Source organism: Acartia tonsa, chromosome 7, assembly GCF_053477335.1.
Source record: "Acartia tonsa isolate MP-2025a chromosome 7, ASM5347733v1, whole genome shotgun sequence".
NCBI classification, from domain to species: Eukaryota; Metazoa; Arthropoda; class Copepoda; order Calanoida; family Acartiidae; genus Acartia; species Acartia tonsa.
Window position 1 is genome coordinate 48,987,849 of NC_137266.1, and position 105,546 is coordinate 49,093,394.

The following is a 105,546-nucleotide window of genomic DNA, read 5'->3' on the forward strand; positions in this document are numbered from 1 at the left end:
ACATACATGGTGTATCATTGTTTTTGAATGCGAAATCTTTGTATTAATTAGGGTCTTTCCGTCCATACGTCAGTAACGGCTAGCTTTTTTCGTTAATGTAGACAATGTATAATTGTCCTATCGATTTCAAACTTTGTATTATGATTCCTATAATAGTTTGGTACGATTTAGATAGCGTAAGAACTCTATAATCGTTACCAGAAATTTCCGTAAGTCTATTTAAAACATGTTGAGTTTTAACCATTTTTAAAAATAATTATGTGATATAATTATCCTAATCATCTGATTTTTGAAATACTGCATTCTTTTACACTACGTACAATTTTATAGGCCAAACATCTCAAGTTGTGAAAATGTAAGTAAGTGCTTTGACAGTATTCTATATTTAAACAGTTTGGCAACAACTTTATTTACATTTGTTTAGACTTATACATTTGTAATCTGCTTTTAATCAACAAGTGTTAAAGTTCGTTTGTCCTACCGTTTCAGAGCTTTGCTTTTTATGGATTTTGTCATGCTTTTTAATATTTAAGATGAGAGTTGTTATATGATTTATTTCTTATGTAATAAAGTAATACTTGCAGCTGGCTAAGATAATAACGATATCTCCATCCACACATTTTAGCCCATTCCCACCCCGTCTATTGGATGAACGAAATGACATATAAATGAAGTCCATGTTAGCAACCTAAATTGACGACAAATTTTCGTATATTCTATATCTATTATTGTATGTGATTTTTGAGTGCAGAAGAACCGTCAAACAGTTGAAAAAAACGAACAGATGTACCCCAGTTATAAAGGAATTTTACTATACTACGAAAAAGCATGACAAAGACATTAAAAACAAATAATCATCACTATAAAATGATGTAAAGATAGTGTGACTAATATGTACACTGTAAAAAATAATATTATTTAACAAAAATTCTGACGCTCTTTTCAGTGCGTATATAAAAATTACGTCAAACAATACAAATAACCGATGATAGGCTGATAAACAGACTAAATTATCAATGGCAGGCCAGTATACATTTTAATTGGCCAATGGTAGGCCAATATGACGTCATTTTTATAGGAACTATAAAAAGCTTTAAAAATTATTTTTGAAGACAGAGAGTCAGAGGACAATGGGCTGTCACCCAAGGTTTTCTTATTTGTTGGCTTAACAACTTTGGGGACATCATTAAGTTTTGTGTTTTAAAGGTTTCATCATTTTAATCTACATAAGTGGTAATTTTGAGTATCATCATTGGGAATGTGTACATCCTGGGATCTATCGGCCGTTGTCTTAACCCTTTAGATCCCTGATATAACACTCATCTAGCTTAATAATGTGACTTTAAAGAACTGTAATAAAATATTCCACAAGAAAAGTACGTTTTTACAGTGTAATATTCTTCTAGAAGTATGAGGTCATGTAGAGAACAACAACGAGTCAACAAAAGGGAATATGAATCTGAATAATAAAGAAATAAAAGTATCCTTATTACTGCTATCTAGACTTTTAAACGGCTTGATAGATCTTTGAGAAGAAGTCCAATATTTTTTGGGGGGGTGGATGAGGGGTACATATCTAAATATAAAAATAGAGGAATGTATTGACATTACTATGCAATTAATTTAATTCTAAATGTCCAAATTTAGTATGAAATATTAAATTAGCTATGCTTCAATCTTTTCACAGGTGTGTAACATCACTGCTGATCAAGAACATTTTTTTGTTTTTTTTCTAATGACCTTATATTCTAGACGAAAAGCTTTCTTGAAATAGAATCAACACGGCGGGTCACATATGTCAGGGATCTAAAGGGATAAGACAATGGCCGATAAATTGATGTACATCCCCAATGATGATTGATAATACACAACATTAGCCCTTTCAGAGATTACAATTAGTTTGAACACTCAACTTAATGAACCAACAAATCAAAATTTAATAAAAGTCCCCTAAGTTGTTAAGCCAACGAATAAGAAAACGCTATTTTAAAACTTTAGGGTCTAGTAATAAACAACCCAATGTCACCTCCCTCCCTGTGCATATATGCTTTGTTGTGGGTTAGGTAATAGACTTTAAAATTTACATAGATGGTTCCAACTTTTGGTATATTTTCAGCCATTTTCCAAAAAAACAACATAGCTACTTTATAATTGTAAATGTGCGTACGTCGTTCTACATTCTGCCAATACATAAGAAAATAAATCTAGAATATACGTGGATATTATGACAGGGAAGAAAAATCGTTCTTTTAAGTTGCTATTTCCCCTGTAATGTATTGGTTAGTTCGTGTATCGAGTAGACTAGGGTAGGGGATGGAGTGGAGGAAGGGGATCGTTATTTTAGCCAGCTGTGAGTATTATTTTATCAGAGTACATGAAAATTTGGTGCATCATCCAAGTAATATTATATCGATTTACACAAGATATTACTTTACATTTTCTAACTAGATTATATGTTATACTAAAAAATCATGTATAGCATCGTATTACAAATAATTTTCTAGGAATTTACTAACAAAACTCTTTTTATGTTATAATTTTTCATTTTAATATCCTCGGAAAGCTGTCTATTGAAAATCTAAGAATGTTTTCAAAGACTATTAATATCTAAACTGCAAAACTTTCAATTTTTCTCCCTATTCATTGCAGTTTTCAACTTAATACAAAATTTGAATGTTTTTTTGAAACAGCAAATTTTTTATGTAGCCATGAGCTCAAAGCCTCAAATCAAAGGATATACAGACCTATCAAGGAGAAACTGATATATCAAAATGCAAAGTAGAACAATGTCTGTCTGTCTGTTGGTATCGAAGGTTCTCGCTAACCACTGAACCGATCGGGTTCTCCTTTACAGGGTAGCTTCTCATAGGTCCCGGAAAGGTTTATAACTATTATCTTATGAGATGGGACACCCTCAACCCCCCCTAAAAATAAAAAATTCCCTCCAAAAAAAACTAAAATTAAAATAGTTGGGTAGACTACCCCCCCCCCCCAAAAAAAATAAAAATATTTTAAATCTAAAATACGAAAAATTAGGTTGATCAAACCTCGTGGTGCAAAGTCCCTAGAGGCTAGGGGCGAATCCGCTAGTATATATAATATAAATCTCTATATATTGTTTTGTAATTTAAGAGCTACAATCTTTCAAAACTTGATTGTCTGCTCTTTGCATGAAATCTGTCGCTTTTGGCTGTTTCTGTCCGTCAATTCTTTTCAGGGCTAAGCAGCCGTTCTTATAATGAACATATCGTCTGCAGCTAAAGATTGTTCACTAAGTGTCGGTTGGCGTGGTTGCAGCTGCGAATTGTTTAATATAAAATTGGCGGCTTGGAAAGTTAAGTAGTAATAGTTTTTTTTAAGTAGTAATAGTTTTCCAAAGCTTAAGGCTATTTTATTTTCACATTTAAGTCTTGGAATGGTTTAAAGCTATTTTACTTGCTACTCTATGTCCCTTTGAATACAAAGTCCCTAGATGCAAGACATAGCCGCTAGTTTGAAAATAAAAAACAAAAAAATATTTATTATGTTTTTTCAAGGCCAATCTAGGGTACCGGGAGTTCTGAAGAAATTCGTAACTGCAAATTTGAAAATAGTAGTCTATAGAATTAATGTGGTATCCGCCTAGGTTAAATGGCAGACACCCGAGTTCAAATGACTACGGCAGTGCGAACAGACGTGGACACATATATTATAGAGAAGCTACGCTTCTCTAGCAATCACTAAGTAACAAACAGAGTCTATTCAGATGTTCCTTTATTCAGGGTCTAAGGTTTACTAAAGTTATATACAACAAACAATAAATACACAGATTGGAATAAGTAATCATAAACAGAATCAATATAAATACATATACAATAATCAGTTTGGGCAATAATGATCCCCCATCCCTGGAAAGGGTGGGGGGAATTAACAATACAGCTTAACCATAATAAGGCTGTCAAAATCTATCATTAATTTTAGGCATAGGGAGGGGGTCGGCTGACCCCTTCCCCAGTACTCGGGGGAGGGCCCTCGGCCCTTCTCCGAACCAAGGTCAGGGTTGCCATAGAACATGGCTCACGGCTGCCGAATACCACAACTCTCCCCTCGGAAGGCTGGCATGGGGCGCAGCTGCTGCGGGACCGGTCAGCAACGGGGCATTCTGGTTGTTGTTGGCAGCGGCTGGGGCACTGGCTACCAGGTTGACCGTCTGGGCGACAGCCTGGCCTCCCGAGGGGCCGCGGGGCTTTCCAGAGTGTGGCCCAGGCCTGCCTGGGCGGTCATTTCCACTATCGGCTGATTGCATGGATACCATCTCCTCGGCTGCTTCCCGGCCAATAGGAATGGCATCCCAGTCCACTGAAAAGTCCCGGGACTTGGCATGGGTGAGCCTGGCTCTGGCCAAGGCCTTGCGATACAAGGTTGGGTGATACAGGAATACTTGTGACATCGCGTTCAGGGGCGGCTCGTACACCTCCTTGTGCGGCTGCCAGGGAGATGATGGTTAAGTCCCCCAGCAGCTTGAGGATCAACTACAGCAGACACAGTATGGCTGCGCCATCTCCCCACTCGTGAAAGCCTGTCTGAATCCAGCCCAGACATCCAGGGTTGCTTCTCCTTCCTCCGCCAGTCGGTCAATATCGTAGGACACGATCCCATGGTCTCCGGTGGCTGAACAGCTGCCTTGCTGGACGCATGAGCCATACGACGGGCCGGTCAGCATGGCGGCCTTATACGCCGGAAACGCTAGTAGCTGCTGCCAGTCGTTCAGCTCGGCCTGCGAATACAATCCTCCCGAGCTGAAGTCATCCAAGGGCTCGGTCAGCAGCTGATTGGGTGTATCCAGCGGGGGCGGCCTCTTCTTAGGTGCAGGAGTTAGCTCTATCCATCCTTCCTCAGCGTGTACAGTTAGGGGGTAGGTGGAGGAGCAGGGAATTTTGGTGGCGTGGCCACTATACACCTTTGTCACGGCATCTACAAATCCTGTGGGCTCCACTGGCACCTTGTCCCAACATTCATTGCTCTCCCTGACCACGTACTTATTACGTTGGCAGGTAAGCTGGAGCAATACATCTCCCCTCAAAACAGAGAACGTGCTCCCCTGGACGCGCACCGGATGGGCCGGGTCTAGCTGCTGGAGCTTCCAGCAATTGGCCGCTACTTCTTCTGCTGCTGCGCTTCTCATTATAATATAATATAATTATAATATACAGAAGGAGTAAAATTCTGTATCTTCATTGGGGATGTACATCAATTTATCCCTTCTTAATTTTCAGGGAAGTTTTGTATTAATCCAGTTTCCACTTCTGAAGGTATTTCATCAAAGGAACCCCCCCCCCCCCTCCTTCAAGGACGTCCAAGGATTCTGTGTTTTTTTATTGGGAAGGAGGAAAAGTACACTTCCCCTTTCCCTTACATTTATTTAATCCATGATTTAATTTTCATGAGGTGTGGTAATTATATCTTTCTCGTATTCATTCGAAACCGATTATTATCCAGTGGATTAGAAACGGTTCTCATTAATAGGGAAAAATTATGTCTTGTATTATATCCAGTTTTCTACGAAAATAAAATGTACAAACATTTAATAATCTTACAATTTTACATTTTATATCCGCAGAACGCTGTTTATAATACGATGCGAGAAATAACTATTCTAAAATTGTTGGGGGGGGTATTGTATAATTAACATTAGTATAAGGGTAGTTTAAGGCTATTGTACTTTAAAGTCTTGTGGTTATTCTATGCAATAAATTTATTATTTTGATTGGAATAAAATAAAATTCTTATCATTATTCCCATAACGAAGACGACATATGAAAATTACAAAATTTTGCGGCATTCCGATGTTTGTGCGCAGTGCGCGAAATTTTTACGTATTTTGTAAACAAACGGGGAAATTATGCTTGACCTTGTGAAAAAAGTGAAAGTTTTGTAAAATTTCTACGAAAAAACTTAAAGTTTTCAAAGTCCTGAATTTATTAAAGTAGAAAATGTTATTTTTAGGAGCAAAGCTTTTATAAATCGAAAAATGTTTGTTTTTAAACGCGCGGTACAAGGAGAATTTTCGGGTGATAAATTTTTTGTAAAGATTCTCTGTACTTCTTGAACTAACTGATTGTCTAATAACATACTGATTAAATATTTAAATAAGTTTATGCTAAATTTGATTATTTTTCAGGTATAAAATGCCATCCATTCGATTAGAGTTTAAGAATGATCAAACGATTGACAGTATCACAAATACAAAGGTATTACTTAATTTTTATTTATAATACACATATTGATATTAACTGAATAGGTCAAAACTATTAAGTATAAGATTTTGTTTCATTTTCATTTACTTTTTTGTATTGCTTATAATATTTTTTACTGTTGGCATATATTAAAAGGTTTCGAATTCGAGGGGGGGATAAAAGTGCCTTTTAAACCATCTCAGGACCTATGTAATTACGTAAAAAGACTTTAAAGTACAGAACTATAAAGGTTCTATTGATTAGCAAGATCTCAGCGTACTGACAAAATAACCTTACTCCTTGCATGATATGAAATTGTATTGTGCTTATTTCTCTTTTTTTTTTGTCATAAGATAATTTTCCATTACATCTCTTTTATTTTTTTTTTTTTAAGGATGAAAATATCCATATACAGCAGCGACAAGTTTCAGGTTAGTTAAATGGATTCATTATCACTTGTATGTTACCAGATTTTCATGTTCTCTAATAAAGTAAAAAAATAAAAAATAACGATGCACGATCCATTTTCTTATTACCACCCTTTCTACCCGATGAATGAACTGACCAATAAATGAGTTCCATGTTAGCAACCTAAATTGACGACAACTTTTCCCTGGTATAATATCCACGTATTTTCTTTATCCATTGTTAGATTTGTTTAGGAGGTCAATTGTATCATCACCTTTTTTTTTAATATACCCGTCCAACTGTTTCTATTACCTATTCAATTAGGTAGGTATATTGATTAAATTATGACTGTTTGTTAATAAATGAAAATTCGAGAACACAAATTGATGAAAAATTATAACAGTTCATAAAAAATGGCGAGTAATGGATAAAAAATATTATCTTTATTTTCTTTATAATAGAAATTACTCGAATGCTACCTACGCATCTATAAATTGTCGAAAAACTTATGTTACTTCATTTAATTTAATGTTAAAACCATCTAGATAAGATATATACCTAGATTGAAGAATATTATAATTTTCTAACATCTTAATTGGAACTGATGATCTATTTATTAGTGAAACAAATTTATTCCATAAATAAAATAAGACAAAAAAAGATAAGTTTTGTTTATATATTTAGAATAATAGTAGGTACCTAGTAAAATTCATTACTTTTATTTTATTAGGAGTTGACTCGCGTAGAAATTCTACCCTACTTGGCATCAGCCAGCTGGAGGGAATCATAGAGGAAGAAAGTGAAGAGGATTTTAGGTAATGGTTTACTCAGTTGTAGATACTTAATTATCCCATTTTCTTAATTAGAAGTACTTCCAGTTGTAATATGAACATACGGACATTCTAATAAGTTTTATAGAGTTGCTGCGTTTTCTAAATCGTATCTTACTGTTATATGAATCAACATACAAAGTTTGAAATGGATATGACAATTCTAACATTAGGTTTTCAATAGTACCTTAATCTCCTACAATACATTGTGCCTTTGTATTAGTGAAGATATTCCCCTTACCGAAGTAGAAAAACAGAGGTGAATTCTTAAAAAAAAACTTTAGCCTTACTAAAATCAGTTTACCATACTATAATTTTAGTGAGGCAAAATTATCCCCTCTAAACTTTTAGTGAGCCTCATTGATTTTAGTAGAACAAACTGATTTTAGTGAGGCAAATTTTTAAAAAAGAATTCACCTTAGGTTTTTTAATAGTACCGTAACCTCCTACTATCTTACTAAAAGTTTATTTCCTAACATCCAATTTTCTTTTCTAGCAAATGTACACAGCTGGCCGATGATAGAGTCAGTTCTGGCAAGGATGTTTTCGGATTTAGAACTCCAAAGAAGTCGGGAACCATGGCTCTTAAGGAATGGATTTAATATACAATTGAAAACAAAATTAAAATCTGTTCATAGCTTACAAGTAAAGTGTATCTAACTATATGCTAATTGAACACGCGGAGAGAGGGGACATTGGGCTGTTTATTACACTAGTTCCCATAGTTTTATATTAACGTTATATTTTTTGTTGGCTAAGGCTTAACAACTTTGGCGACTTCAATAAATTTTGATTAGATGATTCATTCAGTTGAGTGTTTAATCGTTTCAACCACTAATTAAATTCTACAAAAGGGGTTACTTTGTGTAACATCATTGGTGGGGATGTAAAACAATTTATCGGCCATTAACAGCACTGATGTCTCTAAAGTATTACAAAGCTTGAACTAAAATATTATTTTATCCCTATATTAAATAATTTAATTATAGTAATACAATAGAGGAGGAAGGGGTTAACTAACTGTATGTCCTCACCCTGTGCCGACTTTCACTTGGGAAAATAAACCAATAGCGTCGGGAATATTAACACGGCCGAGTTGCTACAAAAGAGCAGAAAACAATTTGCTAGCAGACGAAATGTAACTAACAGGGGTATTCCAGGCAGTTGTTTGGTTATACATTTATTATTAAATCTATGAATGAAGGCCATGGAAGAGATAAGTCGGACACCCAAGACAACACCTACTTCTAAGCGCGGTACAACACCTAGAACACCCAGGTCTGGGAATAAGCACAGCCTTTTGGTTACTCCTAATAAGGTAATGAAAAATCTATGAAATCCAAGAAAATGTGATTCGAGGACAAACGCAGGAGTGACAAACGTCGGAGTGGACAGTGGCAGGAGTGTCTAAAATATTAAGTTAATTAAGTATTTCTAAACTAGTAAGGTTAGGTTAAGATATGAATATACAAATAAGCCCCTCGGAGGGGTTAGGAAAGAATAAAGTGAATCTGTCATGAAATTTACACAATTTTCGACAGAGAGGAAAAGAAAAGAAAAATAATAAATGATTTACTGATTAAAGCTCTAAGAAGCTATGTACTATAAAAAATAACCTATTTGAAAAGAGAAAAAGGGAGCCGAAGGAGTAATGAAATATTTTGCAGCAGGGAAAAAAAAGTAATCTTGTGCACGTGCAGGCAGCAGAATATACTACACCCCTGCTTTTTTATAAAGTTGTTTTTTTCATGTCAGGTTGGAACACCAGGACGGAGAAGTGGTAATAGCACACCAACTAGAGGCATTCTTAAAAGTAAGCAGAATAATTAATATATAAAGTAAAATGTCATAACCCAAATATCTACCTACCTGGATCCAGTATTGAGGATCTTTTTCGTCTGCTAGCAAATTGTTTTCTGCTCTTATGTAGCGATTTGGCTGTGTTGATATTTGCGACGCTATTGGCTGATATTCAAAGATCCAATTAATAAATTTAAAAAATTATATTATTGCCAGGAGTTTTCATAGCCCTAGCCTTCGACACCTCTGGGCTAACAAAACTTATTTCAATCTTATAATTTTTCATTTTATTATCCGCGTAAATTTGTCTATAATACTATTCTAGGCAGCGAGAAGAAGCGGCCTGGCCCAACAACCCCAATGTCCACCAGAAAGAAAGTCAGAAAGACATTGATCCAGATTAATGAAAATATTGAGACCAATTGCTTTTCTGATTCAGGAATGATAAAAGTTTAAATATTTTTCTCGAATTCATTCGAATCCGGTTCTCATCCATACAAAAAAACTATGTTTAGCATCGTATTATATCCAGCCTTCTACGAATATAAATATGTACAGTCATAAGATTAAAACCAGTATTTTTAGCCCGTGCCTTCGGCATCTCGGGGCTAAAAAAAACTGGTTTTAATCTTATAATTGTACATTCTATTTCTGCGAAAAGCTGTTTATAATCAGTTCAGTTCAGTCGCGTCTCTCTTTTGGACTGTGGAGTCCAGAGAATACGGCCACCCTGCTCCTCCATGAATTCCTTTTTGTGGCAAGTGCTTCAGCTTCTCCCCATGTTAATTTCAAATTAAAGAGGTCCTTTTCAGTGCTCCGCCTCCAGGTCATTTTTGGTTGTCCCCGTTTACGTTTACCAGTGGTGGGGTTCCATTTTAAGCACTTTTTTGGAAACCTATTTTGTTCCATTCTGAGCACATGTCCTAGCCATCTTAGTCTTTTAAATTTCACTTCTGCTTCAATACTATTGCACTTGGTCTTAGCATACAGCTCAATGTTTGATATTTTGTTTGGCCAGAATATTTTGCAAATTCTTCTTAGGCAGCTATTGTGAAATGCATTAAGTTGATTTGTTTCAGTTTTCACAGTTCTCCAGCATTCAGCTCCATAAAGAAGAACTGATTTTACATTACTGTTGTAAAGTCTGATTTTTGTTTTCAGAGCAAGTTTCTTTGAATTCCAAACGTTGTGTAGACTGTTGAAAGCAACCCTAGCCTTATCAATCCTGGTTTTAATATCAGCTTTTGAGCCATTTTCACTGCTGATAACACTCCCCAAATAGGTGAATTTGTTGCTTTGTTTCAATTGTTCACCATTTATTGTTATAGTTTGATCAGGGTTTGTAGGTATATTCATAATTTCAGTCTTCTTGACATTAACAAAGAGCCCGACTTGTCCTGCGTATTTGACTAGTCTATCTGTCTTAGCTTGTAGATGTTTAATTGTTTCTGAAATCAGTGCCAGATCATCAGCAAAGTCCAGATCTTCTAGGTGTCCTAGTATGCCCAGCTGGAGACCACGTTTTTTGTCCTCTGTGGTTTTCTTCATCACCCAGTCAATGACCAATATAAATAGAATAGGTGATAAAATGCATCCCTGTCTAACTCCAGTGCTTATTTTAAAGAAATCAGATGTCTTATTGTTTCCAACTGAAACACAGGCTTGGAAGTTGTCATAAAATTTAGTTATCATAATTATCATCTTTTCAGGTATACCATAACTTCTTAGTATTTTCCAGAGTGTTTGTCTGTGTATGGAGTCAAAGGCCTTAGAGAAATCAACAAAATTTACATGGAGTGGCTTGTTAAATTCAACACATTGTTCAATAACTGTCCTAAGGGTGAAAATTTGGTCAACACAGCCTCTTCCAGCACAGAACCCAGCTTGTTCTTCTCTTAGTTTATTGTCAATTTTCTCATCAATTCTGTTTAAAATAACTTTACATAGGACCTTGCTTGGGATAGAAAGCAGCATAATTCCTCTCCAATTATCACAATTGTTCAAATCTCCCTTCTTAGGTAGTTTTATGATTATACCTTTAGACCAGTCAGTTGGTATCTTTTCTTGTCTCCAAATTTTATCAAAGAGATCAGTCAGAGTCCTAGCAGAAAGATCTATGTCTGCCTTAAGCATTTCAGCAGTTATCAAGTCAGGTCCAGGTGCTTTGTCGTTCTTTAGACTATGTATAGCAGCTTTAACTTCTTGAATAGTTGGTGGTCTTGTGTCTATGTCTATTTCATGTCCTGGTTCTGGTTCAGCAGTAATTTCAGGTTCAGGTCTGTTCAACACTTCTTCAAAATGCGATTTCCACCTTTCAGCAACTTCTTTTTCTGTAGTGAGTAATTTACCATCTTTAGCCTTGATAGTTTCACCACTCTTTTTGTTATATTTGCCACTTAATTGCTTGGTTATGTTGTATACTGTTTTCATGTTACCGAAGTCAGCTGCTCTCTGGGCCTTTTCAGCCAGATTGTCAATGTAATCTCTCTTGTCTTTCCTTGTGCGCTTTTTGACTTCTTTGTCTTTAGCAGTATATTCAGCTCTTAAATTGCCCATGTCAGCCAAATGTTGAGCATTATGAATTTTGTTTTTAAGATTCTTTCTCTCTTCTATTTTGTTCCATGTTTCTTCAGAGATCCAGTCCTTTTTCTCTGGTTTCTTGTGTCCTAGGATTTCCTTAGCAGTAGATTGAAAGTTTTCTTTAATTGAAGTCCAAGTGATCTCAGTCTCGTCATTTAGGTCCTCTAAGACTTGAAATCTATTTCTGAGTTTTAAGACAAATTCATTCTTTATCACTGGGTCCTTTAATCTTGAAGAATCATATTGTCTGCCAATCTCACTCTTATTATCATGGCCAGTACGCTTCAGCTTTAATTTAATCTTACTGACAACTAGTTCATGGTCACTGAATATGTCGGCTCCTCTATAGCTCCTACAGTCTTGCATTGATTTGACCCATTTTCTATTGATCATAATATGGTCAATCATGTTTCTTGTTTGTCCATCAGGTGTTGTCCAGGTATATTTGTGAATGTTTTTGTGTTGGAATAATGTACCTCCTACGACCATTTCATTATTTAAACAGAATTCAAGTAAAAGTTCTCCATTTTCATTTCTTGTACCTATGCCAAAGTGTCCCATTGCATTTTCCGCTCCAGTCCTGTCAGTTCCTACTTTAGCATTCATATCTCCAAGAACTAGACACATGTCATGTTTGGGTACTGAGTTTCTGATTGATTGCAGTTGATCATAAAACTCTTGTTTTACTTCTTCACTTTTGTCATTTGTTGGGGCATAGCATTGGATAAGGGTCAACTTGCAGTGCCTTGATTGGAATCTAGCCTTAATTATTCTGTCTGATATAGGTTTCCAGTCTATTAGTGAATTGACATGTCGTTTTTGGATAATTATAGCAACCCCATACATATGTTGACTTTCATGACCAGAATAAAGTATTAGGTGGCCATCTTTGGTTGTGGTTTGTCCTTGTCCTGTCCATCTACATTCTGCAATTCCAAGTATTCCGATATTGTAACTTGTCATTTCTTTAACTACTTGGGCTGTTTTAGTTGACTCATACATTGTTCTAACATTCCAGGTTCCTATCTTACAGCTTTGCTTAGAACTTATTGGTCCTGTCATCAAGTTGATAGCTTCCTTTCGGGTTTCACCATCATCTTTCATATTCTCAGTAAACTGAGCATCAGTTCCAACAGTTCTTGTTTCATGCACACCTCTGGCTGTGTTAAAGCCATAAGTGTTTGAGGTTTTGTGGGTGGTTTCTGTAACTGTGATGATTTTTACAGGTAGGATAGTTAGTCCTACGCAAACCTTTCATATCCCTGGAAGGAAGGGTGACTGGTAAGGGGAGGGACGTCAATATCCCCCAGTACTTCAAGAAGTACCTCCTGCCCTTGCTGTTTATAATACGATGCGAGAAATAACTATTATTTTTTTAAAACAAAGCAGAAGAACAAGTTTTTCGTGATTAAACGTATATACCTCATATCCTTTTTTTTGACTACCTAACATTTGCTCTATAATTCTCTTTGTCCGTTTGCAGGGTTGTATATCAAGCATGGGATCTCTGCTAAAGGGGGACAAAAAAAATAAAAAAAAATATGGGAGACAGAAAAATGTGGGAAAAAAGTTTGAGTAGGTACCTACCCTTTTATTTTTCCATTCCCCCCTCCCCTTCCCCCTCTTTAGCAAGATCTTCTTGGGGGGGAGAAGTAGAAAGATATTTGAGAGAGGGAAAAAATAAATAAAATGAAGAGTACCGAAAACATTTTTCCCCCTCTTTGGGAAAACATGAAATTTTTTTACTGCCGTGGAAAAAAATTAATCTTGTGCAAAATATACACCCCTGATCCATCCATAATTTTTGTGCTGTGCTACTAAAAAAATGGTATCATCCTTATGGTATTACAACTTTACATGTTTGGTTTGCAGAGAATGACTCTGGCTCGGGTTCCGGCTCCTCCGACGAAGAAGAGGAAGAAAATCAGAAACCTATCATAGGCATGGTCACACACACACAGTACTAAATTAGTCCCCAAAGTTTTATTATAATGTTTTCCTATTTATGGCTTAAGAAGTTTGGGACTTTAATTGAATTTTGATTGGTTGGGTTATAAAGTGGAGTGTCCGAAGCTTTTTAACCAAATGTAATCTATTTTAGAGGTAATTTTGTCTATAATCATGTTGGATGTACACCAATTTATCGACTATTATCTTATCCCTAGGTAGGTGCTTTCTTTTGTGTTAAATGCATTTTTGTTACTTATTGTACTCTTTAGAAATACTGCCGTTAAAAATGGGACGGACACACATACAGTTACGTAGTACTTTGTTAATACATGTTGAGACATTGTGACTATTAAAATTGAAATTAGGTCCCCCCTCCACCCCCCGGACACCAGCAAGGCGGGGCAGACCACCTGCAAGGAAATTAATCAATACTTTAATAAAGGATTTATTTTTACCTGGAGCTTATAGTAGATTATCATGTTTTCGAATAAAGTGTACTTTGTAGCTGGATAAAAAAACGATCCCCCCTATCCCCTCCCCCTCTTCTGGATTACCTAATTGACCAATAAATGACGGGAAAGAGCAATCTAAAGTATATCCACGTATATTTTACATCCATTAGGTACCTTAATGTTTGATTTCATGATGATAATTCCTCTATAATACAAAGAACAATATTTGTCTGTAAGGAAGAAGCCTCAGATTTGGCTCTCCTAAACGAAGGATTTAAGCTATTCATTGGGTTTTTATTATCCTTTTCCCATTTTAAAAACAAAATAGTTGGGAAACTGATTAATATCCGCTGGATTAGAACCAGTTCTGAGCCATACAAAAAAATCACATATCGTATTACAGACAATTTTCCACGAATATTAAAATAAAATCATTAGAATAATACCTTCTGCCGCTTAGAGCTAACAAACTGGTTTTAATCTTAGACTTTTTCATTTTGCTTTCCGCGAAAAGCTGTCTATAATACGATGCGATAAAAAAATAATTATTCCCTCTCTTTCTATAATTAAGATTGTATTGATTGATTGTTAGGATGGCAAGAGAGGTAAATACCAACAGTATGGCAGACTCGTATTTTGAAGCTCAACATTCCAGGGTTGTTACCTCTAATAGAACTCTTAGCAGGTAATTTACAATAAGAATTATTCTAATGGGATGTTTTCAGTGAGGGAAAAGACATTGTATTGTAAATTGTACACTGGTAACCAAAATGTTATAACTACGATATCTCAGGGATCTAAAGGGATAAGACAATGGCCGTTCAATTGATACACAAAATAAAATTAACCCTTCTATAGATTGAAAGGGGGATGTGGAAAATAACCATTTGGGCAGGGGGGGGGGGGGTTTACTCGAGAACCCTTAGAGCTAGAGGGAGCTAATTTTGGATATAAGCTTCTATGGGGCCAAAGTTACTTTTAAAATTATCGTCGACCCCCCACCCCCCCCCCAAAATTTTTTTTTATTTTTTTTGGGGGGGCGGGTGGATTATACTATAGGATGTTTCTCATAAACGACTTGAGATAAATGGAGCAAACCTTGGGATACAAGTTTTGTAGGCCTATATTTGATTTTATAATCCACCCCCCCCCCCCCCCAAATTAGGGGTTTGGGGGTGAGTGGGTGGTCAACGATAATTATAAAATCAAATATAGGCCTACAAAACTTGTATCCTAAGGTTTGCTCCATTTATCTCAAGTCGTTTATGAGAAACACCCTATAGTATAATTCACCCGCCCCCCTCCCCCCCCCCCCAAATTAGGGGTTTTGGGGTGGGTGGGTGGTGAACAATAATTCTAATATCAAATATAGGCCTACAAAACTTGTATCCTAAGGTTTGCTCCATTTATCTCAAGTCGTTTATGAGAAACACCCTATAGTATAATTCACCCGCCCCCCCCCCCCCCCAATTAGGGGTTTTGGGGTGGGTGGGTGGTCAACAATAATTCTAAAATCAAATATAGGCCTACAAAACTTGTATCCCAAGGTTTGCTCCATTAACCTCAAGTCGTTTATGAGAAACATCCTATAGTATAATCCACCCGCTCCCCCCAAAAAATAAAAAAAAAATTTTGGGGGGGGTGGGGGGTCGACGATAATTTTAAAAGTAACTTTGGCCCCATAGAAGCTTATATCCAAAATTAGCTCCCTCTAGCTCTAAGGGTTCTCGAGTAAACCACCCCCCCCCCTGCCCAAATGGTTATTTTCCACATCCCCCTTAGTGGTTGAAACGTTTAGACACTCTATAAAATGAACAAACCTATGAAAATTCAATAAAAGTACCCGAGTGTTAAGCCAAAGAATAAGAAAACGTTATTATAAAACTTTTTGGGAACTAGTGTAATAAACAGCCCAATGTGTCAATTTTTTAGCTACCTAGGTATTTATTTATTTGTGTTATTTATAGGCAAAACACACCTCGTTTGAGTGAGGACGAAGTTAACAAGTTGTTGGATAAAACGAAGATGAGATATGACGTGGAGATTAAAGAGCTTCTAGATGACCATAAGGTAAAATTTACATATTTTTTTTTTTTTTGGGGGGGGGGGGGGTTTAACCCCACTCTATTTTTTTCGTTTTGGGAGGGGGTTAAGTTAATCCAATGTTTTTAAACTAAGGGCATAAAATTTAAGTTTTAGTGTTTTTTTTTGTGAAATTCTCATTTGCCTATAGTCGGGACTCCCAGATAAAGTCGAAAATCAAAGGGATACTGGGATCACTGGCCGATAAATTGATGTACATCCCAAACAAATTTACCCTCAGGTATATTAAACTTACGGGTTGAAACGTTTTAACTTAATGAATCAACCAATCAAAATTCACTAATATCCCCAAAGTTATTTAGCCAAGGAATAAGAAAACTTTATTATAAAACTTTGGGGACTAGTGTAACTGATAGCCTAATCTTCTCTCTCTCAGGGCTATATTGTTATTATCAAATTTTGTTTTAATATTTTTTTTTATTTTTCAGACCTCCTTCATACGCTGGATGAGCCTAATTCACCGAGGCTACAGCATTATAACTTTCGGCCTTGGATCTAAGAAATCTTTATTGGAGGAAAATAGCTTTATATTTTGAAAATATAAAAAAACGTCTGTTAAAACCAAACACCAGAAAACTAAGCTCTAGGTATGTAACTACTTATGGGATGGGGACCCTGTGCCGACTTTCAATTGGATCTTGAATATCAGCCAAAAGCGCCAGACGCTACAAAAGAACAGAAAGCAATTTGCTAGCAGACGAAAAAGGTCTCTAGGGCAGTTGTGTGGGTTATACATCTATACTTATACCTTTATTCCTGCACTTAAAATGATATATTGCTATTATGTGAAATGTGAATAGGATTTTAAACAAGAATTTCTGAAGGATTCAGATGTTCTGGTGGTCAATGGATACTTTCCTTCACTTACTATTAGGCATAGTTCACTTTACAAATTTTAGGGATCTAGAGGGATAAGACAATGGCCGATAAATTGATGTACATCCCCAATGATGATACACAAAATAACCCCTTCTGTAAATTATAATTAATGGTTCAAACGTATAGACACTCAATTTAATGCACAAAAATATACAGTATACGTTACGAAAAATGACCGGTTTTTAAAATGGTCTAGCTCCCCCTGTAATGAAGTTGTAAACTTTTTTTTTGTATGTGTGATCTTTATATACATGTATAATGGGGTTTGTTGCGGTAAATTAGATCATAGAACATTTTACGGCATTCAGCAGGCTATTAAAGAAAATATTCAAAATGAAAAAATTCAGACCCTTATGTTTTTTAAGTGAATTTTGGTTTAGCCGAAAAATCATAGATTTTGAGGTCTTGATACATACTTTTTGGGCTCAAATGACTTGTATGAGAGCTAGGAATTCGGGTAAGGTGTCTATGGAAGCAGAATTTTATGCTGATAAAACTCGACACAACCACTATGCTTAATTCAATTTTACTATGTGATTTTTCGGCTTAAGTAAAATTTACTTTAATAAATAAGGGTCTGAATTTTTTCCTTTTGAATTTCTTCTTTTATAGCCTGCTGAATGTCGGAAAATGTTCTTTGATCTAATTTTACCGCAACGAACACCATTATACATGTATATAAAGATCACACATACAAAAAATAGGTTTACAACTTCATTATAGGGAGGGCTAGACCATTTTAAAGACCGGTCATTTTTCGTAACGTATACTGTAAGTTTAATAGTTCCCAATGTTGTTGAGCCAACGAATAAAAAAAAAACGTTAATACAAAACTTTGGGGACTAGTTTAATAAACTGTCCAATGTCCTCTCTTCCTTGAGAAATTTACTTTACTCTTTTAGTTGAAAACTTTCTTCATTCGTTCATAAACTAAGGCCATAATTATGACATAGTGAACTATGAAAATTCTCAGGTCAATATTGGACAGCATAACTGATGATATTTTAGATATTCATACAAGTTACTCCTCAACTCATGAACAAATACAGGTAGATTTTTTTTCTGTTATTTATCTACCTATCTACTTGACATGTAAGTGATTGATTCTATTCTCGACCAACCTCATTTTAATTTTAGTTTCAAAAAGAAAAGAAAATTTTGTAGGGGTTAATTTTTTTTATGGAGGTGATTTCTTTTTGGAGGGGGGTTGTACCCTCCACCAAAATAGTTATAAACAGTATAGGACCTATGAGAAGCTGTATTGTAGTTCTTTGTTCAGTAGTTAGCGAGATCCCTTGGTACATACAGACTGACACAGATCCTGTTACTTTTATAGGTATAAGGATAATTCTATGTTATTTATATTTTAGAGCATTCATGATTCCTTAGAAGAAGATCTGTACCTGATAATTCATAACATTGATGGACCTATGCTCAGGTTTTTATAGAAAAACAGCCATCTCCAATAGTTATTTATCGCATCGTATTGTAGTCAGCTTTCCGCGGGTATTAAAAATAAAAATATAAGATTAAAACCAGTTTTGTTAGCCCCGAGGAGCCGTTGGCCTGAATTAAGAGGACTGGTATTAATTTCATGTTTTTTATTCTAATGTCCATGGAAATTGTCTTTAATACGATGCTATACATCATTTTTCAGTATGGCTCAGAACTGGTTCTAATCCACTTGATATTAATCGGTTTCGAAGTCATACTGGACTAGTAATTACACTACATAAGCATAAGCAATGACTAAGATAAGTTATGATACATTAAAATTAAATGGTATTTTCAATAGTTTGAAAATGTTGTTCATTTTTGTCTTACATTAAAACTCAATCTGAAAAAAAGTACAATTTTGAAATTGTCCATATTTTGTATTTTGCCTGTCTACTCTATATGTGTGTAATGGTGAAAAGTCCTATTAAGGCATAACTTATTATTTTTCAGACCAATTTAATACATCACAATGATTTTTAAAATATTTTGAACCATAATTAAATTGACGTGGCTGTTTTTGTATAAATAAAAAAACTTCAGGAACTCAAAAGCTCAGACATGTATATCTCAATTGGCTAATCATCCCAGGAATAGAATATTATCGCTTAAATTAAAAGTTTATAGATTTTTTGTCGTTTTGGCATATGATTCAAGAATAAGACCTTCAAGATCAAAGTTTCTTAGACTAAAAAAGTTACTTACTAACTATAAAAAAACGTTACAATGCTTATGTTTTGTTTTTAAAAATATTGAAATGTGTTACCTAATAAATCAAAAGAAGATTTATTATTGATTTCAACAAAAGCTTCTTTAAATCTCCTTGTACTTATTCTTACCCATTATTTATTTGTACTTATGGATGACATGTTGTCATCCTTTTTTTACTCTACATCCTTACTTTTCTTAAAAATCGTTATTATTAAATTTGTGAACTGATAAATAAGTGATATTTGATATCTGTAGAGTAAAGCTGTTGTGTTCCATAGACCATATCAATGCCCCGTTGATATGGGACCAGTTCATGTTAGCAAGGTTCAATTTTGTCTGGTTTGACTGTACCACCTTCCTTCCATACAAGGTAAATAGTTTATATTAGCCTGGTTCAATTTTTATGTACCACCTTTCTTCATACAAGGTAAATAGTTTCTATTTGCCTAATTCAATTTTGTCTGGTTTGTCTGTACCACCTTCCTACCATACAAGGTAAATAGTTTATATTAGCCTGGTTCAATCTTGTCTGGTTTGACTTTACCACCTTCCTTCCATACAAGGTAAATAGTTTATATTAGCCTGGTTCAATCTTGTCTGGTTTGACTTTACCACCTTCCTTCCATACAAGGTAAAAAATAGTTTATATTAGCCAGGTTCAATTTTGTCTAGTTTGTCTGTACCACCTTCCTTCCATACAAGGTGGATAATTTATATTTTAGTAAAAGCCACATAAAAAAAGTTGTTAAATAGTAAAAATTCATTGAGAGGTAGGGGCCATTTGGCTGTTTATTAAACTAGTACCCAAAGTCTTATAATGGCGTTTTCTTATTTGTTAGTCTGACAACCTTGGGACTTTAATTGAATATTATTGGTTGGTTCATTTAGTTAAGTTTTCAATCGTTTCACCTACTAAGTGTAAGCTGTAGGAGGGTTAATTTTATGCATCAAAATTTGGGATGTACTTCAATTTATCAGCCATGGTCTTATCCCTTTAGATTCCTAAAAAAATTTACGAATCGTATTTAACACCCATGTACATCTTGAATTCTAGGACAAAAAATACATCATAGCCTAAAACCAATCTATAATATAATCTTTCAGGAGGAGGCTGCAGGTTCGAATGCCATGATGAAGGCCAGTGGAGGCCTCCAGCTTGCCTCTATCCAACATGTACTGGATGCACTTACTCCTGGAGCCAAAAAGATTTTCATCCTGCTTGCAAAGTAAGTTATTAAGAAATAAACTTAGTTTTTAAAAGCAAAAAAAAATGTGAAAATTATTGTTATTTTAGTTCATCAGTTTTATTACGTTGAATAAAATAAATATACCTGAATCAAATAATTTTTAAGCTTAAATGTATCATTAAAAACTTTGCCCTTAAAGATAGAAATGGGAGAAAAGCTACTTTGTTTTCTTTTCATGATCCACAATTTATAGTTAGTAATGCTTAACTTTTAGGATAAAAAATACTGAAATACCTTTCTTTAAACAATCATCCTATTTGTGTAGGTACCAGATAGACCACCAGGAGCCCCACTACCCTGGCATCCCATTCATGGAGCTGTATACCCAGTGCAGAGCTGACTTCTTGGTCACCAGCGACCTGGAGCTCAAAGCCCAGGTAAGGCTGTTCTTTCTCTTAGCAAAGACGAGTTTCAATAGTTTAATGTGTAATAAAGACGATGGGCTGCATTTTTTAATTACATTATCCTGTTCTTGACCAAAGGGTTTTGTATTATTTTGTGGAATAACTTTATTAACTACATGGCATTTGTTTTAAAGTCTTTTACTATAGGAAAAATTTCCCTCTCACTAACATTGATTTTCTAGGCAGTAAAACAATCCAGGGAGGAAGGGACATTAGGCTGTTTATTACACTAGTCCCAAAAGTCCAAAGTTGTGTAATAATGTTGTTTTAGCAACTTTGGAGACTTTTATTGAATTCTGATTGGTTGTTCATTAGTTTAGTATCCAAACATTTAGACCACTAATTGTAATCTACATAAGGGTTTATTTTGTGTATCATTATTGTGGATGTACATCAATCCCTTTAGATCCCTGAAAACTATCGTATATCATAAGCAATTTTTAAAAATGTGACATGAATACAGATCTAAAGAAACTTAATTTCTTGTATTTCAGTTGACTGAATTCCGTGACCACAAGTTGATAACCAGCAAGCGCGGGGGTGACGGGGTCGAGTACCTCATCATTCCTATTGATAAAACCACTCTCTCTGGCTTCTTGGAGTCCTATGAAGGATAAACAAAACGAAAATGTAAACAAAGATCAGCTGATTGTAAAACGTGGTACTAGTACGTGATTGCCGCGTACAATTATTTTATACTCAAAATTCAAATATCAAATATGAAATGAAAACAACCCTGCATTTTTAAATGTTTCTTTACCTAATGTGTTAGCAAATTGTTTTTATTTTGTATTGACAAATAGAAAGCTAATTTCTTAACAAAGAATTTATATACTTAAGGTTGTCCGTTGTTATACAGATCAACTGATATTTTAGCATGTTATAATTTGTACTAAAGCTAGGTACTATGTTTTTATTTTAACTAATAAAGTTGCTCTATAATTGTCTTTGTCAGTCGGTCTGTCAGTCAAAATACAAAAAAAAATCATATTATTCATATTTTTTAGGTTTCTATTTTCAATTTTTTAAAATCTTTCTTTCCCCCTCTCTTTTTATTACCTGCTCTATAACTCACTTTTTCCGTTTGTCCATTTCAAAATTTTTTTGTGCTTTGCTTCTTTTTAATGTTGTCATCCTTGTTGATATTTAAGGATCATTTATTTTGAACAGAAAAAAACTGTAATATTTGTGTCGTAATATATTGAGGTCTATTAATTTTCTAGATGCGCCTATTGAGAATGTTGTCATCCTTGTTTAAATGTAAAGTTTAATGGGAATACGTACCTATTCTTTGAACTTGAAAAAAAATTATTCAATTTCCGTCATATGATATACATCAAAGTAGTTTAACGTTTGTCTGTATATTTTATGTATCGCGAGTAATTTTTAGTTCTATTCTTTTAAGATTTTTTGCTTGTAGCTTAGATTTTCATAACCGATTGAGTTCTCCATTTTAGGAAAGCTTCACATAGATCCCAGTTTAAGGCTATTTTATATTCAGATTTAGGTATTAGGATGGTTTTAGGATATTGTTTTACCCTGTCTAATCCCTTCCAATTCAGAGCGCCTAGGTTCTGGGCGTAACCACTATTTTATAAAAATGCTATATTAAAAAGTTTCAACCTATATTTTTAAGGGTGAGGGGACAATTGTTCATACGTCGTTGACTATAGAGTAGCTTTACTACAAAAATTGGAGTGGATAAAAAACAGCGAAATTACAAAACAGCGAATGTTACAAAACAGCGAAATTACAAAACAGCGAATGTAACAAAACAGCGAAATTACAAAACAGCGAATGTAACAAAACAGCGAAATTACAAAACAGCGAATGTAACAAAACAGCGAAATTACAAAACAGCGAATGTAACAAAACAGTGACTGTTACAAAAATATAACTATGTAGGAATTTTTAAAATTTATTATTCAAACAAAAAGAAAACAAATTATACATTGAATCTTTGAACAATTTATGACTTTAGGAACTCTTTCATGTTTACTCTTGAGGGACAACTTCAACATATCCAGCCTCTCTGTCCTCCTGTCCTTCCTTAATGGGTTAGGATTGGTGGTATGCCCAGTAGAAACTGAGTCGATAGAGTGGTTTAATATTTTTTATGTATAAAATTATAAAAATTGGAAGATTTTCATTTAAAATTTTGAACTTTTAAAAAAAAATTTTATTGTAGATTTTTGTATATTATATATATAGAGTATATTATTTTTCGCTGTTTTGTTACATTCGCTGTTTTGTAATTGCGCCTTTTTGTAACAATCGCTGTTATGTAACATTCGCTGTTTTGTTTTTAGCTGTTTTGTATCCACTCCCAAAAATTGGCAAGTTTAAAATGAATACGTATTCCATGAACTATGTGTGAAATGTTTTGCAACAAATAGGCTTGCTTAAATGCACATATTATTGCCTTAAATTATTGGGTATAGAATACTAGGTCTAACAGCAACGCCCCTAGCATATTTTATTTAAAGATTGTATATATTTTTTTTTGGTTACCACGAGAAAATTTGCTATTTTTTTACCGAAAGTTAAATTCTAAATGGTTCGTTAATGTATGCACTCTTTAAAAAAAATATTAAATTTGAATTAGTACATTCCTGTTGACTTTTTGTATTATTATTACAGCTCTAAGCAGAATTGTTATTTAATCGGTGAAACCAAGAACCCCCTCAATGTCCCTCAATGTCCCTCTATTATTTGTGATTGCTTGTTTATGTATATTTTAAAGCGTTGATATCATGCCTTACATAATAAAGAATCCCAAAAGCGTAATATGATATATATCTAATTAAAATTAACGTGGTAAGGGGTGGGCTTGGAGAAGTTCTTCACTGACAAAGTAAGATATTTTAATTTTGTCATGAATTTTTATTGCTTACTACGCAAATTGGTAATGAAATGCTTTCTTTTCAGTTAAATACCAAACTATCAAACATTTTATAATCAAATGCTAATTAATTGTAATTTTTTCTTTAAGAGTTATGTATAAGCACATTTTGTAGCCGTTTTTAAACATTATTCTACTTGGTGATATTTTATCAAAAACATACGCTTAAAATCTGTGATTTTATGTTTTTAAAGTGCCAAAAAATATTGTTCTCCTTAGAGTAAATTATATAAAAGTTCGAATTTTATAGATTATGGCATTATTTTAATATATTGTGATGATTTTATTTCCCTTAACTAGTATTTTTTAAAGAATAATTTATTTTGATAATATTTGTGTCTAAATATTGCGATTTAATAGGTAATGATAGCTATTTTTGTATGTTTTACCAATGATATTTTTTTCAGATTTTATTTTCATTTTTAAATGAATTGTTTCAAAATGGATTGTTTATTGACTTTGTGGTACAAATTTTATCTGAATGTTGTGGGTGCTACATATATCTTTAAAGAACAGGTTTAGTCTTTTTAGGGTCAGTCTATCCGTACGTCCGTTCGTAACGGTTAGCTCTTTTCGTTAATTTAGACTTTTTTTAATATAATGGAGGGGATAATTTTTTTTTTTTGGGGGGGGGGAGGGTAAAATGGCCGCGCCAAAATTTTTTTTAATAGGGATTTTTTATTTTTGTTCGGGGGGGTAACTACTAAATGGTTAGGGGTGCAAGGTAGGGGTAAATTTTACTTGGGGGGTATTCACCCCTTTACCCCCCCTCCCTTGGACCTCCTTGATTGTCCTATCTATTTCAAACTTTGCATGATGATTCATTTAACAGTTATTTATGATTTTAGGAATCGAAGCAACTCTGAAATCGTTACCTTAAAGTCAGTACGTCCATTTGAAACATGCTGATAGTTTTACTTTTTTTTCGACAAGAACTTTTATTTGATAGGTATAAAGTTATCCAATTCTATGATTTTTGGAATTGTGACTCCTAGAACAACAAGGTACAATATTATATTATAAGCGAGGCATCCCTATAATCAGATCCTAAAAAATAAAAGTATGTCCTATTAGTGTACCCTGTATTTACGCAATTTTGCCTCAAATTTATGTACAATTTTGTTAAGACTTACAAATTACTGTGCTGCTTTTTAAGTTCTGACACTCGACAAGAGTTATTGTTCGTTTGTATTTCCTTCTGATTGTAAAGCTTCTCTTTTATGAATGTTGTCATCCTTGTTTAAAAAATAATCTATTTGAAAAAAAACCTATTCATGTCTTTTTTTTCAGACTTATTATTATTTTTTTATTTAATTGTTTAAAAATGGATTGTTTATTGACGTTATGGTACAAATTTTACCTGAATTTTGTGGGTGCTATTTATGTTTTTAAAGAACAGGTTTGTTGCTATTTTACTAACGCGCAAATTGTTCTGTAAAGCTTAGGTCACTAACTATTAACTACATAGAAAGAAGAGATACTCTTAGATTTAAATATATGAACGCTTAGATTTCACGACATTTGTCATGAGAGTCTTAAATATGTATTTATCACGTGTTTTAAGCTGTTCTTGAGTCCTCAACTATTAGACGCGTTACATTTTATGCTCAAGCTGTACGTTGTTTCTGATACTCTATATACATTCGTCTATGTAAGTCTTAAACCAGGGATCTAAGGGATAAGACAATGGTTAATGAGTTATGTACATCCCCAATGATGATACACAAAATTACTCCATTTGTAGATTACAGTCAGTGGTTCAAACGTTTGGACACTCAATCAAATAAACCAACCAATCAAAATTCAATTAAAGTTCCCAAGGTTGTTAGGCCAATAAATAAGAAAACGTTATAATAAAGCTTTGGGGACTAATGTAATAAACAGTCCAATGTCCCCTCCCTGCCTGGTCTGAAACAGTACATTCAACAATGAATTGCACGATTGCTGAAGTGCAAAAACCATGACAATGTTTTCAGTGCGAAGCATAGTAAAGGACCCACGGATATTGCCCCACCCGGAAAACAAAAACCGGATCAAATAATATGAAATAATTACGGAAAGGATTTTTTTCTCAGAATTTAAAGCCATAAAATGAACAAATGTGCGAAAAGCTTTTCAAGAGCTTTGGGGGAGGTAACGTTGGGCCTTGGACTGGGGCTTTAAGTTTTATTCAAATCCATTGCATTAGTATTGTGCATTCCGAAAAGCCCTTTATTATGTTTTTTTTTGCAACTATGCAACTTAATTCTTATTTTTGGAAATTACATCGCAATGTCTGGTTTTGTTTCTACAACATGAAAAAATTTCGTGGGTTCCCAAGTGTATAGTGCAAATTTAAAACAGATTTTCTCAGTCTTTTTTCATCTTCCAATCAAATAACACAGTTGAATAAATACTTTCATAGTGTTTATATTGATTTAAAACATAAAAATGAGCTGGTTTTTAAATATAGCATATTATATATATTTAAATGCAGTTGGTACTTATTATTGTATGAAAGAACAGGTATACATATCAGGGAGGGAGGGGACATTGGGCTTTTTATTACACTAGTCCCAAAAGTTCAATAATAACGTTTTTTTTATGTGTTGGCTAAACAGGGACTTCTAATGAATTTTGATTAGTCGGTTTGTTAAGTTGAATATCCAAACGTTTTAACCACTAATTGTAATGTACTTAATGGGTAATTTTTTGCATCATCATTGAGGATGTACAGTACATCAATTTATCGACCATTGTCCTATCCCTCTAGGTCCCTGAAAGTTACCTAAATACAAAAAATTAACAATTAATGAGTTATAGTATAATAGCTGTTGATTTGCCTTCCAGTTTTATTTACTTTAAACTAGTGGCCGTGATTCAGCAAATAATTCCATTTAAAATTGCTGAGAGTTGAATATTTAGTGGCGTAAAACTTGTTTTGTGTTGTAACTAAACAGAAGCGGGCAAGAAGGGGAGAAAAATAGGAAGTGGGTCAAAAGAAAATTTTTACTTAGAATTGTTTGTCAGAATCCTAGTCTCTTGTCCCTGCATTAAACATACGATAGTTATAATCGGAGGTTCAAAGCTATTTTATTTTACTATTGTTCATGCTCCGCTTCTAATAAACATAATTATCCCTGTTCTAGATATGGGACCGTCATCGTAAGCCCAGCGTGCCGGCCAACTGCGAGGGAACCAATATTGTTATCACTGGCGGCTCCCGGGGTATCGGGCTCGAGGCCGTTAAAAAGCTACTGAATCTCAAGTGTAGGATAATTGGTAAGTTATGTTTAGTTTGGCTTTCTGTACGTCTTAATTTTACACAGTTAGCAGGGTGATTTATTCCAGTTTCGTCTCTATTGAAAATGGGATGGTGCATTACAAAAATCATATCAGCCAAGATTTCATTATGTAGAGACGGGAAAATGGAATCATACATTGTCTTAATAGAGAGACAATACAGTAATCATATATTATTTTTTTGCTTTTATAAAAATGCCTTCACCCTCTTAACTGTAATAGTAAAGAAGAATTGAAGTCACAAAATTTTTAGGCATTTATTTTTCTAATTATTCCTATTTTATTTGTGCAATTATCCTCTACCCCTTTAATTCTCCTTTTTATAGGGTGAGCTATACCGTTCACTTTTGTAATACAAATTGCATTTTACATCCTTTAATCATTACATCTACCTAGGTATATATTGTAATATTGGACGCTCAATTTAATAAACCAACCAATTCATTAAAATTCCTTGAAGTTGTTAAACCAACGAAAAAGAAAACGTTATTATAAAACTTTGGGGACTTGTGTAATAAACAGACCGATGTCGCCTCTCTCTCTCTCTCTCTCTCTCTCTCTCTGCATAATCTTCCTTTTTTACTTTAGTTGGATGTCGGAGTGTGGACCAAGCGGCTAAGGCACTCAATGCTAAGGAATACAACGAACAGCTGACAATCTTACCACTGGACCTCATGAAACTTTCTTCTGTCAGATCTTTTGCTGAACAAGTATGTATCTTTCTATCTTATCTGAAAATTTTGCGTGTTTCGTGCGTCAATTTACCATGGAAAGGTCACTTTTTGGACGTTGAGAATGTTGATCAGATTATGTAGGGGTTAGACATTTAGGGGAGTGTATCTATTCCCTGCTGACCATGAAATAACTCCCGCCCCCCTCTATTTTATTCTTTTGTTTATTATGATGTTTTTATCTTCCTAATTACTTTAACTTTTCTACCTAATCTAGGTACTTAGAAAACAAAATAGATTTCTGAAAATATTTTCATTTTAAGGTAAAATCTACAGGAATACCAATCCACTGCCTTATCAACAATGCTGGAATTATGTTTGGACCTAGGTATGTATTTGATAATGTATTATTAATGCGCGAAGATTTTCTATATTTAGGGTATGTCTGTACTTCCATATGTTCGTACTCTATCAAAATTTTAGCCTACAATAAACCTAATCACTGTTAGAAGCATAGACGTCTAGTGTGTGGGGGAGGGGGGAGGGGTATTTACCCCCCTTAAACTTTAAAATTTAATTCTTCATTTTACCCCCAATAAAGAGATTAAAAAATACATCTGATTTTGCCCCTCAAACCTTTGATGAAACTCTCCTTACCCCCCTCAAAATAAAAAGCTTGGACGTCCCTGGCGAGGAGGTACTTTAATTTTAGACATTTAACTGTGAAAGTATACCTTGTATTGATATGAAAGAGTTATCCTATTATTTTTAAACTGCTCTTTGGTTATCATCTCTTAATAATTGACACAGAAAGGGTAACAATATTAAAGCATCAATTTTACATGTAGGTAGATTTTACCAAAATATTTTTACTAGTTATTTTTATTTTGAGCAATTTTATTTAAAAAATTGGTTTGGTTGGGCAGTTTATAGATGAACTCTTATTTCCTCTTTCTAAAGAAGGGATGATGATAGCAACTTTGAAATAAATTGATTTCTAGGAAAGAAACGGAGGACGGATTTGAGTGTCAGCTGGCTACAAATCATATTGGACACTTCTTATTGTCCCACCTCTTATTCAACAACCTTGAGGCAGGATAATTGGATAATAGTTATTCATCACATCGTATTAGAGACAGCTTTCCGCTGATATTAGAGAATAAAAAATTGTATGAATAAAACCAGTTATGTTAGCCCCGAGTGGCCGAAGGCCAAAGGTGACACAACTGGTATAAATTTCAAGATTTTTATTTAATATTCTTTGACAATTGTCTGTAATACGGTCGATGCTATACATGATTTTTTAGTATGGCTGAGAACCGGTTCTAATCCAGTGGATATTAATCGGTTACGAAGTCATACTGGAAAAATTTTATATTGTGTTTATCCATTTGTGCATGGTACAGGCTGCTGGCACTGCTGAAAAACCTGCCAGGATTGTAAATGTGTCTTCTATTGCCCATTATTTGGGATCCTGGATGGATTTTCAGGTAAACTTTATGCCTTAATTTGTTAGGGTAAAAATAATACTTTTAAACAATTACATGAATACTTTATGATATAATTATAATAAATTATAGTTTTATTTGGGTATAAACCCAAGGATCTATAGGGCTAGGACAATTAGTCCGTAAATTAACGTACTCCTCAATGATGATACACAAGATTTCCCCTTTATGAAACTTAAGATTTATGGTTGATACGTTTAAACACTCATTTTAATAAACCAGCCAATCAAAATTCACTAAAGTTTCTATTAAAAATCAGACCTTATTTCTAACCATATTCTGATAAATTCAAGACCCTATGATACACTTCTATCGCACGGCCAATGAAAATGCGGGAACAATTATTACTTAATGTTTAAGGATCTGCATGCGACGAAAAGATATTCTCCCGAACAAGCATATGGAAATAGTAAAGCTGCTCAAGTCATGTTCTCCCAATACCTGGATTCTATGCAGGTCAGCTTTACTTTGGTCACTTATACAATATTAGCGGTCACGCCCGTAGAGGCATCTATGGAGGGAGGGGGGGGGGTGAGCAGGGGTGTATATTCTACATGGGATCCCCGGCTCAGGGGGGGGGGGTGAAACAAAAAATAAGTGGTTGGAGGGGAAAAAAATGTAAAAATTAAGAAAACTGAAAACATTTTTTTCCATTTCCTCCCCCTCCTAGGTGAAAAATAAAAAAATGTGTGGTAGGAGGGAAAAAATAAATAAAATATAGAGTTCTTAAACTATTTTTCCATTTTCCCCCCTTCTTGGTTAGAAAAAACTAGGGGGGAAAAAAAAAAAAAAAATTTTAGCCGGGGAAAAAAAATAAATCTTGTGCAGAATATACACCCCTGGGGGGGAGTGAAGACAAGTCATGTTCTCTCAGTACCTGGATTCTATGCATGTTAGCTTTACTTTGGTCACTTATACAATACTAGAGGCCACGCCCCTAGTGGCCTCTAGGGGCCCTTTGGGAGGTGAAAGTGGGGGGGGGGGGGGGGGAGAAGTTGACGATCCATTTTCAATTGTAGTTTTAAAAGAAAAAGTAAATAACATTTTTTTTTATGGGGGGGGGGGGTAATATTTTTCTAAGGGTAATTTCTCTTTGTAGAGTGGGAGTGGGAACCCTACTCTGAAATAGTTTGTTCTTTGCACTTGTAACTAAAAAAGAGGGATAATATAATTAGAATCTGGAGCCGAAGAATGTTTTAAAATCAAGGGAATAAGAGAACGATAAGTTGAAATTCTTCCTTAAAAATTTTCATTTATCTAAATTAATAATTATATAATGGTAGTAAGATGCTAATCCTTATTTGGTTTACTTTAGACTATTTAAATTAATGATATATTTAAGGCCAGCAAGGTGCCGCGAGTTCGAGTGCTTGCCCTGCATCCTGGAGTGGTTAAAACTGACCTGTACACTCATGTGTGGTGGGTCAAGCTGTTTGACTGGTTTGCTTGGTAAGTTTTGCAGGGATCTTAAGGGATAAGACAATGGCCGATTTTTTCCCCTCTCTCTCTGCCTATACACTCATGTGTAGTGGGTTAGACTGTTTGATAGGTTGGCTTGGTAAGTTTTCAACGCTCGTCATTGGGGAGGTGATAGGTTCGAATCGCGGCCTGACACCGCGGCATAACTAGAGACGTTATAAATGGTTCCTAGTGTTGCTGTGTCAGGTCCGCGATATAAATAGTTAAATTAGGGGAATGCCTTGCCCCAACTGTACAGTTAGGACTTTTCAGACAAAAATCGTGCAATCAAAGGGTTGATTGTTACTAAACCTAATATCCTTGGCGCATCCCATTACAAGCGGATGATGCTATGGATTCTCTCGATGATCACTTGAAAATCAAAGGAAAATCCCGCCCTTACTAGGTAAGGTGAGGTAAGTTCTCTTCTATTTCAGGTTAATTATGAAGACTGCCCCCACAGGGAGGCGACACACTGGTCCATGCTTCTGTGTATAATTACAGACTGGCCAGAGTGTACGTTTTGTACGTTTTGTACGTTACGCATCGAATCTGTGTACGTTCTGGACGTTATTTTGATATGTGTACGTAACGTATTTTGAAATTTGTATTTTTGTACGTTTTACGTTTTTTTTTAAATAATAAGAATCAAATATTAGCAGAAAAGTAATTTGTATGTTTTGTACGAAAATTTTAACAAAAACTATAGGTGTATTATAAAAAATAAATTCAATAATATCTTAAATTTTCATAGAACAAAAATATGTAGGTAAAATATGTGATATATGTATGTTTTTAGAACTTATAGTTTAAATTTAAGGATTTGAAATATATATTTTATAGATATAGTTTAAAGAATTGAACAGAAAATGATATGCAGTTGACTAATTTCAAGTCTAAATGCACTTTGTGCAACTAACCTGTAATAGATTTTACAATAATTTTTTTCAAATTCTTTATATACTTAGGTAAATTTTCCGAGTTATCATATGGTGCTCAGTTTAGGATTAAGAAGTCTTATTTTTTGGTATCTTCAGTTTTTAAAGAATAAGAATCAAATATAAGTATAAAAGTATTTGTATATGTATTTGTATAAAAAGTATTACGAAAATAGTATATTATCTATAATACAAAGTAGAATGATGTCTGTCTGTCTGTTTGTCCGTCTGTCTTTTAGAAGCTTAAGATCTCAGTAACCACTGAACCTATTAGGTTCTACTCTTTAGGGAATATTTTAAAGCTATTTTCTTGGGGGGTGGGACACTTAAAGCTTTTTACTTACTACTAGGATTAGCGGCTTCGCCCCTATCCTCTATAGGATTCGTTCCCTCCTTCATAGGATCGTTTGTTCATAATTAGTAAAAAAACGAAAAAAAGATATTGTAATGATTTTTTTTCATTTAGGCCCCACCCAGCTTATTTGCATTAGTTTACAAAAATAAATTAAGGGGTGGTTGTTTTCTTGGGGGGTTGGGTTTTCCACACTCCAAGAAAATAGCCTAAAGCCACCACAGGACCAGTAGATATATTCCCTGAAGAGTAGAACCGAATCTGTTCAGCTATTACTAAGATCTTAAGCTTCAGACAGACATTGTTTTACTTTGTATTAAAGACTAGTATTTTCTGAGATCTTTAGCATTAGACAAAATAACCCTATATCCTATATATTCGAAGGAATATGAAATGTCAGAAAAATAGCCTAAAACCATACCCAGACTTATTTCTAAAAACGAATAGCCTAAAACCATCTCAGGGTATGTAAGAAGCTTTACTGTAAAGGAGAACCATATCGGTTCAGCGGTTAGCTAGATCTTTCGTTACAGACAAAAAAGCATAAAACACTTTATATATTAGGATATGTATAATCCTCTAAATCCTTTTTTTTCCGTAGCGAAGAATCTCGTTAACTGCTGAACCGACATGATCTGGGAGAGGTTGTAGGCTAGTTTCTCTGTCCTTCCATATCCCTTCGAGAACCTGTATTCAAAATGGTAGAAAAATAGCCTAAAACCATCTCGGTAACTGAGTGAAGTTTCCCTGAAATTGAATTCAATCGGTTCAGAAGTAATGAAAATCTTAAGCATCAAACAAAAAACTTACTACTTTATATAATAGGATATACTTAGTACGTAATAACAGGATGTATGTCTGTCTAATTGTTTGTTTGTACCGAAGGCTCTCTCTCAACCGATATGGTTCTCCTTTACAGGGTAGCTTCTTATAGGTTCTGGGAGAGGGTACAACCACCCTCCCAAGAGAAATCACTCTTAGAAAAAAATAACCACCCTTCCCCTATTTTTTCTTTCTTTTTAAAATTGAAAACAGAAATGGGGGTGGTCTAATCCCCCCCCCCCTTCTCACTAGAAAAATTATTAGCGAAGCTACTCTATAAATACTTTCTCAGTCCGTTATGCCATCAGAGAAACGTGATTTTCTTGGCTCTTGTTTTTTGATTAAATAAGTTCACATCCTACATATTTTCATTGAGATTTACCTTTTGGTTGGGGTGCCAGATCTATTCCTAGATTTTCAAGTTTTTGTGATTTTCTCGACTCCTATTCAAGATAGACGGCTAAAATTTTCAGGAAATAGATAAATTCACATTCTACATATTTTCAAAAAGTTTCTTTAAGGTTTGTCTATTTGTTGCAGTGCTAGATCGATTCCTAGATGTATAGGTTTTTATGATTTTCTCTACTCATTTTCTTGATGGATGGTTGTAATTTTCAGGGATTGTATAAGTTTTTATTCTCAATACTTCCACTTTGTTTCATTGAGATTTGATTATTGGTTGGGGGGCTGAATTTATTCCTAGATTTTCACGTTATTATATATTTTTAAAAAGGTTTTGTGATTTATTTGAATAAGTTAAATGTTTTTTTTTATGACACTACTCTATGCCTAGTTTATTTATTTTCCCAGATTTCCATCCATAACTTTTGAGCTTAGCTACTTAAGGATGTTGTCATCCTTGTGTTTTACTTTTTATTTTTAAATATAAAATTGGGTGTTTGAATTCAATTCCCCCTTAATCAAGTTTCTCTAGAGGCCTCTAAGGGCGTAGTCGCTGGTCCTTATAATAGGATATACTTTATACATCGTTCTACTTTGTATTATAGATAACAGGATGTCTGTTTATTTGTACCAAAGAATCTCGCTAACCGCTGAACCGATATGGTTCTCCTTAACAGGATAGCTTCTCATAGGTTCTTGGAAGTTTTATAACTATTTTGGGGAAGAGCATCACCATCCACCCTTCCAAGAGAAATCGACTTTAGAAAAAAATTACCTCCTCCCCCCAAAAAAGAACTTTAATTGCTCACTGATTTTTTATAGTTAAATTTTTCCAGATGTCTATATAAAACTTTAGAGCTTCGCTACTTATGTATGTTGTTATCCATGTTTTTTACTTTTTCTTTTTAAATCTAAAATAAAAAAATTGGGTTATTGAATTCAACCCTCCCCTTCTCAAGTGCCCCTAGAGGTCTTTAGGAGCGTAGGCGCTAGTTCTCTTTAATAAAGTAATAGGATATCTTGTGTCTGTCAGTCCGCTATGGTCCGTTATGGTGTTTCTCCGCTAGTAGACTTAAATGTTTTGATAATAGGTAACTAGGAAAATATAAACAACATTTTCATTAGGAATGTACGTTTTGTACGTTTTTTAAACTTTTTTTTATGTACGTAACGTATTTTTTTTGTGTACGTTTTGTACGTTTTTTATTTTCAAAATTGGCTGGCCAGTCTGTAATTATCTATTTATTTCAGGTTAACTATGAAGACAGCCCCACAGGGAGGCGACACCCTAGTCCATGCTGCTCTGGCCCCAGAACTTGCCCAGGCTGTTGTTACAAACAAGTACCTGGAAAATTCCAGGTATAGATGGTTGGGACACTTTCCCGCTAAGCGTCTGGCGAGCACTTAATCCCCCCCCCCTTATTTTAGAATTAAGTTTGTGGTATTCTTTTTTCATTATATGCTTTGCCCCTGCGGTCCGGGGGGGGGGGGTGCGCTACCCAGTATCCAATCTAACCTAACCTTATTTAAAGTATAATTAACGAAAATTTAAACCCCAAGAATAAGGGATATATTATTATTTAAACCAGTGTTTCGGAGCCGGAGCCGGAAGCAACATTTTTGGTGGAGCCGGAGCCGTATTTTTCGTTAAAAACGGCTTCGGCTCCAGATTAGCTAAAAATGATTTTTAAAGTAATATTATAATTTGGCAACGGTCCATTTTCATAAAATAAACTGAAAAACTATTGTTACTTAACAAATAGACACACATCCTTCTACTTTTATATAGCTTTAATCAAATAAAAGCAAAATATTTTATATTATTTATTTTATTTTATCAAATTCAATAATGAACAAAAATTGATAAAATAATAAGGTAGGAGCCAAAGCCGCATCAAAATTATACGGCTCCGAAACCCTGCTTTAAACTTACACCATATTTTCATTTTTTTCTAATGAACTAAAACACGCAGCGGGCTAAAATAACGATATCCCCCATCCATACCCTTTACCCCATACCTTTTTCCGCCTGGATGAACGAACTGACAAATAATCGAGTTCATGTTAGCAAGCTAAATTGACGACAATTTTTTCCCCTGTCATAATATCCACGTATGTTCCACATCCATAAAAGATTAATAATATTAGGTAAATAATAATTTATTTTAGGTTACAGCGAACCAGTGACTTCACAGCATCCTTGGAAAATCAACGAAAACTGTGGGAAGCCTCCTGTCAGATGCTAAATATCCAAGAGTTTGGAAAGGAATAATCTGATTAGTCTATGCTCTTATGTGCAGTATTTGTACTTGTTAAATCTCGTGATAGTATATATTTAGTTAAGGTTAGGTAGGTCTTATTTTGATGTTGAAAAGTTTATTAAAGATTTAAGATAAAAGTATTTATTTAGAATAAACCTTTGTCATATGAATTAATTTTTCCTGCCATTTCTGAAATTAGATTTCACAACTCAAAGTCAAATTTATTTGTAAAGGCAGAATTGAACAAGTATTTTAGTTTGATAATAATGTTGAAACAAAATTTGACAATCCGTCTAAAAATAATATGTGATATTTTAAAACTTCATTTAGCCTTAATATATTAACTACTAAAAGCCTTTTTTTTGTTTTTATAATTGAATAGGTACTATAGAGTAGGTTTTATTTTATTGCATTTTGATATTCAGATATACATTTAAAATATTATATGTACTCAAGAAATATTGTTTTATAGATCTAAAATGCTCATTGCAGTGATATTCAAGGCGGGGTATTTATGTAGGCTTGGGTAAAACTATATTTTATATTTTGAAAGCAGCCCAAAACCTGACCATTACCTATTATTTTAAAGCTTTCCTACAATTTTTTATTTTACAGTCGAGCTGTTTTTGATATATCAAGTAACACATCATATTTATCTCACAGTTTACTCCATATCTACTTTTATACCCCTCCCTTTAACACATATTTAAATAAAAGAATTAATAAAAGAATTTGATATTTGTTATAATTTTAATTATTTATTTTTCTATGAGTTTGGTTTAGAAATTTCTTTCATAAATTTAATATATTTTATTGTTTACAGATGATGTTACAAAGAATGTTCAGACAAACCGTACTAGGCAACCAATTTAACTTGAGTTTTCCACGCATTTTTGACAGCCAATGGTTTTCTCTGTCCAGCACTCAATGTAAAGTTACAACTGGCCTACGACCACCAAACAGCCCATACAGCATGTTCTACAAAATGACGTATCCTCGGCTCAAAGAAGAACACCCTAGCCTCAAGGCCTCAGAAGTGTGTCAAGCCGTTGCCGATGAATGGAAACAGTTGAGCGAGGCGGAGAAAAGAAAGTACTCGGAACTGAACAAGGATAAAATGAAAGAATATGAGGCGGATGACAACATTCAAGAAATTGAAAAGATTAAGAATGAAATAAACGAGTTGGTGCATGACCGACCAAATCATTATAAATACAACATGAATATTTGGAATTTTTATTGTGCAGAAATTATGGTAAACAGTAAGAGAGACATTGTGGGAAACATGAAAAATATGAAAAAAGACTGGATGTCATTGAATGAAAAGGAAAGAACTGCTATTCAGAAAAGGTTTGATGCAACACGACAAGATTTAGATAAATGGAAACAAAAAATACAAGACGATGGCCGAGCTGAAATTATTAGAAATATTGAATCTAGTTTAAGTCAAAGATTGAAAAGTTTGCAATCTGATAAGCCCAAATACATACCACCACATATTTGCTACATTAATCAAAATTCCAAAGATTTTAAAGATCTTCCTGGGAAGGAAAGAATGCAGGAGTTAGGTAAGAAATGGAATACTCTAAGTGATGAAGAAAAAGAGCCGTACTATAAATCTTTGAATCAATATAGCAAGGCAAAGAAGATTAAGTATAGATTAGAATCCAGGTAGACTCTGCCTGGCTAGCCTGAAATAAAGTTGGAACTTTTGAACGTGCCAAAAGTCATTATGGCTTTTAGTAAAATGGCATCATTACAGAACTTATCCAGATATATTACTGAGATAAATGCCTTTTTTAATTATTTGCTGAAAGCCATACCAACTGGCATTCGGCCATTCACAATGGATTAAAACTTTATATAATATTCAAAACCATGTACAAAATCAAATTGAAACGTGAATTTATAAAAAAAAAATTACTTGGAAATATTTAGACAAAAATAATGATATTGGCACATTCGATATATTTAAAAAGTATTATTTCAGTTTTGTCCAAACTGGACAATCGTACAAATTAAGTTGGTTAGGTATAAGTTTTTTATTGCGCAAATGCGACTTTTCTCCAATTTTCCAAGATATATTTGAGGTTTTCAATTCTATACTTTATCTTCTTTGATGACAAGGACATGCTTGTGTGGAAGGAGACAACCAGCCAAGATGGAAGAAAGGCAATTATTCAAGCAATCAAGAAATTATTATTTCATGTGAAAATATAATTTAGCCAGGAGGTGCGGGACATTGGGCTGATTATTACAATATCATTAAACAAGGGGGGGGGGGGGGAAGTTTTGCCACTTTCGCGTAAACAGTGTGCTGTGGACTAGGTATTGATTTTAGATTATAGGTTATTTAGGATAAAAGTTTACTTTTGGGTATTAGTTCACGTATATTTAATCATTTTTTGAATAGGTCTCCAGGTTCAGGTGCTGCAGGCTGGAAGGTCGTTTCTGGACAGGTAAAAAAATTAAAATTTTTTTGTTTGAAGAGTTAGAGAGCAACTTATAAAACAAAATATGCTTCTTTTTGAATGTTATTAACATATCTGCAGAAAAAAATAAATTCGGCCTCCAGGTTCAGGTGCTGCAGGCCTCCAGGTACACTCTGGACAGGTAAAAATTAAAAAAATTTATTTGAAGAGTTAGAGGTACACTTATTAAACCAAATATGCATCTTTTTGAATGTTATTACCATATTAGAAGGAAAAATGACAATCGGCCTCCAGGTTCAGGTGCTGCAGGCCTCCAGGTACACTCTGGATAGGTAAAAAATAAGTTTTCTTATTTGAAGAGTTAGAGGTACACTTATTTAACCAAATATGCATCTTTATGGATGTTATCATCATATTTGCAGAAAAATTTAAAATCGGCCTCCAGGTTCAGGTGCTGCAGGCCTCCAGGTACACTCTGGACAGGTAAAAATTAAAATTTCTTATTTGAAGAGTTTGATGTACACTTATTTAACCAAATATGCATCTTTTTGGATGTTATTACCATATTTGAAGAAAAAATGACAATCGGCCTCCAGGTTCAGGTGCTGCAGGCCTCCAGGTACACTCTGGACAGGTAGAAATTAAAATTTCTTATTTGAAGAGTTAGAGGTACACTTATAAAACAAAATATGCATCTTTTTGGATGTTATTACCATATTTGAAGGTAAATTGACAATCGGCCTCCAGGTTTAGGTGCTGCAGGCCTCCATGTACACTCTGGACAGGTAAAAATTTAAATTTCTTATTTAAAGAGTTAGAGATACACTTATTAAACCAAATATGCAACTTTTTGGATGTTATTACCATATTTGAAGGTAAATTGACAATCGGCCTCCAGGTTCAGGTGCTGCAGGCCTCCAGGTACACTCTGGACAGGCAGTTATAATATTTTTTGATACTTTTTGATTTGGACACCTTACCTGGATCCTGGTGACCACTGGTGACTGCTTGTGGCCGCTGGCAAGGTAAATTCCAATAAAGGTAATATTTGATATTAGAGGAAAGGTTTCTAAATAGAAAATTATTAAAATATAATAATATGACAAAATTTATTAAGCAAGTCTTCTAGTTAAGCAGTATTTTAATAAATAATGTATTTCTTTTTGATAATGTAAGTTGTACATATTTTAAAAAAGATAATTTGATCTGTAAAATATTTTTTTCAGAGTTCTAAAATGAAGAAAAATTTATTGTTCACTGGAAATAAGTAAATGACGAAAGTTATGTGAATATTATTTAGGATAACATTGCCAATTTTATGCTCTAATTTTTTATATGAGTGTTTCTTTTCTATTTCTACATAGTATACCTTCCTTTTAAATAAAAGATTACACATTTGATTTACCTGTCCAGCAGGCTCATGGAGGCCGCCTACAGCCTGTCTGGAGCCTTAAATGCTATATTATACTAAATTATTATAATTTAGCCATCTTCTTTTTTGAAACCATTCCTATAAATTCAAAAATAACCATTTAGGATTTTTTAACTGGCTACCAACAACCAGCAGTCAACAGGATCCAGGTAAGGTGTCCAAATCAAAAAGTATTAAAAAATATTTTAACTGCCTGTCCAGAGTTGACCTGGAGGCCTCCAGTACCTGAACCTGGAGGCTGATTGTCAATTTATCTTCAAATATGATAATAACATCCAAAAACACGCATATTTGGATTAATAAGTGTACCTCTAACTCTTTAAATAAGAAATTTTAATTTTTACCTGTCCAGAGTGTAACTGGAGGCATGCAGCACCTGAAACTAGAGTCCAATTTGAATTTTTTCTGTAAATATGATAATAACATCCAAAAAGATGCATATTTGGTTTCAGAAGTGTACCTGTAACCCTTTAAATAAATTTTTTTAATTTTTACCTGTCTAGAATGGATCTGGAGGCCTGCAGCACCTGTACCTGGAGGCTGAATATCAATTTACCTTCAAATGTGATAATAACATCCAAAAATACGCATATTTGGTTTAATAAGTTTACCTCTAACTCTTTAAATAATCTTTTTAAAATTTTTACCTGTCCAGAATGTACCTGGAGGCCTGCAGCACCTGAACCTGGAGGCCGATTGTCAATTTACCTTCAAATATGGTAATAACATCCAAAAAGATGCGTATTTTGTTTTATAAGTGTACCTCTAACTCTTCAAATAAGAAATTTTAATTTTTACCTGTCCAGAGTGTACCTGGAGGCCTGCAGCACCTGAACCTGGAGGCCGATTGTCATTTTTTCTTCAAATATGGTAATAACATCCAAAAAGATGCATATTTTGTTTTATAAGTGTACATCTAACTCTTCAAATAAGAAATTTTTATTTTTACCTGTCCAGAGTGTACCTGGAGGCCTGCAGCACCTGAACCTGGAGGCCGATTTTAAATTTTTCTGCAAATATGATGATAACATCCAAAAAGATGCATATTTGGTTAAATAAGTGTACCTCTAACTCTTCAAATAAGAAAACTTAATTTTTACCTGTCCAGAGTGTACCTGGAGGCCTGCAGCACCTGAACCTGGAGGCCGATTGTCATTTTTTCTTCTAATATGGTAATAACATTAAAAAAAAATGCATATTTGGTTTAATAAGTGTACCTCTAACTCTTCAAATAAATTTTTTAATTTTTACCTGTCCAGAGTGTACCTGGAGGCCTGCAGCACCTGAACCTGGAGGCCGAATTTATTTTTTTCTGCAGATATGTTAATAACATTCAAAAAGAAGCATATTTTGTTTTATAAGTTGCTCTCTAACTCTTCAAACAAAAAAAATTTAATTTTTTTACCTGTCCAGAAACGACCTTCCAGCCTGCAGCACCTGAACCTGGAGACCTATTCAAAAAATGATTAAATATACGTGAACTAATACCCAAAAGTAAACTTTTATCCTAAATAACCTATAATCTAAAATCAATACCTAGTCCACAGCACACTGTTTACGCGAAAGTGGCAAAACTTCCCCCCCCCCCCTTAATTGACAAGCATTATCATTATAAATAAAATGTAGGGTAAAGCGGGGCGATCTCGGTTTTGAGGTGAAGTCGGTATTTTTTTGACCACCTTCATTAAATGACATTTTTCTCCATGTTCTAATCGACTGACAGAAAAAAACATAAAATCAAATTTGTTTCTTATTAAATTGCCTACAAAAAAGTATAAAATGAAATTTTTGTGAGATGAATTTTTAGGGTACTTATTGGGTCCTAAAGTCGGACGACAAAAAATTTTTTTTTCGATTTTTTTGCTTTGGTCGGAAAAACGGTAAGTTGGACAAAAACTGGTAAGAGCTAGAGCTTAGACGTCTTCAGGGGACTTATTAAGAATCTAATAGGCTATCCATTTCCGTTTAAAACTTTATAAAAGCTTGTATAGTTTTTTCTTAAATCCACTAAAAGTGAAGCGGGGCGAATTCGGTTTTTTCACTTTTTATACTAACTTTTTCAATTTTATATAAAAAAGTGAAATTTTCGAGAAAAAAAGTCAAATTTCTCGTACTTAGAAAAAATTTATTTTTTTTTTTGTAGAAAAAATTGTCCGATCTTCATAATTTTTTTTGTGAATGCTCTTTATTACATTTAGCAACTTTAACCTTTAGGGCATGCTGTAATTAAATCAATATGTCATAGGTTTTTGAAGCTGGAAAATCGACCACAGATTTTGCCAAACTTTTCTCTTTTTTTCAACTTGATTTTTTTAGGAAATTTTGCTAATAGAACTAATTTTTTTTTGGCCAAATCTATTCAAAATTGCCTGAATTTTAAGGATCAGGCCTTTAAAGTCATAAAAAACTATTTTTTCTAGTAGTATTTTTATGTTTTTTATCAAAAAAAATTTCGAAAAAAGAAGTCAAATTTCGCGTACTTCGGAAAAATTATTTTTTTTTGTAGAAAAAATTGTCCGATCTTCATAATTTTTTTTGTGAATGCTCTTTATTACATTTAGCAACTTTTACCTTTTGGGCATGCTGTAATAAAATCAATACGTCATCGATTTTTCGAAGCTTGAAAATGCCCTACCGACTTCGCCTCAAGGCGGGGCGAAGTCGGTGCCGTTTTAGAGATCAATTTTGACAAACTTCCCAAAGTCCTAGGTTTACGTCCTTTTAGGACCTGATCGACTTTTCCGAGATCTTTCTACTGGTCTTGGTCCCATTTAAAAAAAATAATTTTTACGATTTGCAGGTTCAAAAAACCGAAAAAAACACCGAGTTCGCCCCGCTTTACCCTAAACATTATTTTATGTTATTAAAACTACTAAAATAAAAAAAAATGGATTTTTGTGGTGGTATGAGTATATGCTTAATATATATTTTGTAATTGCTTACCCAATTAAAGAATTTAATATTTGTTTAGGTACCTATTTAATATTTTATTTTTCAGATTTCTTAATTTTCATTTATTTAGATATCATAAAATGGCTACAATGACAACTAAACTTTTACTAAAACTAATATCATGTGAATTATGTGAAAACATTTGTGGACGAGGAGTATGCTTACCCTGCTGTTCAGTGCAGGCCTGCAGGGGGTGTGCCACCAAAAAGGTCAGAGGTGTATATTCTGCAGGATTAATTTTTTTCTTCATCTGCAGCAAAATATTTCATTTGTTTCTCCCTCCCCCCAGGGAGAGAGGGAAATAGAAAATATTTTTAGTAGGTACTCCCTATTTGTTCATTTTTTTACCCCTTTCACATATAACCTATTTGTTTTTTTTTTCTTCATGGAGGGGAAAAATGTTGTTAGTACTTAGTTGGTTTTTTTTCACTCATCTCCCCCTCCATCCCCCCCCATGCAGAATGTACACCTCTGAAAGGTTCTGAGTGCAAAGAAATGTTGGAATTGCAATGAGAATGTTAAAACTGAAGGTAGAATCACTTATTTTACCAGTGAACCCTCCATTTACCCAAATTCTCCTAATGATAAAAAACCTTTTGTAGGGTGTGTTTTTTTTCTCTATGCCTCACCCATACCAAAATAGTCCCCAGAGATTTTTCTTTTACGTTGGCTCAACAACTTTGGGGACTTTAATTGAAGTTTGATTGGTTGGTTCATTAAGTAAGTTGAGCGTAAAAATGTTTCAACAACTAAGCGTAATCTATATAAGGGGTAATTTTGTGTATAATCATTGTGGATGTACATCAATTTATCGGCCATTGTCTTATCCCTTTAGATCCCTGGTATATATGGTTCATTTGGGAATTTAAGAGATTTTAACTTACCACAGAATTTGTGAATGACATGGATCTGAGAAACGCTGTAGATGAATTAAAAGAGAACAAAACCTGTTCATTGAAAACTAAACTTCGTCTAATGGCCCGGGCTAATGCCTGTAGGCTTACTGACCAATTTTCATCAAAAAGGTTCTTTTCAGTTCCATGAAGATTTTAATTTTAGTTAAGCTAGCTTTTTCTTTTAGTCAATATTAGAGATAACTAGGTAGGTATCATTTACTGTAATAAAGTATTTGGGTATAGTCTCTTTGGTGACAACGCTCCTTAAGGGGCTATTCTTTATTTTTTTTCACAGTATCTTTTCTCCTATTTCTTGCGGGGCCAATTGCCTAACCCTGTGGGACAATCACCTAACCCAATATAACCTAACCTAACCTGAAATAACCTTTCAATACGAACGACGAATCGCTCCTTAAGGGGCGTTGCCACGAAAGGGACTATTCTCAAGTATTACAATACACAGTTAGCACATCTAGACGAAGGTCGTGCAATCAAAGAGTTGGTTGACTATTGGATGTTACATAACCTATTATCCTTGGTTGTTAGATTATCCCATTACAAGCAGATGATGCTCTTGCTTCTCTAGACGACCACTTAAAATAAAAAAAATACACTTCATGGAACTAACCCTCTCTTTCACCAAAGAAACAGTGTTGAATTACCTAACAGACAAGCTATTCTAGAAGATAAACCGAATGATAAAGTTACCGAGATTGAAACAACAAATAGAATCCCCAAAAGCTTCGCATACAAGACTGAGTCCGACAGTTGTACTAGTGATAAATCCAGGGAGGGACGAGACATTGGACCGTTTATTACACCAGTCCCCAAAGTTTTACAATAGCGTTTTCTTATTTGTTGGCTTAACAACTTAGGGGACTTTATTAGATTGTGATTGGTTGGTTCATTTTAAGTTCAGTGTCCAAACGTTTCAACATCTAATTGTAATCTATAGAATGGGTAATTTTGTGTATCATCATTGGGGATATACATCAATTTATCGGCAATTGTCTTATCCCCTTAGACCCTTTAATGTCTGTTTATAAATGCATATGTAAACATAACTGTCTTGAAGTTGAAATGAAGAGTCGCGAATCATAGAATGGGTAATATTGTGTATCATTGGGGTTATACATCAATTCGTCGGCCATTGTCTTTTCCCTTTAGATCCCTGAAGAAAACTGGCCTGAGACCCATAGTTATTGATGGATGCAATGTTGCATTTGAGCATGGTAACAATGAAGATCTATCAGTGAAGGCAGGGTTGGATATTTCAGCTGAATTACAAAATCTTTGGCCTCCAAATTAAAAAATGTCAGGATCGTGGAAAGAAAACGAAGTAGCGGATTTCATCGTATTTTCACAGTAGCTTTTAATAGCTTATTTTAGGTTAGGTAAATGTTAATGATTGCAGCACCGCATGGTTAGTAATAGGCCCCGCAGGGTTAGAGCCCTCGCAGGGGCTAGAAATAGTAGACAAGCTCTTAAAAAAATACTACGAAACCCGTTACTTCCATGATATAAATGTTAAATAGGTACCAATCTGATTTTTTCATTTTTGATAACAATTTTACCTACCATAAATTTTCAATTTGTATAAATATTTAATTTTATACAGTGGCAGAAAAGTTTTTTTTTCAAGTGAAATATCCTTGTTTACATTGTTTAGGGGATAGAGTTAATAGTTGAATATTTCTTGAACAGAGGACATGACACAGTTGTTGCCTTTCTACCCGAGGACAGGTTGGTAATAACCTAAATCCCTTAGGATCTAGTACCTTGTTGTAATAGGAATCAGTATTCCAAAAATCAGAAGAAAGAAATAATTGTTTTTAAAACTTAAAAGGATTAGAAATCAACATGTTTTAAATGGGCGTACAGACTCTCTTATAACGATTTATTATAGAGTTGCTATGCTTTCTAAATCGTAACTAACTGTTATAGGAATCATCTTGCAGAGTTTGAAATCGATAGGATAATTCTAACATGTCTAAATTAACGAAAAGAGCTAGCCGTTCCGGACAGACTGACGTACGGAGGGACCGACAATAATTATAAGAAGAGCTTCGCTATTAAAAAGATAAATTTTTTTACAGGTTTGATGAGGTGTATGACCCTGTGGAATGTTTCATCTTGCATAGTTTAAAGAAAAAAGGCAGGGCTTTATTTTCTTTACAAGAATACTTACATAGTTTGATACAGCTGTAACCAACAACTAAATTTGTTCGAAAAAATATTTTGTAATTTAAGCTAATTTTAGGGGGCAACAATTCTTATTAAAGACAACCTCTTCATATACCCCAAAATATTACTTTAGATTGAATTTCGCTTGTAGGCTATACCTTATTCCTGAGTTTGATATACATTATTCATAGGTACTGGTTTTCTAATTTCTTTTAAACTATCACTTAGTTTACTGAATTTGAAATAAGATATATTCTAGGTATTATTACTTTTTAAAGCTCAGTCTAATTATTGTTTATCTAAAATGTTAATGCTTTCATACTTATGGACATAATTGTCCTTGTTCCCCCAACCATAAATATTTATGACCCGGCCCCGTAGGTAATCAGTTCACAAAATGTGCATCTCGATAAGTACTATATATCAGGGAGGGAGGAACATTGGGCTGTTTATTACGCCGGTCCCAGGAATAGGTATAACCAACAAGCAAAAAAATCTAAAATAATATTTGGGCGGCAAATGGAGAGGTCGTCAATTTTACGATGTGTCCCCCCCCCCCCCCCCCAACAACACTGAAAAACACGTATAGGTTTCGTGATTTTTTCCGAATTAATTTCATTGTTGATATAAGCTTTGCCGGTCCCCAAAGTTTTATAATATTTTCTTATTCCTAATTTCGTTTACTCAACAACTTTGGGGACTTTATTGAATTTTTTTGGGTGTCCAAACGTTTCAACTAACAAATGTCACCTACAAAAGAGATAACTTTTTTATGCATAATCGTTGTAAATGTACATCATTTTATTGGCCATTGTATTATCCCACTAGATCCCTGAAATAAACCCCCTGGTGGTGGTACAGGCCAACTAGTGTGCCCGCCCAGCAACACATATGACGACAGGATGATACTCGACTATGCCACCAATAATTCTGCTATTGTTGTTTCAAGGGATAAATTCAGAGACATTTATCAGGCGCTTATGCATTACATTTTGAGCTCTCCCAGTTTCTTAACATTTTTTTTTAGAATGGCCCTAAATGTGGAAGGGGGGGGGGAAAGAGTAGGAAAGGACGTCCAAGCCTTTAAAAGGGATGGGGGGGGGGGGGGGGAAATGTCAGAGGAAGTGTAATTCTCATCAGAGAAAATTTTTGATGTGTTTGATGAATTTCATTTTTTGGTATTAAATAGCTTTATTTAAATGTATTTTGGGTGGTAATATCCTCCAACCCTCCTCTTCCCTTACAACATTTTATTCCCCTATAACTTATGATTTAATATGTCAGTTCGGTAATACCACGAATGATGGGGACAATTGGATTAACAACTTTGGGGACTTTTATTTAATTTTGATTGGTTGGTTTATTAGGTTGAGTGTACAAAAGTTGTGTGCTGGCTTCGCCACAAGCATTCATGTTCCCTATTTTAGAATTCAACAAGAAAGAAAACGTTCATTCCCCCTGGTTAAATGTTCTGTAATATCAAGAAGTCAACCATCACTCATGTAAAATTATTTTAATTTTGAAAAGATTTTTTTAAATTTTTATAAAAAAAGATTAAATCCATTTCAGAAAGATTTAACAAAACATCAAGACTTTTTAAGCTCCGAGCCACCTCGTTTCTAAACAGCTGGCTAAACAAGGAGAATTCAAAGCAAAGTAAGATTTTGTTACAAAAATCCATTTAAAACTTAATTTTTAATTCAATCCTTCACATGTAAAAAATATTTATTTTTTAGAATGATTGTATAAACTGTTAAGCTGCTCAAAGTGATCAAAGCCCTAATAATTAATAGGTATACTTTTGTAAAGCAGACATTTATTAAAAAAAAGAAATTGTTAAAAAATAGTGAAGAAAAAATAAGCCCTCAGCAATAAAGTATTATATTTAGAAATTGTACCTACTGTTGCTGTGATAGATTGTTGGAACACTAAGAACTTTGTGTTGTTAACAAGGTAAAAAGAAACCAAAATTCAATATGTTTTTGAAATATTATATTAATAAGCTTTATAACAAAGTAAAAAATTATTTAAATTTTAGATTGTGCTGTTATTCTGATTTTATCCTGAATATTGTTGGCCTAGCAGCCTTTAATACCTTTTCTGGTAATTATTTTTTTTAAAAAGAAAAAGAAATTTTATTTTTTCCAAAAAATCAAAATGCAAAAGTGATTTCATTTTAGTCATAAATCGAGCGCAGTGAGAGTTTGAGTTCAAATTACCACCCCAGGCTCTATAATATACCCCCAGAGGTAAATCATGTTTATTGTAATAATGTTATTTATAAGCTCCGAGAAATTTATGTAATGAATCCAGTCATGCTTGTTTTATACATTTTTAATTTATCTTTCTAAACCTAAAATATTCCCCTTTTATTTTAGTTTTGTGAAAGTTCACGAAGAACATTTTTATTTCAAAGTTGAAAATGTCAAGCTGTCCACTAAATATGGGGAAATCTGCCTGGTGACGTCCTACACCTGGAGCTGCTTGCTGACCACCAACCGGCAGTAAGGCTGATACAACCCTCCAGAAATCACAGGTTGTACATTCACAAAACTGAGAACGTCCCAAGACAATTACTGGACGTCAAGCAGCAGGACAACAAGCTGCTTAAAAGGGTTTGGTAAGCCCTAGCTGGTGGAGCATCCGCGAGGAACTCTGCCGCAGAGGGGATTCAGCTTCGCGGCTGGCCCCGACTCAAACTCATTAATTCATTGTAATTATCACTGCTTATAATTGTATTTAATACATGCTCGTTTTTATTGACAGATAAGGATAGACGCAGCCTTGGCGGGAGGCTAGACAGACAGGGCCGTAAAAGCGCCACCCCGTATGCGTCGCCACCACCCAAAAGAGGTGCTGGCTGTGTTTTTTGGCAGTGCTAACGTCATGCCACTTAATTAAAACAGGCTGTCGTAAGACCAACACATTTTTCCCGCTACTGGTGCTTCGAAATAAATTGCCTACAGCCCAGTTGAGTAAGCGTTTGAAAAACAGCCAATGAAAATTACTACAAAGGAGCTGCAAGATCTTGGTCCTGTTGAAGACTTGCCGCCCCGCCGCCGTCCTAATCTTCCGTACACGATTCCAAGACGTTTTCCGGCGGCCAATATCGACGACCCCCCACCGACTCAAAATTTTCCAGGGGGGAGCCGTATACCTAGAACCCCTCCCCTCTCTAGAACAAGGGGATATTCTACTGAAGCCCAGCCGCCATCTGGGCCGCGATCTGCGCCTGCATTACACTTGCAGCCCGACCCGTCCGACACTGAATCTACACCGACCCGTAGAGTAAGCTTTGCAAACTTAAACGAAGCATCACCGTCGCAGGCTAACATAGAGTCTGTCCCCAAGGACAGGCAGCCGTCAACCAGCAGTGAAGCCGGGCCGCAGACACCAAAGTCGCCATCAATACGGCGATTAGACATTTCAACAACGCCATTTACAAGAACTTGTGAAGAGATTCATGAAGAGTTAGCACACTTCTACCAACCTAACTCAACCACAGCACAGACACACACAGTTTCAGTACTTGGCCACAACAACAACACAGACAACATGGCACAGGACATACAAGATGCCAAAAAGAACACCATTGAGGTGAGGTACATGATTGAGGACTTTGAACAGGCAGTTAGTGCACCTGGTGCAAGCTCTGTTGATCGTCTAGAGGTAATATTGAAGCAGCTAGATGCCGCCGCCGCCACACTCCGAACCGCAAGATCTGTTTTTGATGTATATGAAGGGAATGATCCATCCATCAACGTCAAGAAAGAGGAGGCAAGGGAAGCCCATCAGACTGTCCGAACAATGATAACAGGTTTAAGTGCACATCTTGCTACCCGCAGAAATGAACAGTTACCTGGAATCCGCGCATTACAGCCAGCCGCAGCTGGTGGAAATGCTAATGTGCCTAGGCTAAATAATGCACAAATCAATGCTAAAACAAGATGTGTAGACAATGCCATTGCAACACTTATTCCCAGGGCAGTTGAGCTTGAGTCAGAGCTGTTTAGGATTACAGACACAGAGCTCAGGTCAGATTCACAGCTGGCTGACTTTATGAACCAACTGAAGGAGTCCACAACCCGCGCCAGTGAACTACTAAAGAAGCTGGACAATGCTATCAAGGATGCTACAGACCTTGATAAAGATGATGAGGCCACAAGACTGCACGAAGCCCAGACTAACCTGGAGAAAGAGCTTGAGGCTGCCAAGAACCAGGTAGAATTGCAACAGCTGCGCTACGGATTCAAGGCTATGTGTAGTACAAGCGAGCATAGAGCCAAGAGTGTTTCAAAGCCAGTGTTTGATGGTGTGAATGGCCTGGACATGTTCACATTCAAACGTGAATTTATGGCTTATGTGGGCAGCATACCTGGGCTCACTGATACTGAACGGCTGAACATATTGCTGAAACAATGTCTCAGTGGCACCCCACAAACAATATGCTGTCAAGAAGCATCTGTTGACAGCTGCTGGAAAAAACTCTTGACCCGTTATGGTAGTGTTCCAGATATTTACAACAAGTTTCTGAAGGAGCTGAATGAAATTGGGAGACAACCCTGGTTAACAGCAGCACCTTCTCTCCATCTTGATTGGCTGTACAAGATACAGGCTGTACTGCTTAAAATGCAAAAGTTTGCCCTGGAAATGGACCCAGACTGGGGAGCAGAGAGTGAACTTTACAGATTGAATATACATAGGACTGTCAAGAGCCTATGTTTGAAGTCCAAGGCTGATGAATTGTTGAAAAGATATATCATCAATGCTAATTCTGTAGGAATCCAAGATGGTAAAAAATGTTTTGGCCTCCTACTTGATTTCTTGGAGGAAGAAATCAGCCTCAAGGCATTTGAAGTTAGTGAATATAATGCATCTAACAACGACAACCGTGACAAACCCAGCGGAGCTGCGAAGCCGGACCGCCAACAACGACGTGGAGGAAAGGACCAAGACAAGGATAAGAGTAAGGAGAAGGAGGTTGTGTTAGCTGCTGACAGAGGTGGAAGTAGAGACAAGACTTCAGCCAAACGCAATGACACAAGACCGGTCACCAAGCCACTGGAACAGACTGGCTCAGGTACAACACCTGCAACACGTGACTGTGTACTTTGTTCTGGCAGACACACCCATCTTTACATGTGTCCAAAGTTTATTAAATCCACTGTCAAGGAACGGATGAAAGCTGCGACTGTAACAAAGGGCTGTATGAGGTGCCTAAGACTGGATGCAGACTTTGACAGCTCTGATATGGACGCTTGGTGGACACGTCACTCCAACAACTGCAGGACAGAGCACTTCTGTAATGTTGAAAAGTGCACTAGGGGGCGCCACAGGTCCCAAAGACACATCCTGTGCTGTCCTCTACACATTGATGACAATAAGAAGCGTTTGGACAGCTTCAGAAAGGCTGTGGGAGAGATGCTGCCTGCTGGGAACCTGCTCTACAACATGGCACATGCTACCATAGACTCAACACTGGTAGGTGATGCTGCAGATATCCCAGCTGATGTACACCCTGATGTTAACCCACCTGCCATATTTATGATGCAAGAGTTGGAAGCACCAAAGGGTGGAGAGCCACTACTGCTATTTTATGATTCAGGATGTTCTAGTGCTTGTATCAGCACCAGAGCTGCGCTGGAGCTGGATGGGACAGAAGTCCGTGCCGGCCCAACTTACCTGAATGTTGCCGGCGGCCAGACTGTTAAGCTTGATCATGGAGATGTTATGGTGTACCTGAAACTTGCTGAGCAACACAGTAAGCAGTACAACAGAGCTGCTGTAACAGGTATGATGATGTCCCAGGTCACAACTGAGTTTCCTACCTGGGATCTAGAGGAACCATACACGGATGTTGCCAACAGTTACACTGGACGAGAAAAGCTGCCAACTGTACCTAAACGTATTGGTGGTAAAACAGTGGACATCCTGTTAGGCTCTAAGTATTCCTGGCTGTACCCAAAGCTGATTGCAACCCTGCCCAGTGGCTTGAGCCTGTACAAAAGTATGTTTGCTGGTGTTGGCGGCCACAGGGGTGTGTTAGGCGGCCCCCATGAAGCTTGGCAACATGCAAATACTGCCATTCAGCAGCTGGGAGCCTTTGCCTATTTATGTGCTGAGGCTAAGGTGTATCAGGCCTTCACTGATATTAGGAGGTTTGAGGGTTGGACAGTTGATAGAGGTCTCCTGGAGGATGACAGAATAGACACCTGCCCATTCCAAGGAGACAAACACACTGCCCTGCAAGCCAAAGCTGATGAAAGGAGATACTTTGAACTTGAAAATATTGGCTCAGAGGCTCCATATAGATGTATAAACTGCCGTGGGTGTCCTACCTGTAAAAAAGGAGCCATCCTGGAGCACCAGAGCTTGAAGGAGGAACGGGAGGATCAGGTTATACAGCAATCTGTCCGTTTCTTACCTGACCAACAACGAGTAGAGGCTGATCTACCCTTTGTCATTGACCCTGAAGAATCACTGGGCCAGAACCGACACATAGCTATGGCAATCCTGCACAGTCAGATGAGGAAGCTCCAGCAACAACCTGACCAGCTAGCTGAAGTCCTGAAGAGTCACAACAAGCTAGCAGACAATGGTTACAGCTGCAGACTTACTGACCTCCCCCTGGATATCAAAATGGAGATAGAATCCAGCCAGACCTATTACTATCTGCCATGGAGGACTGTTACTAAAGAAGGTTCTCTGAGCACGCCCACTAGGTGTGTCTTTGATGCCAGCAGCGGCACCAGGACGGGTAAGTCTCTCAATGACACATTGGCCAAGGGCAGCAACAGGCTTGAGAAATTGCTCCACCTACTGATTAACTTTAGAGCAGGACCTCATGCCTTTGCCACTGACATTAAAATGGCATACAACAATGTGTCACTAACACCACAGAACTACAAATGGCATCGTTACCTGTGGTACCCAAACTGTGATCCAAACCTGGAAGTGGAGGAGAGGATTATGTTGACCTTGATATATGGTGTAATAAGCAGCGGAAACCAGACTACTGAAGCTATCCAACAAGTTGCTGAACACTGTATAGAAAAGTATCCAGAACACAAGGATGGAGCTGATGTCCTGCGGACTCATACCTATGTCGACGACACAAGTGAATCATCAGACTCTACAGAAGAGAGGACCACTCAGATCAGTGGCCTTAACTTTGCCTTAGGCCTTGCAAAAATGGAGGTCAAGGCATTTGTTCTATCTGGTAAAAAGCCTGATGAAGCAGTATCTGCGGACGGTCAGTCTGTTGGGCTGCTTGGATACAGATGGCTGCCAGAAGAGGACAAGTTGACCCTGGAGCCAAAACCACTGTACTTTGGCAAGACCCGCCGAGGTAAGCGACCTGAACCTGTGACAGGTGACATCAAGGAGGCTCTGTCTATAAACTTCACCAAACGAACCCTCTTGAGCAAAGTCGCCAGCAACTGGGACCCACTGGGGCTAGCTACGCCCATCACGGCCCAGTTTAAGCGGGATTACGGCACAGTTGTATCGCTAGGAACCGATTGGGATGATGGTCTGCCCGCGACACACCTGGACACCTGGGTAAGTCACCTGGAAATTATGCAAGAGCTGCCAAATGTCAAGTTCCAGCGTGCGGCTGCTGGTGCAGGCAAAGTTGACCTACTTGTCTGTATAGATGCCAGCAAAGACCTTGCCATAGCATGCGTACACACACGTTACACTGCGCCTGATGGATCAACCCAGGTAAGGTTGGTGGCAGCCAAATCCAAGATTGTGACCGGACTAACAATCCCCCGAGCTGAGCTCCGTGCAGCTGTTCTTGGAGTAACACTTAGCAGAGCAGTTCTCAACAACTTCAAGGACAAGGTGGAAAATGTTTATTTTTTCTCAGATTCAACTATTGTTCTGTTCTGGTTGAACACAGATACACGGCCAATGAGCATAGGCGTCAGAAACAATGTAATTGAAATTCTGAGATTTTCTGAGAAACACCAATGGAGACATGTTGAGTCAGCAAATAACCTTGCGGATATTGGGACAAGACCTGGCACAACTCTACAGGACATAGATGGCCAGTCAAGCTGGCAAACAGGTATGAAATGGATGTACCTCCCTAAATCTGAATGGCCTGCCAAAAGTATTGCTGAAGTAAAACTTTCTGGTGATGAGAAAGCTGTAGCCAAGGCTGAGATAAAAGCTGTTGCAACGGTGTTGGCCCTTGAAGACAGCTTGGCAGCCAGGTACAGTCTGTCAAAGTATGTACTTGATCCAGCTAAATACGGCTGGCGCAAATCTGTTAGGATTTTGGCTAATTTATACAGGTTTGGAGTATGGTTAGCCTCGAAAAAATCCGGCAAACCTGTGTCACATTACCTGCCTGTTATTGATTCAATCAAGGACCACCTGACCAGAGATGAAATAGCTGCTGCTGAAAACTACTACTTTAGGCTAGGCACAGCTGAAGTAAAGCAGTTTGCTAAAGCCAAGGATTATGAAGGTGCGCAAGAAGTTAATGGGATCCTCCACTATGTTGGCAGGCTAATAGACAGTGAAGACATTCATGATCCTGGAAATGTGTTTGCGGATTTAAGCCCTGTGTCATTCTGTAAACCTATCTTGGACAGGTATTCACCCGTTTCCTACGCCATCATGACACATGTTCACCAACGGGAAGTACACCACCGGAATGTGAACCAGACACTGCTGCACAGCAGGACTGTAGCGTACATCCTAAAGGGGCGCGACTTGTCCAAGGAGATACGAGAAAAGTGTATGACTTGCCGGCGTAAAGCAGCTAAAAAAGTTCAGGTAGAGTTGGGACGGATTCATGAGAACCGTGTCACAGTTGCCCCTGCTTTTTACAATGTCCAAGTTGACATTTGTGGGCCTTTCAATGCCCAATGTGAGCACAACCACCGGGCAACAGTAAAAGTCTGGTGTCTTGTGTTTAAAGATCCTGCCACTTCAGCCGTAGCCGCCCATGTGATGACAAAATATGACACTGATGCGTTTATCACAGCCTTCATGAGATTCTGTTACCTGCACTGTGTTCCTGACAAAGTTTTTATTGATGCAGGTAGCCAACTGAAAAAGGGCTGCAAAGAGATGGAGCTAAGTATAGCAGACATAACCAAGACCCTTAATGGCAAATATCAAATTGGCATTAAGCATGAAATAGCACCTGTTGGCGCCCATCACTACCAGGGATGTGTGGAGCGAAGCATAGGTGAAATTAAACGGCTGTTCCATCATGCATTTGATGGCTTGAAGCTTGACATACTCAACTATGAAACCGCCTTTTCATATGTGTGCAGTGAGCTGAACAATATGCCGCTGTCACTAGCTGGAAGGGCAGAATCTTTGGACGGCGTGGACCTGATAACGCCGGCCCGATTGATACACGGTAGAGCCAGTAACAGAACACTTTTGATGCCTTGTACTATTGCCAAGCCAACTCGCGTTCTGCAACAGCTTGAAGCAGTGTACAATGGCTGGTGGAAAATCTGGTACAGCCAACGGCTTGCAGACTATGTGCCCAGAGGCCGAAACCACGGAAAAACGGTAAGACAACCAGTAAAAGGTGACGTCATCATTTTCACCAAGACTGAAGGTGAAAAGTTTGCCAACAACCGTACTTTCAAGCTGGGTATCATATCTGAGGTGTTTCCGTCTAAGGACGGACATGTAAGAGCTGTAGAGGTCACCTACAGAAATTCTACAGAGGAAGTAACCAGGACAACCAGGAGAGCCTCCAAACACATAGCAGTAATATATCCGGAGGATGAATTGATGTTGACAGAGATAATGGAGGCAGCAGCTGCCAAGGCTGATGCCATGTTCATATACAAGTCCAACAGAGCACAGCCCAGCAAGCTAGTTTCAGACCTACAGTATCAAGAAGTGGTGGACACATGCGGAAACCAGTGAAACAAAAAATCTGCATGGCCAGGACACTAAAAAATCCAAGGTTTGTCAGTAACATAGTATTTGTTTGTTAATAAATAAACTTTAATCTGTTATGTTAAGCGTTCAAAAGGGAAATAAAAAGCCCTGAGAATCTGTGACAAAATAAAAAAAAAAAAAAATTGTCCAAAAATCATCTATCTGCCCCTCTTATCTTACCTGGGTAAGTATATTTGTCTAAGAAAACTTAAAAAATTCTGTACAAAAATAAACACTTATGGGTTAATGATTTGAATAATTAAAACATTCAGTGACAAGTTAAATACTGTCTGTAATCAAAAATCCGCCCCCTGTAGGTTAACCTGGGAATGCTTAAAGTTTTCCGCCATTGAAAATTAAAAATTCCGTGCAGAAACAAGCAGCAGATATGATTTTTAAAATATTCTCAAAAAAGTGACAAACCTGTAAAGGATTCCTAAACACTTTAACCTATAAAGGGTTCCTAAACACTTTAAATATGTCGTCTCTCAAATTTCCCTGTATTTCAACTAGAAATTGCGTAGCGAACCTTATAAAAACAATAAATAAATCAAAAATAAAGTGAAAATAACAAAAATAATACTTTTCAAAGTTAAATGGAAAGTATACCAAAAAAAATGAAAAAGTTAAAATAACTAAAATATTTTCGTCCATATAAAAATAAGTGATATTTCGTCTATGGCATAAATAAATCTACGTAATTTTTCTATAAGGAAAGATAAAAATATGTGATAATTCGTCTATGGAAAATAGTCAAAAATCTATGTGATAATTCGTCTACGGTTCGCGCGAGAATGCCGCGCCGACAACAAAAACAAAGGTTTTCTTTCTGTCTGCTATTGTCAACAGTGAAGGAAAGAGCTCTATATTTTAATAGTGATACAACAATTATTTGCGATTTTTAAAACGTAATACATCGTATTTTATTCGCCACGCTAGTAGATTAAATAAAACAATGATCTTAAACAACTTTTTTGTGTGATAATTTTATCCAATGCTTTTTAAAACTATTCAATTTAATGTTTTAATACTAAAGCCAAATATTTTACTACCTCTTTTAAAGATTTTATTTATAAATAAAGATTTTATATTTATATATGTAGTAGTATATTCTTGGAGCTATCGATGGGGAAATGATCCGTTTTCTATTTTTCGCCCGGGCAGTGTGCTGGCTTCGCCACAAGCATTCATGTTCCCTATTTTAGAATTCAACAAGAAAGAAAACGTTCATTCCCCCTGGTTAAATGTTCTGTAATATCAAGAAGTCAACCATCACTCATGTAAAATTATTTTAATTTTGAAAAGATTTTTTTAAATTTTTATAAAAAAAGATTAAATCCATTTCAGAAAGATTTAACAAAACATCAAGACTTTTTAAGCTCCGAGCCACCTCGTTTCTAAACAGCTGGCTAAACAAGGAGAATTCAAAGCAAAGTAAGATTTTGTTACAAAAATCCATTTAAAACTTAATTTTTAATTCAATCCTTCACATGTAAAAAATATTTATTTTTTAGAATGATTGTATAAACTGTTAAGCTGCTCAAAGTGATCAAAGCCCTAATAATTAATAGGTATACTTTTGTAAAGCAGACATTTATTAAAAAAAAGAAATTGTTAAAAAATAGTGAAGAAAAAATAAGCCCTCAGCAATAAAGTATTATATTTAGAAATTGTACCTACTGTTGCTGTGATAGATTGTTGGAACACTAAGAACTTTGTGTTGTTAACAAGGTAAAAAGAAACCAAAATTCAATATGTTTTTGAAATATTATATTAATAAGCTTTATAACAAAGTAAAAAATTATTTAAATTTTAGATTGTGCTGTTATTCTGATTTTATCCTGAATATTGTTGGCCTAGCAGCCTTTAATACCTTTTCTGGTAATTATTTTTTTTAAAAAGAAAAAGAAATTTTATTTTTTCCAAAAAATCAAAATGCAAAAGTGATTTCATTTTAGTCATAAATCGAGCGCAGTGAGAGTTTGAGTTCAAATTACCACCCCAGGCTCTATAATATACCCCCAGAGGTAAATCATGTTTATTGTAATAATGTTATTTATAAGCTCCGAGAAATTTATGTAATGAATCCAGTCATGCTTGTTTTATACATTTTTAATTTATCTTTCTAAACCTAAAATATTCCCCTTTTATTTTAGTTTTGTGAAAGTTCACGAAGAACATTTTTATTTCAAAGTTGAAAATGTCAAGCTGTCCACTAAATATGGGGAAATCTGCCTGGTGACGTCCTACACCTGGAGCTGCTTGCTGACCACCAACCGGCAGTAAGGCTGATACAACCCTCCAGAAATCACAGGTTGTACAAGTTGTAACTACCAATTGTGTATCATTATTGGGGATGTACATCAATTTTTCTGCCATTGTCTTATCCCTTTAGATCCCTGTGTAATACTTTATGAGATTCCAGTAACCCAATGCATATGTGTTATCAGGACACCCCAAGTTATCGCCAGGTTATCGAGCATTCAACTCTAGTGCCAACATTTATTGCAGACTCTGTTTACTTTCCAGAGGACCCACAAGGTCGGGGAGGCAAAAGCCTGGATGAATTGCTCAGATTTTGAGGAGCACGGATTATTTCATGAAACTACCTACACCCTTAGATTTATTGTTAAGACTAATAAAATGAAAATTAAACTTCTACCTCATATTTTTTTAGTACCTGTAATAAAAAAAGTCAAAACTCGTCCACATATTGACATAGAAAGTCTACCTCATGAAAATTTTTAATATATGATAAGGATTACTTGCCTATTATGTATGGAGAGTAATTTTGTGATATAATACATCTTACATTCTGTTATCTTTTAATTAAATATTTTACTATTTTTTACTCATAACTTATTGATGTTTTCATCCTTGTTTATGATAGGAAAATTTTTACAAATACATTGTAGTTATTTATTTCATTGTTTTCCGCGGATATAAAAATGTAGAATTATAAGATTAAAACTTGTTTTATTAGGCCCGTGATGCCTAAAGAACGGACTAACAAAACTGTTATAATATTATGACTGTACATTTTTAGAATCGTGGATAACTGGATATATTATGATACGATACATGATTTTTCAGTGTGGCTGAGAACTTGTTCTTATCCAGTGACCGGATATTAATCGGTTTCGAAGCCAAACTGAAAAAATTTTCACAAATAGATAAATATTTACAGATAAAAAATGCCTCGGCGGAAGGCGCCAGCGCCCGCCCGTCTGGGGGAGGGGGAAAGGGAGGCAAACACTTGGCGGATGGGCGAGTCATCTTCAGCAGCTGTCGCTGGAAATAGTAGCGCTGCCACAGAACAAGCGGTAATTTGCAGGGAGCTGAGGAAGGAGACATTGAGCTGTTTTTTTAATAACCCTTTGTTTATTCGTTGACTTAACAACTTTGGGGACTTTTGTTAAATTTTGATTGGTTTGTTTACTAAGTTGAGTGTCCAAACGTTTCAACCACTAATTGTAATATAAGGAAGGAATAATTTTTTTTTATAATCATTGGGGATGTACATGTATATCGGCCATTGTCTTATCCCTTTAGATCCCGTTTTTTAAATAATCTTCATAATTTTAATGTCTAAATTTTTATCCGATTATTCTAATCTACCTACAGAAAGGGCAATTTATATCATCATAATTTAGTATCTCTGTAATTTTAGGATGAAGAGTACACAGTAATCTTCGATGATGATAGTGAAGTGGAAAATAATGATCTTGGCCCTATTTCAATCAGGTGCATTGTTGCTAACCGCTGAACCGATATGGTTCTCCTTTACTAGTCCAGGGAAGGTTTACGACTGTTTTAGGGTAGGGTAACACCACCCTCCAAAGATAAATCACATGTAGAAAAAAATCTATTTTACATTATACCGAACCCAATTCAATATCATTCTGGATACCAGATATCCGTTATTATAAATTGACGGATATTCGGCATCCGGCAAAATATGTATCCGGCCCAATCCTAATTAAAACTAATGATGTAGTTCTGAAGATGAAGATTATGCCCCGCCAGTGGCCAAGAAGAAGGCCACTAAAAAGGCACCACCAAAGAAACCACCCCCTGCAAGAACAAAAAAAGATAAGGTATGCAAAGTAAAAAAAGGTAGGTAAAAAGTCATGCCGGCATTTTCCCTTAAAGTGCCTACTCGAGCACTGAAATCCTCTCTTATTTTGAAAAAAGTTTTTTTTTACTAATTTAGGTAAGGTTAGGTCACATTGGATAATACGTAGCCCCGCAGGGTTAGGCATATGGGAAACTATCCCCTCCCCCCTACTTATTTTCAATTAACTTCAAAATAAGAGAGGGGTTCAGTGCTCGATAGGCACATTGGGGGAAAGCACCTGAAATTTCAAAACAGATCAATAAGCAGGTAATTGCTAAAAAAGAAAAAAAAGCTAAGTATAAAGAAACTTCCTGCAAAGAAATGTTTTTACAAAGATAGCCTTTTTTGGCCATTGTCTTATCCCTAAAGATCTCTGGATTATTATACCTAAATAGATTTTAATCTACAATATTTTAAATTGAATTAATCCTAATTTTTTTCAGCCTGTAAAACTAGTGCGGAAGCCTGACTTAGAATTGGATGGACTACTAGAAACCAGTGTCTACTATGCTGAAGTAAAGGTTAGTACAGATAGATAGATATATAGATTAGATATCCTAGTACATTAGAATAATAATTTAGCCTGGTTTGGTAATAGAATAGAGATAATCTAGAGACACACTCACTAAATCAGCCAATAGGAAAACAGTGGAGGAATAACCCTTGGATACTATTGGTTAGAAAGTGTACTGATTTTAGTTTGAAAGGGCGGCTTTTTTCCTTTTTATAATCGTGTATCAAAAAATATAAATAAAAGTGTTAGTAGGCTTGAATTTCCTTTTTAAGTTTGACGAATTTTGGGGTCAGATGGACCATCTAGATATATTATGTCAAATGGTAAGATATTGAAAAGCAGTTTGTTATTATTTAGTTATATCATGTTTTAAAAAGTTTTTAATAGAATATTTGGAAAAATAATAGCACTGGCACTTAGAAAAAAAGATACCTACTGCCGTTTCATGATAATTTTTAAAAAATTATGCTTATTTGTATTTGCTATTTAAAAAAAAAATCCTCTAAATTTTATTGAAAAAATCTGTAAATGCTAAAGTGTTACCTATTGTCAGTATCAAAAGATAATATGTGATTGTGGAATCATAAACGATACATTCTATATATTTAGGAAAATCTTGTAAAAAGTGAGAAGGAATTTGAAGCTGTAATTGGAAAGATAGAACTTCAAATAGACTTTGACAGGTATTGCAGTCATACCCAATGATGATATAATTATACAAAATTAATCATTCTGTATATTACAATTAGTGTTTTAAACGTTAAGACACTTAATATGATAAACCAACCACTTAAATGTCCCCAAAGTTGTAAAGCCAACGAATAAGAAAACGTTATTATAAACTTTGGGAAATAGTGTAATAAACAGCCCATTGTCCACTACCTTCCTGGTGTAAACCACTATTTTAGCTAAGTTACTCTAAAATTAATTTGTATTGATAATTTTAAGTTGTATTATTAGAACCTGACAAAAATCTTTATTAATATCTACTTATTTTAAATGAAAAATCATGTAAATGAGAATGAAATATTTTGCCACCATGGGAAAAATAAATCGTGTGCAATTAATAGGTATATAAAATTATTTTTCCTTTACAGGTATGAGGTATCCAAGATGCAAATACCAAAAAGAGACAAATTTTGGGTCTATATTTCTCAGATACCTTGCAGGTGATGTTATTATGCTAATATTCTAAGAATAATATTCACATGTCTTTCCTTTCAATTTTTAAAGATTATTGGTGTTTGTATGTGTATGTAGCCATAATTTCTTAGTGTTTGGAGTAGGATGAGACACTTTTGTATTTTAGCCACCAGGGCCAGCTTAAGCTTCAGGCTCGAGTTCAATATGACTTGACCCGCTGTCTCATGGGAGCAACTCTTTATTACCGCACCCTCGCTAAGTATGGCAGGTGTCCCAAATTAAGTGACCATAATGAATGACATTCTCTGCAGAGGTGCATGGGATAAGAGTTGCACTGATATTATGTACGTGACTAATAATGATCCAAACTACTCAATTATCACCCTTCTTACACAACCAAAGGGAAACATTACCTTTTCTTCTTTGTATTTTATATAAAAATCTTATATTAGGAGTTTTCTGTATTATGAATGGTATGAGAAGAAAGAAGAAGAATCCACTAAAGATTTCAAACGGAGGGAACAGGTTACAATTTTTATTTCCAACAGACAAGCAACAGGGATATCCCTTTCTCTCCCTGCATTCATAATCATATACACATATTTCAGTTTAAAAACTTAAATTCTTGTGATATATGTGCTAAATCTTTTACTCAAACACTTGACTTTTAGATATTTGATGCTTTACATGAGAATACTCCTGCTATATGTGTTAGAAACCAATCTATCTAGGTGTAATTCGAACATACATATGAGAAATAATTAAAGTAATTTTAATTTTTTAGCATTTGACAATCGGCAATTTAAGACACATTGAACTTAGAAAAATGTCTGATTAAATTTCGATTAAAAATGCTGAACATTTTTTCACTTTTACTCACACCTTTAGGTGTGAAACATATTTTTTTCGTTAATAAAACAATGATAAATAGTGAATTAATATATTCTGAAAGAAAATGCTTAGGTTCCTTCCTGGAAGGTACTAAAAATCATTTTCGTTTGTGCATAGTCCCTTTAACTATCTTAAAAAATATTTTTTTTTTCAGGCAAAAGTACCAAATGAATGGCATTATTTCTACCTCAAGGTAACTCTATATCAATTTTTCCTAGGGCAGATTATCCTATTAAATAAAGTAATAAGCTTTTTTTGTCTGTACTTATGAATCTCGCTAACCACTGAACCGATCGGGTTCTCCTTAACAGGGTAGCTTCTAATATGTCCTGGGAAGGTTTATAACTATTTTGGGAGAGGGTACCACCACCCCCCCAAGAGAAATATAAAAAATCGAAATTGTTTTTACGTTTCTCGATTTTACAAAGAGATTCCAACTCAACATAAACGTCTACCTAATGTAGACATATTTTAAATATAAAGAAACAGAAAGTGCCACTAGAGGCTTCTAGGGGAGTAGCCGCTAGTATTTTTACAAAAGAGCGTCATTTTTTTCGCGTTATTCCTTAAATTTGGGTGCAAGCTTCCAGTCAAATGTGCTTTTTAGGTCAAACTGTTAATGCGTCATTATACTATGCGTTTGGTCAAAGTTAAGAACAGCTTGACCTAATAAGCGCATTTGACGGGATCAGTAATATTTGACATAATATCATTTGACATAAATTCATTTCACATAAAACATTTGGCATAAAATCATTTCACATAAAGGTACATTTGACATAAAAACATTTGCCATAAAGGTACACTTCACATAAAAACGTTTCACATAAAGTTACATTTGACATAAAGGTACATATGATATAAAGGTACATTTGACATAAAGGTACGTTTGACATAAAGGTACACTTGGCATAAAGGTACATTTGACATAAAGGTAACCTTGGCATAAAGGTACACTTGGCATAAAGGTACATTTGACATAAAGGTACACTTGGCATAAAACAGAATTTGAAAGATACATTTCAAAGTGTACCTGAGGTAGTCATTTTTTTCCCCGAGCATGGCAACCGGTGAACAGAATCTCAGTTCTGCACCACAAGCCTTGCACGACTGAAGTTCCCATGTCTATACAGTCATATTTATATGAAAATATTTTTAGAAGATTTTTGAATTTTTTTTTTTGAAGATTTTCCCCAAGGTAATTTTGCTTTCTTTTAATAATAAATAAAAATTTCTAAAATCTTCAAAAAAAAATTCAAAAATCTTCTAAAAATATTTTCATATAAATATGACTGTATAGACATGGGAACTTCAGTCGTGCAAGGCTTGTGGTGCAGAACTGAGCTTCTGTTCACCGGTTGCCATGATCGGGGAAAAAAATGATATTAGGAAATAAATGAGATACCAGGGAAAAAAATGACTACCTCAGGGAGAAAAAAAGAATATTTACATCCACTATTTAAGAGGTTATTTATATGGGAATGTACCTTTATGTCAAATGTACCTTTATGTCAAGTGTACCTTTATGTGAGAAGTACCCTTATGTCAAATGTACCTTTATGTCAAGTGTACCTTTATGTTAAATGTACCTTTATGTCAAATGTACCTTTATGCCAAGTGTATCTTTATGTCAAACGTATCTTTATGTCAAATGTACCTTTATATCATATGTACCTTTATGTGAAATGATTTTATGTAAAACGTTTTTATGTCAAATGTACCTTTATGTCAAATGAGTTTATGTCAAATGATACTTTATGTGAAACGTTTTATGTCAAATAAATTTATGTCAAATGATATTATGTCAAATATTACTGATCCCATTTGACGGGTAGATTGCACATGCACACAACTCTACGAAATTCAGCGAAAAAAAAACGCTCTTTGTTAATTTAAGTTGTGAAATTATTTTCCATTTTAACATTTTTCGACACAGCAATTAAAACATTATCAGGTATCTTCTGTAGTTTTAACCTCAAACTATGATAATATCAATTATTTGTTATTTTATCTTAACGTTAAAAGAAGCAACTTCATTCCAATTTTAATAATTATTTTTTTCTGCATTTTTTACAAAGTTTTTCTTACACGCAAACTTTTGACTGATAGACAAACAGACACCTTTTAATGATAAAGAATATGCATTTTTAATAAAGGACTTGGATGTGGATACTTTACAAGTTATGGACGCTTTTTCCTGCTCCCAGAAAACTCTTCATTTAAAGTTTCACAGGTAAAATAATTTCCAATCACCACCTTCCTTGCACATCAATGCGCACAACCTTGTTTAGAAGTGTTGATATTAAAGTAATAGAATAGATGGTGCATATGCTATATAATATGTAACTGTCTCAATTTTGCATTGTGTCTATGTAATCACTAATCAGCTAAAAGAATCGGAAATAAGAACACAGCCGAGTCCCTACAAAAGAACAAAAAGTAATTTGCTAGTAGACAAAAAGGGTCTCCACATCTCGGGCAAATTATTTGTCTGGATTTTATATTTATACATTTATTGTGTTAACAATCTCTGCTTATTAGTAATTTCCGTTTAATGTCATTTGAATTTAAAAAACATAATTCTCCCGTTATACATTTGGATTTGTTCCTTCTTCGATTTTGGATTTGTTGATATATCCGGGGCTGTTGAGCTGTATGTGTGCCTGACTGCTGAAAGCCTTTTCATCTATCTTTCTTTCTATCTAATCTATATATCTACAGCATGACCCTCGAAAAAGTATTTTTAAGCATCTGCAGCCCATATTTCTCAATGAATTATCAAAAAATGTATATGTCCTTGTTCTCTGTAGATTTCCACATAAGTAGATATAAAAAAAAAATTTTTACATCAATTAACAGCTGAGATTTTTAGAGCCAAAGTTTTGAAAAAGTGGCTGAGGAAAATGTAACTTTTCAAGAAAGATGTTTTTTTAAAGTGAAATGACGTGTTTTCCTCATAATTTCAATACTTTTTATAAAACTTATATAAAGATGTTTCCAAGAAATTTATTTCATGCTGAAAGCACTTTTTTCACTTGCTCTAAAAGGCATTTTTAGATTAGTGTAAATTGCAAAAACACCCTTACAGAAAAAATCCTATAAAAAATAGTAGCAAATTGAAAGTTTACATAAACAGAAATCAAACATTTTTTATTTTATCAAAATAAGTTAAAAAAACAAAAAGTTACAGCTACAAACTTTTATTGAACATTTAACAATTTAAATGATTTTTATGTGTCTTAGATTAATTTGATGAGTGGGCGTGAATTTTATGGGTAAACGTTGCGCTAATACTTCCGGTAATGAGCATAAATTGGGGAGGGGTTTATTTAAGGTCATATTAAGAAGTGGGAGATATTATAAGATTTGAGGGAAAATGGTTATAAGAAAAATGTATTCAGTAAAATTTGAAAAGTAGTTTTTTATATGTAAAAGTAACGTTTTTTAATGCAATAAAAAATGTATCAATTGTAAACTTGCTCTTCTTTCTTATTTGTTTTTTAACTGGTTGATAAAAAGTAATATACTAATAAAAAACTAAAAAATATTTAGCAATATCCAGTTTCTCAAGCACTTTTTCCAAACTTTGGCTTTAAAAATCTCGGCTTATAATTGATGTAAAAAAAAATATTTTGATATCCTTTGATGTAGAAAATTATAGAGAACAAGTACATATGAATCTTTTAATATTTTATTGAGAAATATAGGCTGCAGATGCTTAAAAATACTTTTTCGAGGGTCATGCTGTATATAACCTATCTCTCAATATATCTATCTATCTTTATTTCAGGTACCATGAGTTATCAGGTGCTGTAGAACTGTATGTGTGCCTGACTGCTGAAAGCCTCGCCAAGTGCAACCATCCTGCAGACGTTTTTCCAGGGATATTGGGGATATGTTAATGTGCTAGATTTATATTTTATTATATTTGCTTCCCTTGGTTTATCATAATGGCTCACATATGGTTTTGACACAGCCCCCCTCCCCGCTATTATTTTTAAAACCTCCCTATAACCAAAATTGAGGGGGTGTAGGTTGGTGTGGGCTTAAGGCTAATGGGGATTTATTATAGACAACAATAGGGGTAGAATTTTAGTGTTTGGGGATGAATACATCCACTTAGATTACCACCCACTCATTTAAAAGTCAAGAATTGGTCACTGAATTTGGCAAAATCCTAATTACATATCAAATCGAATTATCTTTCTAGTGCATAGACAAGTTAAACGGGCTCTTGAGCATTGTTTCAGGAAATTATTATAATCATTATTTGAAACAAGAACAATTGAGTCCAATATTAGCTTGACTTTTTGACAGAATATTATTAGGGTATTGAAATGGAAAAATGTAAGATTAAAACCATTTTTATTAGCCCCGACTGGCCGAAGTACCGGGCTTACAAAACTTTATTTTGATATTCGTGGAAAGTTGTCTGAAATACGATGCTATACCTATATGATTTTTAAGTATGGCTGAGAACTGGTTCTAATCCAATGGATATTAATTGGTTTCGAGGCCACACTGTAAAAGATTTAAAATTGATACTTGATGACGAATTTTACCTACCACTTTGAATTCTCCAGATTTTAGTTTATCCGCAGCTTATGTTTCAGCCGCCAAATTACTTACTAGCGGCAGCTGTTGAAGTCTGGGATCCAACAATGGCCGATAAATTGATGTACATCCCGAATGATGATACAAAGAAAAGAATAACCCCTTCTGTAGGTTAAAATTAGTGGTTTAATCGTTCGAACACTCAACTTAATAAACCAACCAATCAAAAGTTCCTAAGTTGTTTAGCCAACGAATAAAAAAACGGGTTTTTGAAAACTCTGGGGACTTGTGTAATAAACAGCCTATTGTACCCTCTCTCTGTGTTGAAATAATGATTATATTATGTGAATAGTATTGAAAGCGAAGAGTACACGGGTCAACCTAACCTCAACCATGACATTGACCGTCTCTATACTATTGTCAAGAAACATCATGATCAACAGGTTATTTTTAACATTCTTTAAGGGTGATTTCTCTTGGGAGGGTGGGGTACCTCCCCCCAAAATAAATATATAAACCTTCCCAGGACCTTTGAGAATCTACCCTGTAAAGGAGAACCATATTAGTTCAGCGATTTGTGAGATTTTTCGGTACAAATTGACATAGAGATATCATGTTACTTTACAATAATAAACATAACTTGATAAATTTTTTGTCTCTGTTCAATAAGATCTCTGAAACCTTAATTAAGAAATATATTATTAAAATATCGTCTTTTTTATATTTTTAAGGAGCTTTTCAAGACAAACTGATACTTTATAGTAGACAAGTTTTGTTTCTGTCCAATTAGATCTCCTAAACCAAATTCAAGAAAAGGCCTCTACGCAAGAGTAGGGGGGGTGGCGGGTGAGGGAGGGGGATGTAACATCACCCTAAATTTATGATTTATGGTACAGATAAACTGTCAAACATCCTGACATTTTTATGAAATTTATTTTAGCGAGAGGAAAGAAATTCTCGAGTACAAATTAACCCTCAACATCATTGCTTGCTACCAAAGCTAAGACCTTATCAAGCAGACGCTGTCAGGTGAGTTAGATAGATAGATAGATAGTCATAGATAGTTATATACATAGATAGATAGACAAATCAACCCTCAACACCAAAGCTTAGACCTTATCAAGCAGACGCTGTTAGGTGAGTTAGATAGATAGATAGAAAGATAGGTATATAGATAGATAGATAGTTATATAGATGGATAGAAAAATCAACCCTCAACACCAAAACTTAGACCTTATCAAGCAGACGCTGTTAGGTGAGGTAGATAGGTAGATAGATAGGTATAAAGATAGATAGGAATTAATATATAGTCATAGATATATATATAGATGGATAGACAAATCAACCCTCAACACCATTGTTTGCTACCAAAGCACAGACCTTATCAAGCAGACGCGGTCAGGTGAGAGAGATAGATAGACATATGAATATAGATAGATAAAGATAGGCATATTGATATATAGATGGATAGACAAATCAACCCTCAACACCAAAGCTAAAAACATATCAAGCAGACGTGGTCAGGTGAGGTAGATAGATAGACATAGATTAGATAGATGTATGGATAGACATAGATAGATATATAGATGGATAGATAAATCAACCCTCAACACCAAAGCTTAGACCTTGTCAAGCAGAAGCGGTTAGGTGAGTAAGATAGATAGGTAGATAGATAGTTATATAGATAGATAGACAAATCAACCCTCAACACCATTGTTTGCTACCAAAGCTAAGATCTTATCAAGCAGACGCGGTTAGGTGAGGTAGATGGATAGATAGATAGGTAAATAGATAGATATATAGATGGATAGACAAATCAACCCTCGACACCATTGTTTGCTACCAAGCAGACGCTGATAGGTGAGTTAGATAGATAGATATAGATTAGATAGATATATTGATAGACATAGATTGATATACAGATGGCTAGACAAATCAACTTCGTTTTCTTTCCATGACCCGAAAATTATTTTAGATGGATGTTAGATCGAGAAGAATATAAACGGAATCTTGATGAAAATTTGGTCGATGATGAAGAAAAATTAAGCCCTTTGTTTAAGGTAGGAAATATCTAAAGGCGTTAAAATGGTTCAACTGCTGCTATATCAGGTGGGCGACATTAATAGTTGGATTAGGGGGATACCTGATAACCTCGGGTGAGGTGGTGATCTTCCTGGGCTGCACAGCCAACTTGATGATCACCAAGGCCAGACTCTAGGTCCGTCACCTCATACCTCATCTTCTCCACCTTCCCCGCTCTCTCTCTCTCTCTCTCTCTCTCTCTCTCTCTCTCTCTCTCTCTCTCTCTCTCTCTCTCCTCCTCTCTCAATAGAGCTTACAGTATATACAGTATTTACCTAAAAATAAGTGTGTATATATATTTACATTATGGTTGCTAATACTTATTCAAAGTAGCTAAATCTTTTGGTTTTCTTGAAGAATTTTACTAAATCCCTCAGATTGAGTTCCCAAAAGTGTTTAGCTAATATAATGTTATTACCGAAGATGTTTGCCCTTATTTGATTGTATTTGGGACAATCTCCTAAGATGTGTTCAATAGATTCAATGGGGTCATTGCAATGTTCACATGCTTTTGTGTCAGCAAACCCCATTTCTTTAAGGTGTTTGTTAACACATGCATGTCCTGTTAGAATTTGAGTTATGTACATGACATCTCTTCTTGTCCAATTTTGGATAAAATTCCAGGCTTTATTACGTATGCTGGGTAGCATCATTTTTGTCTGCCTGCAGTCTGATTTTTTCTTCCTGGTTCGCCATTTTTTCTGATGTTCTCTTAGTCCCCATTCCTTAATAGTAGAATTAATGTACGTTAGCGACACAGGTAAGTATGGTTCTGGCCTGGTCCTATGGCTGTCGCCTCCATAGGAACCTAGCTTGGCAAGTCTGTCCGCCACCTCGTTGCCAAGGTGGCCGACATGACTTGGTATCCAGTTTACATTAACAACATTATCTCTGCTAAGAATATTAAGAGCTTTCTTTGCATTAAGAACACTCTTGTTGACCACTGTGAAGTTACTTACTGCCATAATGGCGGCCTGACTGTCAACAAAAAAGTTGATAGTGTTGTCCGAAATATTGAGTTGAATAAGTTTTGCCGCGGCTTGTTCCAGTGCTGATAATTCAGCTTGGAAAACAGTGGCGAGCTTACCTAGATGATCAAAGTTTTGTGCCTTGATATCTGTTGTACCTTTACAAATGTAACCATAACCGCTACCTGCTCCTGTTTTGGAACCATCGGTGAATACATTTATTGTATTTGGGGTTCTGGGTTTCATATGAACTTTAATACTTTCCATTTCTGTCCTGGATTTAATGATTGTGTTAAAATCACAGGTCTCCCTCTCTTTAAGAAGAAGTTTGTCCGTTGGCATTGAAATATCTTGTATTTCTTTGCTTAATTCAGTTACAATAACTGAATGATTATACTTACTATGGGTTTCTCCAGGTTTATGTTTCCAGTTTCCATTCCTTACTAACCTGATGTAGCTTTTTAGGGCCACTTCCTTGAGATGAATCTCAATGGGTCTGATGTCTAGGATGGTCTCCATTGATTCTGACCCTGTGGTGCACATTGCACTAAGGGTGAGGCGGCAACCTTGTCTTTGAACTTTTTCAAGTTTACAAAACTTACTTTTTTCTATGGCAACCTTTAGCCATACAACACTTGCATAGGATAATATAGGCCTAATAAGGCTGATATAAATCCAGCGACATACCTTAGGTTTAAGTCCCCAGTTTCTGCCAATGGTTGACCTGCACATGGCCAGAGTCTTGGTGGCCTTGTTTGTGATGTTCTCAATGTGTTTACACCAGGTCAGTTTACTGTCTAGGGTGACACCTAAATACTTAAAATGTTGTACCACCTCTATTTGTTCACCTTGTAAGAACAATATGGGGTTTCTGTACTTTCTTTTCAGTGTGAAAACCATTACCTTGGTTTTTTGGCCACTGAAACTGAGGCCGCTGTCTGTGGCCCATTTTTCTAAAATGTTTATGTCTTGCCTGAGTCTGCACTCTATGGTGCTCATGTCAATACCTGATATGATATCTACAATATCATCTGCAAAACAGTTTATAAGACTGGGATGTACCTGTGGGAACCTGTCCAGAAGGCCATCTGGCTCCAGGTTCCAGAAAATGATACTTAAAATACCTCCTTGGGGAGTGCCTCTAGTTGGTACCTTCATTACTGTTTCTCCATTTAAGGTTGCAAAACATTCTCTGTGTACTAACATGTATTCAGACCAGCGTACTATACCTGGATCAATACCTTTTCTTTCCATGTTTTTGAGAATACTCTCAATACTTGCCTTTGAAAAAGCAGCGTCTATGTCTAGAAATAGAGCAACTGCAAATTCTTTTTTCTCCAAGGCTTTTTCAACCTTGTGAACTAGAGAGTGCAAAGCATCCTCTGTACCTTTACCTTCCTGGTATGAGAAGAGATTCTGGTGAAGTTTGTTGTACTTGAAGGTTGTCTTGTTAAGGTGCCAGAAAATGATACGTTCTAGTCCCTTTAACAAGAAGGATGTAAGACTGATGGGTCTGACCGACTTGGGGTCACTAAGATCTACTTTACCTGGTTTACTGATGAAGACAATTTTTACCTTTAGCCATGCCTTTGGGATAATTCCCGTTTGGAGGCTTTTTCTGTAGATACTAACTACCTTTTGTACTATAATGTCTATACCTTGCTGTAGCATGGCTGGGTAAATCCCATCTGGCCCACAACTTTTATATGGTTTAAAAGATTTAAAAGCTGCTTTAACCGATTGGGTATTTATTACCTTGTTGACATCTAGATTACTTGGTTCATATGTTCTTGGAATATGATCTATATTTACCTCACTGTCTGGAAAGTGTGTGTCCAATAACAGTTTTAGAGTTTCCTCAGGTGTCTCTGTATATGATCCATCTGGTTTTTTATATGTACCAAACATTTGTTTTTTACCTTGTTTTAATGTTTTCTGTAATCTGGCTGCAGAGGTCAGATCTTCTAATTCTGTGCAAAATTTTTGCCAACCTTCCTCCTTTGCCTTCCTAATTTTGTACTTATAATCCCTTTTAAAGGAATTATGCTCCTCCTGGTTTTCCGGTGTTTTATACCTGTTACACTTTATCCTAGTGGAATGGACCCTTTTTTGGAGTATGGTAAGGTCTTTGTTCCACCAGGGTGGCTTTTTATTTTTTTTGAATTTAAGTACCTTGCTGCTACTTAAATAAGACTTAATTATAGCTTCTTCAAGCTCTGTGGCCATTGTATCAATGTCCTCGTTACCTGTGTCCTGAAAATTTTCCTTTAAATCCTTTTTAAAAGTTGACCAATTAGTTTTTTTAATATTCCTGTAGGTATCATTAGGGTTGTCTGCATGTTCAAGAATGAGGTCAAACTCTATTCTGTTGTGATCAGAGAGAGTGACATCATTGCTGACATGCCAATTTTCAATGTTGTCCACAATGTTATTACTACATAAGGTTATATCTATAACTTGTTCCCTCCTAATATCATTAAAAGTTGGTTTATTACCTTTATTTACAATATGTAGTTGTGTCCCCAGGATCCAGTCCAAAAGTGCTGTCCCCCGGGGGTTGTTGTCTGAGGAGCCCCAGACTTGGTTCCAGCTGTTGGCATCAGATCCTATAATGATACCCCAACCCTTTACCCTACAATGATCCACCAACTTAATTAGTAAATCACTGGGGGGCGGGGATGGACTATCATATGGTAAATAGACGGAACAATAGATGTTAATATTATTGTTTTGTTTGACCCCAACTGCTACCATGTCCTCATTTGAGAATTGGTTTATAAGCCACGCATCAATTTCTTTACTTACAACGATACACGCACGGAGTTTGCTGTTGTTAGTACCAACAAAGAGTTTTAAATCCTTTGAAAAACCTTGTACTTTAAAGTTTCTTGCATTAAAATAAGGCTCCTGAATGAGAGAAATGGAGCCAGAGTATTTAATATGCGATTTACTAGTGTTATGATTTCTATGTAAAAATTGATCATGTGTAGTCATAGCCGTCACACAGTGATGGAGATTTAACTGTGAGATTTTTATGGCTACACTTGACCTATCCCTACGCCGATTATTGAAAATTAAATTTTTACCTATTCACCATTTTCCATGGCAGATTCCTCCTGGGTTCCTGCCTGATTCTGGCCGTTGGTATCCTGTTCTATGTCCATGTCCCTTATGTCATCCTGCAGCTTGGTATCAGCCAGGAGATCCTCGAGGCTGGTGGCGCCCTCCATTTCCTTAACTCCCCTGAGTTTCATGGCCTTTTCGATGCCTCCACCAACAGCCTTTACCTGGGAGAACATTGCCACTGACACTAGGTTATCCTCCCTGATTAAGTCCTTGATTAAGAACTCATCCATTTCTAGAATAATGGAGAAATGTCCCTTATTTGTGACCTCTTTCTTCTTGTTTAGGAGTCCACTGCAGACTCTGATATGTGTTGGCCTTTTAGAGCCATCCTCAAAGTCATCTACCATGTAGTCCAGGTGAGGGTTTAGAGCTCTGATAAGAGCTACAAATTTCTCCCTGGATCTCCAGATGTTCTCTTTGATACCCTTGATCAAGAAGTACCTGTAGGGCCTGCAACCAGGTCCGAAGACCTTGTATCCATAATCGGATCTGCCCTCAGGTATGCCAGCCCTTGGAATACAGTCTAGAATCCAATTCATGTATTCTTCATTCTTGAGGACGTACCATACGCCTCCCATGCTCCTTCCTTTTTCTACCATATCCCTTACTATATTGAAGGATGGTTTAACCACAGCATCAATATATGTGTTTGTCATGTATAGCTCCAGGTGATTGAAGTCTATCTGGTCTAGATCTGAATTTGATCTAGTGGATCTTACTTCAATTTTAAGACCCTTTTTAAGGGCCGTTGCAAAGGAGGAGGAGTTGTCAAGTTTAGCCTTCTTAGGCTTCGCCCCTTGACCATAACCTTCCTCTCCTTCCTTTCTGTTCAAATGTTTCCTCCTTTCCTGAATAGTAACAGAATTAGATGTTTGCATATTGACACTAACAGAGTTTGGCTTAGCTGGAGGATTTTGTCCGCTGCCTTCACCCTTTCCCTTTTCTCCCTTGCTTCCCTTTTTTGGGGCGGATTTCCATTCTCCAACGTAGTCATTCTCATTGGTGTCATTTACATCATGAAGAGTGGCTTTAGTGGACTCAATAGTGTCACTCCCGAAGCTTGTGTTCAATTCTACTCTAGTTTTTTGAGCAGCATTGAGCTCTTCCTGAGTGAAACCATTGAAGCCACTGCCGTCACCTTCATCTATGCTTTCCATATAGTTATCAAGAAACTTAGTGTGACTATCCACTGAAGAGTCTGAGCCAGAACCTGATTCTGGATCAGACTCCACAGCTACAGTTTTGTCCTGCAAATTAGCTTTAGATTTCTTCAATGTTTCTAGGGTTTTGCCTTTAAAACCTTTAGTTTTCTTACTAGCCAGGGGCAAGGGAGGAAACTCTTCCCCCTGGATAGATAGATTGCTCGAGGTGGGGGATTTTTCAATACACCCCTCCTCTATTTTCTCGGCATTGGCTTGCGCCTCCGCTTGGGGTGTGCTGCTGGACAGGGGGGATACACCCTTTACCTTGCTCTCCTTTACAGGGGTAGCTCCGGTTCCGGTTTTATCATCCCTGGCCAGAGGCACAAAGGTTCTTTTTGTACCTTGAAGCCTTGGAGAAGATCTTAAGCTTTCTTGCACAACCTTAAAATTTTTCAATTTAGAAGGACTTTCATTTTGATTTTTGTACTCTGATAACAATGCACTTTTGCTATTATTAAAAGTTCCTACCTTTCTTGGTGTGTTTTCCCTCTTTTTTTTCACTGTGGAGGACTTCGTCGCTTGCTGGGTGGGGGCTGCCAAAGTCACAACAGACCCCCCTGCCCCGTCAGTAGCTGGTAGAACGACAACATTATCGCCGTCCTGCAGATTGGCTGCGCTGCCGGCACCACTGTCAATCTGGGTCCCAGTGTTTCGATCACTGGTAGGTGTATCATTGTTAGAGCTTGACATATCTGAAATGGATGGGGTTAGGTGCCTGTTAAACCTAAAAGATGTGATTTCGACACCTAAAAAAAATCACATGTTGTTTGCGGGAAAATTTTAATTATTTTGGGTGGTTTGGTTAAGTGTGGAGGTAATATATCTTTAGTTTTTTTATTTTATTTTATTTCACTGAAAGTATAAAAGAAAAGAAAATAAGGGAAAAGTTAGTAGCAGCCGTTCTCCATGCGGGAAAAATTAAAGTGTAAAAAAGGTAAACAAGAAACAGCTGTTTATATTTTGCTTTCAGTGAAAAGACGACATTTGTTTCAGGGGGAAGGGAGTCAAAACCTAAGATTTTCAGTGCTAAGAATTTTGCCGTATCTTATAGCTAAAGGATACAAAGGAGTCAAATACTTAAAAGTGAGTCAATTATATTCTTATCCTTGCATTGTAGATCCGTTGTCCAGGAAAGACCACTAGGAGGTAAAATAGCACCTAGTGGATAAAAAAGATATGTGAAAAGGATCAGATATATTTTCTACACACCACCTTTCCCTGGATTAGGGGGAATGCATTGGCCAAAAAACTGGCGCAACTCAATACCATGCAGTCAGGAACAGCCAATAGCGTCGGAAATATTAACACAGCCAAGTCGCTACAAAACAACCTAAATTAATTTGACGAAAAAGGTCCCCACTACAGGAACTAGGTAGTTGTCTGGGATATCTATATATACATTTAAAAAGAACTTAAAAATGATATTTATGCAGGAATCAAACAATGATATCTTGAAGTTAATGTATACTATTTTAATATTCAATGAACCAAATGAAAAGTTATTTAAATTGTGAAAATCACAAGATATTTATCTTGTCATAGTTATTTATCGCATAGTATTATAAAAAGCTTTTCGTGGTTCTGAATTTTCAGAATGGCCGTAGGACCAGTTATATATTAATCTGTTTCAAAGCCATACTGGAAATATACTTTTATTATTTAAGTGTTTTTATTATAGGAAGTACGTAGCCTTGATGGTAGTGTTTTGTATTTTAATCTCTTTGGTGGATTTATTGTAAAGGTAATATAATTTTTATTTTTTTTGGCAGTTGCTTTTAAGTTTATATTACTTGTCTTTTTGACTGTTAAAACATTTGATGAATCATTTTAAAATTTTCTAATTTCCAACACTGGTAAATCATTATATAAAAATGAGAAATAGCGTTCTTAATAGAATTCCCATGCTTAAGAGAAGAAGGAGTTTTTGTCAGTTGCTTTTAACTTCATATTACTTGTCTTTTTGACTGTGATAACGCATTTGATTAATTGAGAAGTTTTCAAATTTACCAGATTTGAACTTCTTTCCATTATAAAACCGCCAAGAAGGCGCATTACAAAGCACAAGGTGGTTTTACCTACTGTCCCTATTCAAGCACAGAAACCTATGCTTAGCCCTGTAGGTGTGTGGTATTGGATAACACCCCCCCCCCCCCCCATCCTTCTATTTTTAATTTACTTCAAAAATAAGAAGGTGTGGGTAGGATTCAGAGCTAGATTTGAACTTTGAGAGAGATTGTTTCAGGAAAAACCATTGCTACGTCCGTCGGCACCCGGTGGGATACTAGCTGATGAAATGGGCCTGGGGAAGACTGTAGAAGTGTTGGCCTGCATGCTCAACAATCCCCGGCCCAATGTGCCCGAGCCTGGGTACTTAAAACCGGTTATTGTTGAGAAGACAAAGAAGAGAAGAAATCCGCGGGCCAGGGAAAAATCCCCCACAGAATTTATCATTGATGATAAGGTAGTAATATTTTCTTTCCTTGAAATTTTTAAAAGACAAATATACAGCTTACATTGGACTGTTAAATACTCTAGTTCCAAATGTTTTATAATAACGTTTTCTTATTCGTTGGCTAAACAACTTTATGGACTTTTGTTGAATTTTGAATGTATTGGTTCATTAAGTTGAGTGTCCAAACATTTAATTTTCGTGTCTTATCATTGGGGATGTACATAAATTTATCGCCCATTGTCTTATCTCTTTAGATCCCTGCAATTAGAGTTCTTATTACTAGGTATTTTTTGATTAATAACAATTCAAGCATGCTGAATGTAATATGATTTAGGAGAATGATGAAACAAGAATAGATTCTGATATCCTTCGGTCTAACACCATTGACATTTCACAGGTGACATTTGTTGCTATATTTATTACTAGCGGCTACGAGTGCTTTCGGTACACACAGTCAGAGATGGGGTTTTAAAAAATGCCGCGTTTTTTCGACATTGATTGATTGAACGAAGACGATTGAATTTCAATACAGAGTATACAACTTAAGAATTCAAAATTTTAAAATTATTACTTTAGCCATTTGTATAATGTCTAATACAACTTAAATCCATTTTCGCTGCATATTTATTAATGCATCTTTTTAGATCTGTATTAGACATTATAGGTACAAATGGCTAAAATAATAATTTTAAAATTTGAATTCTTAAGTTGTATACTCTGTTAAAAACCTTATTTGATCTTGAAGATCAATGCCCCGTTCGAGTTTAACAGAGTATAATGTCTAATAATTTTTTTTCTATGAAGGCCGTACCAACAACAGCGAAATAATTAAATAAATAGTTGTATACTTTGTCTAGTCAATCAATCAATCAAAAAACGCGGCATTCATCTTTCAAAAACCCATCTCAGAGATTATGTTACTTTTATTTAAGGATTAAAGTATTGGATCATTGTATGTCCAACAAGACATCGAAACGGCTAATTAGAAATAGCATATGCCTGATACTAATTTGAAATTTCTTATTATTTTTTTAAAATTTTGATTTACATTCTATAAAAGTGTTACCACAATTACCTTTTTTATTCTTTTCAACTTTTTTAGAAAATCCTAGTATCTGAAGTATTCCATTTCATCAATTTCATCAATAATTTAGGTTGATGGTGGAGTTAGTGATCTTCATTCTGACTCTAGTGATGATGATTACCAAGATGATCAAAATGATCAAGATTTTACACCACCAGCTCCCAGTAGGGTAAGTCAGGGATCTGAAGGGATAAGACAATGGACGATAAAATGATGTACATCCCCAATGATGATACACAAAATTAAACCTTCTGTAGAAAATAAAAATTATCCCCCCTCTCTCTCAGCCTTCAGGTTAAGTATATTGACATACAAACAGACACTAATAAAACCTAGAATGATTGTTTCTTTATAGTAGGTCCAACAACCAAGTATAACTAAGGGGAGCCAATCTCTCCTTTTCTGTCTAAACACCTGAAGTATTAGGTTACGTAACACCCAACAGACAAACAACTATTTGATTGCACGATACCTTGCTTTGCGCGGTAATGCGTTAGAAACCATTTGTTACTGCTTTGTTTATGACGAGGTGTTAAACCGAACCCCTCACCTCACCCACGAAGAGAAGATCAGTTCTTTATACAATTAGACAAAGAGAGATTACCAAAATTCTTTGATTAAGTTATTCGATTTTTTTGGTGGGGGGGGGGGGATATATGCATGTTAAAAATGTCACAATGTTAATAATCATATATTTTTAGGCTCCAAGACGAACAACAAGTGCCAGGCCAGATAGATCCATGAGGAAAGCAAATGCTGCCTTGAAAAGGAAAATAGGATAATCCATAATATTTGAACAAACATAGAGACAGATAAACACACAATCATCCACTTAAATTTTATGAAAAAGAATAAAAAGCAAAGTTATATTAAGCAGTTTTGGCTAGTAGAAAAGTAAAGAACACAGAATAATATTACTTTATGAAAGAAACTAGCCACTTCGCCCCCTAGCTATCTAGTGACTCTGTCTTCAAAGGGGTTTTAAGGGGGCAGAAAAGTAGCCTAAAACCATCATGGGACCTATGTGAATCTTTCATAAAAGGATGAACTCGATCAAACCTGTAATTATTAAAATCATAAGCTTCAGACAAAAACCTTACTACTTTATACTAAAAGAAATGTAGGAAAACAAAATATAATAGATTAAAAACTTGTAGGAAATATTCTGAACAAAGAACAGTTTACTATCATGAAGATTTTGATTCTGAAACCTCGTCTTCAGAGGTGAGAAATAACAAGGACAAAGGGCTGTTTATTACACTAGTCCCAAAGTTTTATAATACCGTTTTCTTATTCGATTGCTTAATAACCTACGGGATTTGAGTGAAAATTGAATCATTGATTGGTTGTTTTATTTAGTTTAGTGTTCAAATGTTTCAACCACTAATGTTACGCTACGGAAAGGTTAATTTTGAGAATCATTTTTTTTGTTCCGTAAAGTTGTGTGTAACTATTAACTTTAATCAAATGCGCTTATTAATTCAAACTGTCATAGTTTGGTCATAATTAAGAATAGTTGATTTAAGCAGCGTATTTGACTAAACGGTAAAAAATTACCCCCTTTTAAATTATTTAAATTAGAGATATGTATTTCAACATAAGCATACAAAATAATAATAATAAAATTATTACACATATTCACATATTTTTATGCATAGTTTGGTACTTTCATAACCTGGGTTGGCCGTTGCATAAGCTGAAAATACCAGTTCATGACAAACATATTCAAAAAGATTTTATAAGGTTTCTAGCTACATCGAATTTTAATAAGATAGTCATATTGGATATATACATATAACATATAAATAGGTTTAAACAGAGCAAATAAATAAATAGATAGTATGGTATTAGCAATGGTATTTACAATTTAAATTAATTAAATTAAAACGACCAAGCTAATATTGCTTGATTCACTTCTACAAGAGACAAAATGAATTGAAAATGATTGCTAAAATCGAAATATATCTTCATGTCTTAGAATAGTGTAATTTTTTAAAAATAGGTTGAAAAACATACTAACTTAAAAAAATTATTTAAATTTATCAGGATGAACGATCATTATCTGCAAGAAGAAAGAAAAAAGATCCACCTCAAAAGAGAAAGAAGGGCAAAGATGCCAAGGTTTGTTACATTTTTTGTTATTTGTTTTTGAAAAGAGTCATATTTACCTTTTCTGCCTATAAAAAAAAAATTTGATGAATAACACAGATAACTACCTGGTTCTAGTCGTGGTGACCATTTTAGTCTGCTTGCAATTAGCTTTCTGCTCTTTTTGTAGCGACTGATGTGTTGATATTAACGACCCTATTGGCTGATATTCAAAGACCCAATTGAAGTCCCCACTCCGAGAACATACATTTATTTGGTATGGTATGGTATTTATTAATTCCACTCTAACATCATTTGGTATACAAGAATAAGTATATATAACAAATATATGATATGATAAGATACAAATTTAGAGATTACATTATTACATATAATAATTTTATAACTATATTATAAGAATTTGGAAGTTAGGAAGATCCTTGGCCTCTCTTTTTTTTACTTTAATCCTTATACTTTCCGTAATTTGGAGTTCATAATGAATGGTCTAAAATGGCCAAACATGTTGAATTTTGGAATAAATTAGACGTTTTTCTTCGGATTTTAGAAATTAGAAAATTATTTCCAGTCGTTTCTTGCAGTTATTGGATTTTAATATGCCAAAGTATTTAGATGTATGTTTGTCTGTCAATCTGGAACTTTACGCATCTTGGCAATTTTTATTTATATTTCTTTGCTTTCAGCATCAGAAAACAATTTCTTAAACTTATTTGATGTATGTATGTCCTTACGAAAATCTTTTTTTATTGATGAAAAAACTCTCCCTAAAAAAGCGTTGAATGATGATTTAGTTCAGTCAAGGCTAAGTGGGTACGATTCAAAAATACTTTATGAAACCTTTCTATATATATTCAGGAATCAGTGAAAAAGAAGGCCAAAGTGATAAACACAAAAGAACCTGTGTCGGACAGTCAATTCCCAACCTATGAGCCTTACAAAAATAACAAGATACCAGAAAGTAACACCAAGGTAAATGTATTATTGTATAAAAGTAACAGGATATGTGTCTGCAGTTTAAGATCTCGCTAACTACTGGACCTTTTAAAGATGGTTCTTACAGAGATCCAGTAAAGGCTAATAAACATTATCCTCTATTTACGCAATTTTGTAGTTTTAAATACCTAAATTGTGTATTTCAGCCCTTTAAATGTTCGTTTGTTCTACCGTCTGTTATTTATGGATATTTCATCCTTGCTTAAATCAATATAAATATGTATTTATTTTATGTATTTACTAACGTTTAGACTACATTCTAGAATAGAAGTAAAAATTAGAAGGCCCATTTAAGAAGTCCCTTTCTTTTTTTAATTTTTGCCCTTTTTTCCAACGAATAAGAGTTATAAAACTTTGGGGACTAGTGTAATAAACAGCCCATTGTCCCCTCTCTTTCTCTGGGTAATCACACTAACTTTACATAATTGTATTTTCTAGGACTATCATGGCATGTTAGTAAAAGCACTCTCTGTTTGTGGTTCGGAACCTAAACACAGGCAAAGAAATCAACAATTATGTGACAAGACATCAGTTACAAACCTAGGATAAAATAAATAGATTTATTGTGTATTAGATTTTCTTACCCATTAGAATATAAGTGGATTTTATGACAGGGGAAAATTGTCGTCAATTTAGGCTGCTGACAGGGCATCATTTATTGGTCAGTTCGTTCATTCAGTATTAGGTGAGGGGATGGGGTAAAGGGGGTGGATAGGGGGTACCATTAGTTTAGTCAGCTACTAGATCACTATCAGAGTAGATGATAATCTTATGTAAGATCAAAATGATAATAAATCCATTTCTATTATATTAATCAAGTTTTCTATTAGGCCATTTCTCTTGTTTTTGGCCTACCTAACCAAAACGAAAATAAAGCTTTTCTATAAATATAGTTTGATTTACTTGTGAACTAGGGATGGCGTAACTATGCAAGCACTGAAGCTCTACATCAAGAAAGAATTTCAGAAAGAAGTATCAGATGGCAAATACAAGAACAAATTTGTAGATGCTCTAAATGCGGGCTTAGAGAACAATCAGTTTATACGAAGCGGTGGCAGTACCGGACTTGCCGGTACCTATGTTCTAAATCCGCATTACGATCCTAATGATTCGAGGATTCCTCCCAATGCAGCGTTGTCCGCTAGCAAAGTGGAGACTGTTATTGATGCCGTTATTACGGAGCAGTGTTATGAGGGTAAACCTAAAGAAGCTGTTCATATTCCGAAGAGGTAATTTAAACAAAGAGGGGGGGACATTGGACTGTTTTTTTTTTAGTTCCCAAAGTCTTACATTTCTTTTTCGTTGGCTTAACAAAATTGGTGACTTTTATTAAATTTTGATTGTTCGGTTCATTTAGTTGAGTGTCCGAACCACAAAATATAATCTACAGAAGTAGTAATTCATCATTGGGGATGTTCATCAATTTATCTGCCATTATCTTAAAGTTTTAAAACTATTTTGGGGGAGGGTACCTCCAACCTTTTACCTCTTCTTCCTTCCAGTATCAATAGATGGCCTCTAGCGGCATCCGATCAAGAATATTTTATATATTTTTTTCTTTTTAAACCAACATTTTTTGCTCTTATATTTTCTAAAATTTCTTAACTTTTACTAATCTTATAGTATGTAAGTTTAATTAATATGATTTATGACATTGAGACTAAAGAGGGGGCCATGTTCATCAAAATAGATTACAAATTAATAATTTAATTATGATCGAAAAAGACTTTTTCACTGAAGTAAATTCATCCAAAAAACAAAAACAAATATTTTTAGGTTCTCAGCAGCAAACTTGCAGAAAAAGGAGGGTAAAAGCAAGAAGGCGGGACAAACATTCAAGAAACTTCAATCATTGTATGAGATGTCTCTGCCTATGTCCCTGGCATTCTACGCTTCAGGTAAAATTATACTAAATAGACTCAAATTATCTTATACTAGCATCTAGGGGCTGTGTATTCAAAGGGATATGTAAGAAGTGAACATAAAAATAGCCAAAATCCATCTGAGGCTTAAAACCATCCCGGGACTATGTGAAGCTTTACTAAAAGAAAAACGTAATTAGTGAAGTAAATATCGAAATCTTTATATAATAGATATACAATGAAATTTTTTTCTTAAATTTTGTGCGGCTTTGGACCAAGACGTTAGTGACAATATTTTCTAACAGATGAAGAGTCGTAAATCAACCCCCTCTCACACACACACACATTGGAGTGACAAACAATCATACAGTTATCATGCAATTGTTTTTTTGTTGATTTTTTTGTATAAAAGTTTTTATCCTTGTTTGATTCTGTATATTAGGATATATAAGTTGGAAGGAATTTTAATGTTAGGGGGAGATTTGAAATCTGCATCAAATTTTAAGGATTTTTTATTAAAAAGCGGAAATACAATTTAAGTTAATTAATTTGGACCAATAGGATAGGTGGATTAGAAACTACCTGCGCTCTAATTGGGTGAATGATGTACGACACTTAAGCTTCTCCAATCAGAGCGCAGATAGTTTTTAATCCACCAATCACAGATGTCAAAATTAATTAACTTAAATTGTATTTCCGCTTTTAGATAAAGAATTACACAAAAAACGAATTTTATAAAAAATCCTTAAAATTTGATGCAGTTTTCAAATCTCCCCCTAAAATTCCTTCCAACTTATATATCCTACTGTATATACCTGTTAAATGTCAGATAAACGAAGCAAGGCCTGGAACCAGGGATATTTTGATACAAAGGTGGACCAACAAAGTTATTTTGAATGTGTCTGTGGGGGAACTGAAGAAGATAAAAAGGAAAAATCATTATTTAACAAGTGGATCTATTTATTTGTGTATCTGAACCCCCCTTTGCTTTTTGGACTCGCTACCTCTGACAAAGTTGTGTTTGGAATTACTTTAATAAGCAGCATTTTTTTGTCATTATATAGTGTAGGTAGTTACTTTGTGTTATAGATCAGGTTTAGATAAGAGGGAAGTGTGCGTTTAGTCAGCTTGTCATTTGATTTTGCAGATTTTGATTCTTTGTAATGAGTAAAATACTCTTACTTTATATTCCAAAAAATGACAAAATAACTGTTATGAAGGGGGAAGTTTAATTAGGTCAACTTTACTTGTTTAATTCAGGATTTTATGGGTTAACAGGGCAAAGTTGGATACAGGGTCCAGTGCAAATATTATTTTTATGCCCCATAAAATTAACTACAATGCCAAAATTTATAGCTGTTCTCCTATTTTAAAGTCTGAAAACACACACCTTTACGGAATTCAGCAAAAGCTACCTCCCCCTTAATGACTGGTAGGTGGAAGATTTCAGATTAGATCAACTTGTTTAATACTGGATTTTACGGATTACCAGGGCAAAGTTGGATACAGGGTCCAGTGCAAGGATTGTGGTAACGAGCAACATGCTGAGTGTGTCAACTATAATCTAGAGGATCCTTACAGGCATGGTTGTATCCACCAATATTTTATAATAGACCTCGAAGCTATCATGCAATTTTAGAATAAAAAAATAGGACTTCTTTAGGTATTTTTTTAAAAACTAGTTTTTTAAGATATCATTTTTAAACAACAGAGATTTTTAAAAACTAGCAATACAGACAAATATAAATACATACAAAGTGGAGGAAGTTAATTTTGTTTTAAATGGGGGGAGGGGAGGACATTTTCTCTAGAGGCGATTTATCTTTAGATGGTACCCTCCCCCAAAATAGTATTATAAACAATCCGAGGACCTATCAGGGGCTACATTGTAAAGAAGAAACATTTCAGTTTATAAAGGGTGAGCAAAAAAATGCGTACCTTTTTAAAATTGAAATTGCACGGCTTGTGTTAATAGTAGAAAAATGTTATGCATATCGTTAGAACCGCTATGAAGTCTATTTTTAGGAAATATAAAAATGTGCTATGCATAGTTCAGGAGCTACATGTTAAAATGTCCCAACTGACTTAAAACTTGACTTGCGAGTAAATTTTGGGACATTTTACCATCTGACTCCTAAACTATGCGTAGCACAGGAACCGTTCTTATATTTCCAAAAAATAAAGTTCATAGCGGTTCTAACGGTATGCGTAACATTTTTCTACTATTAACACAAGCTGCGCAATTTGAAATTTAAAAAATGTAGGCATCTCTTTTTGTAAAATATCTTCTCTAATTTTTAGTTATATTTTAAAATTTACTCGCAAGTCAAGTTTTACATCAGTTGGGACATTTTAACACGTAGCTCCCTAACTATACGTAGTAGAAGAATCGTTCTTAAATTTCCAAAAAATAGAGTTCAAATCGGTTCTAACGATATGCATAACATTTTTCTACCATTAACACAAGCCGTGCAATTTGAATTTTAAAAAGGTACGCATTTTTTTTGCTCACCCTTTAGTTAGGAAGATTTTTCGGTGTATACGGACATCCTATTACTTTAATATAAAGGGTTAAATTTATATGTTCTTAAAAGTGTAGATTGATATCCCTAGTAGCTCTACAAAAGTGTCTCGTCGTTCTCCATGACTTCTTAGGTCTATACACTAAGAAACAATGGCTACACACACAATTTAAAAAATACATTGCTAACTACAACTGTGCAGAGGAGAGTATATCTGCCCCCACTGTTGGGTCCAGGCGGATAAGGTCAAGTCTGGAGCAACTCTCATTGTGTCCCCAGCTGCCATCTGCTTCCAGTGGATTGATGAAATACAGAAACATGTGAAACACAGGCATAGTCATCAGTGAAAAAATTAGAAAATAGTTCTTTTTAAAGTTTAGTTTTAGCCAGGAAGAAGGGGATATTAGTCTGTTAATAACGATGCAACCCTAAGTTTTATAAATACTTCCTCTTATTGGTTGGCTTCAAAACAGTTTGTTCTTTTATCCAGGGGTGTATATTCTACATGGGATCCCCTGCTCGGGGGGGGGGGGGGGGAATAAAAAATAAGTGGTTGGAGGGATAAGAAAACTGAAAACTTTTTTTCCATTTCCTTGGTGAAAAAAACTAAAAAAAATGTGTGGTAGGAGGGATAAAATGAATACCTAAAATATAGAGTTCTTTAAATATTTTTCCATTTTCCCCCCTAGTTGGTGAGAAAAAACTAGGGGGGGAAAAATAAAAAAATTTGTAGCAGGGGAAAAAAAATAAATCTTGTGCAGAATAGCAGAATATACACCTACTTTTATCTTATCTAATAATATATTGGTTGGTTCAAAATAACAGTGTTTTAACTTTTCGACCAATATTTTATTGTATATTGTCTTAATATCTCAAAAGACCCCTGCGTTTTAGCGAGCTATTTAAGAAGGAAAATTATTTGCCCCTAACTCCTTCTCTAATAAAAAAAAATTCTAAAACATATAAATTGTGATTTATTTAAAAATTTTAATGTTAATTTACAATGTTTTTGTTTACAAAAGCTAATTTTCATACTCTTGTATGATTTCTAAACCTTAAAAATAATATTTTGGTCTTAAATTAAATCCACCCAAAAACTTATGACTATTTTGTTAAAAGGGGAATCAAAATGTTTCACTACAAAGGATCCAAAGAGATGGGGTACATCCAGCCCCGCGTGCTTGCCAGCTACGATATTGTCATCACCACATACGACACTTTATCCACAGAAACCAACTACGTGGACCTACCCCACACCAATAGCTCAGAGGGTCGGCGCTTTCGTAATCCCAAAAGGTCAGGGTTGGAATAAAAAAAAAAAAGTTTTTAAAGAAAATATACATACTTTTTTTTCAATAATTTTACCTCTGTTTTGGCTCATTTGAATTGTATAAACTATTGTATATATAAACAACTGCATTTTATTTATAAAAATAACAGAATTTCTATCTGTATGCACAAAAATATCTCTCTAACCACTGCACCGATATGGTTCTCAATTACATGTAGTTTATGGAAGAGTACAGCCACCCTCAAAAAATAAATTGCCCACAGAAAAAATTACCCCCCTAAAAATATGTTATGGGCTTGGTTATTTAATAAAACTGGGTTTATTCCAACCCTGCTAAAGGTTCATGGCCATGCCGTCGCCGTTTACCTGTGTGGAGTGGTGGCGCATCTGCCTGGACGAGGCGCAGATGATTGAGTCGACGACAGCCAAAACTGCCGAGATGGCTCTGCGGCTGCAGGGAAGTAGCTTATAGTGCCTAATAAATATTGTCGTCATACAGTACAAATGACCAATGATAGGCAGTATACATTTTACCATTGGCCAATAATAATGTATACTGGCATATTATTGGTAATTTGTATTGTATGACGTCATTTTTTATTAGGCACTATAAGCTGCTTCGCTTCAGGGTGTTAATAAGTGGTGTGTCACAGGAACGCCTATTGGGAAAAGTGTTAATGATCTGCATGGGCTTCTTATGTTTCTTCAGGTAAGAAATTTTAAAGTATGACTTTGAACCGATTAATTTCCGCTGGATTATAACCGATTCTTAGTCATACCGAAAAATCATGAATAGCATCGTATTACAGACAATTTTCCTCAAATTTTAAAATAAAGATCATAAGATCAATGCCAGTTTAGTTATCTCGGGCTTTTGGCCCCTTGGGGCTAACAAAACTGGTTTTAATCTTATACTCTTTCATCATTTTACTATCCACAGAAAGTTGTCTATAATACGATGCGATAAATAACTACCTATTCTGTTGATTAATATTGTCAGGATGACATAATTTTGGGTCAGCAAATGTAGCATCCCTGACTATTAACTTTTTGATTGCATAGCTTTTTTTTTTAAAGTTCGTTTTGTTTTTGTACCAAGACATATCATATTTATGTACTACACCTACATATGGTACCTATACAAAAATGGCGTATTCTCGCGGATTCCGGATTCTAGCAATATTTTAAAAAGCTTTTTTAAAAGATTTAAGTGCTACATATGTCCTAAAAATTAATGTTCTTAATGTTCTCTATAATTCACTTCCAAGAATCGAACCAGATTTTAAAAGTTATTATATATAATGATGATAATCTTTGCCTTCAAAAATGGGGAGTTGAAAGAAAAAACTCAAGACGCTACCAATTAAGAATCCGAATCCGATATTAAAAAACGGATTCCGGATTCGGATTCCAAAATTGGCCATAAATTGGGCGGATCCCGGATTCGGATACGGATTGCCAACCCTAGTAATTCTGTAAAGTTGGGTGTTGGGTTGTAGTCAAATGCTCTTATTAAGTCAAACTATTCTAAATTATAGAACATTCCATATATTTATACATTTAGTTATAATTAAGAACACTGACTTATTGCGAGCATTTGAATACAACCCAACACTTAACTTTACGGAATTACACTAAACAAATAACCCCCTTTGTCAACTTATATGGATTTATCCTATTTTGTAAACGTAAAATTAATCTTATTACTTTACAGGTTGACCCTTACAGAGTGGAAACTTGGTGGAGGAAATGTATCTTTACCCCTTTCTGTCATGGAAACAAGGTCAGTCCATTTTTAGCAGCATAACTATCAGGAATGAAGGGGGCAATGGGCTATTAATTACACGTCCTCAAAGTTTTATGATAACGTTTTCTTATTCGTTGACTTAACAATTTTTGGGACGTTTATAGCATTTTGATTGGTTGGTTTATTATGTTAAGAGTCCTAACGTTTCAACCACTATGTAATCTATTTGTGTATCTGTGGTAGTCGGACAGACAGATGGGCCTTGCCTAGAGCATGCTATGCTCTGAGACTACCGATAACACCAAGACGTTAATCCCCTCCTTATCACAATTCTAGCCAACCCATTCTGCCATTGTTTGATCATCAAAGAAAGCGGTCAACTTATCCACCGCTGATATAGGGAGGGAGTTGCCCCTCCCATCTGCATGTTCCAGTAACCTACCCTTTTCCGGGGGACGTCTACCTTACCCCCTACCGGAGCCTACCCACCTACTATTCACCTGGCTGAGGCTCCCCCATCTTCTTCACACCCATTCTCTACCTAACCCATTTGTAATCTGTTTTGTATATAAAGCTATTAACTTGTTGTATATGTATTCAGTTCAAATATAACTTTCAAACAGTAACTACTTGTAGTACTTTATTGATAGAATCTTTAAGGCTAGGGGCTCTTTTGAATCGAACTCGCTTTGTAGGGTTGAAACGCTTCACCCTACCACATATCATCATTGGGGACGTACATCAATTTATCAGCCATTGTCTTATCTAAAATATGTTTTTTTTTCACCAAAACGTCAAGATTCCATCATAGTTTGTACCTTTCAAGTATTAAAATAAAACATTCACAACTTTTTTCTAGGTGCCTTTGGAAAAGCTACTCTGTCAAATCCTGTGGAGAACTTGTAAAAAAGACGTGCTCAATCAAATCGACATTCCAGGCCAAAGTGAAGAACTGCATTGGCTCAGATTTTCTCCTGTTGAAGAACATTTCTACAGAAGACAGCATATAGAAGTTACAAAGGTATAAAGTAATAATTAAACATTATGTTTGTTCTAAAAGAATGCTTTAAGTTTCTGAAAATATATCAAGTCCAGTAGGTAAATTCCCTGAAGAGTTAAACCCAGTCGTATAAGCAGTAACTGAGATCTTAAGCTTTAGACAGACAGACGTTGTTCTAATTTGTATTAAAGATAATGTTAAATATAACAACACAGCAATAATCAATACGATTTAGCTAATAAACTGCACACATTGAAAGTCAGATGACAATTGACAGTATGTAAATGTAAACAAAGATCAGCTGATCTTAAACAAGGTACTGATATGCGCTTGTCGCGTAATATTATGAAAAGTATAACGTTGTCTTTTGTGTTGAAATAATATTATGAATTAATAGGGGGGGGGGGGGGGGGGGGCGTAATGACATTTATTCGTAATCCGTGAGCAAAATGGTCTAAAAATTTAGCTAGACCCTTCAAACTTGGTATATAAGCCTAGTCCTATAGGTATTACATCTAAATGGCAAAAAAATCCAAAAATTTTTATTTTAAGGTTAGGTTAGGTAAGAAAAACCCTGCGGAAATGGGGTTTTTAGGCTTTTTTTGGTCTATTTTGATGTGGAAACTTACCTTCAATTGTTTTTTCTTAGGGTTTTAACAAAATATATGTTGTGATATATCAAAATATAGGTTTTTAAGGTCATGAACTCAAATTCAGAGCTAAAATAAGCATTAGAATAATCTGAAGCTAACCCCAGCGGACTAGTTGGGTTGCCCACAGGGCTTAAGTGCATTTTGCCTAACCTCACCTAGAAACTTACATTCAATATCTTTTTTTAGGTTTTTTTTCTCGAATAAACTGTCCATTCATGAGGACCGAAGACCGACCCCAGCGGGCTAGGTGGGTGGCCTGCAGGGGTTAAGTGCATTTTCCCAATATATATGTTGTGATACAATTATAGGTTTTTTAGGTCAAAGAACTCAAATAACCTAGAAACTTACATTTAATATTATTTTTTTAGGTTTTGTTTCTCAAATAAACTGTCCATTTATGACGATCTTATTTCAGATGATCCAGCAAGTCGAAGACCGACCCCAGCGGGCTAGGTGGGTGGCCCGCAGGGGTTAAATGCATAAAAGTATGTGTTATCATACATCAAATTATAGTTTTTTAAGGTCAAGAAACTCAAATTTACAGCTAATAAAAGTATCAAACTATCAAGCTAGCCCCAGCGGGCTAGGTGGGTTGCCTGCAAGTCTTAAGTGCATTTTACCTAACCTAACCTGGAACCTTACTTGTTTTTTTTAGGGTTTTTTTCTGGAATAAACTGTGTCTATTTATGAGAATATTATTTAAGATGATCAAGCAAGTCAGGGACCGACCCCAGCAGGCTAGGCGGGTGGCCCGCAGGGGTTAAATGCATTTTTAAAAAATATGTGCTGTCATACATAAAATTATAGGTTTTTTTAGGTCCAGAATTTCAAATTTAGAGCTAATAATAGAATCAGACTAATCTGAAGCTAGCCCCTGCGGGCTAGGTGGGTTACCTGCAAGACTTAAATGCATTTTTTACTTAGATACACAGTGTTCAGTCCTAAAGCCATCATTTAAAAGATTCTTCATACAGGAGGCTGACCCAAGGAGGTCCTCAACTTGCTGGATCATCTAAAATAATGTCCTCATTCATAGACACAGTTCATTTAAGGAAAAATCAAAAAAAAAATAAGTTTCTAGGTTAGGTTAGGTAAAATGCACTTAAGCCCTGCAGAAGATCTACCTAGCCCGCGGGGTTAAGCTTCAGGTAAGTCTTATGCTAATTTTAGATCTGAATTTGAGTTTCTTGACCTTAAAAACCTATATTTTGATATATTACAAGATGTATATTGGAAAATAATGCATTTAACCCCTGCGGGCCACCGACCTAGCCCGCTGGGGCTAGCTTCAGATTAGTCTTATGCTAATTCTAGCTCTGAATTTGAGTTAACTGACCTAAAAAACTTATAATTAGATGTATCACAACATATATTTTGGGAAAAATGCACTTAACCCCTGCGGGCCACCAACCTAGCCCGCTGAGGTCGGTTCCCGACTTGCTGGATTATCTTAAATAAAGTCCTCAATAATAGACAAAGTTTATTCAAGAAAAACATGTAAAAATATAAGTAAGTTTCTAGGTTAGGTTAGGTAAATGCTCTTAAGCCCTGCAGAAAACCAACCTAGCCCGGGGGGGTTAGCTTCAGGTTAGTCTAATGCTAATTTTCGCTCAGAATTTGAGTTTCTTGACCTAAAACACCTATATTTTGATATATAACAAGATATATATTGGAAAAAATGCACTTAGCCCCTGCGGGCCACCAACCTAGCCCGATGGGGCTAGCTTCAGAATAGTCTAATGCTTATATTAGCTCTAAATTTGAGTTCCTTGACCTAAAAAACCTATAATTAGATGTATCACAACATATGTATTGGGAAAAATGCACTTAACCCCTGCGGGCCACCCACCTAGCCCCCTGGGGTCGGTCCCTGACTTGCTGAATTATCTTAAATAATGTCCATATGAATAGGTACAGTGTATTTAAGTTATAACCCTAAGAAAAAACAATTTAAGGTAAGTTTCCACATCAAAATAGACCAAAAAAAGCCTAAAAACCCATTTCCGCAGGGTTTTTCTTACCTAACCTAACCTTAAAATAAAATTTTTTGGATTTTTTTGCCATTTAGATGTAATACCTATAGGACTAGGCTTATATACCAAGTTTGAAGGATCTAGCTAAATTTTTAGATCATTTTGCTCACGGATTACGAATAAATGTCATTACGCCCCCCCCCCCCCCTTTTTAACAAATACAATTTTGTTACCAAGGACATGTTGGCCAACTTGAGAAGATTTGATTCTGGTTTGAAGTTGTCCTCGCTGGATAGGAAGACACTTTCTAATTTGTTGTACCCCTTGCTCAGACTTAGACAAAGCTGTTGTCATCCACAGGTAAAAATAGACAGAGACAGATAGATAGATAGACAGATAGTTGTCCTTACTGGATAGGAAGACACTTTCTAGTTTGTTGTACCCCTTGCTCAGGCTTAGACAAAGCTGTTGTCATCCACAGGTAAAGATAGATAGACAGACAAATAGGAAGACACTTTCTAGTTTGTTGTTCCCCTTGCCAAAGTTGTTGTCATCTTCAAGTAAAGATAGACCGATAAATAGCTTTATAGCAAGTTAGACATACCTATTTAAGTCATTTGAGACAAACTTAAAATTTCTCGTATATATTCCCTTGACACTTTAGATTTGGTAGGTAATAAAAAGTGTCTCATCTGCCTCCCCCCTTATGCATTACTTGTTAATAAATATATATTCATCAGTAACCATTCCTGTTTATTCAGGCTGTTCGAGGTCAGTTTATGAATCTACAAAAGAACACAATGACCATGGAACAGCTTCTTGAACAGCTGATTAAAAAGGTAAGTTATAGGTTTTCATATAGAGTTAGGGAAGCCTTATTGAATACTCTTTGTGTATAAAGCTCTAAATCAAAATGGGGATTGGTTTTGAAGTTTTTATTGTGCTTTACTTGAGATGTGCCTGTTTATAAGGCAAGGTATTCCCTGTAATACAGAGACACATGTCTTTACATAACAGCATTGTAAAGGTTTTTGGGAGTAGATTGCTGACAACTTGTGGATGCATTTAGAACAATATTTGACTAAAGTAAGAGAATAGAGGGATCATAAGCTATTTGTAATTCTACCCACAGGGCGGGGACCCTGTTCCGATTTTGAATTGGGTCGGAAATATAAACACAGTCGTGTCTCTACAAAAGAACAAAGAGTAATTTGCTAGCAGACAAAAACGGTCTCCAACACTTGGGTCAGATAGCTCTTGGGATCATAGATCTATACTTATACTATACACTAGTCCCCAAAGTTTCATAATAGCGTTTTCTTATCTATGGCCTTCGGGGCTTTTGTTGAATTTGAATGTTTAGTTCATTAAGTTGAGTGTATAAATGTTTCAACCTTTAATTGCAATCTATAGAAGGGGTAATTTTGTTTGTCACCATTTCGGATGTTTATCAATTTATCTGATATTGTCTTATCCCTTTAGATCCCTGTATACATTTATTGATTCAGGTGACCAACGAAGCAGAGGAATTCCATCGTGTGTATGTATCTGCTCTCAATGGTCTTGCTGGCATTGATATCATTGAGACCAAGTTTACACAAGCTGCCGACAATTACAGGCATAATATAGATAATAATAAAATAGTTAAAATTGATAGGATGACGAATGAAAATATGCGTTTAGATGTTATTTTTTAAATTTTGGAGATTCTTACAGATTTTTAAAAAACACATGTCCCATTTATGGGGTTAGACACAATGTAAAAAAAGACCCATTAAGAAAAAAAAACAGTAGGGAGGTATTATGAAATATATTTCTTGAAGTATTAAAACACTGAATCATTTAAATTTTAGATTTTCAAAATTTACATTTTTTCAATAATGAATGACAGACCATATTCAATTGTTTCTACACAATTAGAAAAATATTTGTTCAAAAATCTTCATTATATTATTATTTGCATTTGACTACAGGGAAGTACTGAGGTCTGTCTCTGAGCACGAAGGAAAGATCAAGACTGACACACTACAAAAACTTCACACAGTCACCAATCTGTCTGAATTACTGGCGGCTGGACATGAGGAATAAAATCAGTTTATTTAAATTTGATATTGAAATTGTTCATTAAAATAATATATTTATTTTCAAGAACTTGTTTTAAGTGTTTTAATCAGTTTTATCATGATATTACAAACAGTGCATCAGCAAATTTATTTAGATTATTGTCTTACGGCTGGATTTCTAGGGCATTAGTGTTTATTTTTCCGTATATAGGTTCCGCACTAAAAATTCTTCTAACCAATACAAAGCTTGTTAGGAAATTTAAAAATTGGTTCATCATTATATAGAACTTATGAATATAGTAGATACAGACAAACAAGCCACTCTAGCAGAATGTTTAAATTAGAATATGAATAAACTGGTTTTATCCTAGGGCATCGGGGATACCCTCCGAGATGCTGAGCTACCCGACCTCAAGAAACAATTTCAAGAGAGATACATGAAGAAGTACCTGACCGGACTGGAGGCCGCTAAATCAGCCGTGCAGCCAGTCTCGGATATAGTCGAGCAGATGTACAAAAGCCTGAAGACGTCCAGCGACAAAATCTGGTATATTCAAGTTATTAACACGGTAGAGGAGGCGGACCAAGAGAGAACTTTGCTGAAAATTGTTCATGATGAGTTGGCTCAGTTCTTTGATATTGCGGATGAAAAAGAGTTTCGCGAGATCCAAGACAAATATCCAAATTCCAGGTTCTTTTTCTAGTTGAAGAGTTTAATTAAAATATGTTGAAAATACACTCCATTATTATCATTATACTAAAGTAACAGGTTGTTTGTCTGTTTGTCTGTGTGCCTGTACCAAAGGATCTCGCTAACCGCTGAACCTATCAGGTTCTCCTTAACAGGGTAGCTTCTCATAGGTACCGGGAAGGTTTATAACTATTTTGGGGGAGGGCACCACCACCCTCCCAAGAGAAATCACAATAAAATTGAAATATTTCCGCCGCATAGTGTCGCTAGCATAGTTGCGCTGCGTAGAGACATGAATTTAACAGCTGATAACATAGACAAATTATTTCTTAAATTAGATATTTAAAATAAAATAAAAACATTTAAATGTTACTAGAGGCCTCTAGGGGCGTAGCCACTAGTCTTCAATATAAAACTGCAACCATAGTATAGTAGTCATATAGTTTGTTCTTGCTTTTTGATCTATGTTTTGGCAATCTCTCAGTGTTAAATTAAGAAAGCGTAGCAATCCTATAATCAAATCATGAAGTCCATAGGTATGTCCATCTTTAACATTATGATTTTTTACCTTGTATTGAAATAATATTTTCATATCTCTCCTAGTCCCTAAAATTTTGGAATATTGATTCCTAGATCATTTATGTGAAATATTATAAGCGAAGCATCTCTGTAATCAAATCTAGAAATGCAAGTATGTCCATATTAATCGACCTGTAATTATGGCATTTTTGTTCAAACTTCTAAATATTCTATTTTTGTTAATGTTTGTTTGACAGACTTTCAGATTTTTAAGCTATGCTTTAATGAAAGATGTCATCCTTACTTGTAATCTAATTTTGGAATTCGCGTCCATTTAAAAACCTATAAGATGGTTTAAAATAGGTTAGATTAGGTTCAGTGTTCCCTCCGACGTTTGTCATTCCTGCGTTTGTCCTAAAACCTTCAACTAGAAAACTCCACGATATTTTAGGATTGTGATGTACAAGATCAGCGAAAAGCTGGGTGAGATAGACAAGTGGAGAGACTCTATGGTGGGTGAAATCAAAGACCTGCTGGAAAATGAACCAGAAAAGTTTCTCAATTCTGCTGTGGACTGTCATCTCAGGTTTTTTTTTTATTACTGCTACTGCATTTAAAAACTAAAGTCTGTCTGAGATCTAAAGGGATAAGACAATGGCCGATGAATTAATGGACATCCTCATTGATGATACACAAGATTTCCTCTTTTGTAGGTTACAATTTTTGGTTGAAACGTTTGGATACTCAACTTATTGAATCAATCAATCAAAAATTGATTAAATTCCTCAAGTTGTTAAGCCAACGAATAAGAAAACGTCATTAAAAACTTTGTAATGAACAGCCTATTGACCTGCCTTCCTGTCTAAGCACTAATCATTTAACTGATTACCTACCTACAGTTATTACGCAGATATTTCTAAGAAAAATTTAATCTTTGGAAATCAAAGTTGATTTTGTTTTTAGTAGCGTAGCACTCGAAATTAGTATGTCCTTCAGTTTGTAACGCTAAGGGGGAAATTCTCAGCTGTTAATAAGATGGAGAGCTGATTATTTTAGTGATTATTCCTTGGTCCAATGAGCATCCATTATATAGTTTACTTGGTCCGTCAGTCCGTCGGTAAAGATTAAGGATTCAGTACTTTCTATTATTCATGGCATATTCCTCTTGCTTTTCATGACACTGAACATATGCTGTGTAACTCACTTTGTCCAACCATGATTTTTAGGATTCATTAATTTTTGTTTATTTATGAGATTATTAGAGTAAAACAATAGAGGGGGAAGGGGTTAAATAACTCACGCCAGGCTAAAATTGAATCAAGACAAAAGTAAGTGCCGAGCTCTGGAACCTATATATGGTGAAATTAGACATAAAACCATGATTATTCCAGGTAAAACCAAAATATTTCAATGGGGTCTTTTTGAGAAAATTAGATTTGAAAATTTCAAGTTCAATTTTCACCCCCTAGGAGTTGCCACATAATCATGACAAGAAAAGCAAAGATTATTTATTTAAAATTTTGAACAACTTTGTTTTTATGCAGTCTTTCATAAAACCTCTCTGTATATGATTTATTTAAGGCTGAATTTCCGTTACCTTAGCAAAGCAACTGATAAAAAGGGCCATTAATTAACTCCCTTTAGGTTTATTTTCATGAAGAACATTATAAAAGCAAAGTTGTTCAAAATTTTAAATAAATAATCTTTGCTTTTCTTGTCATGATTTTGCGGCAACTCCTAGGGGGTGAAAATTGAACTTGAAATTTTTAAATCTAATTTTCTCAAAAAGACCCCGCTGAAATATTTTGGTTTTACCTGGAATCATCATGGTTTTATGTCTAATTTCACCATACATAGGTCCCAGAGCTCGGCACTTACTTTTATCTTGATTCAATTGTAGCCTGGCGTGAACTGTATGTCCCCAGCTCGTGAACCCTGTGCCGATTTTCAATTGGGTCTTTGAAAATCAACCAATAGCGTCAGGAATATTAACACATCCAGATCGCTAAAAAGAGCAGAATGCAATTTGCTAGCAGACGAAAAAGGTTCCCAATAGCTGGGGATCCAGATAGTTGTCTGGTTATACATCTATATTTATGTTCAGAATATCACAATTGGGAAGAAAGAACAAGAACGCGTGTAAACTTTGCCAAGTCAGGGACAATATTGATCTGTATGAGAATATTCTTTTCAGGTAAGCAGACTTTAACTTTTTCACTAATACATAAAATACTTTTTGTGTAATTGTATTCATAGATAAATACAGCCGCTATTATAAACTTCTTAGAATTTTTTATTTTTATTTTATTTTTTGTAAAAAATTTGCCTATAATACCATACGATACATGATTTTTCAGTATGGCTCAGAAATGGTTCTAATCTAGCGGATATTAATTGGTTTTGTAGCTATACTGGAAAAATCTATAAGATCTATATGTCGATATATGCATACTGCTCATTTTCAAAAGTAATGAATGATATTGATAATTTTTCTAACATGGCTATTTAAAGCCTACAATTTAAATTTTTTTATTTCAATGAAAGAAGGTATGGAATTTTTACCCTTTTTCAGTAATTCAAGACAATGTTTGTTTAAATAGTCCAAATCTTTCCAAACTACCTAATAATTTGTATCTACAGAAGGGGTAATTTTGTTTATAATCATGGGAGATAATCAACTAGTGTTTGCTCCCTGGTCTAAAGCCCCTAACATATTAATGAAAAATTATGACAATTAAATCGATCTTATTTTGTTTATAGATTTGTGAAAGGAGAAATCAAGGGAGGTAAAGGACCTAACCGAGCTTCCCTGACTGGGGAGGAAAGGAAACAGCTGGAACAGTCTGGTATCATCCTCCTGGAGGAACAGAGAAGAGGCACCTGGTCTGATTCAGAGGCAGAGAGGTTGTGTGTGGCTGTACAGAAATATGCCAAGACAAAGCTACATGTCTCTAATCCTGATATTCTGGAGGGCGCCAGTAACCAGTTGAAACAGCTGGAGAATATGAAGAAAGAGTTCCGGCTGAGCCGAGTTCTTCTGAGACAAATATTTGATCTTGTGGCCGGGGTGGATGAACTTAACATGTCAACTCTACGCCTGAGACTTAGGTAATTTTTAGTAGCAAAGCTACTCTATAATTCTAAATATTCGTCCGTCTGTTCGTCCTGAGAGAAATATTTGATCTTGTGGCCGGGGTGGATGAACTCAACATGTCAACTCTACGGCTGAGACTTTTCTATAATTAGAGCCAGTCCGTCCATAACAGTTAGCTCTTTTCCTTCATTTAGACATGTTAGAATTGTCCTATCGATTTCAAACGTGGTATGGTGATTCTTGTAATAGTTTTGTATGATTTAGAAAGCGTGCAACTGTATAATACTTACCAGAATGTCCGAACGTCCATTTAAAATATGTTGATTTTTAACCCATTAAACTTTTTTTTGTGGTATAATCATTTTATTTATATGTTTTTTTTATACTGATTCCTTGGACAACAAAGTACAATGTTATACGCAAAGCATCTCTATAATCAAAAGTTTGTTTAAAAGCCAAGGCATTCCTTCTACACTCATTTTTTCGGGTCTGACAATTTATAATTTCAGATATGAAGACGAGCCACAAGTTTCAGAGAATTCCATGAAGAGAAATAAGGAGAACAGAACTGATTTGGCCACTAGACAGAAGGAGAAAATGGAGACAATTTATATTCTGGAACAACATGAGTTAGAACCTCAGAGATTGAAACTGGTAGCCGACAAAGCTACGAGTAAGAGTGACCTACAGAAGAAACTTGGACAACTGCACTACCTAAATAATCTTAAAGGAACCGAGTATGGGAAAAAGGGTGGTCTAAACCCTGAACCCTGTCCAATTTGTCAGAAGGAGCTTGGCTACTCGTGGAGTGTACTTCAGTGTGGACACTGCTACTGTGTTGAATGCATCAGGTTACTGCTGGACCAATACTCTGTTGGGCGTGGCACTAAATGTGCCGTTTGTCGGGCTTATACCAATAGGGCGGAGATCTCGTATGTTAGTACTAAGGTTGAAGAAAACGATGAGCAAGCACTAGAAGAAGTGAAGGGAAGCCATTCCACTAAAGTTGAAGCTGTTGTTAGAACTTTGAAAAGAATCCGGACTGAAAATGAGAGCTCTAAGTCGCTGGTATTTTCAACCTGGCCAAATGTTTTGGATATCATTGGAGATGCTCTAGATGATAATGATATTCCTTATGCTGCTATCCAATCTGCAGACCAATCCAAGTTCAAAAGAAACATTCAGAAGTTTAAGGTATTTTTTTTATGGTCTCTGTTAAAAGGCGTTTATTACTTTTTTTTCTCAATGAAAAGGCATATTTAAAAGAATTAAATTTCCAGTATGGCTACGAAACTGAATAATATCCGCTGGATTAGAACCAAATCTCAGTTATACTGAAAAATCATGTATAGCATCGTAAAACAGAAAATTTTACATGAGTAATAAAATTAAAATCATAAAATTGATTCATTAAATGGCCAAAAGGCCAGGTCTAACAAAACTGTATTTAATCTTTAAATTTTTCATTTTATTATTCACAGAAAGCGTTCTTAAATACAAAGCGATAAATAACTATTAAGAATCGAGAAGATGTACGTGTTCTACTGCTACCTATAAGCCGAGGTGCCAACGGACTAAACCTTGTGGAGGCCAACCATGTCCTCCTTGTGGAACCTATACTTAACCCGGCAGAGGTTTGTATTTACGTTTAATTGGGTCAATTGTTTCTTTGTTCATTAAACTTTGAAAATATTTTAGAATGGTATGAAAATTTACTTTTCATCTGTTTTTTTTCATATGCTTATTGAAGTCAAATTGACTCTAATTAAATTGAATATTTCAAGAAAGATTCTTAGATAAGTTATTAAAAGATAAACACAATTTTTTCTCTATATGCAGTATTCTTCAGCTATTAAGTTATACTTTTTATATAAAAGAATTTGACAAGGATGATAACGTCTAATAATAGCGAATCTGTTTTAATTTTAATATAAATAGTTAGTGGAGGTGAAAAGGGTGATTTGAATGGAGGGGAAAGTTCAAAGGAAAGTAAACTGTTTGGGGAGTAAGGGAAACTAAATTATCTGCATTAAAAATAAATCTACCTAACGTAAAAAAGGCACGAAAACTTTTAGAGTATCTTTGCTATTAAAAAATGGTATTATTAGGAACTCCAAGCAATCGGGAGAATTCACAGAATTGGACAAAAGAAAGCCACAGTTGTTCACAGGTAATAATTAAGGGGGGGGGGGGGGATGGATAATGCAACAATCTCGTAATCAGTGCACAAACACCACTTAGAATTCGAATTTCAGGTTAAAATTTGGAATGAGTAATCCTTGATAGGTCTATTTTCCCTAAATCGAATAACAAGTTGGAAAATGACGGCTACCTGCTCCCGGCCCAGTCGTTTAGCCGTTTTAAGTGCCATTGGGGCACTGATCACGAGATCGTTCCATTACCACCCTCCCTCCCCCCCACCCCTTATTATGATTTGGCTATATGTCATTTTATCTACTTTGGGTTATTATAATTCTTTCTCGATGTATTAGTAATTAAATGTCTTTTTGTCTGTCTGTCCCTCTTTTACCGATTGGCCATTAAAGTAAAACAATAGAAGGGGTTAAATAACTATATGTTCTGACCCGGTGGACCTTGTCATGACTTTAAATTGGGTCTTCATGAATATTAACCAATAGCGTCATAAATATTAACACAGCAAAGTTGCTACAAAAGAGCAGAAAGCAGTTTGGGTTATACACATCCATACTTGTACATTTATTTTTTTCTTTTGGAAACTAACTCTACTTTTTTTCTACGAATATAAAAATGTACAATTATAAGATTAAAACCAGTCTATTTATCCTGTGCCTTCGCCATTTCGGGGTTAACAAAACTGGTTTTGATCTTATAATTGTACATTATTTTATCCGCGGAAAGCTGTTTATAATACGATGCGATAAATAACTGTTTTAGGTTCCTGGTGCGTCAAACCATAGAGGAGAGGATTCACCAAGTATTGAATCTTTTCCACAAGGAGCACATCAATCCAGAGGAGGGGGGACATACTACGGAAGAAAATCTGTTAACTATACAGGTATCTATCTATCTGTCTATCTGCCATCTATCAATGGATATAAAATTATTTGGATATTGCACCAGAATTTTGCTTGCCTTACTAAGAGACTCCCTTCTCTAAAGACTTTACCCCTTCCCTGACCATGGAGGAACGAGTTAACCAATGTATGATGACTATATTAGCAACCTAAATTGCGACAAATATTCCCCTGTACAATATCCACGTATTACATATCCATTTATCTGTCAAGAAATGAATTATCCATTGATTTGTAAATCTATAGGTACATTTAATCACCTATAGGTGTATTCTATCTCAGCTAGATATCTATTCATCCAGTTTTAAAGTCAACAATCCAACCATAAACATATTCAAATATCAGAGAAAAGGGACAATGGGCTGTATATTACACAAGACCCTAAAGTTTTATAATAACGTTTTCTTATTCGTTGGCTCAACAACTTTGGAGACTTTTGATTGGTTGATTCATTAAGTTGAGTGTTCAAACATTTCAACCACAAATTTTAATCTACAGAAGGGGTAATTTTATGTTTCATCATTGGGAATATACATCAATTTATCAGCTATTGTCTTATCCCCTGAGATACCTGTTAAATTACAAATTTTTCATTAAGGATATACGACAGTTATTCAATGATGAATTGGATAATGTTGACACTGCAAATGAGCCTATAGATGTTGACAACGAGCCTCCTGCTAGCACTGCTCTTATAGAAGAGCTAAACGAAGCTGCTGACGAGATCACTGGTATGATTGATAATACTGATGCTGATGAGATTATTGATACTGAAGCTGCTACTACTGCACAAGGTGAGTAAAATGAAAAAGAGTCCAGGGAGGGAGGGGACATTGGGCTTTTTATTATATTTATTGTTATTTTACTCTTAAGAACCCAAGTAGGGTCATAGTAAGAGGTCTGAATATCTAGACCAAAGACCTGATATGACTATCAAGTCTTTTCTTGAATGTAGATAAAGTCACGGCCTTTTAGTCCCCAAAGTTTTATTATCGATATTTGTATTTCTTTGCTTAACAACTTTGGAGACTTTTATTAAGTTTTGATTGGTTGGTTCCTTAAGTTGAATGTCCAGACGTTTCAACCATCAATTGTTATCTACTGAAGGGGTAAAGCTTTGAAACTGATAAATATCCGCTGGATCAGTACCGGTTCTTAGCCTTACTGAATAATCATGTATAGCATCGTATTATAGACCTTTTTCCACGAATATTACAACAACTGGTTTTAATCTTGATTTTTTATTTTTATATCCGCGGAAACCTGTGTAAGATAATACCATGCAATAAATAACTACCTATCAAAAACCAGTAAATATAAGTGCTGTCAGAGACATGATGTGTGTTTGGATCTTTCTTTATGTATAACAAAGTTTGAAAAACAGATAATAACCTAAAGACGGGCGTACGGACATACCAATGTTATAAGGTATCTGCAATTAAAAGAAGACTTATTTCTTAGGCGACACAGCAGTTGTGATTGAAAGCGATGACAGTAACGAAGCTACTACAATAGAAAATACACCAAATGATCAGGATACCTATGTTATTAACAGTGATTAAGGAATCAAATAATTCGTGGATTTTTATAAAATTAAAAGGTCCTTTAATTGTTTTTTTTTATGGCCTAAAATTGTATTAACAAAGTAAGGTATTATTTAATAATTTTGTACCTAAATTCCAAAGACTGATTCTTAAAACAATCCCAGTAATCAATGTAAAAATCTTTAAAAATATGTTAAAAATTGGCACTTTTAAACTTTTTGATAGTTAAAAAATCGATATTCCTTTTTTTTGTTGCGAAAATCACTTATCAAATTTCCCAAATTAAGATTTTAGTCCCTAACCCCTGCGGGGGTTCTAAAGCAGAGGTGAATTCTTAAAAAAAACTTTTGCCTTACTAAAATCAGTTAGGCAAACTAAAAATTTAATGTGGATAATTTTGCCTCACTAAAATTTTAGTGGGGCAAAAGTTTTTTTTTAAGAATTCACCTCTGTTCTGAATTTCAAAAAGCCTAACCTAGAAAACATAAAAAAAATAAATGGCCTTAAAATTAAAGGTTTAAATACAGGGATATATTAATTTATATACAAATAAGTTTTTTTTGTATTTTTTTCATCACCAGAAAAATCTAAATAATCAAACTTTACAGATAATTACAAATAAGTTTTTTTTTCATCACCAAAAAAAAGTATTTAAATTTTACAAAGCACAATAAAATAATAAACTGCCATATTTGAATATGTATTATTAACTATTTGTAAATTTCGTATTATTAATTTCATTAATTATACCCATCTATGTAAATAATATACATAAAAATGTAAATATATTATTCGTTCTAATTACAATTTTCTACTTAAAATTAAGGCATTATAATTGTGTAATTTAAGATTTCACATTAATTTTGAATAATTCAAAGAAATGAATCTCAGATTTTAAAACAATTTGTAAATATTGCTTTATTACCTATCTATTTTTTTTCAATCAATCGATTTTTTTATGTTAAAGTACAAAAAATGTTTTAGTTACCTCTTTGAAAAATTAAATCTATACCAATTATTATTTTTGCAAGATATACAAATTAACATGTAATAATCAATTTGTTTTGTAATGTAGGTATTTGTTTCGAAAATAAATTCTAAAATATAATAACCTGATATTCATATTATTAGTTTATCTCAAGTATTCCTTTACTAGCGGCTTCGCCCCTAGCCTCTAAGGGCTTTGCCCCAAGAGGTGATAAAATTTTTTTTTGGCGAAATACGTAAAAGGACCAAGGAAATCTTCTACAAAAAAAAGGACCAAGGAAATACCCTACAAAAAAAATGGGGGGGGGGGATTTTTTGTTTTTTGGGGGGTTGGGGGTGTCCCACCCCCCAAGAAAATAGCCTAAAACCACAACAGGACCAGTAGGTATATTCCCTGAAGAGTAGAATCCGATTGGTTCAGTGGTTACCGAGATCTTAAGGGACGGACAGACAGACATCGTTCTACTTTGTATTATAGATATAAGGTAGTAAGCTATATTTTGTCTGTAGCGAAGGATCTTGCTAACCGCAGAACCTAATATGGTTCTCCTTTACAGTGCAGTGCAGTGTAGCTTCTCATAGGTCCTGGGAATGTTTATAGCTATTTTTGGTAATCAGATGATCTTAACCCTTAACGGTCGGAGGGGGAGGGGGGGCGTTGATTTTCTATCTCAAATTTTGTGTGTGAAAGATAAAGAGCCCAAACTGCGTGACTTTTTAAGTAAGGGTATGACACAAAACTGAGAGTTGGAATTTTTTTAATATCTCCATCCTGGCGGGCACAGGATGCCAGCAAACCTGGCAGGGTCATCCAGGTAAAGAGCAAAAATATTTTTTTTACTTTTGACAAAGCATTTTATCTTACCAAAATACTAAAATATTCTCTAGAAGTACCTCCTAATATTAAATACAGGTGTTCAAATCAATTTCAGGTTCCAGTTATGATCCTCCAGGTCTCCAGATATCTCCGTTAAAAGTTAACATAGGGGCGAAGCCGTTAGTCCTAAATATAGAATAGATAACAACTAGATTAATTTGAAAAAACATAAAGATATCTCATCTTTTTTTTGGGGAGGGAAGGATACATCCCAAGCGAAATCTCTCTGAAAAAAAAAATTTCCAATAGTTTTTTTCGTTAATTTAGGCATGTTAGTATTGTCGTCTCGATTTCAAACTTAGCATGATGATTCCTGTAGTAGTTAGGTACGATTAACTTAAGCGTAGTAGCTCTATTATCATTATTATAATGTCCGTACGTCCATTTTATAGATAATGATTTTTAGCAACAAATTTTATGTATTATTATTTTTCAGATTGATCTGAAGTTTAGAATAACGATTCTTATTACAATGTTATGAGCGAAGCATCTCTATAGAATCAAGTCCTAAAAATGTAAGTATGTCATTATTATTATCCTGTATTTATGCAGTTTTCAACAAATTTACTTACAATTTGGTTTAGACTTTTATACATATATTCTGATTATTCAGTTCTGACACTCTACAAGTGTTAATGTTCGACTGTGCTACCGTTTCAGAGCTTCGCTTTTATGGATGTTGTCATCCTTGTTTTTATTAATAAAAAAAGACATAAAAATTGTAAAGAAACCAAATTTATTCTGAGTTAATTGTATGTCTATAAAACTGAACCATATTTATAATTAATATTTACAAACACAAAAACCCTAAAAAATAAATTCAGTTACAACTAATATAAAAAATTAGAGGGGGAAGCCTTAATTAATATTCAATAAACTTACAAAATACAAAAGTTATATTTTAATTTAATAGCAAAAAAGGTCACTTTTCACAGTTTATCAAAAAAGT

At 35.1% G+C, this 105,546-nt stretch overlaps 6 protein-coding genes and 1 long non-coding RNA gene across 15 annotated transcripts; all 7 read left to right on the top strand.

The window, feature by feature from the left end:
• The first annotated feature begins 6,152 nt into the window (after nucleotides 1–6,152).
• Orc2 (origin recognition complex subunit 2) lies at nucleotides 6,153–24,383 on the top strand. Of its 2 annotated transcripts, none has more exons than XM_080166490.1 (21): nucleotides 6,153–6,230; nucleotides 6,610–6,646; nucleotides 7,354–7,438; nucleotides 7,950–8,040; nucleotides 8,655–8,771; nucleotides 9,209–9,266; nucleotides 9,579–9,689; nucleotides 13,703–13,774; nucleotides 14,149–14,198; nucleotides 14,826–14,920; nucleotides 16,203–16,305; nucleotides 16,767–16,851; nucleotides 17,137–17,212; nucleotides 18,191–18,266; nucleotides 18,588–18,655; nucleotides 19,255–19,300; nucleotides 19,676–19,792; nucleotides 20,527–20,648; nucleotides 20,935–21,046; nucleotides 21,568–21,975; nucleotides 24,002–24,383. In XM_080166490.1, exons 1-20 carry the CDS (start codon nucleotides 6,168–6,170, stop codon nucleotides 21,688–21,690), a joined length of 1,707 nt encoding a protein of 568 aa, XP_080022616.1. In that variant the 5' UTR covers nucleotides 6,153–6,167; the 3' UTR covers nucleotides 21,691–21,975; nucleotides 24,002–24,383. The 2 variants fall into 2 exon arrangements, with proteins under 2 accessions (XP_080022616.1, XP_080022617.1); XM_080166491.1 differs by having other exon boundaries at nucleotides 21,568–21,913.
• Nucleotides 24,381–36,493, top strand: LOC145323896 (polyprenol dehydrogenase-like). 3 transcript variants are annotated; one of them, XM_080166492.1, is made up of 10 exons: nucleotides 24,381–24,491; nucleotides 27,104–27,236; nucleotides 27,846–27,967; nucleotides 28,252–28,316; nucleotides 28,930–29,020; nucleotides 29,335–29,418; nucleotides 29,797–29,892; nucleotides 30,779–30,885; nucleotides 34,660–34,767; nucleotides 35,578–36,128. In XM_080166492.1, the coding sequence occupies exons 1-10, from the start codon at nucleotides 24,402–24,404 to the stop codon at nucleotides 35,678–35,680; spliced, it is 999 nt and encodes a 332-aa protein (XP_080022618.1). In that variant the 5' UTR covers nucleotides 24,381–24,401; the 3' UTR covers nucleotides 35,681–36,128. The 3 variants fall into 3 exon arrangements, with proteins under 3 accessions (XP_080022618.1, XP_080022619.1, XP_080022620.1); XM_080166493.1 differs by lacking the exon at nucleotides 24,381–24,491 and adding an exon at nucleotides 25,266–25,374 and having other exon boundaries at nucleotides 35,578–36,493; XM_080166494.1 differs by lacking the exon at nucleotides 24,381–24,491 and adding an exon at nucleotides 26,330–26,480.
• Nucleotides 36,493–41,143, top strand: LOC145323898 (nucleolar transcription factor 1-B-like). Of its 2 annotated transcripts, XM_080166496.1 has the most exons (3): nucleotides 36,493–37,308; nucleotides 37,797–37,941; nucleotides 41,125–41,143. In XM_080166496.1, exons 1-2 carry the CDS (start codon nucleotides 36,493–36,495, stop codon nucleotides 37,887–37,889), a joined length of 909 nt encoding a protein of 302 aa, XP_080022622.1. In that variant the 3' UTR covers nucleotides 37,890–37,941; nucleotides 41,125–41,143. The 2 variants fall into 2 exon arrangements, with proteins under 2 accessions (XP_080022622.1, XP_080022621.1); XM_080166495.1 differs by lacking the exon at nucleotides 41,125–41,143 and having other exon boundaries at nucleotides 36,493–37,340; nucleotides 37,797–37,927.
• Nucleotides 41,144–42,127: 984 nt separating this feature from the next.
• LOC145323904 (endoribonuclease rege-1-like) lies at nucleotides 42,128–58,068 on the top strand. 2 transcript variants are annotated; one of them, XM_080166508.1, is made up of 9 exons: nucleotides 42,128–42,694; nucleotides 42,964–43,015; nucleotides 43,375–43,510; nucleotides 44,027–44,168; nucleotides 44,547–44,639; nucleotides 45,051–45,124; nucleotides 45,478–45,536; nucleotides 46,427–46,542; nucleotides 57,940–58,068. In XM_080166508.1, the coding sequence occupies exons 1-9, from the start codon at nucleotides 42,566–42,568 to the stop codon at nucleotides 58,066–58,068; spliced, it is 930 nt and encodes a 309-aa protein (XP_080022634.1). In that variant the 5' UTR covers nucleotides 42,128–42,565. The 2 variants fall into 2 exon arrangements, with proteins under 2 accessions (XP_080022634.1, XP_080022635.1); XM_080166509.1 differs by lacking the exon at nucleotides 57,940–58,068 and having other exon boundaries at nucleotides 46,394–46,529.
• On the top strand, nucleotides 47,116–56,521 carry LOC145323899 (uncharacterized). Of its 3 annotated transcripts, XR_013881131.1 has the most exons (6): nucleotides 47,116–47,221; nucleotides 47,302–47,358; nucleotides 47,455–47,518; nucleotides 47,604–47,668; nucleotides 47,746–47,814; nucleotides 47,944–48,287. XR_013881131.1 is itself a non-coding variant. In XM_080166497.1 (4 exons), exon 4 carries the CDS (start codon nucleotides 48,563–48,565, stop codon nucleotides 55,469–55,471), a length of 6,909 nt encoding a protein of 2,302 aa, XP_080022623.1. In that variant the 5' UTR covers nucleotides 47,116–47,221; nucleotides 47,302–47,358; nucleotides 47,455–47,518; nucleotides 47,604–48,562; the 3' UTR covers nucleotides 55,472–56,521. The 3 variants fall into 3 exon arrangements, 1 of the variants encoding a protein (XP_080022623.1); XR_013881130.1 differs by having other exon boundaries at nucleotides 47,746–48,287; XM_080166497.1 differs by having other exon boundaries at nucleotides 47,604–56,521.
• LOC145323908 (uncharacterized) lies at nucleotides 56,815–57,829 on the top strand. Of its 2 annotated transcripts, XR_013881133.1 has the most exons (6): nucleotides 56,815–56,920; nucleotides 57,001–57,057; nucleotides 57,154–57,217; nucleotides 57,303–57,367; nucleotides 57,445–57,513; nucleotides 57,643–57,829. It is a non-coding gene; the product is annotated as an uncharacterized LOC145323908 (long non-coding RNA). The 2 variants fall into 2 exon arrangements; XR_013881132.1 differs by having other exon boundaries at nucleotides 57,445–57,829.
• Nucleotides 58,069–58,676: 608 nt separating the features above from the next.
• On the top strand, nucleotides 58,677–102,893 carry LOC145323900 (E3 ubiquitin-protein ligase SHPRH). Its single transcript, XM_080166499.1, has 47 exons — nucleotides 58,677–58,809; nucleotides 59,157–59,230; nucleotides 59,484–59,583; nucleotides 60,047–60,124; nucleotides 60,727–60,800; nucleotides 61,215–61,286; nucleotides 61,713–61,785; nucleotides 62,306–62,344; nucleotides 64,308–64,384; nucleotides 65,942–66,031; nucleotides 66,360–66,399; nucleotides 67,056–67,148; nucleotides 67,646–67,734; nucleotides 68,681–68,765; nucleotides 75,762–75,824; nucleotides 76,326–76,544; nucleotides 76,870–76,932; nucleotides 77,690–77,788; nucleotides 78,321–78,386; nucleotides 78,775–78,843; nucleotides 79,666–79,740; nucleotides 80,581–80,694; nucleotides 81,157–81,215; nucleotides 81,633–81,947; nucleotides 82,495–82,616; nucleotides 83,410–83,508; nucleotides 84,071–84,161; nucleotides 85,305–85,433; nucleotides 86,222–86,398; nucleotides 86,733–86,847; nucleotides 87,019–87,102; nucleotides 88,108–88,176; nucleotides 89,000–89,161; nucleotides 92,004–92,126; nucleotides 92,528–92,605; nucleotides 93,275–93,384; nucleotides 93,740–93,846; nucleotides 94,199–94,520; nucleotides 95,491–95,625; nucleotides 97,144–97,233; nucleotides 97,800–98,147; nucleotides 98,643–99,327; nucleotides 99,654–99,767; nucleotides 100,242–100,303; nucleotides 101,050–101,170; nucleotides 101,788–101,983; nucleotides 102,651–102,893. The coding sequence occupies exons 1-47, from the start codon at nucleotides 58,681–58,683 to the stop codon at nucleotides 102,749–102,751; spliced, it is 5,895 nt and encodes a 1,964-aa protein (XP_080022625.1). The 5' UTR covers nucleotides 58,677–58,680; the 3' UTR covers nucleotides 102,752–102,893.
• Nucleotides 102,894–105,546: the final 2,653 nt, after the last annotated feature.

Excerpts from the sequence above, each read along its gene's own strand:
- LOC145323896 (XM_080166492.1), top strand. The coding sequence starts at position 24,402 with ATGAATTGTTTCAAAATGGATTGTTTATTGACTTTGTGGTACAAATTT. Across the intron at positions 27,968-28,251 it reads TCAGATCTTTTGCTGAACAA|GTAAAATCTACAGGAATACC; the intron begins GTATGTATCTTT and ends TTTCATTTTAAG. Across the intron at positions 34,768-35,577 it reads AAGTACCTGGAAAATTCCAG|GTTACAGCGAACCAGTGACT; the intron begins GTATAGATGGTT and ends AATTTATTTTAG.
- LOC145323899 (XM_080166497.1), top strand. The coding sequence starts at position 48,563 with ATGAAAATTACTACAAAGGAGCTGCAAGATCTTGGTCCTGTTGAAGAC.
- Orc2 (XM_080166490.1), top strand. The coding sequence starts at position 6,168 with ATGCCATCCATTCGATTAGAGTTTAAGAATGATCAAACGATTGACAGT. Across the intron at positions 13,775-14,148 it reads AAATCAGAAACCTATCATAG|GTCCCCCCTCCACCCCCCGG; the intron begins GCATGGTCACAC and ends AATTGAAATTAG. Across the intron at positions 14,921-16,202 it reads TCTAATAGAACTCTTAGCAG|GCAAAACACACCTCGTTTGA; the intron begins GTAATTTACAAT and ends TGTTATTTATAG.
- LOC145323898 (XM_080166495.1), top strand. The coding sequence starts at position 36,493 with ATGATGTTACAAAGAATGTTCAGACAAACCGTACTAGGCAACCAATTT. Across the intron at positions 37,341-37,796 it reads AAGTATAGATTAGAATCCAG|GACATGCTTGTGTGGAAGGA; the intron begins GTAGACTCTGCC and ends TTTGATGACAAG.
- LOC145323900 (XM_080166499.1), top strand. The coding sequence starts at position 58,681 with ATGCCTCGGCGGAAGGCGCCAGCGCCCGCCCGTCTGGGGGAGGGGGAA. Across the intron at positions 59,584-60,046 it reads CAAGAACAAAAAAAGATAAG|CCTGTAAAACTAGTGCGGAA; the intron begins GTATGCAAAGTA and ends AATTTTTTTCAG. Across the intron at positions 98,148-98,642 it reads ACTCTACGCCTGAGACTTAG|ATATGAAGACGAGCCACAAG; the intron begins GTAATTTTTAGT and ends TTATAATTTCAG.
- LOC145323904 (XM_080166508.1), top strand. The coding sequence starts at position 42,566 with ATGGCTACAATGACAACTAAACTTTTACTAAAACTAATATCATGTGAA. Across the intron at positions 45,537-46,426 it reads GCATAGTTTAAAGAAAAAAG|GCCAACTAGTGTGCCCGCCC; the intron begins GCAGGGCTTTAT and ends GTGGTGGTACAG. Across the intron at positions 46,543-57,939 it reads TCAGAGACATTTATCAGGCG|ACCCCAAGTTATCGCCAGGT; the intron begins CTTATGCATTAC and ends TGTTATCAGGAC.